The sequence below is a fragment of the Heterocephalus glaber genome, unplaced genomic scaffold (assembly GCF_053883595.1).
Source record: "Heterocephalus glaber isolate CG9 unplaced genomic scaffold, H.glaber_assembly_v1.0 deba00001532, whole genome shotgun sequence".
Lineage (NCBI taxonomy): Eukaryota > Metazoa > Chordata > Mammalia > Rodentia > Bathyergidae > Heterocephalus > Heterocephalus glaber.
In genome coordinates, this window is record NW_028258330.1 from 29,643,234 (window position 1) to 29,787,412 (window position 144,179).

General features: G+C 43.1%; 1 protein-coding gene across 4 annotated transcripts; it reads left to right on the forward strand.

Annotated features, from left to right (window-relative positions):
- Window positions 1-4,818: 4,818 nt before the first annotated feature.
- Dhx35 (DEAH-box helicase 35) lies at window positions 4,819-90,142 on the forward strand. 4 transcript variants are annotated; one of them, XM_087188988.1, is made up of 23 exons: window positions 4,819-4,921; window positions 14,614-14,747; window positions 18,930-19,022; window positions 25,053-25,130; window positions 31,962-32,066; window positions 34,278-34,339; window positions 35,183-35,252; window positions 44,181-44,240; window positions 50,572-50,684; window positions 51,538-51,634; window positions 52,629-52,787; window positions 55,074-55,284; window positions 59,561-59,685; window positions 64,057-64,111; window positions 67,423-67,518; window positions 70,244-70,338; window positions 71,969-72,046; window positions 73,593-73,722; window positions 76,773-76,854; window positions 78,931-79,002; window positions 80,953-81,064; window positions 88,942-88,996; window positions 89,431-89,603. In XM_087188988.1, exons 1-22 carry the CDS (start codon window positions 4,882-4,884, stop codon window positions 88,984-88,986), a joined length of 2,112 nt encoding a protein of 703 aa, XP_087045114.1. In that variant the 5' UTR covers window positions 4,819-4,881; the 3' UTR covers window positions 88,987-88,996; window positions 89,431-89,603. The 4 variants fall into 4 exon arrangements, with proteins under 4 accessions (XP_087045114.1, XP_087045113.1, XP_087045115.1 ...); XM_087188987.1 differs by having other exon boundaries at window positions 88,942-90,142; XM_087188990.1 differs by having other exon boundaries at window positions 4,852-4,921; window positions 14,586-14,747; window positions 88,942-90,142.
- The last annotated feature ends 54,037 nt before the right edge of the window (window positions 90,143-144,179 follow it).

Below are 144,179 nucleotides of genomic sequence, written 5' to 3' on the forward strand. Positions count from 1 at the left end.
ATGAGACTCTAGTGCACACCTGTACTCGTAGTGCACTGAAAGCTGGAGGCAGAAAGATTGCAAGTTCAAACCCAGACAGGACAATTTAGTGTCTTCATGAGACCCTGTCTCAAAATGTAAAAAGGTCCTGGGGGTTCATATTGGTCTTTATTTCATCAATTCATGTGTAAATCTTGTTTCTTATGTTTAGGTTGTTAGTGGAAATAAGGCCAAAGAGGAAGGATAAATGTCAGGGAAAACCTAAACCAAATATACTGCATGGTGTATAGATGGGCTATAGTTCAGTGGTAGAGTGCTTGTGTAGTATGTGAGAGGCCCTGGGATTGATCCCCAGGATTGCAAAGGGGAAAGAAAAAGCCTGGTGTTGAAATATACATTACTCAAAAGTAATAATGTATATTTTCATTATTGTATTACAATTTGGGGCCATGAATATGAGTGTGACATAATCCTTGTCCTTAAGAAGTTCCCAGTGGAGTCAGATTAATAATAGTTCAACTAAATATGACCACAAATGTGAGCATGCTGGTCCTGAGTCTACAGGGGCAGATGCTTTTTGATACAATTTAGAGACGTAGTAGAGCTGGACCCCAGAGGATTTTTTTCCACCCCTCAGTATTGGGGATTGAGTTCAGGCCTTTGCAATGAGCCCCCGCCCCACACCTTTATGAGACGGGGTTCTGCTAAATTGTTAAGTTGCCCAGGCTGGGCTTGAACTTGCAATTCTTTTGCCTTAGCCTCCCATTACACGTGTGTACAAACATGCCCAGCTAGGGCCAAGAATACTGTAAAGCATGGATACAGAATTTTAGGCAGAGGAATTAACATGTATTAAACTCTATTTTCATTATTATGGAAATAAATGAGATATTAGGAAAATGAATGTATGCAGAGAAATTCAGGATTGACACTCCCCACCCCCGCAGCCAGTGGATTTGCCCTAAGTTGAGATGCTGAGAGCTAACACTGAGTGCCTGCCGTGTCTTGCATGCTAGGTACTTTACATGTTATTTAGTACCTTTCAAAAACTCATTTTACTAATAATAAATGCTGGTTAGACCGAGGGAAAAAAGAATCCTTGTACATTATTGGTGGGAATTTAAACTAGTACAATCACTATAGAACTCAGTATGCAGAGTTCTCAAAAAGCTAAAACTAGAAATTCTGTTCGACCTAGCTATTCTCCTTCTAGGTATCTTCCCAAAAGAGTTAAAGATATTGTATCACAGTGATACATGCATACCCATGTTTACAGCAGCACAATTCATATTAGCTAAATCTTGGAAGCAGTCTATATGTCCATCAACAGATGAATGAATAAAGAAATTATGTATGTGCAATGGAATATTAACCTGCTGTTGTAGTCAGGGTTTGCAAGGGAAATAGATTTAATATAGGACACATAATTTTTAGGATTATTTTATAATAGTCACCCAAAATGTCAAATGCAGAGGAGTGCAAAAGATAGATTAGCAGCACACTAGAGACCCAAAGAATCCATCATAGGGCCTGGATCCCACAGCAACATCCCACACAAGTCCAGCTTAAGGCCTAGAGTCCAAGGCCATGTCTTCCATGAGTCCAGATAGTGGCCTAGAGCCCACAGCAATGTCTCATGCTTGTCCATATAGAGAATCTGCATCAGGAAGGCCCAAAGGCCAGTGGTGGAAGATAGAAAGCCTATGCCAGGCAGAGTGAAGGATTTGTGTCACTAGGCCAAAGGATCTGCACTGGAACCAGGAAGTGATGCTCATGGCAAAGATCAGAGCTCCCCTGAGGAGAACAGCAGCCATTCCCAGTGACAGCGAGGATCCGAGCTCCTCCTTTGATGAGAGAACAGCCAAGTTTGCATCAGGAAAACCACCCTCAGCAAGCTACTCCAAGAAAATCAACAGGCATGATCTTTCCCTCCAGTTCTCTCTTTATGCTGTTGGCAACAATCCTCTGGGTTTTCCACACTCAGACCACCACCCGGATTCAGTTCAGCTGTGCGTTCCAAGTTGACCATTAGTTAATCCACCACATTTGCCATAAAGAAGGATAAATTTGAATCATTTGTAGGAAACAGACGTACCTTTGTCAGGAGCAATGCTACATAATTTTAGGGAAAAATCATTTGGTTAGCCTAGTTCTCCTGCCTACAGCCCAGCTATAGCATTCTGAGGCATAATTCCATTTTGGCCTCCGGTCACAACTGAGACCTCAATGATCCAGTGATGCTGTGATTCTCCAGGACAAGATTTCACCAGCTGAAGACATTCTGGGAGGAACAAAATCTTCATCTACTCAGTTCCTCATTGTTCTTAGATTGTTACATCTTGTTTATGCTGGATGTACTGAACTCTCTCCAAGTCATTTGTTACATTTGTTTCTCCCAATGTACTGCAGTAAGCTGGGGGCTTTCGTCTTTGCCTCCCAGAGCGGCACTGATCAGACCCAGAGCTCAGCTTCTTCTCAAGTCTCATTTTTCTACCTTTCCTGTAATTCGCCGTGTGCTGCCGTGGCTCGCAGGAGACTAGGACTCACTGCAGAGGTTCTGGTAACGTCCCCTTTCCTTGTTCCCTACATACCTTGAGACCATAAAATGAAATATAACATATAACCTTAAATATGTCAGACATATAACCTTAAATATCACATGGTTTCTCTTATATAAGAAATGAAGAGCAGAATAAAAGTAGATAATAGCAAATAGGGAGGTAGATATTTTGCAAATGAGAAGGGGACCAAGAGATGGAGGGGAGGGGAGGGGAGGGACTGAAAAAAGAATTGAGATATGTTATGTACATGTGGCAACTCCCCACAAGGAATGTGATCATCATATATTGGACACATGTTCTAAAATCTTTTGAAAAAAAAAAAAACTCCGTCATTTTACAACTAAGATTAAATGTCACCTAGTAGCCAGGAAATGGCCAAATCAGGGCTACTTGTCTACAAAGTCTTTGTTCTTGCTATAACTATACTATTTCTCTCCAAAAAATGCTGAATTTTCTTCACAGGTCTAAAAATGTGTATTTTAAAGCAGTGATGGCGAACCTTTCAGAGACAAATGTCCAAATTGCACCCCAAAACCCACTAATCATAAAGTGCCAACACTGCAATTTAAAGTGAATACTGAGGTTTTAGTTTAGAAAAAACTCATACATTAACATCTTTTGTCTTAAAATAAAAAACCCCACACATTCCATAGGTTTGCCACCACTTCTAAAGGCATCAGTTTTTTGGGGTTTTTTTTGGCTAGCATTGGGGATTGAACTTAGAGCCTTCACACTGAGCTACGTCCCCGGCCCTTTAGACACATTTCTCCCTAAAGCACTGCTAAGTTGTCCAGGTTAGGCTCAAAATTGCTAGCCTGCCTCAGTTTGGCAAGCACTGAGATTACATATGTGAGCCACCAGGTCCAGCTTACTGAGTTTCTTAAAATGCATATTATTAGGCTGTGCCCCTGGAGGTTCAGGAACATAGACTAGAATCCGCATTTTTAAAATTCTTGAGACGGTGTCGGACTATGTAACCTAGCTAGGCTGGCCTGGAGCTCAATGCAATCCTCCTGCCTCAGCCACCACATCTGGCTTGGAATCTGCATTTTTTTTTTGGTACTTGGGATTGAACTGAGAACCTTGTGCTTTTAAGGCAGGCGGCAGCACCTCTGAGCTAACTCCCCGGCCCCGGAATCTGCATTTTTTTTCATTAAGTTTATTGGTACATTTTAGGTATACAATAGTTACATTCATCATTGGGAACTTGTACCTTTACATGATGTATCTTGGTTCTTATTTTTTCCCCATTCCCCTGCCCTCCCTTCAACCTCTCCACCTCTCCCTATTTACAAAGACTTTGTTTCCATTTTTTCCTTTTCTCATATTTTTTCCTCTTTTTTTTTTGGTACCGGGGATTCCTTTCTGTTCTTTTTAACAAGCATTTGATTCATGATCAGCTGAACTGGAGAAAAATCCTGTGTGCAATGTCCTGGCCTAACTGATCTCATTTCCAGCCTCTTATGACAACCCATTTACCCTCACCATCGCGATTTTCTGGCACTACTTTTAGTGTCACTGAAATAATTCATATCATTTCACTGCCTTACTTGCTGATAATAAAGACTACTGTTACCCAGCATTTACTCATTTACAATTTAATCCATCACCATAACCCTCCACACACCTTGTACGCGACCTCCACGAGAAACCGCAGTGCCTAGGCACACAGTAAGCAGGCAATGTTTGTGGAGATAGTTATCATTTATCAATTTGAAAATAAGAGTCTGAAAGAGAAGTAGCAAAGCTGGGACAGTTTGTAACAGTCAGTATCTCATTTTTCTTTTGGCCACCATCAGATTTATGTCTTTAGCAAGTTAATTATCATAAACACAGATCAACAGCCATACTAAAAGGCCATAAAACATATAAAACACATAAAACAATTATCCTAAATCAAGGTATACTTTTTGATACATTGAATCAATGTCTCTTACTCCGGAAGCATGTCTCAGCGCACACCGGACGCAAGGGCCCTCCGGCTCCAGGTCCTGCCCTAGAGCCCGCACACTGACAGGTGCACGGCCAGCTGAGGCCACGCCTCTTCACTCTAAAGCCTAGTGGAAGCCAGACCCTTTCATCCAGCCGACTCAGGAAAGGCAGAGGCGCGCGTCCTTCGCTCCAATACGGCGGGGCAGAGTCACGTGGGCCGAGGTCGGCGTGGGGGGTTGGGTAGGAGCGGTCGCTGCAGGTCCTATGGTATAAAGGGGTGTGGCTAAGGGGCGCGGCCTTCACGCTGATCTGTCTGGGCCCAGAGAGGCCCTTCGCGGGCCACGCCCCCTGGATCCAGTGGGATTCGCGCGCAACGGCGGGGTGGAGCCTTGTGACCTTTCACCCCAGCATGGCTGCGCCCGTGGGACCCGTGAAGTTCTGGCGACCTGGTAAGGCTCTCAGCAGTACGGTGGGCAGATTCGCCGGCCTAACTTCAGTCTTTTTGTTTTTCTAACTTCAGTTTTGGCATCGCGGCCAGCACCCTGGGGCCTGCGGACCTGCTCGTAGGCCTGACTTCGGCGGCCTGGGCACCACCGCCTCTGAGCGAGTGGACTCCGGTTCTGGCGTCCATACTGGTTCCGAGGGGTTCGGGAGTCCGAGGCCAGCCTGGGCAGAAACTGTTTGACCTTTTTCGAGTCTCTTCCTCTTCGGGTCTCATTTCCCTCCTTGCCGATTTTCTGTCTTGCCCACCCCGCGAGAAGGGGAATCCTAAAGCACCTACGCATGGGTGCTACTGCTCTTGGGCTATGTTGGGGCCGGAAAGTTGTCGGCGCTCAGGGACTTAGGAGCTGTGGAGTCAGGATGTCCGAGTTCAGATCCTTGTCTCTGCTGTGTAGTAGTAGTCACCTTGGGCAAGTCGCCTAACCTCTTTGAGCTTTGGTCTCCTCACTTGTAAAATGGGCAGAATAACACCTATCATGTGGGCTTGAATAAGGAGCACAACACATTATCAGATTTATTAGTGGTCATAAAAAAGGGGAAGTGTGTTATATTCTTTTAGGGTGATTCCTGTCCAGGAATCTGTCTGACCCGACTGTCTTGTCTGCCCGACAGTGAACAACCTCCTTTATGTTGGCCACCATCCACTTCTCACTTACGGACTAACACAAATTACTGCCACCGAGTGCTTTGTTTTGGCGCTTAATAATCGTTTTTTGTTGACTGTATATTCAGACCATGCTAGGTGCATTATACTTCCTCTTTGTCCATTAGTACCTTATAAAAATGAAAGTTTCTTAGTAGTCACCCTCCCACATCCCTGCACCCCTGTTCGTTGTGCAAAATATATTGCTGCAAAAATGAAATAAGACAGAAAAGGAAGGGTTTTTAAGGGTGTTTTAGAGTGGTTCCCTGAAATTCTGACCATGTATATAAATGATATGAGAGATAAATCCAAACAAAGGATGTGCTTTATTCTTTTTAAAAATCGTTAATTTGTCTCTTAATGACAGTTTTATGATTCAGCATTAAAGGCTTTAGCCAATTATCCTGAGTTTTATTTACAGCCAAAACTAAGATTCCATTAAGTAATGAGTTAACGGTGTTATTCAAGCTTTTAATAACAGTACAAAGTGCTAAGTACCATGGGGCGTGATGGTGGAGCACACCTATGATCCCAGCACTTACGGCTGAGGCAGGAGAATCACAGTGAGTTAAGGCCATTTGAACTACATAGCAAGACCCTGCCTCAGAAAAACCAAACCAAACACACACAAAACAAAGTGCTAAATATAGTAAAGAAGTGAATGAATCATCGACAATTATGCTAGGCACCAGTTATGGTAGCACAGACCTGTAATCCCAGCACTTGAGAGGCTGAGGCAGGAGGATTGCCAAGAGTTTGAGGCCAGTCTGGACTACAGAGTGAGACCCTTGTGTCAAAGAAGCATATTTAGAAAACCAAAATAATTGAGTAGTGTAATGATCTTATGTAGTAGGGTAGATTTTGGAGTGTGATAGGAGATAATGCTGGACAGGTAGGGAGGAGTCACATTATGATAGATCTTGATGACCAATTAATGAATTTACTGTTTTTAAGCAAGTAAGTTGCATAGATTTACTTTAGGAAGATAACCCTGGTGGTGGCGTGGCAAATGGAGAATGAATGGAGAAGAACATTAGAGGCATCCAGAAGGGATGTTGGAAATGTCAATTCTGTCTGGGGTGCAGAGAGGAGGGGCCTTTTGGCAAGAGATTTTGGAGGCAGATATGGGAGAAGGTGAAATCAGTAATGACCCAGATTTCTCGGTTGGATGACTATCTCGGTAGGTGGTTCTCAAATTGTGCTGTGTAGGTGAATCACCTGGGAAGCTTCAAAAAATCATGGTGCTCTATTGTACCCTGTGCCAGTAAATCAGAAGTCTGCAAGACTAGGAGGAGCCTGGTGGCAGTATTTTTAAACTCTGGAGGATTCCAGTGTACGTTGAAGTTTGGGAACCACCTGTCTGGGTGAACAGTGTTGTCATTAACTGAGATGGAGATAACTTTGGTCCACACTCGTTGGCTCCTTGCTCTGTGCTGGCCACTTTCACTTATAGTGTCTTACTATTGGACTTAATTGTCTTATTTGACAGATGAGCAAGTGTACGTTCAAGATATGAAGTAGGTTGTGGGAAATGAAGATCAGGGATGTGATTGTAGCTAAATATAAGTCTAGACGCTGGACTTATGAACCTGTCCTGTAGGCCAGGAGTCACAGGTTCATAGCTCAGAGGCATTTTAGACAATCTTAAGTGAGTGAAGCAGCTTGGTGGAATAATGAGTGATTGTCAAAACAAATTCTGGCAAACTAGAGTGTGTGTACACTGTGTGAATAGGTACAGTGTAGGTATATGCTGGTGCTTGCACATGCTGTCTACAGTAGGGAAGTCTAATAGGCTTGCCCAGTTGTATAGGTGCAGAGTGGCCATATATATTTTTTTTTTTTAAAGAATCTTAATGTCCAGATTTGAATGGGAATTTTTTGCATTATGTTTTAAATGAGCTATTTAAAACATTTTAATGATAGGATGTCTGGGGACCTTGAGCTACCAGGTTTTGAACTCTCTTTTTTTTGGTTTTTTGAGACAAGGTCTCACTATGTAGTTCAAGCTGGCCTTGAACTCACTATGTAATCCAGGCTGGCCTTGAACTCATGGCGATCCTCCTGCTTCAGCCTCCCAAGTGCTGGGATTACAGGCATGTGTCACCATGCTCAGCTTGAGCTCCACTTTAGAGTAGTTTGACATACTAGCCTTGTATGACTGGCTTGAGATTTTTCTAGGAAAATGTTTCACATAATTTGCTAGCACACAGGATCCGAGAGGCTTTTCCACGTTTATTTGCTCGCTCAGTAAATATTTAATGATTGCTGATCATGTGCAAAAACATTATAGCTCCAACAACTTTGAAGGTTTTTTCCTCCCCAGTGCTGGAGATTGACCCTGGGGGTGCTCTACCACTGAGGCTTTTTTGACCAGACCCAAGTAAGAAATACAAGATGTGATCTAAAAATACAGTGAATCTTTAAATTTAAACACAATTAATTAAAAAGATATATTGTTATTACCTTCAGAATGCACCCCCTCATTTGGAACATACTTATTCCATTGTTCCTGCTGCTTTCTGAAACCGTTGTGAAACTCTTCTTTCTTTGTTCATGTCTTACCTTTTGTGGTAATTTTGACTTAGGGGGAGAGCCATAAGTTGCAGGGTGCTGGTTCTAGTGAAAAAGGTGGATGTTTTCCAAGCCTGCCTTTCCATTGGATGGCACTTGGCAGCAGCATTCTTCACTGTATTTTTGATCACACTTAATGAAGATTGTCACAAAAGAGAAAAATGGTAGGAATGATGGGATAAGTTGTTTGAAGAGAGGAGGAGTATTTTGAGGAAGATTAATGGCAATATGTCTTTTACTGTAATAAATTTTTAAAAATTTAAACATTCACTGTTATTTTGCATATGTTGCGATCTAGCACACATTCATAATGGAAAAAAGTGTAAAGAAATATACTGCTTTCTGGAATGTGCTCTGTTACTTCCTGTTTCTTCTCCCTCCCCTCCCCTACTCTCCCCTTCCCTTTCCCTTTCCCTTTCCCTTTCCCTTTCCCTTTCCCTTTCCCTTTCCCTTTCCCTTTTCCTTTCCTTTGTGGTGCTGAGGATCAAACCCAGAGCCTCACACTTGCTAAATATGCACTCTACTGAGCTGCTGTATTTCTGTTCCATTATTTGAAAAGCACTAGCATGACCCAGTACATGGATTTTGTAATCCACTAGCGGGTCACCACTCAAATTTTGGCGAGCTGGGTTAAAGGGAATGCTGAATTGGGGATGCTACTAGGAGCTTTTTTTTAAAAAAAAAAAAAAAAGATGGAGAAATGAAGGTGTTTATGGTTTGCAAAAATTATAAAGTTGTTACTCCTTTAAACACAGAGTACTACCAGTGAAAAAACAACCATAAGCAGCCTGAGTGGGCTGTGGAATATGTACAGAGAGAGCGGCCTTGAGGTTCTGGTTTGGCTGAATGAAGTCTTTTGTAAAAAGATAAACTCTTTATTGGTTGACAGCAGCTGCTCTTGTAAAAGAGATCATAACAGTATTCTGAGATGAGCTGGGCTTTATTTTCAAGATAAGGGGATGGTGGGATGGTGAACAAGACCCTGGTTTGGGTGCATTAAACCTGGGTGTAGGAAGAAGAGACCTTGTAGGACCAGTGTTAAAATATTATCAGACATAAATGAACAGTTTAAAATGTTTTGCAAAGGAGGGAATTCTGGGCAAAAAACAGAGCAGAAGAGAATAAGATACTCTTTGCAATAATTTTCTTGATTAGAGATTATAAAGGATCAAGCCCCAGTATTGCCCCCTGACCAAAAAAAAAATTATGGGGAGTTATTACGACATAGCAGTGGTAAGGGCTGGGATATAGCTCAGTGGTAGAGTACTTGCTTAGCCTGTGTGAGGCTCTGGGTTTGATTATTGGCACTAGAAAAAAACAAAACAAAAAAAACACCCCCAAGAAGTAGCAGTAATAAGAGAAAAAAAGAAAGGGAACTTGGTTGAGTACAGGCTTTGTTCCAGGTTCTGTTCTGTCTTTTATCTTGTTGAAAGGAAGGTCAACATTTTGGCAGAAGCAACACAGCGGTGCCCCACTTACCTGATTTTTGGCAATCTTCGGCCTCTGGAACACAACTCTGTTCCTAGAAGTAAATGGTAAGGGACAGAAATCTAAAGCAGTGAGTCTAAACTTAGCCCTAGGAAGGGTATGGACCCCAGCATTTTCTATTTTGGTAAATTTTTTTCTAGTAATTACTCTTATCATAAAGTCCATGTACTTTCACATAGCATCACAGATTTTGAGTTCCAAGGACTTGGGAGATAGTAGTTTTGGGCAGTTATCCCCATAATGCCCCCAGTAGGATGCTGTACACACTTGTCTGTACTTCTAGGGAGGGTTTTTATTGATTCACAGGGCTACATACTCCAGTAGTGGAGCAGCTCTACCTTTTAGAAATATTTCCTTATGTTGAGTTGGATTCTGAACCCTGTGTCATTTACTTACTATTCCTAGTTCAGTCCTAGGGCCTAGGACCACATGGACAAATCAGCGTGAAAAGTTACAGAAGCTGATCATAAAACATGAACTGATGTTTCTCCTGAGGCTTTTTACTTTCCAGGCTGAAAGTCTGTGGTACCTTCCACAGGTTTTTAGGATGGGATCTGGGTCCCTCTTCTTTTCCATTTTGAGAATCATTTTGTTATTGTTCTTAGCAACCTGTGGCTGTCTATTGTTTAATCTGCCCTCCACAGTATTTCTGGGGATAACATTTCCCACGTAACCACTCCAGCTCTGGTTCAGATGAGGCTGCCATTCACTGTATCCCACGCCAGTGGCCCAGGGTGATTGGATGAGGGTGGGCATTGGACCTAAGCTGTGAGAAGTCAGTCCCTGGGGGTTCAGTATTTAGAGCCTTCTCCATCCCTGTCTACAATGCACACCTGGGACTCTCAGTCCCTCTTACTTTGTTCTCTCCCTGGCACTTATTATCACTTCATGTACCAGGTTACATTCTTCTAGAGAGAAGCAGGAAAGCTCCACAAGGGCATGGCCCGGATCTGTACTGTTCACTCTTGTATTTCTAGCATTTAGAGCAGGGCCAAGCATGAAGTAGACCCTCATCTTCGAATGTGGGTACAGGAAGCATTGGCAGAAGAACTTTGAGCCTGAGCTCTGACACTGTCAGTAGCCTTGTTTCCAGCTCCTTAGAGAAGCCTCCCCCAGGGACTGAGAAGGGCTTGTCAAGAAATACAGAGATGAGAGGAGAAAGCTGTGGCAGCCTTCAAGGCCTCTCTGCCTGTCTTCCCTGAGCCCTGCTGCAAGTTCAGAGAAACAGGATTTGCCCTTGGCCTCTGTGAATTCTACTTCCTGTTGAGTTTCTTTCACTGGTTAAGAATTTGATAATACACAGATCTGGGTTGCCAGTGGGAGCCCAGGGGACTGCCGTCTCTTTTGGTCTTGACATGGCAGCCAAGCCTTTAAGAAAGATTTATTTTATTTTTTTAATGTTTTTCCCCATTAACTTTATTGATACATTTTAGGTATAAAATAGTTACATTCATCATTGGGATCTTGTACCATTACATGAGTCTCTTCGTTCTTATTTTTTTTCCCCTTCCCTTGCCCTCCCTTCACCCCCTCCACCCTTCCCTATTTGCAAAGACCTTGTTTCCATTTTTTTCTCTTTTCATATTTTTTCCTTTCCCTTTTTTCCCTTCCCCTACCTCTCCCAATTCGCCTGCTCTTTTAGACCTTTTCTTCCTGTTACACAATATCAGTTACATATTTTTTAAATTACAATAGTAAGATCTAGGAGACATGACCACAGATTTTACAGAATTTAAAAGGATATAGAAAGTATATTACAAAAATCTTTTTTGAAATAAATTTGACAACTTCTAAGAAGTACCTTGGAAGACAAATTAATGAAACTAACTCTGGAGGAAATATAAAATTTGAATAGCACCTATTAAAGAAAGTATATTCCTAGCTTGAAAACCTACCTATATGACAACAGCAGGCTCATAAACATTTTAACTGATAAATTATATCAAACAATTAAAGCAGAAAAAAGAGGGAACACTTCTCCCCTCATTTTAAGAAATCAACATTGTGCTTATCCTAAAACTGGATAAAGATAATAGAAGAAAAAAGTATGAACATAGATAGAAATTTGTTTAACAAAACAAACTCTTAGAAGTCAGATCTGGCAGTATGTAGAAAGTGGTTCTGTTATAGGGATGGCAGTGTTGGTTTAGCATTGGAAGATCCACCCCCAAAAGTCATCATTTAAACAGAGGAAAGGAAAAAAACCATATGATCCTGTCACTAGTTGGAGAAAAAGTATTAGACTAAATTCTACAGCTGTTCATGGTAAAAGCTATCAGGAGACTAGAAGTAGAACAGAACCTTCTCAGCAGATTAAAGACATGTACTCCAAACTTCCAGCGAGAATGCCTCATATGAATGGAGAAGATACAATGCTTTCTCCTTAAGGTGGGGAGCAAGGGCAGATATGCTTATTCTTTATCTGTCCATTAAACTTTGAAACCTAGTCCCCACCAAAATAGTCTGGCAGTAAAATGACACAACTAGGATAGGATTGGCAAAGTCAAAGCAAAATCTTTATATGTAGATGAAATGATCATCTACAGAGAAAATACTAAGAAATCTCTAGGGGCCCCTAGAACTTGTACTTGAATTTAACAGGATTAGAAAACACAAGGTATATATAAAAATTCAGGTCTGTGTATACTTGCTATAAATGAAGAATTGGATATTGAAATTTAAAAGTTATGTAGGAGTACAAAGGACCTAGGAAAGTTAAAAACAAAAAAAACAAAAGCAGTGTTGGAAGACGTTTAGTACCTAATTTTAAGACTTCTTCTAAAGCTACAGTAATCAAGGCAGTGTTGGTGTAAGGGAAGACATGTAGATCATTGGAATAAAACAGAGAATCTAGAAATAGAACCACACATATATGGTCCACTGAGTTTTGAAAGATTATTTAACATTAGCATTTTATAGAATATAAACTCAATTCAAGAGCCGAGGAAGAGATAGTGTTTTCAGCAAATGGCACTAGAACACCTGGTATCTGTAGATAAAAAATTAACCTCAACCCTTTTTTTCCATACATGAAAATAACTTGAAGGGATCTATGAACCTAAATAAGAAAGCCTAAAAGTATAAAACTTTAAGAAGAAATTATAAGGGAAAATATTTATGAATTCAGGGTAGGCAAGAACTACCTAGGATACAAAAAACATGATGTATAAAAGAAAAAAATTGATAAATGAGACTCCATCAAAATTTAAAACTTTAAATGACATCATTAAAATGAAAAGTAGTTCTTAAACAGACCATATTTATAATGCATATAACCTATGAGCAGAATATATAAAGAATTCTTAGAGCTCATTAATAGACAACCCAATTAAAATGTAGGCATAAGAAGATGATAAATAGCCAGTATAGCACAAGGAATGGTGTGCAACTCTAGAATCAGAAAAATACTAATCAGTACAGTAATAAGACTGAATTATACACTCATTAGGGAGATGAAGTTAAAAGTTTTAAAAGCCTTGTCATGACTTTTTCTTTTTGTTGGATTCTCCCCCTTTGCATTTAATTTGTCACGCCCAATGGATTCATTCTGCTGGGTTTCCTGGGGTTGTGAACCTCATTGTCTTTTCCTAGGGTATTGTCTAAAATTTTTTGGAGTGCTGGTTTGGTATTCATGAAGTTCCTGAGGTGCTCTTTATCATGAAAGTATCTTATTTCTCCATCAATTTTGAAAGGTAGTTTTGCAGGGTACATCAATCTGGGTTGGAGGCTGTTTTCCTTCAGGGCTTGAAATACATCACTCCAAGCTCTTCTTGCCTTGAGGGTTTGCATTGAGAAGTCTGCTGTGATTCGGATGGGCTTTCCTTTGTATGTGATTTGTTTCTTTTCTCTAACTGCTTGTAGAATTTTGTTCTTCTATTGGATTTCTGGAATCCTATTATATGCCTATGTGTAGATTTTTTTTTGATCAAGGCAAGCCGGAGTCCTATGTGCCTCACTTATCTGTATGTCAAGTTCTTTTCCCCTGCTTGGGAAGTTTTCTGCCATCACTGCTGTGAACAGTTTTTTTTATGTCATCTGTACTCTCTCCTGTTTCTTCATTGACTCCAATCAGTCTTATGTAATTCTTCTGTCCATCGTCTAGCAGCTGCTGGATTGATTTCTTGTGTTCCCTTACAATTTTAAAGCAATTTTTCTTTTCCTCCTCACTAATTGCAATCTTATCTTCTATATGTGAAATTGTATCCTCACATTGGTTCATTCTGCTGTGCAGACTTTCGATGGAGTTTTTAACCTCTTGGAAATCTGTTTGTATCTGTTTTATGGATTCCATTTGTTTCCTATGTTGGGATTCCATCATGTTCCTCAGCTCCTCTATTTTTTTGTCTGTGTCCTCTCTAGATTTATTAATTGTGTCTTGCACCATGAGCAAAATCTTTGCTGTTATCTGGGTAATTATTTCTGATTTCATTTTTCCCAGATCCTGTTTTTTTGCCAGTTCAGAGAGTCCAGGTGGTTGAGTATCAGATTGTTCCATCTTGTTTCCCATTGGGGTTGCTGTAGGAGATCCAGAAATCTGTTTTTGAGGCTTGTTTATGTGTCTTTTCATTTCCACAGGGTGGGGGGTGCTTCTGGCTCCCACGCGGCTCACCTCTGCCCTGGGAGCTTGGGATGGCAGCAGGGGAGCTTCCTTCCGGGTGCTGGGACTGGCTGACCTTCTCTGCCCTAGGAGCCTGGGATGGAGGCGGGGAGATTCCTTCCAGGTGCTGGGACCGACTCAAGATTTTTTTTTTTGATAGGTACTTTCCTAGCTTTTTAAAACAATTAAACTTTTTGAAGCTTAAAGTTTTGTATTTTTAGTAGTTTGAGATAAAAAGCATTGCTTTTTTTGTAGTATATCTTCATTTTTGAAATTTTGTAACCTTTAAACCTTTTTCTGTTTACCACATCAGAGGATCTGAAAAAACATTTCTGCTGCAGGTACAGAGGGACCAGGTGTCAGCATCTCTGAAGAGAGACAAAGTGTCACAGAAAACTCTGGGACAACCATCGTTTACAACCCTTATGCTGCCTTCTCCATAGAGCAGCAGAGGCAGAAGCTGCCTGTGTTTAAGGTATGGCAAGGCCAGGGCATGGGCTTCATCATGTGTCTGCTCGGGCTTTATGTTTGGCACTGCAAACAGTGGCTTGTTACTCTGAGGGTTCTTGAAAACACAGTGAAGTAGAAGAGCCCTCATTTAAGGGAACACTTTTCTAAAGTGTGTGTGTGTGTGTGTGTGTGTGTGTGTGTGTATGTATTAACTATATAAATTGGAAAGCCTTTAAGATTTTCCCCATTAGGTCTTACATATTAGAAAATGGGAAGAATTGGAATGGCATTCTTTTAATCCCATCAGTGCTTTCAATTTTATACAATCTCAAACATACAGAAAAGTAGACAAAATGTTACAGTGAACTTCTGTGTACCCATCTGCAACACATTATCAGCATATGGCTAATTTTTGTTTTCCTTTTTTATTTAAACAAGATTAATTGGGAATCAGGATTATTTCAACTGAAGAGTTCAGTTAGTGTGAATTCCTGCTGAGGCCCTGATAGGATTTTGGCCTGGTTACCTGATGCCAGATGTATGTCCAGACACTTGATTATATGAGTGCAAATGAAATGATGCATACTCAGCTCACAGGAGACCAAAGGGTAAACCAGAATGTGCTCAGAATATGTTGGTTTATGCTGAACTCTAGTGCTGATTCACACAGCTGATGAACATGCTTTCTTCCTTTTGGCAAGTCCACGTTGGAAGCCCAGCAGTAGTAAGGTGGTAGGCTCAGAGCCAAAGGCAGGTCAGATACACTTGGAAAATATTTATTTCATGTGGCTTCTGGTGCAGGATGGTGGGTTCTCCTTGTCTCTGAGATGCCTCTGAAATGACACAAATAGGTATGGACAGGAGCACACATGTTCCTCTTTCTTTTGGACAGAGCTGGGTGAAAGACACCAAGCTGTTACAGTTGGAGGGTCCCTTTGGCTGGCTGGTAATTTCTTACTGTTCATATGTTCTTTCTTCAAAGAGATATAAACAGCAATATTCTTAATTTAGCTTCACCCACTACATGTGAATGTTAATGAGTGTGACCCTCAGAAGATGAAATGATAGGCTAGCTATTGCTTGCATACCACCAAGGGTCTGGGCTCTGGAGCTTCCAACCCACACCATTTGTGTGCTGTGACACCTTGCTTGACCCTTCTGAGCCTCCATTTTCCTATGTGTTTTATTGGACTAATAGTAGCATCTACCTCATAGGATTGTTATGGGGCCTGGATGAGTTAACCCTTGCAGACCATTTAGTAAGACACCTGACATGTAGTTAGTGTTCAAGTACAAGGAAATTATTGTTTCCTGAGAATTTAAATTTTGGCCTTTTCTTGGCCTGTTCTTCACTCTCTGTCATATAAACAAAGCAACAGGTGAAAAAAGAAAAGAAGTTGAAGTATATTGATAGAATTAAAATGTAAGAAACAGGCTAAAAGTTATTAATAGAAGGCAAAACAGACCTGAGTGCAGTGGCACATGCCTGTAATCCCAACTGCTTGGGAAGTTGAGGCAGAAGGATCGAAAGTTTGAGACTAGCCCTGGCAACTCATTGAGATCCTGTCTCGGGGAAAAAAAAACAAGGAAAGAAAGAAAAGAAAGCAAAGTAGAGCCTAAGCATTGTTGAGCCTTCTCTACCTCTGTCTCATAAGATGATAAGGATTAAGTCTGGAAGTCAAAAGGATAAAAAAATACCCCTCACCACCTCTCCTCCATTTAAGCTAAAAGTAGTTTTAAAACAGAAGTTGGTGGTAGGGCACTTGCTTAGTGTGTACCAGGCCCTGGATTCAATCCCTAGCACCAGAAAAACAACAACAGTAAAACAGAAATTGGGACTAATGCAACCTTAATCATCATCTTCTTTTGCCCAGGGCAGTTATAAGGCAGCCTGCCCCTTGGCTGCTCTCGGTAGCCTGGCATTCTCTTGGGGCCTGGATACTGCTATGTAAAATTGTCCTCTTATGCAACATCTTTTTGAATGATGTCACACATTAGATTCTTCATTTGCAACACATCAGAGATCTTTTAGGCCTGTGCCACATGAAGTTGGAATTATATTTCCTTCAAATCAGTCCAAATCAATCTTGTATCTGATGCCCTGTTTTCTCAAAATGCTTGCCGCCTACACTGCCTCCTAGGTAAAGTGCAAAGTCGTTAGCCCTGCATTCAAGGGCTCTCACAGGGAAATCCTAACTACATCTTTCTCAACTTGTTTCCATACCAAATCTGAGCTTTTCATAGCTCCCCTCCAAAAATATTTGCATATTTTGCTTATTTCTGTCTTCTTTCCTTTGCTTTTATTATTTATGTTTCCTAGCATGCCTTGTTTTTCTAGATTTATTCACATTGTCTTTCAGGTTTTCCTTGACCACCCACTCATTTATCCGTGCAGCCATTCATTCATCTGTCTGTCCATCAGTGAATCTGCCATTTACAAAATAACCAGAGATCCCAAAGCTTTGTTTTTCCTCCACTCAACATGAAAGAAAACACAAAGTCTCAGCAATAAGAAGAAAGCATCTAGACTAGTCATTAGACCACCTGCAGCAGAATTTCCTTTGGGTGCACAGATAAATATAGATTGCTGGGTCTCACCTAGCTGACAGTAGGGCTAGGAATCTTCATTTTGATGTGTATCCTAGAAAATTCTCATACTAAGGCTTGAGGACTTTATATCTAGACCCCAGACAATGCCAAATTCAGAAGCCCCAAATAACCAATATCTTCTTTGCTAGATAGAAACTGGCAGCACCTCAGCTCTTCTTGGCTCCACCAAACAACATGTTGGTGTGGTAACAGGAGCTGAGCAGTGATGAGAGAAGGAACATGAAGCAGTTATTTCCTTCATTTCCTATCAGATATCTAAGGAATACCTTCATTACCTACTGGACTATCAGGTGTATCTATAATCAACTGAGAATTGAACCCAGAGCTTTCTCACTGAGCTGCATCCCCAATATCTCCTCTCCCAGTTTGGAGACCCTCCCCCCCCCCACCCCGCACCACCACCACTGGGGATCGAACTCAGAACCTTGTGCTTGCAAGGCAGGCGTAGCGCCACTGAGGTAAATCCCCAGCTGACAGGGTCTTAATAAGTTGCTAAATTACCCAGGCTGGGCTTAAAGCTGCAATCCTTGCAGTCCTTGGGGTTACAGGCATGTGTCACCATGGCTGGCTTTCCTCTGGCTTTTGAATTGCCAAACCCTGTTTCTCCTCACACTGAGTGCTTTATTGTGAACTTGCATTTAAACAGAGGTCAAAGCATATATGCTTTTTTTTTTTTCTCTCTGAGACTTTAAAAATTTTTTTTTGGTACCGGGGATCGAACTTGGGTCCTTGTGCTTGTGCAGCAGGGGGCGAAACCACTGAGCTAAATCCCCGGCCCTCTCTCTGAGACTTTCTTTTTTTGGTACTGGGGATCAAACTCGGGTCCTTGCGCTTGCACAGCAGGTGGCAAGACCACTGAGCTAAATCCCCGGCCCTCTGAGACTTTTTAAATGTTAATAAATGAAAAACCTTTAAATTAGGTAATAAATACATGTTGTACAAAATTCAAAGGTCTTCACATCTGTGTTCCCCCCTCAGCATTTTACCATCCTTGGAGGCAGCAATGTTCACAGTTCTTTGTTTTATTTTTTCCTAGAGAGTGTCTACAAATGTATATGTATATATTATATATGTTTATCCTTTTTTAAAGACATAAATGCTAGTGCATTATTCACTGTTCTGTATCTTGTTTCCTTTACATATCTTGTAGATTGTTCTATATTCCTACAAACAGAAATTTGTTTTTTTTAATAACTGAATTATTGGAGTGTTTTATAGCTAATTTAACCAAACATCTGTTGGTGAACATTTAGGCTGTTTGAGTTTTTGGGTATTATATGTAATTATGCAATGAATATGTTTGTATATACATTTTTGGGCATGTATATTAGTATGTCTGTAGTATAATTTCCTACAAGTGAAAATCTTGAATCTAGGAATTGTTCATGGTATATGTTGATAAGTATTACAGTTGATTGCAGATATGTCCACTAATACTGATTCCAGTGGTCCCAGAGAGTTGGAAATATATCCTGATAGTTCTTTTTAGAATTTACTGTCCTTTGAAAACAACTTGTTCCACAATGTTTAAATATTTTTGTTTAGGTCTTTAGAGACAAAATATGGCTATTTATAATGTATAGTTACTCTTTTCCAGCTTAGGAATCATATTTTATACTTGATAGAAAACTACCAGACAGTGGTGATTGTTGGAGAAACAGGATGTGGGAAAAGCACGCAGATTCCTCAGGTGAGTACGTAATTAATACGAGTCCTTATACTTAGATTTATTTGGAAGGACTTTGTATCTTGAAAACCCTCTTTACTATGATTTGCATTTTTAAGTCTCCTCTCAGGAACTAGTCACCTCTCAATTAGGAAATATACACTTTAGTCACTTTTTTGTTAAACTTTTAGGGCTTACAATTTCTTTGATTAGTGCTAAAGTTAATATTTCTTCAATTTATTATATTTCCAAAATAAAAGTGGAATAGCCATTCTTTGAAAAGAGCAGTGAGGAATTATTTAAAGATGTGTAATTCATTGCTTTTGTCCTCAAATAATTACAGTTGAATACCACTGTAGCTGCAAGTGAAAATTGGCTATTACAGAAATACGCAGTACTATGGAAGAAACTTGTCCTACTGGGAAAAATTCTATCTGGTATAAATAGGAGTGGAAAGACAAAGGGACCAGGAGAGGATCCAAGTTCAGAGGAAGCAGAGGAGGAGGGGAGTTTCAGGAGGTGAGTGGGCATGAGTTGCAGCCTAGAGAGTGACCAGGAAGTAGGAGAACAAAATCAGTCCTGGGTTGGTCATCTTGGAGAGTCAGTCCAGTGGAGTGGAGGAAGAGGAGGAGAATGTACTTCACAGGGAGTGGAGCCGTGGTGAGGAGTGAGGAGGCTGAGACAGCAGCTCTCTGGTAGGGTTTTACAGGGAGGAGAGTCTCTGGGGAAGGGATAAAAACCCTTTGCATTTTTGAATGTGTTGATGATGTGTTATTGGCTACCTGGTGCGGACTTGTGATCTTGGTAAGATCTCTATGTTTTTTTTTCTAACTAAATAGCTTAGGGCCATGGAAGTTTCTTTCTTTTTTTGGGTTTAGTCCCCCCCCCCCCCGGCCCCGTACCAAGAATCGAACTCAGGACCTTGCGCTTGCCAGGCAGGTGTGGTGCCGCTGAGCCAAATCCCCAGCCCCTCTGTATGGTTTTTAATACCTTTCTCTGCTCTCCCACCCCCATTCAGAATAATGGGTTTAGGATCAAGCTCAGACATAGGTATTTTTTAAAAGTTCTCCAGGTGATCTAAGGTGCAGCTAGGGAAAGGTAGGCAGAGGGGACTGACTTAAGAGAAAAGATAATTTGAAATGCAGACAGCAGAAGAAATGGTGGCCTGAAGGCAATATGTATGTACAATTAATGTCAAAAGCCCAGAAAGTTACTTGTTTCTTAGAGAAAGAAACAGGAAGGGCCAGGTTAAATTCCTAAGAGGTTATTAGTACTAATAATAGGTAATTACTATAATAATAGTAAGTGCTACATAAAGTGAACAGTTTACCAGTATTTATTTACTTCTCAATGACCCTATGAAGTAGGACCTGTATTATCCCTTCTATATAGGTGAGGTTGGGGAATATAGAATTGAGGTAAAAGGTCACACAAGAGATCCGTTAAGTTTTGGAATTAGTCTTTGGAATTACTTCTTTAGTCAGCTTAGGATAAACTATGTTATGGTAACAAAGAACCTGAAAATCTTAGTGGCTTAACAACACAAAGGTTTATTTCTTGCTCATATATATGGTCATCTTGGCTTTGAGCTGCTATGTGTCATTGCTGGGACTGGGCCCGACAGCACAGCTCTTATTTGGGATTGTTGATGTTGGGGTACGGGCCATAGTTAGGAGATGGCTTTCATGATCCTTGTGCTTAGATTTCATTGGTCAAAGCAAGTTTCATGGCCAGGCCTGATAGCAACAGGGCAGTATATAATCTGTCTGCAGGGATAGGTAGCAGATATTTGGAGAAATACAATATAGCATATTAATCTAGTCATGTCCTCCAGCAAGGCTCAGCTGCCAGGGAACAGAGAGGGCCTGTTGAGGGCTGAGTTCAGGGAAAGAATGGCTGGAGAGGAGTAAGGGCTAAGGATCCAGGCTGGGCAGTGTGGCAGGAAAATTGTAAGGTTTATTTTAACAATTAAAAGTTTTTTTAATATTTAACAGGTTCACCTGGTTTAAAATTCAGAAAACCCTGAAAGGACACAAAAAGAAAGCCTTCCCTTGTTTATCTTCTGGTGCTTATTTCCTTTATGCAGATGTAACCAATGTTATCAGTTTTTTGGGGTAGAGATTTTTTATGCATTTTACATATATAGATTTTCCTTTTGAAAACATCTATATGTTTTAATGTACCTTTTTTCCTTTTAATATATTATAGTTTTTTTCTGTTCCATAGATTGTAGTATGTAAGCATAATTTATTTTACCAATCTCTGGTTGATAGATACTAGGTTGTTTCTAGTTTTGTTTTTTTATTTTGTTTTGTGGTACTGGGGATTGAACTCGGGTCCTTGTACTTGCGAGGCAGGTGGCGGAACCACTGAGCTAAATCCCCGGCCCTCTAGTTTTGTATTATCACAGTAATGTAATGAGTCAGTTTGGCACATACATCATTTTGCATATGTACAAGCGTTTCATTTTAGTTTTCTGTATTGGGTATTGAACCTAGGACCTTCAGTATACTGGGCATGTGCTCTACCACTGAGCTACATTCCTATCCTTTTTTATTTTTAATTTTGAAAATTTTTATTATTTTAAAATTGTTATTATTTTTTTGGTACTGGAGATCAAACTCCGGACCTTGTGCTTGCAAGGCAGGCGCAGTGCTACCTACTGAGCTAAATCTCCGGCTCCTTTAAAAAATTATTTTGAGATAGGATCTCACCAAGTTACCCCAGGCTGACTTCAAAATAGTGTTCCTTCTGCCTACTGAGTAGCTTGGATTATAGTCATGTGCCATCATCCTGGCTAACAAGCTCTTCCTAACCAGTTTTTATTAGTACTGTTATTGGTGGAAGTATTCCTTATCCCATTCTTTACCTAGAAGACCAGATTTGATCATCTTGAAGCAGCATGAAGAAGTGAGATGGGATTCAGCTTCCGGTTCCATGATCTCCCTCCATGACACCTACTGCTTCTTGGTGTCGACACTACACCTGCTCTTGCAGTATTGTTCAGTTTCCTCCTTGAAGCAGTCGTAATCATGTACAGCAGTCTAATGAGTCACTCAGTGTAGTGAGATGACTAGCCTCATGGAACAGGATGTTTGTTTTTATGGAAATTGTGTCTTTCGTTTAACACTGTTACTAAGGGATGAGTTCCATGTGTGTTTGTTTGAATTTGGATGGTAGAATTGTGTCCTGGTTATGTGTCAGGGCTTTGGTTTGTTAAGTTTGATTACCAGAGCTTAGATTTTTATCTGCTTCCTTGGACAAGTTATGTGATCTCTTTGTTCCCTCATCTGTATACTGCTGATGATGCTATCATCTTCTTTGTGGGATTTGTTGTGAGGATCACAAGGGGAATGCATGTAAGGCACTTAGCATAGTTCCTGGCACTTAGTAAGGTACTCAGTGAATCTTAGCTATTATTCTTATAGTTTTTGTATTTGTGTTGATTGGAGTGGTTGGTAGTATTTTTGTGTGTAATTAATATAAGAGACAGACACTATACTTCTTACAGCAACCTATGTGTATACGACAATTCATTTCTTATAGTTATTTCTTAAACTTTAATTTCAGTGTGAAGAGAAAAATTACAAAAAAATAATATATAGAATTTTCTTATACCCCTCACATTACTTTTAGTACAATACTCAAAAAGAGGACATTAACCTTGATATAATACTGGTAACTAGACTACGGATGTTATTTAAGTCTGATTACTTTTTGGGTTCTAGGATCCTACATTACACTTAGTTATTATTTCTCCTCAATCTGTGAGAGTTCCTCTGTCCCTCATCTTTTATGACCTTGCTGCTTTTGAAGAATACTAGACAATTACTTTTTAGAATGTCTTTCAGTTTGGGTTTCTATAACATTTACTGAAGATTAGAAGAGCTTATGCATTTTTGGCAAAAATGCCACAGAAATGGTACTATATCCTTAGTGCATCGTGTCAAGGGATCATGATGTTGATAGGTCTTGTCATTGGGGGTGTTAGCCTTGATCACTTGGTTAAGAGACTAGATTTCACCTGTAAAGCTACTGTTTTGGCCTTTGTAGTTAATACATATCTTGGGTGAGGTAATTTCAGGATGCAAATACTCTGCTTCTCTTCAAACTTCTACCTGCTAATTTTAGTGTCCCTCAGTGGGTCTTGTCTGCAGCAGTGGTGATGACTGTCTTTTTTCTCCTCTTTCCCTCTACCTTTGTAAATGGAATCTTCTCTAAGAAAGAACTGTCCCTTTTTTTCCATTTATGTATGTATATATGTATGTATATCAATATGAATTCATTAATTTTTTTTCCCGTGGGTTAAAGTTCAGCACAATGATTATTTTGTTGCTCAAAACGTTCCATCTTTGACCATTAGGAGCTCCTTTGGTTTGTCTCCTGCTTTCTTTCTAAAAGCCTCCATTCTTTTTTGAGCACTTCCTTAGTTAGTACTACAAGACATTGCTCATCTTATATTTTCCATATTTAAACCCTGATTCCTTTTATTGGAAAATGGTATTTAAAAATCAAGATCTAGATGCTAGGGTGCTCATTGCAACTGTGAATTTCACTGGACAGACCTGGGAAAAAAGGAATATTTTTAACCTATACATATAAAAGCATCTGTCTATTTTTATTTATATATATTAAACACAGCAAATTTATACTGATAACTTTCAGCCTAACCGTGTAGGCTCGTTTTAGTCTTTACTTATTTGTAACTTTCCCCAACAGCAAGAAACTCACTCTTTATAAACTACAATTTATTTATGTATTGGTCAAATTCTAGTATACACTTAAGATAGTTTTAAAAACTGCTGACCCACACCCTTGTTTGGGTATTTACCAACATTTACTAACTAAATTACAGCGTGTGGGGCTGAGGATGTAGCTCAGTGGCAGAGTGCTTGTCTAGCATGTGCAAGGCCCTAGGTTTGAGCCCCAGCACTGCAAAAACAAACAAAAGCAGTTACTAATATTTATTACACTTTGATTTGTCTTTAGCCTTTCAATATCTAGTGAAGATACTGTTTTGCATAGTTACTTGGCTTAGTCCTTCTCTACCCTTTGCAAGTATTTATTAGAAATACAGAAAGGGTCATTTGTTAGTGTTTGTATTTCCTTTTGGTTTCCCCCTACATCCTGGGGAGGAAATGGAATCTTTTTTAAGAAAGAACTAACTTACTTTCTTTCATATCAATATAGATTCTATGGGTTAAAATCTAGTACCATGATTATTTTATTTACAGTATTTGTGAGTATTTGATGGGTATATGAAACATCACTGTGGTTCTGAAAGTCAGAGCTACACAAAATGATCTCTTAGAACATTGTTACTCTATCATTCCTGTTACTGTTTCCATTTCCCCTTTGTCCTTTCACACCCAGCCCTGTAGATAACTATCTTCTTTAATTTCTGTATTATCTTTCCTTTATTTCTTTTGAACCAGTGAGCATATATATTATCAGCAGTTTTAATCTTTTTATTATAGAATATATATTCATTGTAAAATAATTAGACACTATATTTAACTCTGATAACCACTGTTATCCATGTAGGATTTTAAGTGCTTATTACTAAACAAGTACATAAATAAGTCAGATAAATACATTTAATCAAAATTTTTATATACAAATATCTAATGACATATATTCGTATATAAGTGTGAGTAATTTTTATTTGACTACAGTGTGTTGTATATTTGATATTTATTTTGAGCTGTCTCTTGTGTTTAAAATTCTTTGTTCTATGGATTTAGTACTGTTCTGAGTGTCCTCCGGATAGTTTTGTTTTTTCCCTTCAGGCCTCTGTAGTACAGTACATGGAAATTTTGTAGTCTGAGGCGTCTGAATGTTGAATCTGGTTCTTCTGTTTGTCAGCTTTGATGTGAGCTGAAACAAATTACCTAATATTATCAAGCTTAATATCTGTCATCTGTAAAATAATTTCCAAATTTCTGCTGAAACAAGAACAATGTTGTTTTCCTTGCTCAGTGATTTTTAACACAACACAGGCTCATCTTGGGGAGGTGGTGTCTGAGGTGTATTCACATGTGATTCTGCTTGCAGTACCTGGCAGAAGCTGGCTGGACAGCCGAAGGAAGAGTGGTTGGAGTGACCCAGCCTCGCAGAGTGGCTGCTGTGACAGTGAGTTTCTTTTTGTTTTGCAGTAATTTCTCTCTGCATCTTCTATTTCCCTGACTTGTTTTTTTCATTTTCTGAAAACTTCAAATGAACAGAAATTGCTGCTTTACAATTTAGCTCTTTGGTTTAGAAGGAGCTATGATTTGAATATTCTTGTAAAATTGATGTGTACACATGATGAGCATTTTAAGTAATGAAGTACTGTGGAAGGAAAAACAAAACAAATAATGTAAAAAACCAACAAAACAAGGGCTGGGGATGGTAGCTCAGTGGTACAGTGCTTGCTTGGCATCTGTGAGGCACTGGGTTTGATCCCCAGACCACAAATAATACAGCAATAATAGTAACAACAACAACAAAGAAAAAAACATCTCAACCAGCAAAAATGTTATGAATGTCATTCCAGAGTTCTCTTAAGGATAAAGATAAAGTGTTTGGCTGATTGGATAGAAAAATTTTATAAAAATGGGATCATAATTATAGATTTCCTTATATTTAATTTAACAAAACAAGAAACAAATGAAACAGGAGCAGTTAATGAACTTTGGATAAATATTTGTTTACCACAAAAGAATTTATTAAAGATTGAAAAGAAAAAAAGATAAAACTTTAAAGATGTTACTTATTTTTCAAACACATTAAGAGTTTTTTATGAAAGAAGAGGAAATTAACGCACATCTACCTCTCTTCCTTCCCTTTGTTAAGATACAGTGCTGTCATTTTGATTTCAAGATTTAGAACATATATATTCTTGTTATTCCCACAGCTGTTTACCTTAATTTTTTTGGTACCGGTGATCGAACTCAGGACCTTGTACTTGTGAGGCAGGTGGCGGAACCACTGAGCTAAATCCCCAGCCCACTTTAATTTATTTTAAATGGATTAAATTCTCATCTCTAATTATTTTCCATGTTTTTGTGAACTCGGAACTATTCATTTTATTTCTTGGTTGGGTGAATTTTTTTGTTCAGTAATTTCTTTTTACATGCTTGAGAATATTTGTGATAATGATGTAAAATTTTTGATTCATATTCTCTTTCCCTGGAAACTGCAGAATTTGTCCTGTGGCCCTTGGTATTAAGAATCACTGCAGGTCTGAGTCTGAGGTTCAGTAGGGTTTTCCCCATACCTTCTGGCTTGCTTTTTTTTGCTTGAATGCCTGTTAATATTGCTTTTTCATCAGGATATGTCTTGGTGTTGCTTGTGCTGTCATAGTATTTCCTAAAGGTGGAAAATTCTTATCTTTAGATTCAAATCTAAGTCAGGCAAGTTTTCTTCTGTTATTATCTTGGCATACCTTTCTATTCCAGTTTTATTCTCTTTTGTAAGCATCAACTAAGTGCACATTAGATTATTGATAACTACCTCTGGCTGGAATCATTTGCTTCTCTCCAGGTTTGTGTGTGTGTGTGTGTGTGTGTGTGTGTGTGTGTGTGTATGTGATTTCTTCAAGCCTATCCACAATGTTCATGAATCTCACAGTCACTTTGAATTCCTTCTTTCCTCCCTCCTCTCTTCCTTCCATCCCTCCCTTCTTTCTCCTGCTTCTCTCTTTCTCTGGCTTGCTCTTGCCCTCCCTTTCCCTGCCCTTCCCCCCGCCCCCCTTTTCATTTTTCCTTCCCTCTCTCTGTCTGTCTTTTCCTTCTTTCCTTTGCAGTGCTGGGTATCAAATCTGGGGTTTTGAGCATGCTAGGCAAATGCTCTACTGCTGTACTATTCCCCCCTGCCCCTTTTTGTCCTTTTTGTCCAGTAGGCAGAGAAGCAAATAGAATGAAAGAAGATACTAGATTATATTACAGGTTTTAAAAGCTGATAATGCTACAAACATGAAAAATATCCATAAAAATAACATGATTTTTAAAAATTATCAGTTATCTGTCTTGTTAGACAGTTTTCTGTAAATTCTTTTCCCACAATTTTTGGGGGCATTCCATTGATGGCCTCCTTATAGGACAGTGGTTGTCTGTTATTTTCCTAGGAGAGAATAGAGCAACAATTTAGTCTTTCTTATAGCATGGTTGATTCACATTTGCTTTTTATTATTGACACAGTGGGAAAGTTGTTTAGTTTGTAACTTGTTTGTAACATTGTGTAAATTTGGGGAATTCTCAAATTTGGGAAAACCTCTCTAGTTTCTTTCATGTGCAAGTGGTGAGATCTGTAGTACTTCCCCAGACTGGCTTCTGGCCTGCTCATTGATCATCTTGTTCCTCCTTGATGCTTCTTTGTATCTATTCCTTAAGCTCTTTTTAGCTTCAACTTGTGATTTCTTTGAAACTCAATTTCTGTGGCTGAACGCTTTGGGTAATACTTTTAAATTTTCATTTTAAACTTTTTTGCTCATATTCCTCCTTTTGTTTCTTCCTTTTTGGTCAAATTTTCTATGCTGGGGTCTTTGTTAAGTTGTGATAATTACTCATCTCTGAAGGAGGCCACTGGCTGCCACAGAGCTGTGAGACTAGTAGTATGGATGGGGCGTGCCCTCTCTCTAATGCTCGTTCTTGTTTTGGGGTAGGGGTAGGGATAAGGATAAGGATCTGGCGATGCACTCCTTGGTGATTTGAGAAGACTTGTGGCTCAGGACAAAATTCTTAGGGTTCTCTGATTGGGGATTTGATACTTGTGTTCTGCCTGCCTTTTCCACCTGTTTCTTCACTGCTTTTTCCTGTAATTCTTCACTATCAATGTGGACCTCCTCTGTGACATTTCTTATATCACCTGGGGCTGAACTCTGTCACTTCTTCCAATAGGATTATTGGCTTTGCCTTTTAGAGGTGACATTGACATTAAGGAAGTCAGCAGTCTGTGGTTGTGAGGTGGCCTGGGCCTCCTTCCTTCTAGATTTAGAGCTCGCAGTGGCAGTTGTGCTTTCTAGTTTACTATCTGGGCTTGAGGCTGTCCTTTCATTAAAGATGGAGGCTTTTGTTATTGTTTTAATTCTTTTGTTGCTTTTTATTACTTTTGAGATAGGAAAGATGGGGGAAGATACCTTTGTTCTATCATCTTTACCTGGACAAGAAATTAATTCTATTTCCTCAAGTAGTTTTTGCTCTGTAGAGTTTAATTATTGTGTAATCCTTTTCTGCAAAATCTATTATCTTAAGGTCTTTCAGTTAGGAATGATTGATAAACATTTTACAAAGAGTATGTATGTGTGAGAGGGAGTAAAAAAAGTGATAACAATTTGGAAACATACTGCAATGACAGATTTAAACTTTTATGACTCAGTTGGTTAAAAATTAGAGCATTTCCCCCATTTGTGGTTTGGAATCCAGGCTCTTCAACAGTGTGCATTTTAGCCCCAAATCTGTAGCTGTGGATAACTTCTATGCAACCACAAGTTTTCTCTTGTAAGAACAAAGAATGTATAAATCAACCGTGTAGTATTAATAGGGCTTGTCACATTTGAAATGTTAACTCAAAAAGTACTTTATGTGCAGACTGAAATCTGAAAACAATTATATAGCCTGAGAATGGATTGCATAAGCAGGGCTTGATCTCCAGGAGAGGCTGTAGTAATGAATGTGCTTAACTGGCCTCACACAGTCCAGGTTTTAGTTCTGGAACAGGCACTCCTCCACCTGAGACTCAGAGCAAGCTGTGTGCCAGTCTTCTTTCAGATTCCTTACTTGTAGATATGAAGGGATCCTGCCTACATCCCAGGCTGGATGCTCAGAATCTAGTACTTGCCATGTTGTAGGTATTCTGTGATTGGCTTTCTTTTTCATTTTACCTTCTCCCCCTGTATATATTTGGTCTGTCAAGAAGATAATATGTATTCACTCTAGTTGATGAAGTTATTGGGAGTATATTGTAAATGAGATAAAAATCTAATAAAAATCCAGTAAAACATATCCCTGTGTGATTACAATTGTTGAAATTAAAAGTTTGAAAATAAAAACATTTTCAATGCACATGTATACAAATAATGAAATAACAAGAATAAACAAGTTTGGCTTTTACTTTTAGACACATGAAATGATTATATTTAAGTGAAGAGGATCAGTTCATTTGTTTTTATTCTTACAGTCCTTTTTTCCTCAGTCTCCTAGTATCTCTTTGTACACATTTTCTATTTGTACCATCTTCCAAGATTTATAGTATACCACTGTGTAGGGTAAACTCAGACCAATAACAAAACTGTCCTGGGAAATGCTGTTTATGAAGAAAAACACCCTCCAGAGGTAGAGCTGTGTAGAATGAATTTCTGGTTTCATAAGTTTTTGAAAGAGTACGTGGTACAGGTCAGCTGTTCAATGATGGATTCTGTTTTGGCTCTCCAGAGCTGTAGTTTCAAGTCACTGTGTAGAGCCACATCTGATCCTCATCTGCTCTGCAGTTTCTTCAACAATGATGAGCAGATAACAGAGTGTGCTTGCCTGGGAGGACCGAGTGCAGGGAGTCTCTGTGCTCTGAGCCAGGGGCTGCTGGTGCATGGCTCTGTCAGTAAGCTGTGCCTCAGGACACCTCCTGTGGCAACCATTTTCCAAACTAGGACTCAGGAACCACTGAGGGCTCAGGGTTGCCTTCTCTCTGAAGCAGGGCACCAGAATGCTTTCCTCACTTGGGTTGGTGTAGTGTGCTGATGCTCTGGGTTGTATTCTTTTTTTAAAATTATTATTCATTAAGTTTATAAGTTCATTTTAGGTGTACATTATGATCACATTCATCATTGGGAATTTGTACCTGTACATGATATATCTTGGTTCTTATTTTTTCCCATTCCCCTTCCTTCCCCTTAATCCCTCCACCCCTCCTTATTTACAAAAGCTTTGTTTCTGTTTTTTCCTTCTTTTCTCATTTTTTTCTTTCCTTTCTTTTCTTTCTCCCACCCTCTTACTAGTTCCCCTTCCCCTTTGAACATTTTCTTCCTATTTCACAATATCTGTTATACATTTTGGTCCTCATTTACACTTCTAGCTTGTCGCACCAGAGAAACAATTTGGGTTGTTGAAATTGAAAAGGTAATTAAAAACTTACCAACAAAGAAAAGCCCAGGTCCCAATGGCTTCACTGCTACATTCTATAAGAAATTTAGAGAAGACCTAATGCAGCTACTTCTCAAACTCTTTAATGAAATTGAAAGGGAAGCAATACTCTCAAGTTCATTCCTGGAAGCAAGCATTGCCCTAATTCCAAAAGCAGAGAAGGATCCAACCCAATCTTGTAATTTCACCCTTTTCATTCCTGATTGCATGGATTTGAACCTTTTCTTTCCTTTTTTTGATCGTTCTTAGTCTCCATTACATTCATTTCTGCTCTAATCTTTATAATTTTCTGTATAATTTTTTCCCTTGTACGAGCTTTGGGTTTGTCTTGCTCTTCTTTTTCTAGGAGCTTGAAGTTCAACCTTAGGTTTATTTGAATTGCCTCTGTTTTCCTAATACGGGCATTCACTGCTATGAATTTCCCTTATAAGACTCCTTTCATTGTGTCTCATAAATTCTGGTATGTTGTATTGGGATTATTGTTTAATTAACTTATTTCTTCTTTAATTTCATCTGTGACCCATTCAGGAGGCTGTTTTTAAATTTCCATGTATTTATGAAGTTCTTGTGGTTTCTTTTGCTGTTGATCTCTAATTTCATTGCACTATGGTCTGATAATATGCATGGGATAACTTCAGTTTCTTTGCATTTATTTAAGCATGTTCTGTGAACTAGCATGTGGTCTATTTTGGAGAACATCCTGTGTGCAGCTGAGAAGAATGTATTTCTGATGTTGTGGGGTGGAACACTCTGTAGACATCTATTAAGTCCATTTGTTCAAAAGTTTGATTCAGTTCTAGTATTTCATTGTTGATTTTTTTGTCTAGTTGATCTGTCTATTTGTGATAGTGGGGTATTGAGGTCCCCCACTATAATTGTATTAGTGCTTATTTGATTTTTCATGTCTGTTAATATTTGTTTTATTTAGCTGGGTGCACTAGTATTTGGTGCATGTATTGTTTATAATTGTCAATTCTTCCTCTTGGATTGTTCCCTTTACAAGTGACCTTGTTTGTCTCTCTTAGTCTTGGCTTGAAATCCACTTTGTCTGCAAATAGAATACCTATCCCTGCTTTCCCCTGCTTTTTTCCAGGTTCCTGTCCCATAGAGTATTGTTCTCCATCCTTTGATTTTCAGTGTATGAATTTCTTTTTTAATTAAGTGTGTTTCTTGTATGTAGCATATTGTTGGATCTTACTTCTTGATCCATTCTGCCAGTCTATTTTTTTTTGGTTGGCTAATTGAGACCATTAACATTTATGGCTATAACTGATATCTATTGAGTTATCCTTGTCATGATATTTTCCTGTTGTTGGGTCGCTCTTTTTAAAAAATTTTCCCATTTAATTTCTTGCCTTGCCTGATGAATTCATTCTGTTGAGATTAATGGAGTTGTAATCCTCATTGTCTCTTTCTAGGATATCCTTTAGAATATTTTGAAGGATATTAGAATATCCTTTTGAATATTTTAATATTCATTAAGTTCATCAGGTGTTCTTTGTCATAGAAGTATCTTATTTCTTCATCAGTTTTGAAAGAGTTTTGCAGGATACATCAATCTGGGTTGGAGATTGTTTCCTTTTAGGCCTTGAAATATTTCACTCCAGGCTCTCCTTGACTTGAGGGTTTGTGTTGAGAAGTCTGCTGTGATTCTGATGGGCTTTCCTTTGTATGTGATTTGTTTCTTTTCTCTTAACAGCTTTTAATATTTTGTTCTTATGTTGGATTTCTGGAATCTTGACTATTATATGACTATTATCTAATGTGACCTTTAGATTTTTCATAGTATGTGCTCTGTGCAGTAATTTATATGTCTCTATTTTTAGCATGATCTTTCTTCCCTAAGGTTGCAGGAAGAGTAGCTGAAGAAAGGGGTGCAGTACTGGGCCATGAGGTGGGCTACTGCATCCGATTTGATGACTGTACTGACCCGTTGGCTACAAGGATTAAGGTGAGGTGTGCAAGCTGCTTTTTGTAGTATGAATATGGATGAAGGTTATTTTGGGGGAAATTAAAAGCATGCTACCTTCACATACTGAGGCTGTGGTGAAAGTATAGGAAATCATACTGTCCCTCAGTGACTTTAGCCTACTGGGAAGTACAGAGATCTTGCATAGAGTCCCTGAATGTTAGCCTAGAACTGAACTTGAAAGTAAGATTTAGCCTTTGGCTTACATTATGAAGAGGTTGAGGGCCTTGGAGGTTGAAGGAATTACTTTGCTTACATTTATTCTCCCATTGGTGATAGTACCAGGACTCGAAGTTGTCCTGCTTATGTGTGTTGTATTTTTTTCTACTGACTAACCTAACTATCTAAATATAGAAGTGAGCCTGTAAAAGACTTAAGAACAGGGACAAAGTGGCATAAATGGATACAGTGTAGAATTCATAAATGATATTTTCACTAGTTAGAACTTTCCCTATTTTTGCCTGATAATGGATTTTATCTGTGTGTTATTTGCTCTAATTGCTAAGATTAAAATAATAAGTGTCACTAGTAATCAATGTATAATCAACTCAACAGGGTGTCTTATTTACTGCAGTACTGGAATCAAAGTCTAATGAGCTAGTGCAATAAAACAATAAATGAAGTGCTCTGATGAGATGAAGGTTGGTTATTAAAATCTCAGTTATCTTTCAGTTTACAACAGAGGAAAATTGAAAATAATCAGACCAGCAAAATGAACAATGTAGTGTAAAAGAATTTGTTTTATAAATTTCTGTTTTGTTATGTTTCACATTTGACATGTATTTTGCCAGCTAAAGAGAGTATCTGTCCCTAGCATCAAATATATTTAAACAAGCTAATTTTCAGTGGTTTATATAACCAAATGATTCTTTTTGACTCCTTCCCGAGATGGTTTTGTGTTCTAGTTTTTTTTTTTTTTTTTTGGTACTGGGGATTGAACTTGGGACCTTGCACTTGTGAGGCAGGCGGCGGAACCACTGAGCTAAATCCCCAGCCCTGGTTTTGTGTTCTAATTGGTTATAACTTCAAGCCTCTCTGTTCTTGACTGGTTTATCATTTGTAGCAATTCTCCTTTTGACTTCTGTGCATATGTGTGGCAGCTGGCACCAAGTCTAAGCAAACTATGGTGGAAATGCATCCTGCTCTTAAAACAAGAAAAGTAAAAATACTAAGAGCCAGCATAGAAAGGATGGTTAGCCTTATTAACATACTGAATTTGTTTTGGGGTGATAGGAAGAACTTCCAGTTGTTACTGCATTTTTCAGAGACATTTAATAAACATTCATTATTCCTAAATAATAACTGACATACCTTGAACACTCTTTGTGTGCTAGGTCCTGTGCTAAATACTTTATATATGCTATCTCACTTAATTCTCATGATAACCTTGTGATTTAGATACTTTTATTACCTCACCTTACAGGTGAGGAGTCAGACTCAGAGAGGATAAGAACTTGCCTACTTTTCACACAGCAAATAAGAGGTAGAGCAGGGCCATGGTAGAAAGTGTAGGAAATCATGCTGCCCCTCAGGGACTTTAGTCTGCTGGCAAGTACAGAGATCTTGCGTAGAGTCCCTGAATGTTAGCCTAGAACTGAACTTGAAAGTAAGATTTAGCCCTTGGTTTATATTATGAAGAGGTTGAGGACCTGGGAGGTGGAAGGAGTCAGCAGTCTGACTCCATAACCCATGTTCTTAGCCTTGACCTTCTAAGTTCCCTAAAATAGTATCAATGAAAGTCTAGGTTAACTTCAAGAGCCGCAGTGTTAAGTCTCTGGGATGGTTAAAGAACGATGATCTCAAATATTCCCTGGGGTTGACACAGGCTTGTCTCCATTGTCTGTTCATCATTAGTACCAGAGGTTCAGCTCAGAGGAATTGGGACTTAGTTGATATTCATAAAATAAATGTTGATGAGGATCAAACTCCAGTCCTTGTGCTTGCGAGGCAGGCACGGCACCACTGAGCTAAATCCCTGGCCCTGAAATAATTTATTTTTGTGTGTATGAACAATTTCATATCTTGGTAACAAAAGTATTGGGACATTTCCTCACAGTCTTTTGTGGAAATTGTTTTGCACATGTGTTGGTGAAGAGGTTATACTTCAACTTTACAAAGAGTTCCCCTTGAACTTAAAAATATTAATATATAATTAAATGAATTATTTCTAAAACTTTGTATTTTATTTTTTAGTTTCTTACTGATGGAATGCTGGTCAGGGAAATGATGGTTGATCCATTGTTAACAAAATACAGGTAAGTGTGTTTTTTGTTAACTCACCTGAAGTTTCCAAAGTCCACAAATAGATTTAGAAGCAGTTGTGTTGCTAGCTGAGATTCATATCTCTGCACAGCTGGCTCAGAACTTTTCTGTTGACCATGGCTGTTTCAACCCTTGATGTTTGTGTCAGAATTTAGATAGCATGGTCCCTGCAGACAGCTAACAGTGAACAAATGTGAATAAATGAAAATCCTTGTCATTATTTAAGCAGCCTTTTGTCTTACCTCGGTGCCATTCCAGGATAGATAGTAACTGCAGAGTCATAGTATAGCAGAGAACTAACTGGGCATTGTTTTGCTGAATGTAATGTCCAAAGTCCAAATAATTATTTCTTACTTTCTCCCTCTCTGTGAGTCTTTGTCCATCACACCCAACATTAAGGTTGCACCTCAGATCTGTAGTATTCTGGAAGAGGATGTCCCATTTGACTCCCTGGTACATGTGACCAACCTGACCCTTTGACTGTTTCTATAGAATAACAATCTTAAGGTAGTTGGGCTTTGTTATGGTGTTTATGTGTTCTGTGGGGTTATGGACTATATTGCTAGTGAAAATCAACTATTAAATCCTATTAGAATCCAGTATGGGTGGTGAAGCGCTTTAAAGATAGCAATAATTCACCTTTTTTTAAACCAAGATATGTTGATATCACCATTTTTATTTGCCTAAGAATTACCTCACCGTTAAAGGAGAGTGACTAGCTTTCCTTTCGATTTGAGGTGATTGTATGAGAGCTTGGTACTCAGGTGCCTTTGGTGAATGGTACTACGTGGGGTGGTTGTTGTGGTGCTCACAGGCAGTGTCCCTCTCATTCTTAGTGTCATCATGTTGGACGAAGCCCATGAGAGGACCTTGTACACTGACATTGCCATTGGCTTGCTCAAGAAGGTATGACTGTACTGCCAGAGGTGTTCTTTTGGGGGTTGTTTTTGTTGTTGTTGTTGTTGTTGTTTTTGGTTTTGTTTTTTTTTAGTATCAGGGTCTCACTATGTAGTTCAGGCTGGCCTTGAATTCAGGGTGATCCTCTTGCCTCTGCCTCCCAGGTGCTGGGATTACAGATGTGCACCACCACGTCCAGCCAGAGTTTTGTATTTGTGTCTTTGTTTTGTTTGATTCAGCAAGTAACTAGCAGTTTGGAAAATCCTACAAGGTACTAAGGGAAAAAAAAGTCATCCATTATCTTACCCATTCAGAAATAAAATCACTCTTAGAACACTGATGTGTTCTTTTCTGTGTGTACATGCATCTATTTTGGCCCAGTGAGTATTGGATTGTATGTGGTAATTTGTATTTTGTATATTTCTTTTAACATTACATCAAGATAATTTCTCTGTGTCATTAAATATTCTTTGAAGACATTTTTTTTGGGGAAGGGCGTACCAGGGATCGAACTCAGGACCTTTTGTTTGCAAGGCAGGTGCCGGAACCACTGAGCTAAATCCCTGGCCCTTGAAGACATTATTTTTTATGGCTGCATAATCACTTGTCTCTGCCATAATGTATTTAGTTCTTCTACTGTTAGGCATTTATATGGCTTTCACATTTTAAATACTGCAAGTGCTTTTGTAGTGAGCACCTATAATTAAGTATGTTGTGTTTTTGTCTCTTTTCTTTTCTCTTTTTATAGTTTTTCTTAAGGTTTCAAACATACCCCAGAATGGAGAGAAGATTATAATGAACTCAGTGCCCATTATCTGGCTGCCCCAATTACAGCTCATGGCTAATTATGTTTTTTGTTGTTGTTGTTTTGCTTTTTTGGTACAGGGGATCGAACTCAGGTCCTTGCACTTGCGCAGCAGGTGGCAAAACCACTAAGCTAAATCCCCGGGCCCATGGCTAATTATGTTTAATCCTTACCTCTACACTCCCTATCCCTATTCCTGATTGTTGTCTTTGGACAAATTCCCAGTGACAGGAAGGTAGAAAGAAGTGGTATTACCAGAGCAATCAAGATCACAGGTCCTGGATCACATGGCCTGGATACAAATTCTTTCTCTGCTGATTTTACCTATCTTCAACCTGGGGTTAAGAGTCTCTATCACTGTGCTAGTACACTTTGCTATATAGGAGCCGCTGTCCATGTGTGACTATTTATGTTTAATTTTTTTTTTTTTTTTGTGAAGATGCTTATTTTTTCTGCTATTTTGTGGATGGAAAAGTTTTCTGGTGCCCTCTTGAGTTATTGCCTCTAATTTATTATTTCCAGAAACATATGATTTAATTTCTACTTATTATAATAGTAAAACAAAAAACTACAAAAAGCCAAAACTAACAAGAACTTGAAAAGTATCTCCATATCGCCTCCAGATGTTGTCATATTCCTATTCTCCCCCTCTGTGATTCTCTTGCTTTGCTTCATTTTGTTCCTTAGTTTGGCAAATGCAAGACTAAGGCTTGAAGCACCACCCTCAACCCCATCCTCCAGGTGTTTCTTAAGCATCCGCATATTGGGGAAGACCTGGTTGCAGCCCATGCACCTAAAGCCACTATACAGGTCCTCCAGCCCCGAATCCTGGGCCAGATTCTCAGGTGGCTTCTCAGCCTCTTCCCTTCCCTCTTGGCCTTCCCTGTGCAGGCCATTTTCACTGTCAGTTGGGACGTCTCTTAGGCACATATAAGAGAGGCTGGCTTTTGAAGGGATCTTCTCAGGAAATGTAATTTTTGCTATTCTTGTCATCTTTGCGGGGGCCCCAGATCTTTTTCTGTATCCCCCAAGGTAGCCATACCCCTTTTCATTGGGACAGGCTTATAGTAAACATTCATGACTGTTTTCTTTTCAGTAGATGTTGCAGACTCTGAGGGGTTATTAGCCAAGGAGGAAGGTAAATGGGAATGTTCCATGAAGGAGAAATTCTCCCTCTCCATCAAATCTTGATTTAAAAGCCTCTTGGAGGATCCAGGACCATCCTGGTCCATAGGAATGCACTTGCTTGAAGAAAGGATGCAGGGCAAATGTTCTGAGACTGAGAAATTCTCTCTTGCATCCAGATTTGAACTTGGGACCATCTCATGTGTCTCAGCGGCATCCTCTGGAGAGTTGTGCAGTTCTCTATCCAAGAATTTGTCTTCATAGGAGAAGTCCCCTGAGGTTGAGGAAGAACTGTCCGCCACTTTGTGGCATTGAGTTTGGGCCAGTACCTTGGCTCTACTCTGCGGAACATCTTGTAAATCCAACTTTCCTCTTATACTCCTTGCCTTCTTCACAGGTCGTTTTAAGAGTTTCTGCTGGTGTTTTTTCTTCTCTTTATGTTTCATGGTTCAACTCTTTGCAGAATTGCTGATATCAAGTAAGAGTCTGAGACTGTTCTTAGAGAATTACTAGTAATGATAAGAAATTAAATGTATACACCAAAAAAAAAAGCAAATAAGAAACTATCTGTTCACCAGATCACTGTCCTTCATAACGCTCAGTATGATACCCTGGTTGGTATGATACCGGTTATCACTAAGGCCTCAGCAGGGTTCTTTGACCTATTGATGACATCCATGGTGTTCCAGGACCCCACCAGTATTCACAGCACTGCAGGATTGCTTAATCTGTTGCCTATGTTCATCTGTCACTGACTTGAACTTTCATACCCAAAGTGTAATAGATGATATTGATTAAACAAAGGAAATCCTCTGATGTGTCTAGGGCCACTGTACTTCTGAATCTTCCCAACCCCAAGGATATGGCAGGACTAGAGAGGATTAGGCTTAGAACCATGCTTTTATCATTGAAATTAGTAAATATTACATCATAGTATTACTATTTAAGTTATGTGGAAATACACGTCAGATACATATTATAATAGAGGTGCATATTTGAGAGTACCTCATAAATCCAAACAACTCCAGCACTTAATAAATTTCTCCTGCTACTGTGTACATTCTCATGTGTCTTCCCAATCCAGCCTGTCTCCTTTGCCACTTTTCTTCATCACTTCCCTGATAGATGGGAGAGACTCAGTTTTGACTACACCAAACCTGGTCTTCATCAGGAATTCTATTCTTGTGGCTGGCAGTCTCATTCTCCATGATTTTGTGCCAGCCCCCAGTCTGTCTTTTGGAATATCTGTGTCCTGTAGAGTTTGAATTCTGAAACAGCATTATTTTACCTTCCATTGTGTGTAGAACATACGGCATCTTTTAAGGTCAAACTGTTTCCTCTCTAGTAATTACCATGAGTCCCAGGCAGTGGCTTATCCTTCTTCAGCCTCCTTTACCCTATCAGTTCTCTCTGTGGTTGTTATCATTTTCCAGGGGCAGAGGTTTCTAGGGTTCAGAAGCTGCATGCAGTCCTCATCTATTCTTCACTTTCTTCAAGGAGTATCACTCTAACCTCTGCTTATACTGTCACATCTCCAGTCTGTCCCCCAGATAGTCCAGGATAATCTTTCACTTTCACACATTCTTTGGTTAATATACAAAGTAGCATATCCATATGTTTCTGCAAGTAGGAGATTGACATTTTGTGGAGTGATGCGAAGAAAGGGTGCATTTCTTGGCCTAGCCTACCAAGATAAAGTCAGAGAGAATCACAGATTCTATAGTAAAATATAGTAGTATAAGAATAGAAAGCAAAAAGTGAATAAAAAAGGAAAAATGACACAGCTACAATGAAACATTGAATTAAAGTAGAATGAAATAAACAAAACCTTTACTTTGAAATTAAACATTAACCAAGGGGCAGAACAATTACACGTGACTATTTAATGCTATAAAACCTTGACAACAGCTGGGCATGGTGGTTCACGCCTGTAACCCCAGGACTCAGGAGGCTGAGGCAGGAGGGTGGTTGAGAGATTGAGGTCAGCCTGGACTATGGTTGGTTCATGGCCAGCCTGGACTACAGAATGTGACCCTGTCTCAAAAAACCAAGAAGACAGGAGAGAAATAAAACTTTGGCAGTTACAGTCAGTAAACACGAATTCCAAGACAGAGATGATAAGGCAATGTAAAGAAATAAATATGAAAAATTCAGAGCTCTGAAAACTAAAGTGCTAAAATATTGACAGTAGGTTTGTCATAAATGGCTTTTATCAGTTTGAGGTAAAGAACTTTGTATACATATTTTTATCAAAGTTTTTTTTTATCACAAAGGGATGTTTGGATTTTGTCAGAGGCCTTTTCTGCACCTATTGAAGTGATTATGTGACTTTTGCCCTTCTGTTTATGTGGTATTTTACATTTGTTGATTTACATATGTTGAGTGATCTTTTTAATGATTTGTTGTATTTTGTTTACAAGTATCTTTGTGAGGCCAGGGATTTATCTCAGTGGCACTGTGCCTGCCTCCCAAGCACAAGGTCCTGAGTTCGATCCCTGGCACCAAAAAACAAAACAAAACATGTAGCTACAAGTATCATTGTGATGATTTTCACAGCTACGTTCATTAATGATATTAGCCTGTAATCTTCTGTTTTGGTGTCACAGAAATGTTAGATTTAAGAAATGATATTGGCAATGTTCTTTTCCTTTCAATCTCATGGAAGAGTTTGAATATTGGCAGTAGATCTTCCTGGAAGTCAAGATAAAATCCTGGGTTTTAGTTAATTGGGATGAATTTTATTACTACCTCAATTTTATCACCTTTTAATTGTTTGTTCAGGATTTTTCCATCTTCTTGGTTAAGTTTTTGTAATTATGTGTGCAGTAATTTATCCAATTCGTCTAGATTCTCTAAGGTATTGGAATATTTGATTTCAAAAAGTTTCTTATAATCCTCTGGATTTCTGCAATGCCTATGGTAAATTTATCTTTTTCATTTTTAATTGGATTGATGTAAATCTTTTCTTTCTACTTATGGTAAGTTAGACTAAATACTTACTAATCGTGTTTACCATTTAAAAGTGTCAGCTGTGATTCATTCGTCCTTTTTACTGGTTTTCCTTTTGTATGTCTCAATTTCATTAATTCCTGCTCTGATCTTTATAATGTATTTCCTTCTCCAATTTTGGATTTGGATTACTGTTCATTTTTTAGGACTTTCAGATGCTCTTTATGTTATTATGTACTGCTCTTTTTTTAATGTGGGCATTCACAGTTTAAACTTTCTTCTTAGAAGATTTTTTGTTGTGCCCCATAGGTTTTGGTATATTGTGTTTCCATTGTAATTTTTTTTTTTTTTTTTGCTACCGGGGATCTTACTTGGGTCCTTGCGCTTGGGCAGCAGGCGACCAAACCACTGAGCTAAATCCCGCCCCTTCCATTGTAATTTGATTCTAGGAACCTTTAAACTTCAGATTTGTTCCTTGATTGATTATTCAACAGTGTATTAATGCCAGAGACTCCTGCAGCAAGTCTTCAGTCCCTATCTGCCCAGTGTGCAATGCAAGGTTGAAGAAAAACTTTGACCAGAGTTAAAGAGAAAGTGTGAACTGGGATGTCCAATGCTCCTTTGGCAAAAGGCACTGGCCCATCTCTTCCACCTAATTTTATTATCCATCAGTCAGGGTAAAGGTGCATGTATGGATGCGCAGTACATGAAATTACCATGAAAACTAATGCAGGGAAGACTTTAAAGAGAAGTCAGAGCTTTTCCAAATTATAAGCAAGATAGACAAAATATATTGTTATAGTTAGAGCATTGTCCTTTCAGCTATGAAGGCACTAATTGTGGGAATGGAATCTGGGTGTGATTATTCTGACCTCAGCTATGGACGTTATCTCATATTAGCCCCACAGATTCATAGGCCATTACTCTGGTCTCAGCTGTGGCCATTAGCGGGGAGGTTGTATTAGCCTGCACGCTACTGCCATGCTCATGAGACACTTCTGTGAGTCATGTAGCTTCAGTCAGACTTGCTTCTTTTTTGTTTGTTTTGGTTTTTTTGGTACTGAGGATGGAACTTGGCACCTTGCGCTTGGGAGGCAGGCGGCGGAACCACTGAGCTAAATCCCCAGCCCCCGGACTTGCTTCTTAAAGTAAGCTAATTGAGAAATTTAACTCTTTGCAGCCCCACTGCTTACAGCATGTTTTGGGCATAATCAATATTGAGGGCCCTGGCATCTCCCCCTTCTGTCTTTAGAGGCTGCATCAGCTGCATCAAAGTGAACTGAAGTTGGAGTGCTTCCAGATGTTAGTTGATTCTTATTCCTTTATAGCAGGAGAAAGGATGATTGCCATTATTGTGGTCAATATATTCTCTGGGTTAAGTGGTAGAGCCTGGCACCCCACTAGATGACAGGCCTCACTCGCAGTACTCTCCAGATCGATCCATCTTATCACTTGAGTAGGATAATTGCTCTTGTCTGGCACCCATGGAGCCCGCTGGCTCCTCAGTCTTGGTGGTAGATGTGGGCAGAGCCTCTGAGCAGACCTCTGCTGATATGTGTCTGTGGGCCTTGGGCTGCAAGGGGAGTTGCTTAGACTCAGCCTCTGCATGGCTCTCAGTGGGGGTGCCATGTGGTGCTGTTGTCTGGGGACCCATCTCGATCCATGGGTGCATGCTCCAGGATGGCAGCCCCAGCATTTCTCCATCATCCAAAGTTGAGTTCACATACTCCCAATCTATTCATTTCCTCTTTAGAATTACCACAGATGGGAAGTTAATGGATTTGACTATCCCTCAATGCATTTTTCAAGATAAGTCCCATTCAACATATTCTTGGAGATAAGGATTGCTTTTCTTTCAAGGAAGGATCCATAAGGGAGATCAAGTCTCAGCTGATGATCACTGTTATTTCGTAAAGCGTTTCACACTATCATTTTCCAGAGTAGAAAGGATGAAGAATGCTGTACTGGCTGAGGAGCTGCTTCAAGAACTGAGCTGATTGAAAAGCGCTGTCTCATCCATGGCCAAATCCCTTTTCTGGAGTGTCTGACATCCAATGAGTAATGCCTATATATGTTTAATTAATCAAGAGGGTAGAATAAAAATTTAAAAATTCAGCTCCACTTTCACATTGGCTTTTTTTAGGGTCTTTGTAGCCTTATGTGGTGAGTGGTTATCATCATTGAGGAGAGTTTCTGTTCGAACAGAGCTGCCCTGCATTGTAATTTGTTATGAGGCTTAGATAATGTAAAACTCTTAGGATTCCATCACAACTAGATCATGAGATGTTTTTGTGCAAATAAGAAAAAGACACCCGTGCTGGGAGGATGTCCACTGCTAAGTCAGGGATTTGGGCTGGATTTCAGATGTTCCTGGCCTCCTCACCCAGGCATCTTTGTGTAGTGCATATGCTATATAACTGTACGCAGTGGCTGTGGAGTAGTATATAACTGGGATATTTAGATGCTGGTATTATTGTTATTTGTATTATTGTTTTGTTACTTGGCCAAAGATGAGATTTTTGATACTTATGAGAAATTTTCTTACAAGGTTATTGCCTTCTCAGGAACAATCACGAGGGCCTGTTTCATATCTTTGACAGCACTGAATATTTGCCTTGGAAAATAAATCCTTAGGATGTTATTGGTGAAGAATAAATCCTCATTGTTGTTACATGTTTTGCTGAAGTTTGACAATTTCTCCAATGTCTGTTGATTATCTCTTTCTTTGAAAAACTGTTAATGTCTGTATTTCTGTTTTAGTGCTATCATTTAGTTGCTTTTAATGTGCTTTTTTTCTGTACACAGAAGCACTTTATTTTACCCTTGGTTTTTGCTTTAATTCATTACTTTAAAAAATATTTCTGTCATTATGTGTGTGGATCACACTAAATTTTACAAGCAGGTTATCTTTAGAAACCATTTTGATTTTTTTTGATATTAAAAAATTTCTTTTATTGGTACGTGTTTGCAGTAAATAATGATTACATTCCATATGGGGAGTTTGGTACATGTACATAAGACATCTTAATTCTTTTTTCATCTTCCCTCCCTCCATCTCTTGAGCACCTTCCAATCTATCAAAAGATCTATCACCCTGATTTCTATTATCTTTTATTTTGTTCTTTATTTATATTTTGGGTTTTTCATATAAGAGAAACCATGCAATATTTAAGCTTATGTGTTTGATTTATTTCATTTAACATTATGGTCTCAAGGTACATCCATTTTCCTACAGATGACCCAAGTTTATCCTTCTTTATGGCAGAGAAGTACTTCACTGTGTGTAAATACCACACTTTCTTTATCCATTCATCTATTAATGGACATATAGGCTGCTTAAGATTTAGCTATTATAAATTGTGATGCTATAAGCATAGGTATGCATATATCATTGAAATATGATATCTTAACTCTTGAAAAAATACCTAAAAGGGGATTAGAGGGGTTGAATGGATAATGTATTTTTTTATACTTTTGACCATGTGTGTATACATAGATTCATACTATCCCAAAACTTACTTGTCAGGGAAAAATGGTTTTATTCTCAGTTAATTCAAATTCAGATCTTAAAGCCGATTTAGATTTTGTGTAAAGTTCTTGTTAGCTTTTTAAAATTTTTCTTTAAGACAGGATCTCCAGGCTATCCTTGAACTTTCTTTCTTTCTTTTTTTTTTTTTTGGTTCTGGGGATCGAATTCAGGTCCTTGCGCTTGCGAAGCAGGCGGCGGAACCACTGAGCTAAATCCCCGGCCTGTCTTTGAACTTTGAATCCTCTTCCTCAGTTTCCCAAGTGCTGGGATTATGGGCATGTGCCGCTTGACCCAGCTATGTTAACTTTCATTTTAGAAATTCCATACATTTGCAAAATTAGAATATTATGATGATCTCAGTTTTATTTATTATCAGGAGTTATTGATTTGTGGTCATTCTTGGTTCAATTGATAAGGTCCCCCTCCCAGTATAAACACTGGATTATTTTGAAGTAAATTTCAGATATCAAATTATTTCATCTATAAGCGTTATAGCATTATCATTGTTTCCTAATGTCTTCTTTTATAGATTCAAAAAAAGCGGGGAGATCTTCGACTGATTGTGGCTTCAGCTACTCTGGATGCAGAGGTAAAAGCAAAAGCATTTTTATTCCTCCTTTTCCTCTGTGAACATGGAAATTATTGGACATATCTTTGAGAAGTAACCTGTAGCAAGAACTCATCTTTGGCAGAATGGTCTGCCATCCTTCTGGGGCCATCTGCTATCCTAGATTCCACATGATCACAGGATCCTCCTTTTCAACTTGTGGGTGGAAATTAGCCTATAATTAAATAAGTGAGTTCATGATTATGTACTTGTCTTGTTTCTCTACATGCTACTTCTCTCCCCACATAGGCAGTTTCTTTTCATTACCTTTTTTGGCGTGATACTATATTTCTTAAATTTATTTATGATGATAGTATAAATATATTTAGATGTTTTTGTACAAGTGAAGTTTCCCCTGTGCATATAATTATTTCCACGTTAAAATTTATTATAATGTTTACATTATTTTTCTCTCTTGATGACTAATATTTTAGTTCAAACCTTAGTTCAACTCAACAAATATTTTTGACCACTTGTTATTTATATATGCTCAGCATTGTTCTAGCTCCAGGTGATTTGTATGCTTCCATACTCCTGGAGGGAAGCAGGTACACAAATAGATGTTTACTCTTTAATGTGTTTAAGGTGCTAAGGCAGCCAAGGAGAGAGCGCTTAACACCAGCTTACTGGGGGGTCCAGACACTTTCACTAAGCAAGTGACATCCCCGATGGGCTTTTTCTTTTTTTTTTTTCCCACCATTAAGTTTATTGGTACATTTTAGGTATAAAATACATTTACATACATTATTGGGATCTTGTACCGTTACATGAGTATCTTGGTAAAGATTTTTTTTTTTTATACCGGGGATCGAACTCAGAACCTTGCCCTTGCAAAGCAGGTGCCGGAACCACTGAGCTAAATCCCAGCCCCTGCGATGGGCTTTTTCTGAAAGGTGCACAGTACTTTTCCAGATGGGCAGAGGTGGGAAGGGCTTCCTAAGCATGCTCAGAACCACAGTAGTGAGAAACTGAGTTCAGGGTGCTTCAGGTCTTACCTTGCCTGCCAGGCCTCCAAAGGTGATTTGTCCCCCACCCACGGCTCTGACATCATCTCTTTCCTTTCTCTGCAGTGCTCCCTCCATTCCAGCCGTACTGGTCTCCTTGCTGTTCCACAGAAAGAACCAAGCACATTTCTGTTCTGGAGGTGGAGTAGGGCTTCTTTCTAGACCATTTTCCCCACAGATAGCCTCATGGCTCTCCCATCATTTTATTGCAGCCCTGGTCAGACTGTCTCCTTATTGAAAACTGCCAAATTGCTCTCTATCCTCTTCGGCTGAATTTCTCTGTTTGTGCTTAGCACATCCTAACTTCAGATGCGTTATCCAAGTATTTGTTTGTCTCCTGTCACTAAAATGTAAGCTCTGTGAAGTTTGGGACTTTGTCTTACTGATGTTTTTATCCCTACTCTGTGTCTGGCACTGAGTAGGTACCTGGATTGAATGTATTTTAATTAACCAGGAATATGGAGAGGTCAGCAGGAGTTCTGTGATAGAAGGGCTAATAACCAAAGGAGGGTGGATTCCATTGTGCAGCTGGTTGGGAGCCATGGAGGGCAGTGACTTCATCATATTTGAGTTCTAGAAAGATCATTCTGTGTGTTGTGTAGAAGACTCAATAGTAGATGTGGAGACATTAGTCAGGAGGCCACTTCTGTAATACAGATGAGATGTGAAGAAGGTCTGGCCCCTGGCTTCTCCTCCCTTAGTCTTCCTGCAGCTTCAGGAATGCACTGCAAACAACTTGGATAGATTAGAAGCTCAGCGTAATTAAGAGAGATATCTGCATGTGTACCCAGGCTATTTTCTCAAACTTTTTCACAGCCTGTTGTCTTAGGGCTGGCTGTGAGAGCTTTTGGATTAAAGCTCCTGGTCCTCTCTTTAGTGGTTCTCTTCTCCTTATTCCTGGTGTCTGCTGGAACACTGCTCTGAGGACCATCCTTGACTTCATCTCCAATTCCCTCCTCCATGGCCAAGCTGCACAGACTATCTCTGTTTTACCTCTGATCTTCTTCACCTCCTTCTCTCTCCTTAAAAAACTCTACATTATATTTAAAAATTGCTCCAAGCAGGTTTTGTTGCAGTGAAGACTATAATGTCCAAGTCTTTTCTTAGAACCATTGCTAATTAATATTTACTAATTGCTCACAATTGCTTTTTATTCTCTTTTGGTGAGGCATAGAGATTTAAAACATAGCCTCTTTTCATTTTGATGCAGTTGGTGTCCTGCAAGTGCCTTGGTTTTTGTTTGCTTGTTTTTTTAAACAAACATTCTAGGAAGGCAGAGTGTAGGAGGTTTGTTATACCTCAGTAAGTGGTGCTGCAGGGCATGGTGGGACTTCATTAGCACTCAGCTTGGTCTGTGGGGAGCTAAGTCCTTCATTCCATCCTTACCTGAGAATCAGTGTGTGGGTCTATCCTGGGTGAGGGTGTGGGGTGGATAGGTCCATGTGGGTGTGTTATGTGAGTTCATATGTGAGAGTATGAGGGTGAGGAAGAGAATATGATTGGGCTGAAGAAGGCAAGAGTGAGGAGCACTGTGTAGGAAGGGGGAGGTTATGGTTTAAGCAGCAGTTTCATCTGGAGGCCCATGGGTGCACAGAACCCATCCCTGAACCCAGCTGCTGGTCTGGTGATGATAGGCTAACTCCAAACTTCCTAGAGGGAAAGGGCTACTGTTAGGCCGCCTGCTCTGGTTTCACTCAAGGGCTGGGGTGGCTGTGCCTACAGATGAAGATATCAGTGACTGCAGCCGGGACGTGGAGACAAGCAGGGTATGATGGGGGCTGATCAAATAATTGCCTGGATTGGTTTAGCTGCTCTGTTACTGTAAGCTCAGTGAAGTGAGCAGTTACATCCAAGAGCAGATGTAATTACAGAATATTTCTTGACCATTGTTTCTTATGGAATTGTTTTTCTTTTATTTGCTCTTATCCAGATGGCAGAGAACATGGTTGCTGACAATTCCCACAGTCTTTTGTCACAGGTCCAACTACTAGGAGAGAAACTAATTTCTCTCAGAATCCTGTAGCAGGATCCTGGGGTCATATGGGGTTAGGTTGCCAACCTGGGTCAATCTGGGTAGACCAGAGGGTGCTGACTGAGGGTGGGTGTGATGAGTAGACATGGCTGCTGGGAGCCCCTTTGTTTGGGTCAGGAAGGAGCAGCTACCAGGGCAGGAAACCATGGTGAGGTGGAAGACAGCCCACATCACTTACACTGCAATTCACAGACTGTCCTCTTCCTTTATGTCTTGTGTTTCTTACTGTGTGTCTATGTTGTGACTCCACCTCCTGTGAGCCCCACTCAGACTCTTCTAGGTGTATGGAACAACTCATTTCACTCTTCCATTTTCTTGATTCTGCCTTAAGATTCATGTATTGTTGATACTATATTGTTTGCTTTTATTTTTATTTTACATTTCCAAATAAAGATGAAGGATAAAGATCTTAAATATAAGAATCTTATGCCTTCACAGTATACACTGCATTGTTTTTCATGGAAGAGTAATTGCCTATCTCTGCACATCAGCAGCATGTATTCTTGAGCAGCTGAAGTGTAGCCACCCACTCCAACATCAGCAAGGCATCGCCTCTCTTCCCATTCTCTGTGCCTGGTTGGTAACATGTAGCTCTGTCCATTGAGCCCTTCCTGAAACCTTTCTGCTCTGCCTGCAGCTTGTGGGGTCCTGCTTTCTCCTCTCCCCTGCCTCCTTGATTTCTTCATTCTTAGCTCCTTTTATAGCTGCCCTTCCTCCTTGAAGCTGCCCACCACTGTGACCTCAAGTCAGCTTTGTGCTTGTGGCAGCCTTGACTGCACTCCCGTGTGCTAGCCTTTGCTGTCCAGCTGCTGACTGGTCAGAGACCACCGAAACTCATAGCTGTTGACTCTCGGGTTCTGTCTCAGCCCCTTTCTCATGATCACAGTCATTCAGGCCCAAGACTTCCACCACCACTTTAGGAAGTTTTCATCCCTGATTAAGTAGCAGTTCTATTGTTCTTCTCACACGAACGTGTGTGCACAGGCTCACTGATTGTCAGGGCCTGCCTGTCCTGGCACCTAGCTGTGCCTCTGGAATGCTTTGCCTGAATCCATGCTCTCACCCTCTCCCCTGAACTGTTAATAGTTCCCTTAATTAGTCCACTTGCCCCCAGTTTCTTATTTCTGCCTCTCTCCAGAACAGCACCTGAGTCTGCTGTCCAGAACTAGATCTGGTAATATCGACCCCATCCTTACCGCCCTCCTAGTCTTGCCCATCACAGCATGGCATTTGAGCCCTGTCAGAGTGATACTTGCAGACCCTTACTGAGACCTGTTGTAGGTGAGACCTGTGCTATGGACTCTCAAACATACTGCAGTTGAACCCTGCAACCACCTTGCAGGTGGATAGCAGTTTGTCCATATGTTATATGCAAGAGCTAACTTGAAGGTGGGCAGCCTGCCTTAGATGGTGACCTCCCTCCTGTCAGGGCTGTCTTTGTCTTAGTCCACATCCTGAGCCAGTAGTAACCTTCTTCATCCTTTAGGGCTCAGTCAAGGAAGAGAGCTGCCTCCCTGAAGCCTTCCCTGCAAGCCAGTAGTTAGTGATTATTCATTCTCTCAGACTGTAAATTGCAGCTTTTTTGTGGTCAGATAGGCATTCTTCCTGAGGTAATTTTGTGAAAAGCTTTTTGCATCTCTGTCTTCTCTGAACTGTTTATTTTTTGTTTTGTTTTTGGGGTTTTTTTTGAGACAGGGTCTCTCTCTGTAGTTTAGGCTGGCCTTGAACTCACTATGTAGCCTAGTGGTAATCTTCCTATCTCAGCCTCCAGAGCGCTGGGATTACAGGCGTGTACCACCATCTGCGGCTGGACTGTTTATTTTGGGGAGGTGGGGTGGGATATCTATTTTCATTTGTGCCTATGCTCTGCGTGTTATAGGGCCTTGGGAACACTGAAGTGACTTGAAGGAAACTGACCCAAAGGGAAAGTGAAGGGTGGTGCTGTGTGATGCCCTTTCTTGGCATAAGACACTCAGATGTCTGTGCTTCCTCTTGCTGGACATAACCTTGGTTGAATGTGTAGCTTGCCAGTGTATTGTTAAATCCAATGGACTCTTTTAGAAGTTCTTTCAAGCCTGTTCACTTTGTGCTTGCTGCCATTCACTAGTGTAGCTTCTGGGCATTAGCATTCCTAGAAGCAAGGCTAGACATATTTTTTAAACAGAACATAGGGAAGTAAAAATAAAGCCTTGCTGTTACATAGTCAGACCTTAGGGAAAGTGAAATAGCTGGGGAGTAGAAGGTCATTCAGAATCAAATAACAGAGTACTCCACCAAACTGGATGTCTTGTGTCCTCTCACAGGCTGGCACCAGTAGCGTCCTATCTAGTGTTAAGTTTCTTGTCAGTGTGGTTACTCAGTCACTCAGCTCTTGTCACTGTCAGCTTCCCGCATATCTTGGGGACACTCTCCAGTAGGGGATGTTTAGTGGTGTCTCCTGCTGTCACCAGCCAGAGCTTTCTGGCCTGACCTAGGCTGCAAGCCTGGTGCTCAAGTGCCATTGAGTAGGATGTGACCATCAGTTTGAGAGAAACTGCCACGAGCAACTTCTCCCAACAGGGTACTGTTGGAGTGTCAGGGAAGAATATGGTGGGTGACCTTCCTCTGCAGAGCATTATGTGAACTTCTGTGGGGCATGTAAGATGGAGGGAGCACCTTCTTTCAAATCTTTTGGGAAATTATAGTAAATGTTTATCAGGAACATACCTATTGTTTGCAGAAGTGAAAGTTTTCTTTATAAATTGATAGTCTCATTTGACCAGATCTGTGCCTTCCACATTAGAGGTATACATCCATCTGATTTAACCTGTATTGAACTTGAATCACACGTTGACCTAATCTTCAGTTGAATAAAATAAGTAATACAATTACACGTTTGGGTTTTTTTTTTTTTTTTTTCTTTTGTCTTGGTACCAGGGATCAAACTCGGATCCTTCCACTTGCAAGGCAGGCACCGGAACCACTGAGCTAAATCCTTGGCCCAATACAATTACACGTTAACTCAGATGCATCACTGAATGTAGTTTTGAAATCTGATCTTTATTATTTTTATCAAACCTTTAGTGGGTCTATCATTGAAATATGTTTCTCCATAATATCAATAAGAAAAATGTAAATTTAAAAAATTTTGTAATGCATAATTGGTATTAAATATATCCAATCCCTATACCTGCCTCTTCTCTGCTAGTTTTATATTTTTCATTGCATGACATACTGTGAACTTTTTTTGTGTGTGAAAGAGAAGTAAATGATTGTTTTTTTTTTCTTTTTCTTTTAGAAATTTCAGGATTTCTTTAATCAAAATGAAACCAGTGACCCAACCAGGGATACATGTGTGATTCTTACAGTGGAGGGGCGAACATTTCCAGTGGATATCTTTTATCTACAAAGGTTTGATGGTGCTTGATTTTTGATGATGGTGATTAGAAACCTAGGGTTGATGTGGAATGACAGAGAAGTGCACCTGCTCGAAGCTCAGGGTGATGAGGAGCACTTTGGTGTCTCCTATCATTGGCAGAATGTTCTGAAACCCTGCTCAACAACGTTGTTGCATTTATTTTAAACTCTTGACACTAGCATGCAAGTTTGCATGAATCTGTGGTCGGTAACTCTGTTGGAAAGAGCAAAGTGGTGAAAGGCTGAAGGGGAGGGGCTTAAAAGTTTGCTGAACTTGGGTTTCCAAGGATGCAAGAAAGCCTGGTTGGTACTTTTCAGAGGAGCCCCTTTGTGGAAGAAAGAGGCTAGTCTAATTCCCGTAGCTAGTCACTGGGTGAACAGAGACCAAGGCCAGGTGCAGTGCCTGGTAAATCCAGAGCTGTGAACCTGACTTCTGAGTTGCCTTAGCTGGGGAGCATGTCTTCTGGCTCTGTTCACCCAACTCATTTGTGTTGCCATGGCCAGGAGGGAAAACGGGCAGGGAAGAGGTGAACCTCAGCACTGGCACCCCAGCCCTAGTTTCCTGGCCTGGCATCTTTGTATGCATAAATAGCACATCTATATATGGGTATGTAATCTTTATTTTATTTTGCAAATATAGCTATAAATCTTAGTAATTATGGATTATTTTTTAATGCTTAATTTTAAAAAAAGAAAAGAATGTTTATTTTCCTTGTGTATGTGCTAATTACCTGCCTGGGCAAGCCTAAACTAACTTTCATGAGGTCTTGCTGCCAGATTGTTAGAGTAATTGACTTCTAACTAATGAGCATATTCTAATGATAAATTTGTCTCATCATCTTTTCAGTCCTGTTCCAGATTATATCAAATCAACTGTGGAAACTGTGGTGAAAATTCACCAGACAGAGGGAGATGGAGACATATTAGCCTTCCTTACTGGCCAGGTAATTCCTCTGGACCTCTGTGATGAACAGACGAGTTACGGCAACAGTTGTTCCTTTGACTTTGGCTAAATATCATCCCAGAGTGGGATGATTAAAGTTCATGAACCTGACCCAAATTAAAATGTTGATCCCAACTTTTATTGTCTCAGAGTGATAAAATGACATGCTTCAGAATTAATAGAGAGTGCTGTTACTTAGACATTTATTTCATATTTGTTGTATTTTGTATGAATTGGATAAAAAAATTGTTGGGTTTGATGTCATTCATCTAACAACTGGATTGTCAGGGAGTCATTAATTCCTCCCTGTTCTGTCTGAAGAGGGTAAACTATATTTTAGATTTATCAGCTGATTCCAAAATAAATTAGATAGTTGAGTCAGTGGGCTATTATTTTGTTTGCTTACATTAAGTAGTACATTAGATGCATTTTGCTGCATGCATATTGCTGTTGCCATAAACCCAGTGTCCCCGTGACATTTTTACAGCTCATTCTGAGGATGGTAAGAGGCCACATTACTGGAAAAACAACCAAATAAGCCCAAGTGCTGCCTCAGGGTTATAATACTGTTCAGAATTAACCTTCTCCAGCTGTAATCTTTTCCACTGCCAAACATTTTCTGTGCTTGGTCTTTTCTGGGGAAAATTTATCGATTTTATTGGCCACAACTTGTCCATGTGCATAAAACGGCTTTGTTTGCTACAGTACATAGAAAACTGAGTAAATTGGTCACTGTAAAAAAAATTTATTGATAGTGCTGTTACCTGCAGATAGTTTAGTTTCAGTAATTAATGTTATAGTTAGAAATTTTCATTCCTTTGGCACAGTTGTTCAGTAGCATCTGATTAAATATTATCCTAGAGTGGGATATCTGATTAAAGTTCATGAATCTGACCCAAATTAAAAACCTGATCCCAACTTTTCTTGTCTCAGTGTGAGAAAATGACATGCTTCAGATTGATCTTTGTTTCTTGGGTTCCTGGTTCAATGTTTAGGAAGAAGTAGAAACTGTTGTGTCTATGCTGATCGAGCAGGCCCGAGCGCTAGCTCGCACTGGGATGAAGAAACACCTCCGGGTGCTCCCTATGTATGCAGGACTGCCTTCGTTTGAGCAAATGAAAGTGTTTGAGAGGGTATCACGCAGTGTGAGGAAGGTAAGACTATCTTGATAACCAAGGGCGTCTCCAGTCATTTATAATCATATTGGTGCCCTTTTGCCATGCACTGAAAAATTTTTTTTTAATTGAAGCTAAGCTTTCTAAATAGGAAATATTTTTCAGAATTTCAGGCCCATGTTTCTGTGTAGTAGATCGTAAAAGCATACCGTAAATAATATGTTGTGAAGATTTCTAAACCTGCCCCAAAGAAGGTGACTTCTCTTTTGCTTCTGTTTCCCATGACATGATACTACCTTGGCTTAAGGGACTGCCTTGGTGGTTTGTGGTCAGTCAGGAACAATAGATAAGCTACTACCAGTGGTTTCTGAATCATTTGTTATGAGTATCAGTTTTGCCCAAAGTAGAGCCGAGTTTAAATCAATTAATTCAAGGTGTGGCTTAAAAATATTTAGCCTTGAAATTGGGGTGGGGAAGGGTGTGGTGGGAAGAAGCATGGTTAGAAGGAGCCATCTGTCAGCTAGCCTGACTCCTGCTCCTTGTCCTCCTAGGGCTTTTCTGTCCTTTTCATTCAGTTAGATTAGGAATGCACAGAGGGTGGCAGAGAATAAAGTAGATGAGAGTTGGACTGAGGAGCCATTCCCAATTTTGGGCCATTTGGAAGAGGGTACCCATGGGCTTGGCCATTGGGATGAAGCAACCTGTGTCTGTATACTCAAACATGAATTGCAGCCAGCCCCTTAGGAGACCTGGATTTCACCCCCGAGTTGCTGTGTGCTCCAGGATAAATTACTTAACCTCAAGTCTTGATTTTTGTAGTTGTAAAACATAAATAGTAATAAATAGTAATAGTAATAGATGGTTTTATAACATAAAACCTTAACTCTCTACTATACAAACATGTTTGGGAGATTTTATGAAATAATTTTATAAAATTTAAAGGACCTGAAAAAAAGTTCTGATATTTATTTATTTATATTTTATATATCCTGTCACTTAAAACCCTCCAGTAGCAGCAGCACCCAGTGTATTTGGAGTAAAATACAAATACTTCCCCAGAGACTGCACATGAGCTGGGCCCCATGCCAGTCCTTAAGCTCGTCTTGTACTTACTTTGTATGATGGCTGCACAGGTGATTTCTTCTTTCTTTGAGCAGTAGCTTCTGCTTAGATCTCTGTAGTTTGACTGCTTGCTGTTACTAAGGTCTCAGCTCAGAGTCCTCTTTCAGAGAGGCTTTTCCTGGTTATCCAATCTAAAGGAGTGCCATTGTTATGTAAATACTGTATATCACATATTACCAGGTTGTATTTTTTTTCCTGGTATTTGTCTCATTTTGAAGTTATCCATTCATTTTCTTTACCATGTTTCCTCTCCGAACACTAACAGTAGAACATAAACTCCAGGAGAGTAGGGCTTCATTTATCTTGTTCATCCTACAAGAACCAAATGCAGACCCTCAGAAAATGTGAAGGAATACATAAATTACCCATACAAGATGAAGGTTTACTTTGGTTGTACAAAAAAAAAACTAACATTGTTGAATACCCTGTACCTGTACTATATTAGGTTTTAATCACTTTGTGTATATATCTTACTTAATTTCCTCAGCAACCTTGGGGAAGATGGTAAATATTCTTATGTAGATGAGGAAAACTGATGGCCAAGAGGTTAAGGAACTTGTTCAAGGTCACAGGATTCTGGAGAATCCCAGCCCAGGCTACCCAACTCTGAAACTTGTACTCTTCATAATACCCTGTTTTAGTTCCTTTCTTGTAGCTGGGACACAATATTCAACATCTGCAACTTAAAGGGGTAGAGGTTTGTTTTGGCTCACAGTTTCAGAAGTTTCAGTCCATGGCTCAAACACAGAAACAGCATGGTAGAAGGGCCTGCTGTAGAGGAAAGCTGCTTACATCATGGTGGCCAGGAACCAGAGAGAGAAAGGAGGACCCAGGGAGGGAGATATACTGTTCCAAGTTATACCCCTAGCAACTTGCCTTTTCCAACCACCACAGGTGATGCATGTGTCCCAGGCATCAGCCAACCAACAAGCAGGACGTGGTAGGCATAGCCCATCTCCTAATAGCACATCAGCTATGAAGGCATCAGTTGATTAATCCACTGATGAGTGTAGCACTCTTTGATCATCTTCCAGAACCCCACCTTGGGACACATGAGGCTTGTGCAGACCATTCTAGAGCTAAACCATAACATGCTAAACTGCCTTGCAGATTCACAGTATTTGAAATATTACATCTTTAGAATTTTTAACTATTTAAAGTGAAAGAATAAAATGATTTTTCTTATTTCTGTGGGTAACATAGGTGATAGTGGCCACCAACGTGGCAGAAACCTCCATTACAATCAGTGGCATTGTGTATGTGATTGACTGTGGCTTCGTGAAGCTGCGCGCCTACAATCCCAGGACAGCTATTGAGTGCTTGGTGGTGGTACCTGTGTCCCAGGCATCAGCCAACCAGCGAGCAGGACGTGGTGGGCGCAACCGCTCGGGAAAGTGCTATCGCCTTTACACAGGTTAGTATGGCTTTCTTTAAGGGTTTTTGACTTTCTCATAGTTAGCCTAGGCATTGGATAATATAGCACATACTTATCCCTTGGGGAGGAACTTAACAGAAAATCCACCCCTCCCTCCAGACCCCTGTGTGATCTCACTCCGCTGTCTTCCTCACTGTACGCACAGCTGGTTTTGCTTATACTCACCACTGGCTAAAGCTGCCCCTGATTTCCCTTGACTGCTGTCCCTGTTCTAACCTAATTTCTGGACCTAGGTTCTTCTGTGGCCAGGTGGCCCTGATGCGTGGGCTTTGTGTCTCAGATTCTTTCTTACCTTTCCCTTAGCTTAATAGGTTGTTTTCTTATTCCGAGATCCCCAAATCCTGTAGGACCTCACACTGGGTTCTGGTCGCTCTCTTCTGAGCTAGAATGAGGATCTGTCCTGAGACTCACTCACAGCAAACAAATAGTTGGCAAACTCCTACTCTGTGCCAAGCACTGTGCTAGGCTCTGAAGGAGCAGAATTAAATCCTGACAAAGACAGTCCAGCCCTTGAGAAGCTTGTTTCCCAGGGTAGAAATAGCCTTAACCAGAGATGACATACCCAAAGCTGTCCCCCCGGCTCTCTCTCTATTTTTTTTTTTTTTTTTTTTTTGTGGGGACAAGTACTGAGATTTTTGCTGAGTATTATAGACTTAAGTTCCATGTGATATTAATTCCCTCCTTTATCCAGTATTTATCTGCAGTTTCTCATCAAGTCTGGTGGTTTCAGCTCTGCTGTTTATCTCTTCCTTTTCCTTTTAGTTGCCATCATTTTTGTTCAGTTCTTGCCATAATTGTTTTTTTTACATGGCACCAGAGTGTTGAGCATGCGAGGCAAGCGTTGAACCACTGAGCTACATTCCCCAGCCCTCATTCTTTCTCTTAGTGAGTGTTTACAGAGTACCTGCTGCATGCTGAGCATGGTGCCAGCACTTGGGGCTCTAGGGCTAGGTAAGCCATAGTCTGTGGCCATGTGGTTGATGGTCTAGTGGTGGAGGCAGACCCACAAACATGCCAGCGTGTTACCTTGTGATAGGGTCCCTGTAGAAGAAAGGGAGCCTTGGAAACAGAGCAGGGCTCATGTCCCGCTGCTGGAGAGCTGGGAAGCATTTCACAAGTGAGGTGGTATTCAAGTGTGATCCAGGATTTGAATCCAGATCTCTTTTCAAAGTCCTTTTTCTTTCTTTCTTTTCTTTTTTAAAGATAGTTTTGCTATGTAGTTTAGGCTGGCCTTGAACTTGTGATGATCTTCTCCTTCAGCCTCTTGAGTGTTGGGATTATGGGCATGTGCCACCGTGCCCAGCTTAGAGTGTGATCTTGGAAGCCCAGTAGTTGTGCTGGTGAAGGGGCAGTGTTGGAGATTAGATTTCATCCCACCAGGCAGAGGTTCACTAGCATTTACTATACTCAACAACGTGCAACCACTCCTCTTTTCTAGTTTGAAAACATTTCCATTTCCATGCAAAATCTTTCCTTATTAAGGAATTTCTTCCCATAATTTCTTACCTCCAGTCTCTGACAATCTATGTTCTGCCTCTCTGCCTCTATGGATCTTTTTGTTCAGTATACACTATGTGATCTTTTGTGTCTAAGTTTATTTATTGCAATTTTTTCTTTCTTTTTTTTGTGCAATACTGAAGATTGAACCCAGGGGCTTTGCTTTATTTTGGCTGTTGTCATTAGTATTGCTGTGAACATGCATGTACATGGACCAGCATACCTGTTTCTGATTCTTCTGGGTATTGCAGGATCATATGGTAGTTCTGTGTTTAACTTATTAAGGAACTTTGCTTAATTTTAAGAGGGAAATGGCCACTATCATTTCAGTGTCAGGGAAATCATATACTATGAATGTGGACTTGAGGTAAGCAGGTGGATTTGGATAAAAGCCATCAAGTCTTGTAGCATGAATGGTTTGAGTGGAAGTAGGGTTGGGGAAGGACCGTGGAATGATAGTAGATACATTAGTGTCTAACCGTCAGGCTGGAAAGTGAGCTTTCAGGAAGGGCTTCCACACCTCTGAGCAGGCTGCTATCTACTCAGACCCTGTATGACTTTGGAGAACCTTCCATTTATATCTGTCCTTCCCAGCTGAACCATGGTGCCTTTTTTTTGTGGTGGTACTAGGGAATAAACCCAGCCCTTTTTATTTTTTAAATTTAAAATTTTTAAATTTTGAGACAGGATCTTGCTAAGTTGCAATGATCTTGCTAATTTTCCCAGGTCAGCCTTGAATTTGTGATCCTCCTATCTTAGCCTCCCAGGGTGTTGAAATTACAGGCATGTGAATTGTGTTCTTGTTGAATGTATTCTCTGCTTCCCTACATCCCCCGCCCCCCCCCAACTCATCCCTTTGATTCCTTTCCTTAGGCTTTTTCCTCAGCCCAACAGACCTTCCTTACCTCTCAAGTCCTCTCAAAAGGCAACTCTTTCTGCTGCTTGAGAGTTTCTTCCATCAACCGTGCTTTCCTCCTTTCCCTGAGCCTCCAGTTCTCTTTGGGAGGACCACTCAGTGGGACCTAGTCTGTTCCTCCTTACAGGGCAGTTTCTGGTCTTGGTCAAGCCCCTTCCTATTACTGAAGCTCTTCAAACAGTTTGGGTGTTTCTTCTGCAGCTCCTGGCCTAGGCATGAGGCTCTTGAGGCCTCTGAAAAGTCAGTGCTTTGAACTCCTCCGAAGCACCTGCTTTCTGTGTCTTCTCAGCAGGTTGCTCTCTCATCTGATGACCTTACTTATCTCTTAGCCAGTGGTGGGTGTGCTTGTGAAGTGTGGTTCTTCTACCAAAAAGTCCTATCCAGGGTTGCTCTTGAAATTGAAGAGTATCCTTTAAGTGAAATAAATAGGACACACATGTGTAAATACTGAATAGTTTCTCTGGTGTGAGAAACTGATAGTGTAAAGAAGGACTAAAAGGTAGAATAGATAATATGAAATAGGAAGAAAAGGGGCAAAGGAGAAGGGGAAGTGGGAGGGGTAGGGGAAAGGAAAGAAGGGAATGGAATGAATATGAGAAAATGAAAAACTAGAAACAAAGTCTTTGTAAATAGGGAGGGATGGAGGGGTTGAAGGGAGGGCAGGGGAAGGGGGAAAAATAAGAACCAAGAGAGTATGTAAAGGTGCATATTTCCAATGATGAATGTCATTATATTGTACACCTAAAATGTACCAATAAAAGGATATACAAAAAATAAAAATAAAAAAATTTTTTAAAAGTAATTGAAAAGTATCCATTCAGAACTTTGTGCTGTTGCTCATCATCTAGAACCTTCCAGTTAGATCAGTGCTTTTTCTGATTTATATTACACAGTCCACATATTGTCTGTCTGTTTTCTCAAAATGCTTTTGAATTTCTTCAGTGATAGTACTATTTCTTCATGACACCTTTTTTTTTGTTTTATTGTACTAAAGCTTTATGATCTCAGTAGAGGTCTGGCCAACCTGGTGTTGAAAGAGGGTGTTTATCTGTTAAAATGTTGACTGATGTGGGAGGATTTGGTGGGTGGAGCATTCTTTAATCTATAAGCTTTCTGATATATTCAAAATGATTTATCTTTCTTCCCCCCCCCCCCCCCCCCCGTTTTTATCTAGGTTTTGTAAAAAGACCTCTCAAAGTCTCTGTCTCTCCTCAACCCTTTTCCTGACTCTCCCGTTTTGGAATCTGCTTTTTCCTGTTTGAGGTCACCTTTTGTTCTGATGGGACATATAAGCATTCATTAATCTAGTTGAGTCAGCATCAGAGTCCGGGTGTGACATTGTGCTTGGCTCATTGATTTAAAAAATGAAGTTTGGACACTTTTTGGTTTTTATAAGATTTGGTCATTTGTTATTTTCTCTTTGCAGTTTTTGATGATTTATTTTAAAATTGTTTTTGGCTTATATGGGCAGTTTGTGCCTCCTTGACATACTCTGTCCCAAGCAAAGGTAATGGTAACTGGGTACCAACAGTGATTCAGCAAATACTTGTTGGCTTTGATTTAACATTTTGCTGACAAAAACTACTTGAAAAACTGCATTTTGAAGTAAAAGGACAAACTTTTATAAAGGTGTATAGTTCAAATAAATTTACCAGAAGTATTTTTTAAATTGAATAGACTTTCTTAAATATAAAAACAACTTTATATCAAACTGTCATTTGCATTGGTCCCTGAAATCTAGAGCCTTTTGTTCAGAGTAGAGAAGGAAGACTGTCACTTTGGCATGTGATTGCATTTGATTGTCATATTTGATCCCAAACAGTTGTGATTTCCTATCCTCAGAGGAAGCATTTGACAAGTTGCCTCAGTCCACCGTTCCTGAGATGCAGCGCAGCAATTTGGCCCCTGTCATTCTGCAGCTGAAAGCACTAGGGATTGACAATGTCCTCAGGTTCCACTTCATGTCGGTAAGTTCTGCCTTCATTTGGGGAGCTTTCAGGGGTGTGTCAGTGTCAGGATGTTGTGGTAGGGCATGCCATCTTTTGTTTTTGCCCATTCAGCTAAAATATAAGGTGCCAATATGGTACAGGTTGCGTGCAGCAAAGGGGAGAAAGAAGAGAGCCACAGGGCTGGGGATTTAGCTCAGTGGTTTCGCCACTTGCTGCGCAAGCGCAAGGACCCGCATTTGATCCCCAGAACCAAAAAAAAAGAGACAGCCACAGTTGTTTGTATGTAATTCCTCTTTTTGACTGCTGGGGCATAGAGACAAGTAAGTGGGGAATGACAGAGCATTGTGCACAGTGCTCTGAGAGACAAAGTCATGTCTAAGGTGAAACCTGAGACCCAAGTAGGATTTTACAATGTCAGGGAAGGTGGAGAGTCCTGGACAGCAGGTCTGTGAATGGGCCAGCCTGCAAGAGCACCTGGTTGGGGGAGCTGAGAGGTTTGGTAGAACTGTGGGGAAAATCCTGTGACTGATTGTGTGTCTGATGATTGCCTAGGGCAGGGTGCTAGGAGTGGAATTACTGGGCTGAAGGACCATAGTCCTGGTGTAGGCTCTTGCTACCTGGCTAGATTGTTTTTCATTGCCAGTTCCCGAGTGCCCAGAGGCCTGGCTCCCAGTGCTCCCATCGTCTTCTTTTAGTTTTGTCAATTGAGACAGACAGGGAAAGAATAGTATCTTTATCTTTACCTTTTGGAAAATTTCTCATAAGGTAGATTTTTTTTTCTCTTTCTTTTTTTGATACCAGAAATCAAACTCAGGGCCTTGTGCTTGCCAGGCAGGCATGGCACCACTGAGCTACATCCTCAGCCTTCATTAGGTAGATTCTTAGTTTATTGGCCACTATATATTTCATCTGAATTTTTAAATCATTTATCTGTTGGAATTAGTGTTTATTAGTGATTTTCAGAAGTCCATTAAAGACGTCAACCTTTGTAACATTTCTTGCAAATATTCTGTTATTTGTATTTTACTTGGATTTTTGTTTCTTTTTAATATGCAGACATTCTAAATATATCCATAGAAAAGTATTTCTGTCTTTGTCTTTATGGTTTCTGTGGTTATTCTTGTGCTTTTGAAGCACTTCTCATATCTAGGTCAGTTTATACATATTCACTCATTTTATTTTGGAATTTTTATGATTTGAGGACTCACATTAACTCTTTTTTGTGTCCTAAGTGATATGACAAGTCTTGATGTTTGGATAGTGAAGTTCTTAATGTCATTATGCTCTGGAAAACTAGGTGAATGAAAGAATAGAATTATAAATACCAACCTCTCACAGAAAATAATTGTGTGCTTACAGTAAGTATAAAGAAAATCTTGTATTGCTATAGAAGATAAGGTACTATGCAAGAAGATGAACACCCTATGCAAATATAAAACCCATGAAAAATCCACATCTAAGAATAAAAGAAAACATGACAGAAATGACCTATCAGTATCCCTAAAAGTACAAATAATTTTCATATATACATCCTGTATAATAACTGAAATATCTACTAAAGAAAAAACTAAAGGGAAGGAAGCAACATAAATTGTAAATTGATATTAGGATACATTATGCTTCTCCAGGAGAGAGAGAAGTACAAATTGACATGGCTGTAAAGTCTGAGAGACACACACACACTCACACACAGAATGAATATATCTTTCAGTGTAAACACTAATTAAATGTTCAAATATTAAGAAAAATGATGAGATCCAGAGCTGATGGAGTTTGGGAAAGTAAATGCCTTGTGTATTGCTGGTGCATTTATACTCTGTTTTAGTCCTTGTGGAGGGCAATATTTATAAGAAATAAAAGTGGCTGCTATTTTTTCCTTGCGGAAATTTTTCCTGAAAAAATAATTTGAGTCGGACGAGATGGCATACACCTATAGTTGCAGTTATGTAGGAGGCTGACATAAGAGGATGGGAAATTCAAGGTCAGACAGGACAACTTACCAAGACCCAATCTCAAAATATAAAAAAGAGTTGGAGATATAGCTCAGTGGGCAAGCCCTGGGTTCCTTCCCTAGTGCTGGGGGGTGGGGTGGGAGGTAGATTATGTAGCTCAATGGTAGAATGCTTGCTTAGCATGGGTTCAGTCCTTGATAGAACACACACACGTGCACGCATGCACACATGCACACACACAAATCAAAGGAAGAGAAAAGCTTACACAGATGATAATGCTTACAGCGTATTTTATATTAAATTTAAAAATATAAACAAAGCCATAAAACTTTTGGACAATGAAAAACGAACAAATATGTACAAATTTGTCTTTATATATTCCTCTCTGGTTATTTCAGTTGAAATTATAGGATACATATAATTTTGTATTTTGGAATGTTATTTACAATAGTGAAAAACTGGAAGAAGAAATAGTGAAAACAGGAAAATATACAACGAGGAGAAACTAAAACTATACACAGACAGAAATGTTAAATATACTAAAACAGTGCAGTTGTGTGTGATCCCAAATCAGATAAGGTCCTAGAGGGATACTGGTGCATCTGTGTTTAGGTGAAAACACTATAAATATGATTTTTGTGCAGGATTAGGGGAAGTCAATTTTTTTTGATTGATGATAATGGCAAGAAATAGAGTCAAGACTGAAAAGTGTCAAAGAAGATGTTAGCTTTTTTCTGTAGTTGTTTGAAACTTACATCAGAGCTTTGCTATTTCTCTTATCACATGTAACTTCAGTATAAAAAATCCCCAGAGGGTTTGAGCTCCTCCAATTAGGTACTGTGCATTTCACCTCTTTAAAGGTGAAGAAAGATATCATAGACTGTGTGGAAGGGTTAGTGGGCCAGTTACATGCTTTGCTCAGCAGTGATTTGTTGAATACCCTATGTGTAGTGAATCACTACCCCTTATAAATGTATGCACCTGAGCATGAAGTCATTACATCTTTTTAAAGTTTGACTCTGTTCTTTGGCAAACAAAATGGATGAGATAGAGTGGAAAAAATGAGGTCCGCTTAGCATCTGACTTTAAAACCAATTGCCTATAGAGCTGAGTGTAGTGGCATGTGCCTGTTATCCCAGCACTTGGGAGGCTGAGGCAGGAGGATCACCTACAGCTCTAGGGCAGCCTGGGCTACATAGTAAGTTCAAGGCCAGCCTGGCTACTTAGCAAGACCCTGTCTCAGAAACAAACAAAGCCAGGTGTGGTGGTGCATGCCTGTAATCCCAGCACTTGGGAGGCTGAGGCAAGAGGATTGCCACAAGTTCAAGGCCAGCCTGAACTACATAGTGGCACCCTGTCTAAAAAAAAAAATGCCTGTATAACTTTGTTCAAAGTTTTTTACTTATTGTTACTCACTTTCTGCATTTGTAGAATTGAACCAAAACAATATGATTCTTAAAGTATATTTGTTATAATTGTCTTAGATGTTTTGTATGTTCTTTGGCCTATTAGTCTGGTTTTCAATCTGTGTATATGATAATTAACTTTATAAGGTCTTATAAATAAATGGTGCTAGAAAAATAAAAGGAAGATAGAGGGAGGGCGGGAAAGAAGGGAATTGAAATGTGTTATATGCATGTACCAGTCCTCTACATATAATCATTATGTACTGTAAACATGTACAAATAGAAGTTAAAAAAAAAAGAGTCCACCAAAAAAATGTACATACCAGGAAAAGAAAAATTTGTGTAAATATTTTAATACTAAATTTATTGAGAGAATAAGACAATACAAGTTACCTTTGGCCTCTCCAATTATAAGAGGCACTGAAAGTGATAGCCAGTAACTTCCAGACATTTATTAGCATGGTGAACTGCTGAACTGTGTATATATTTTTGGCAGACTTTGTATATATTTGTTATATAAATGCATTTAGAAGAAAAGCTATGCAGTTTGCAAAAATTTTGTAGTTTTATCACCTGTTTTTTATAGTTTTATTTTATTTTATTTTTTTTTGGTACTGGGGATTGAACTCGGGTCTTTGCGCTCGCGTAGCAGGAGGCGAAACCACTGAGCTAAATCCCCAGCCCTGTTTTTTATAGTTTTATTACCTGCCTTATTATTATTATGTCTGAGGAGAGCTTGGGTACAATGAAGTGGTTGTTTAAGGTAGAAACCATCACCTCTGATGGAGAAGAGGATGAGGGAGCTCATAGGGGAAGTGTTTAATAAAGCTGATCCTTGAAGGTCAAGTAGTTGTAAGGATGCTGAGAAGGTGACAAAGACATTTCAAGGAGGCAGTAACAGCAGGAGCAGAAGCACAAAGGCTAGGAAGAGTGGGGCATGCTAGGAAAGTGGATTTGAACAGAAAGTGATCATGTTTTTATTTTTCTTGCCCAAAGAAATTAATTTAGGAGACCTTTTATTTGTTTTACAGCCCCCTCCAGCACAGTCGATGGTTCAAGCTTTGGAGTTACTCTATGCCTTGGGAGGTATGCTTGTTTCTCTTACTATTTGTTCTCCTATGTGATAGTAGTTGAATTTATTTTAAGGTTATTAGTATCTTCAATATGATTATTCCTCCCCATGTGTGTAATACTTTTACGGACACTGTCAAAATAAGAAGTTGGGACCATAATTAGACCAATAGTACAGGAAGGCCAATTATGACAATTATGAAGCATGCCTGTACACCAGAAACCATGAATAACTATTACCAGGGCCAAATGCTATGAAACATCTAGAGGTCAGCAGTTCTCTGCCAGATTTTAGGTGTTAGCTACCCTTTTCCTCTGTCCCTCACTACATCCTTGATTCTGTGACTTAGTGTTTCTGTCCCCAGTTCCCTTTCATTTCTTTCCTGGAGTTCCATGTGGGGAATTGGGTAGATCACCAGCTTGGCATATTGTTTGAGCAAGGAAATGTCATGTTATAGAGCAATCACTGTTCACTTGTTTGTTGCATGAAAATGCAGTATGTATGTAAAGAGAGAGAAGATTGTGCCCAGAACTCACCTCTTCAGGAAGTACTGTCTCTGTGCGTGGTGTCCCAAGTGGGTATCAAGTCCTGTTTGGTATCAAGCTTCAGTGGAGTTTTGGCCTGAGATTTGTTTTGAGTGTTTCTCATTTAAACAGCTTTGTTGAGGTGTAAGTTAGCACACATTTTGCTCATTTACAGTGTGTGATTCATTGTCTTTGGGCATATGCACAGGGTTTTACAATCTTCATAATCTAGTTTTAGAACATTTTTATCACTCAGAAAAAAAGAAATCCTATGCCCACCAGCATTCACTCTCCATTTCCAGAATCACTAATCTGCTTTTAACCCTATAGATTTGCCTGTTCTGGACATTTCATGTTAGTGGAATCATACATGAGTTCTTTTGTGTTTGGCTTCTTTCATTTAGCCTGTTTCCAAGCTTTGTCCACATTGTAGCTTATATTAGGACCTTATTCCTTTTTTTTTACTGAATAATATTCCATTGTATGGATATACCGCATTATTTTTATCTGTTAAGTAGTTGATTGACATGTGGGTTTCTACATTCCGTAGAATAAATAATGCTGCTATTAACATCATAGAAATTTTTGGTGGACATTCCCCCCCACCTCCCAGCAATGTATGAGAATTCCAATATTTCCAATTTGTGGCTAATGCTTGTTATGGTTTGACTTTTGTGTCATGGCCATCTTAGTGGATATAAAATGGTATCTAGTGGCTGAGGTTTGCATTTCCCTAATGACTTATGATATTAAGCACCATTTCATATGCTTATTTGCCATCTGTATATAGTGTCTCTCTTCCCTCAGTTTCTCTGGGGGATTGGTTCCAGCACCAGCATCCTCTTGGGATATCAGATCTATGGATACTCAAGCCTCAAATAAATGTATAGGTTATATTTGCATATAACCTATACACATCCTCCTCTATACTTTAAATCATCTCTATAGATTTCTTATTATGCCTAATGTAATACAAATAATATGTGAATAGTTATTCTCCTGTTACTTAGGTAATAATGATAAAAACAATCTGCATGTGATTTGTACACAGTTTTTTGTTTGTTTTTTTGGTACCGGGGATTGAACTCAGGTCTTTGTGCTTTCGAGGCAGGCAGTGGAACCACTGAGCTAAATCCCCAGCCCCGTACACAGTTTTTTTTCATGAATATTTTCAGACTGTAGTTTATTGAATCCAAGGTTGGAACCCAGAGGTCTGAAAGCCTGACTTTGGAGAAGTATCAATTCAAATACCTGTTCAAATCCTTTGTTCATTTTTATTTGGGTACTGGCTTTTTATTATTGAGTTGGAGGTATTCTTTGTATAGGCTAGATAAAAATTTCTTTTTTTTTTTTGGTACTGGGGATTGAACTTAGTACCTTGTGCTTGTGAGCTAGGTGGTGGAGCCACTGAGCTAAATCTCAGGCCTTAGATACAAATTTCTTATAACTGATTTGTAAATACTTTCATTTAATTAATGGTATTATTTATAGTACACAAGTTTTAAGTTTTGGTGTAGCTCAGTTTGCTGAGTTTTTCTTTTGTCTTTCATTTGCTGAGTAGGGGCCCTTATTTTTTTTAGTACTGGGAATCGAACTCAGGACCTTGCTCTTGCAAGGCAGACACGGTGCCACTGAGCTAAATCCCCGGTCCAGTAGGGACCTTTTAAATTCATTATATTTATGATATTTCTCTGTGAAGGAGTAGCCTATTACTGATTTAAAAGCTCTCTGTTGATTTAAAAGGTCTTCAGTACGGTCCACAGAAGATTAGCCCAGAGTGAGTGTGTTGGGGTAGGTTTCTGTCTCCTGTTCTCTAGCATGTAATAGGAACTTGAAAGCAAGGTTAACTGTAAGGAGGTTGGGAGAACATTGGCTCCATAGGTGTTTTTCATTTGGATTGATTTTTCTTCAATAAAACAACAAAAGTTAAAATGTTTTCTATTTCTTTAGAGCCCTAAATATGCTAGGAAAAGTGGAGGAAAACCTCCATCTTAATTTAGCTTCACCTTTAAAGAGATGATTATATTGGAACAGGAGAAAAATGACCTTTTCTGTCTCATTCTGAGCTCCTACAACATTTATTTTAATCAGTAAAGTAATTGTCTATATGTAGGGTCTTGGGAATCCAATACCTGGATATTGGCAAGCAGTAGAAAGGCCAGGAGGAAAGGTAATGAATTGATTAGGAATCTGCCAAGTTCAGTAAACTCCCCCGGGGGGCAGTTGGGTAAATAGGTGTAGCGTAGGGACTAAAGTCTGGGCTAGTGTTTAGATCCAGAATTGCTGGTCTAGATCCAGAAGGTGATTGAGGGGGAGCACTAGGGAGGTTGTAGAGAACCAGGAGGAGGTGGGCACAGAAGCTTGGGAAGAAAAGTTCCCAAAAGCCGTGGTCAGCAGGGTCAGTTGCTGCTGGAGAATGGAAAGAAGATGTTCTTCTTATATCTGGTGGTGCTTAGCTGAGCTGTGGGACTTTGTGCAGCAGTGGGAATGGAAGGAAGAGGCTGTGGAATGAGGAGGGAGTAGGAGCAAGAAGCTGCTGCAGGGCCATTTCCTTATAATTAATTCCTTGAATGTAAGTCATTACAAGTAGCAATTTTTAAAAACTGGGTATTCAGGAGCCCAGTAGATCTTCTTTTGATGCAAAGGCTCTCTGGTATCAAATTGGGTTTGGTAGTGCATGAGTCATCTTTTGGATTCCTTTTTAAAGCATACATCATCTTTTATTCTCTCAACAACTATACATCTTCCAGCATAGTGAATGGTACATGCCTTCTGATTTCTTTCTGGTGTTGTTCTGGCAGGTCTGGACAAAGACTGTCGCCTTACTGAACCCCTTGGCGTGAGAATAGCAGAGTTTCCTTTGAATCCCATGTTTGCCAAAATGCTGCTTGAATCAGGTGGGTAGAACCTGACAGCTGGTATTGGTTTTATTTTGATTGTCAGTTGTTGTTTCCGTTTGTGGTTAGAAACAGTAGCAAAAAAATATAGAATTTACCATTTTAAAATAACTTTTTTTTTTTTTTTGGTGGTACAGCAGATTGACCCCATGGCCTAGGGAAGTGCTCTCCCTCTGAGCTACATCCTCAGACCTTTTTACTTTTTTTCAGACAAAGACTTCTGAAGTTTTCCAGGCTGGTCTCAAACTTGCAGTATTCAGCTTCCTTGAATAGTTGGAATTATAGGTGTGCACCACTGCGTCCAGCTTAACTCTTTAAGTACATAGATCTGAGACCTCAAGTACATTCACATTGATATGCAACCATCAGCGCCAGCCATCTCTCGAACTTTTTCCATTTTACCCACTAAATCTCCGTACCCACTAAATAAAAGCCTCACATTTCCTCCTCCTCTCAGCAGCTACCATTTTCTTCTCTGTTTTAGTGAATTTGATTACTCCAGCAATCTCATATAAGTAAAACTTTACAGTATTTGTCTTTTGGTGACTGCTGATTTCACTTAGCATTATGTCTTCAAGGTGCATCCATGCAGTAGCATGTATCAAAATTTCCTCCATTTTTATGGCTTGAATAATGTTGCAGTGTATGTATATGCCACTCTTTGTTTTTCTGTTGAGGAACACTTAGGTTGCTTCTGTCTTTCGGCTCTTATGAATACTGCTGCAGAGCAGTGAACTTGGGTGTGCAAATACTGTTTTGTTTTTTTTAAGAGTTAATTTTTTAATTTTTAATTTTTTACTTTTTTTGCAAATACTTCTTTGAATCCCTGCTTTCACTTCTTCTGGCTGTATACCCCAGAGTGGAATTACTAGATCGTATGACAACTCTTTGTTTAATTTCTTAAAGTATTTTTAATTGGCAAATAATTGTGTATATTTTTGGATATAATGCAATATATTTATCTATGTATACATCCTAGAAAGAGTGTCAAGCGTATCTATCACCTTACCAATTTATGATTTTTCTGTAGTGAATAAAAAAAATCTATTCTTTTAGCAGTTTTGAACTACGCATTATATTATTAACCATGGTCAGCATTCACTGCAATGGAGTGCTAGAACTTACTCTTCCAGTCTGAAATCTTGTGTTCTTTTCAGCATCTCCCCCTTCCCTGTCTTTCTTCCTCACCAGTTTCTAATGACTTGGGGCTGTTTCTGTAAGATTACTTTTTTAGATTCCACATGTAAGTAAAATCATAACAGTCTTTGCCATTCTATACTTGGTTTATTTCACTTAGTATATATCATCCTCTACTAGTTCTATTTGTATTGTCTGGTATGACAGAATTTTCTTTTTTAAAGGTTGTATGGTATTCCATTGTGTATCTATCAGATTTTTATTATCCATTCATTTACTGATGGGCATGCAAGTTGCTTCTGTATTTTATTTTATTATATTTTGTTAATTAATTAGTTTTGGTACCAGGGATTGAACTCAGGACCTTGTACTTGCCAGGCAGGTACGGTGCCACTGAGCTAAATCCCTGGCCCTGCTTCTATATTTTAGCCATTATAAATAATGCCATGATAAACAGGAGTGCAGATTTTGCTTTTACATCCCAATTTCAATTCTTTTGGATGTATACCCAGAAGTGGGACTACTGGATCATGTGGCAATTCTGTTTTTAGGTTTTTGAGTATTTACATTACTTACAGTATTTTCTAATATGGCTGTGTTGACATTAATTTTTTAAGGAATTGCCATATTATTTATCACAGTGCCTGTACTGTTTTGTATTCCTACCTATAATATACAAGGTTCTAGTTTCTCTGATACTCTTCAAATTTTTGTGAGGACTTGAATTCTAGGATAAACATATATAACCTGGAGATCTGTTTATTAGATATCAAAATCATGTAGACATCATAGATTGTTTTTTTCCCTCTTGGCAAAGGTAATATTTTTTTCTTGCTTTTGTCTGACTTTTTTATATCAGCTGGCAATTTATGAAGGTGTGTTTCAGACCTAGCATGGTGAAAGTTAGCTACAGTTGTGTTTTAGAACACCCAGATGCCGTTAGCCTTACAATGAAAAGCAGATTCTAAGCATTGGGTTGGGAGAATACATCATACATGAGCTCAGCAGGAAGCTGTGGAAAGGGGAGGCAGGCAGTGTGGTTTGCTCTGTCCAGCACCTTGGAAGACTGGTTACTGCAGATTCTGCTCCCAGGTGCTACCAGGAACAGCACATCGAGTGCTGTTGCAGTCTGCTTCTGCCTTGGCCTTCCTGGGAGAGATGAGCATTTTTGGAAGCCCACACAGAAGGGCCAAGAACAGAGAAACAGCAGGAGGAACATAACCTACACACCCCCTGTCCTCTTTTTCCTTCAACTTTACTACCGGGATTCTAGTTGTCCACCTGGAGTAGGGAGCAGGTGTGGCACTGACCTTCCCTTGGCCAGCCCAGACCCCATCTTGGCTGGCAGTGAGTGCCCTCAGTGTTGCAGCTGCAGAGTGGGATAGCAGCTTTTTTGAGTCCTTCAAGGCTAACCCACGTGTGTAGGACCTTCCATTTGGCAGAGTGAATTATTCATATAGCATAAACCTTAAAAGTTAAGCTAAAATGTGATCTTATTTTACAGTATGGTACAAGGCAAATGTCTTTTACTCCTTGTTTGTTGACATGTTGTGTGTTTGCAGTCAAACATGCCTTTTTTACTTTATAGGAAATTTTGGCTGTTCTCAGGAAATTCTAAGCATTGCAGCCATGATGCAGATCCAGAATATCTTTGTGATCCCTTCAAACCAGAAGTCTCAGGCAGTAAGTCCAGCTTACTCCCCAAGCTGTTCATGTTACTTTCTTTCACTGAGGATATTCCTTGTTAAAACTTGCCCAGAAGCTGCTGAAGACAGCTGTGCAAATGATATCGGCTCACATTTCGAGTGTTTGCTTTGTGTCTGACATGGTGCTAAGCACTTTACATACATAATTTCATTTTATCTTCACCATAAACCTTGAAGGTAGGTAATGTTATATTTTGGAGATGGAAGCCCACAGAGTTAGGCAACTCATTGATGATTGCACAACTGCAGTCAGCAGAGTGGGCTTTCAAGACCAGGGTCCCAAACCTTAACCAGTATACTGCTGACGTTCAGTTTCCCATCAGGGAACTCCAATGGTGGGCACATTAGTAACATAAGGAGTCAGTGCCTGGGCAGAGCATGCTGATTCTAAGCACCACACAGCATCATAGCGTGTTGCAGATGGGGCATCAGGAGCTGAAACAGATGCCAGGAGGGTACCTGAAGCACAGGCAGAGGTGCTGACTGAAAGAGTGAAGGTGAGAAAGACTGGAGGACATGTTTAGGGTACTGAAGAGCAATGTGAAGGGGAGGATACTGAGGGAAGTGGGCACAGGTGGGCTCAGACTCAGCTGTTTACAGAGAGTAGCAGCTTTGCATAGGGAGGGTGACCTGGGTTCTGTAGAAGGGAGACTGCCTCTCTCACAGATGTTGGGAATCTCCCAACATATAGCTGTATATCTGTAGATGACAGAGTTTTCCCGTATTTCCATTTCTCAGGTTTTTTATTTGTCCATTGACCTTTTTAACAGTCCTACTTCAGAACAGAAACACTCAAACTTTAGAAAGGAGAAAACTAAAGTTCTTTCCCCTTTGTCTAAAATGGTAGCACCTCTTTACTTTCTATGTCCATTCTCAGCTTTATGCTTCTCCTCTAGTGCTTCTTATCACCTGACGGCCTACATGTTTTACTTATCTTTGTTATCTTCCTCCCACCAGTCTTTTATTCACTGTTATATCCCGAGTGAGTGTAACAGTTCCTATCTATATTAGATACGTGGTTTAAAAAAGAAATACTGAATGAGAAGAAAGAAGGGAGGAGGGATGAAAGAAAGAAGGGAGGAAGGAAGGAAAATAGCTTGATTGATTACATGACATTTAATTCAAGGATAAAATTCTGAAGTTTGTGTACCTGCTGCTCCTTGATCCATGTGAACAGTTAGCATATTCCAGGATATTTCAGAAAGAATTCAAAGATGGGGTCTGAGAGGATTGTGCAGCTAGTAGGTAGCCTAGGAATACTGAGTGCCTACCATGTGCTGGACAACATACCTCCTGCCCTCCTTGGAGCCTGCATGGTGCTGGCGATTGGGAGGAGAGAGGTAAGAACACCAACATTGATCAAATTCCTGTGCCAGGAACTTTATAGTAAATTATCTTAATCCATTGCAACCTCACTAAGAGGTTTAATTTCCTGATTTTACAGATAATAAAGTTGAGGCCAAGAAGGGTCAAGTAACCAATCCAAGGGCTCTCAAAATATAGCACAGGCAGGGTGGTGTGAATCCACAGCTGAATGCTGTTCATTCTGCATTGTCACTCCCAGGCTCATAGGAATCAGCTTCTAAATGACAAGTTACTCTTTCCAGATCCGAATGCACCGAAAATTTGCTGTGGAGGAGGGTGATCACCTTACCATGCTCAACGTGTATGAGGCGTTTATCAAAGTAAGCACAGCTACCACTCAGAGGGACCCTCTCATACCTGCCCACTTGGTCTGATCTGGAAGTGAGGATACCAGAAGTTAGTAGACAAAGGAGTGGCAAGAGACCCCTTTATTTTCCTATTAGATTTCTTGCCAGTAGGTTGAGTGTCCTGCTGAGTTTCTGTTGCGATATTGCCAGAGGGAACACAGGAGTCATTTGTTGGTTTTTCTTGCCTGGCAATATGATTCAGTAGAGGTGAGATAAGGCCTTAGCTTCCCAGTGTCTTCCCATCTACCAGGTTTTGGACAGAAAGGTGACATTTGAATAGGAAGTTGTGTTATATTTTCTGCCAGATGAACAAGGATGAGGACACTTTGTAATCTTGAGTTGAATCTTCAAAGTTGTCCCAGCTTCCATGAGAATATGTTTGGCCATATCCACATATCCTACCCTTGTTTAGTCATAGTCAGTTTTAACCTTTCATTCATAATATTCTGGAAAACTAAGGGCAAATAATATAGCTTAAAGTTTTCACCAAAAATTGTTAAAAATAGTAAGCTAAAACCAGTGAAAATGATGAAAAAAGAAACCTTTCATGTAAAGGAAAGGGAATAATATTTTACATTTTCATTATTCACTTATATCCTTTTTCAGAAGAGAAATACCGCGGTTTTTTTTTTTTTTTTTTTTTTTGGTCCTGGGGTTCGAACTCGGGTCCTTGCGCTTACGCAGCAGGCAGTGAAACTACTGAGCTAAATCCCTGGCCCGAAATACGAAATTTTTGTTTTACCAGATACTGCAAGATGGTTCAGTTAAAAAAAATAGTTTTCAGAAAAAAAAAATATGGTGACTTAAGGATTAAATCAGTTAAAACTCATTTTTGTGAATACAACATACCGTTTCTAATCTGAAGCTTTTCCTAGCAATAGAATGTTGATGTAGATCTCCATTGCATTGTTCTGTCGTTGCCTTTTGGGAAAATCCTCTGTGAATTACATTTTTAAAAAAAAATTTAAATTACTTTCCACTCTGGCTTAGAATGTAATTTTAGAGGTATATTCCCAGAGCCAAAATTAAATCCAATGGCCATACTTAAGAATGTGGTATAAAATTAAGCACTCTTGATAAAAAAAATCATACTTTGGGGACAAATAATAATTTGTAAGTTATTTTTGCATTGGCAAGTGGGATATTGCTTGTCCAGTGATAGTTATAGACTGAAGCTTGCCAAAGGAGATTTACAAAGAAAAAGAACCACAGAGATGTGGCCCTTTCTGATCATTCATGTCTCATGTATGTGGGTGAGGTTGCAGACAGCTCTGCTTGTCCCTCAGTTCTCCTTTGCTCCTTAGTGTGGCAGCGGAGGTTGCAGAGGCATCTCATGTGAGTGTGGTTGCCAACATGTGTCTTGAGAGACAGCCCCCAAATAAGGCCATTTATAATCTGAAGATCTTGTCTCATTGAACAAGGCAGTAGGGAAAGGAAACATAATTGTCTTCATGGTATTTCCCTGGTTGTATCATTTCTATGCTCCTCTAATTCTCCCTCTGTCTGGGTTATTCTGTAGCACAATAAAAACTCCCAATGGTGTCAGGAACATTTCCTGAATTACAAGGGTCTTGTCAGAGCTTCAACCGTGAGAGAACAGTTGAAAAAGCTGCTTGTCAAATTTCAGGTACCCAAGAAGTCCAGCGAAGGTGAGAATAAACTATCTCTGTCTATGACTGCCCTTTCTTTGCTTGACTTGGTTGGGTTTTTAATGTTCTCATGTTGGGTTGGTGTGAAGCTATACAGTGTACTCTGGCCCTACACCAGGTTTCATCTGTGAATTACCTATCTGAATGAAAAGCTGAATATTAAGTTGTATATTTTTCTCTAGGAGGTTCATTTGTATTTCTCAGGGCTATCCTTAAAAAAGAACATAAAGCTTATGACAGTGCTTAAGAATCATTAATATTCACATCATTGTACCTCATGTAATTAATGTGACCATGTAATCATTGCAAGAAGAATTACTTTTAAGTGGTTGGAATTTATGGCTATTACATAAAAATTGCATTTTCTTTTTTGATGCCAGTATTATTAAAGCAAGCACATATGTGAAGCTAGCCAGTCACTAAGGATAAGGCTGCATAGGACAATATAAGATGTAGTGTCTGGCCTCTAACAGTGACAATGATGGCCATTGATTGAGCACACAATAGGTTACACTGTACTCAAGACTCTACAGATGTTCCCTTGCTTCATCTCTCACTGTGGCAGGTGTCCCTGACAGCGTCCTTATTTTATCTTTTTTATTTTTTTGAGGCAGGGTCTCACTATGTAGTTCATACTGGCCTGGAACTCACTAGGTAGCCTAGGCTGGCCTCCAACTCCTCCTGTCTCAACCTCCCGAGCACCGGGATTACAGGCATGTGCCACCACGTTTGGCCAGCATTCTTGCTTTACAGAGGAGTCAGAAAGTCCTAGGGAGGAGTTAAATTAAGTTTGGGATGATGTGGCTGGTGGTCCACTCCAGAGCCCCGTCTGTGCAGCCCAGAAGTCCACACTTTGGGGAAGTGCCCCATCTGCTCATGCATTTGGCAATCAGTTGTCTTGAATACCTACTGTGTGCCAGGTATTCAGCCACATTCTCAACCCCACTGATACTTGTTAACAACATTTCTTGAGTGCTTCTAATAGGCCAGGCAGTGTCTGAATGTTTTTATGTTAATTCATGCAGACTCACAACAAATGTGCAAAATATGTGCTGCTGTTATCTTCATTTTAGAGGTAAGACTAATGAGGCTAAGGGGCAAAGAGTAACTGTCCAGAGGTCAAACAGGAAGTGTATGGAGGAGTCAGAACTTGAACCCAGGAACTTTTATTTCAGAGCCTTGTATTGCTTTTGTGCTAAGAACAAGAACAAGAGATTAGAAAGTGACCAAGACCTGGTTTTTAACTCTTAGGGCATAGTGCAGTGAAGGGAGAGATTCATTACAGATAGATGAACTATAAGATTACTATTCCTCTTAGAATTTAAAATAGTAGACATTTCAGTAATTACACACACAGTACCAAGTGTAGCAGCAGTGCAGGAAGAGAAAACCCCATGGAGCTGGCCTTGAGGGGTCGTCCTGTCCATCACTGGCCTTGAGGGAAGTCCTGTCCATCACTGGGGGCCTGGTGGAAGTAGAAAACAGTTGAAAGGGCACGCGAGGCAAGGAGGGCTTTCAGGACAAGTGCTTGCGATAAGGAGTGTATCAGATGCTGACAAGAGAGGGAAGACTGGCAACCTCGGGACTGGATTGTGTTGATGTCATTGATAGGAGCAGGAAGCTTAGAAGGGCAGCTAATTGGAGAGGGCCCTGTCACTTGGCAGAGTGATTACAGCCTTATTTCTGTATCTGTGTATCTGAACCTGCTACTCAAGAGAAAAATAGATTAAGTTTAAATTCCTCTTAACAAGGAATTCAATGCTCAGGAGTAAGATTTTGTAAAGGAGAGTTGAGCTTTGGAGGGCCACAGCCATTGTAAAATCTAAAAAGCCTCCTCGCCTCCACCTGCAAGGACCAACTTTACTCTTGGAGGTGACACTGTCCTCGAGAAGAATGAATGTTGTACATGAAAGTTTCCTATGGGCAATAGAAAAAAAAGGACTGAATCTTGGGCCAGACGATGGTTAAAGTTGTAGATTAGAGATGTATCAGTTTTCTCTGCTTGGGAATAATAAAGAAAATCATAGAGACTAAATAAATTACGTGCGAAGTTAAAGCATCTAGAAAGCGAGTAGTGAAAGATATTTTTAGCAGTCATGAGATAAAAGTCAAAATTTTATTATAAAATGATTTTTTTAACCTATTTAGAAAAAAGCACTAATGTCCAAGTTAATAAATTAGCAAAGGATTAGAATATAAAATTTACAAAAGAAGATATACTTGTATACTAATAGTAATCAAATATCAAATAAAAGAAGGTAAGTCTTTGACAAGAAAGAATACAATGAAGCTGACATTTTAATGTATTGATGGCTTTGTAAATAATAACACCTTTAGGGAATTTGTTTGTCAACACACTATATTTCACTGAATCTAAGATACTGTCAGTATCTTAGGTATCAGTAAGAAAAAAATGCCACTGTAATTATAAGATGCTATCCTGAAATGCTATCAGTGAAAGTATAAGAAAATAAAAAAGTCTTAGAATTGAATGATATATCATAAGCCATAAAAATAATTTTGTACAGTAATTCAGAGTTTATCTTATGGACATCATAATAAATTGAGAAGCTTTTATCCATGAAATGTTTACTGTAGCAATAGAAACTCCAGTTGAAATGGAAGGTTTGCAAATATCAAAGAATTGTACGGTGTATTTTATAACCACAGAAATAATGAAGTGTAATATTCCAACTTGGGTCTTGTGCAAAGAACATCATTTCCATAAGGTGCTCTCTTAAGGAGTTCTGAAGTCTCCTCCACCCTGTGGAGTAGCTGTCTTAGATTCTGGTGCCCAGCCTTGTTCCAGTCATCTGTGGCTTGGGGAGTTGGAGGGTCCCCAAGTTAGAGCAGCAGTGTGGAAGTGGGGGCTTCCCCAGATGGCCTGGGGCAGGCATCCAGCATGGGGCAGTGCAGCAGTGGGCTGGTTCAGCAGATGGTTTTGAGGTGGTTTGAAGCGCCAGGCTCCTGTGAGTCTCAGCACAGGCCATACTGTGTAGGGCATGGGGCACACCAAGGTTTCATCTGTCACTGTTTTCTGCCTTGTGCAGGTGATCCAGATCCAGTCCTGAGGTGCATTGTTTCTGGATTCTTTGCAAATGCAGCAAGGTTTCATTCTACTGGAGCTTATAGGTAACACAATGCTTTATGCAGTTATTTGTTAAAAGAGAAATCTTTAAAATGACCCAAACCCCACAGAAAGCTGATGTGCAGAGATAGTAGAGAAATCAATTATTTTAAATTCGTATCATGCCTCCTTCCAAAACTGAGTTGACATTGGATATATAGCTTTAAGCACATTATCTTAACTCTCTGGAAGTAGTTCTTAAATACTACTTAAGTAGTGGCCCATCCACATATTGTCATGGTTGTTCTAGAAGGATGAGAGTTACCTGTCTGGAGGCTGGTAATATCTCATTTCTAATAATGGAATAATTTCAGTAGAGGAAACCATTAATGACAATGTTTCCCAGAGAAGTTACTTTTACTGTTGGGTAGTTTGTTATGTCTTTAGAGGGCTGCAGGACTTAGGTCACTGGTATGTTACGGCTGCAGTGATGTCTTCGGAGCTTGGCAAATGTTTCTTCATATGGTGACTGTGCCTCCTGATGCAGGCTGCCGCCTGTTTCTTTCAGCTCCATTTTTTAGATGTAGAAAATCACTGCTCATTGATGCCTGTAATACCTTTTCTGTATTCAAATACAGTAAGAACCCTTCTTTTCTCCAAAGCTATATCATTCTTGTTCCTTGAATTGTTCCTTTTCATTTATCTCTTCTGTCCTGTGGCTCATTGGATTCTCATCACTTCACTGTGGCCTGTTTAAGGTTTGGAGCTCATCTTTAGTAAGGGACCAATCAAAAGGTTTTCTCCTCAGCTCTCTTCAGATATCCTCAATATATTGTTTTACCATTAGTTTTTTTGGGTTTTTTTCCCCTCTCTCTCTCAGAAAATATTGGAGTCCTGTTATCTTAGGCAACCAAGAGATTTGTTTCCAAGACACTGGGCTTCTGTTTAAGGGTCCAGAGTTCAATGAGGATTTTTCAGATTTGGCAGCCAGATCTGCTTCATCCAGTATCCTGGTAGCAGACAGTTTGCACTTTATAGCGCTGCACATTTCTGTCTAATTGATCTAGTTGTCTCTCCAGCCAAGTGGTCTCATGTATCACTGTGATGATTCTGTTGCCTATCACTAGGCCCCCCGCCCATACTGAACTGTATGTGTTTCAGGCACCCTTCCAGATGGGAGGTGAGGCCTGAGCTCTTCCACAGTTCTTGCCCCTCATTTATCACGTGAATTGCCATCTTCCCCTGAAAGGTGCTGATTAACTATTTCTCTTTTTGTTTGTTTTTCTTTTTGATTAACCATTTCAGTGGGCCTTCTAGCAATTCTTTCACCAGTGTCCTTAACAGAAATAGAGATTACACAAGAGACTCCAGGCCATTCGTTGCTTTGAGACAAAGTTCACTGTCACCTCACCACCTTCAGGTGGGACAGCCAAAGCCCCTGGATGCTGTCTTTGTTATGTGCTTGTGATGAGTTTTGTCCTGGGCCTTGAAGCATTTCTTCTGATGAGCAGATCTCTCGTGCCCACAGACATACTTCATAACTGCTTTGGGCAGCAGCGTCCTAGTCTGTTAGTGTTCTCTTGTGATCTGATCTTTTTGGTAATTATATGCTCAGTAAACAGTTTTTGAATTAAATTGAAACAAGTCTTAGATGGAATTGAAAATAAGTGTTTCAGAGAAACTCACAGGCCATTACTAAGCTTGCTCATTCAACTATTCTTACCTTCTTTATAGTCTTTAACCTTAGTATTTAACTTCAGGTAATTATAAAGCTTGTAGACGAAATCACATGTTTTGCTTCTGTCCCGAAGAAAATTGTTTTGGAAGAGAACTTGCAGAAGATAAACATAAACAAGGATAGAGCAGTATATCCCTAAATATTTTTTCTGAGTGTCCACATGTTGCTTTCTTTTCTTCCTTTCTTATGATTTATTCTTTTTTTTTCCCCTCATGATTTATTCTTGCCATCTGGGGTAGCAGCCAGGGAGACTCAAGTAGGGCACAGGGAAGATGGAGAGAATTATTTTGTTCAGGTGAAATTAAGTCTGCATGCAGTTTTGGATAAAATTTTTAAAAAATCTGTGGAAAAGTTTTGCTGTAGGTACTTAAAACGTGCTTCAGACAAACTTCTGTCTCCTAAGGACCATCCGCGACGATCATGAGCTGCACATCCACCCGGCATCAGTCCTGTACACAGAGAAGCCGCCTCGCTGGTAAGCCTTGCCTGCTGCTGGGCCTGGGGGCCTGCCTTGGGAGCGAAGCCTAGTTCTTCTTCATCTCTGGGTTTCTAGGGTCTGGCCCATGCCCTGGGTTATAGGTGCTCTGTACATGTTTGTTGGCTTTGTTATTATGCTGAGTCTTCTCCATCAAAGATTCCTCTTAAGGAAATAGTGATATGTATCTCCTCACTCATCCTCTGAACAAATCTTCACTTTTACCCATTGACTGTATGCACTAATCTCTGCATAGCACAGCTATGCAGAGATGACTTGGGGTCCAGCCCACAGTCCTGGGATAGACAGACCTAGGCAGATTCCTGTACTATAGCGGGGCTCTGCTGTGGTTGGTACTTCAGGTGCCACAGAAGTCAGGGCTGGCTTCATGGAGAAGGTAACATTTTCCCTGGACCTACAGATGAGAGTTTTTCAGGCGAAAGAGACCTGATGGGCATTTGGACTGAGGAAGTAGGATGGACAAAGCTGTGACAACATGAAGGAGCCTCATGTCTTTGGGGTCTGGGGAATCATGGTATGGCTGTCAAAGGCTACCCAAAGGGCAGCCCCTGCCAATATGCAAAACTGGCTGGGAAGGAAGAGATAAGTGCAGAAATTGGGAGAAGACATTTAGACATTTCCAAAGTGTTTTGACAGGTTGAGTTTATGTCTGCTTAATTTAATGTTAGTACAGGAATTTTATTTTGCGCCTTTTTAAATTTAATTTTTCTAAATCATTTATATTTTATAAAAAATATTGATTGACAATGGAATAGAAATGTTAAAGACAACAACAGCTGGTCCTTTACCAGTTAGAAGATGGAGGGAGAGCCCTTCTGAAGAGAAACATGTCTACAGACAGGGAGGGAAGATAAAATTAGAGGGCAGACAGATCTGTTGTCAGATAATTTGTACCCTAGACCAGTGGTTTTCCAAGTGTGGTCTCCAGACCAGCATCAGCATCACCTGAAAACTTGCTGGAAGTGCAGAGTCAGTACTGGGTTTGAAAATGTTACCGCATGGCCATTAGTGTGTGGGATAAGTTGAAGCGGGGAGTGAAACATAAGTTCTCCTTTTCTAAGGGTTTGCTGTCTTTGGGGTGATTACATTTGAAAAGGCTTTTTATTTTCCTCTTCTGTTCCCAAGGAGGTCTGAAGGGCAAATGGGAGGAGGGTGGAAGTACAGTACAGGCAGCTGGGAACAGAACCATGCCGCTCAGGTGGCTGAGAATCAACCCTCCCCTCATGTCTGTGCAGAGGGTTGCTCCTCCTTCCCTCATCAGCTGAGATTCATCCACTGGTGTTTGAGGGGTAACCAAAGTGTGGCTCTGGGGTTTTCGTGGTTCTGAGGGGCATCCTGAATTGATATTTAAGATGGCTCAGAAACAACTCTCTGTTAATATGTGCTTCTGAATTCTGGGGACTTGAAATTATATGCTTGGCTTTTTGGTTGTGTATTACCTCAGCCTCTCCCTCCCGCCCTTAAATAAAGGTATAATTTATATACAGTCAAAGATCAGTTTTGACAAATGTATACACCCGTGTAGCTTGCATTTCAAATAAGATAAAAAATATTTTCGTCACTCTGAGAAGTTCCTTTATGTCTTATAGTCATTTCCCAGCCCTTTTCAGAATCAGGCAAGCCTTTGCCTCCATTTCAATATTTTCCAGTGAAGTCCTTAAGTTCTGCTCTAATTGCAAACTAAGAATCTAGAAACGTTCTTCATGTTTAATGGAGTGCCCTAGAAATCATGTGGGATTTGGCATCTCATTTGTAAAATGGACGCACCGACTCACACTCAGGTCTTGGTGCTAAGTGAGCAGCATACGTGCATGTGCCCAGCACAGGGCCTGGCATGTGTCTGTGTGCCTGCTAAAGGTTAAGGGAAGAGACTCATCATCTCTAGCTGTGTTCCCGACCATCCTAAGACATGCTTTTTTCTTGTTTTAGGGTCATCTACAATGAAGTTATACAGACCTCTAAGTATTACATGAGAGATGTGACTGCCATCGAATCTGCTTGGCTGTTGGAGCTAGCTCCACACTTTTATCAACAAGGAACGGTAGGAATGAACTGCTTCCCAAAATGCCAGCTAGCAGCTGCTTCCTCTTGTTAAAATACATTTCCCCAATTTAATGGCTGAAATTTGTCCTTCCCCTCCCCCACTTACCATATCCCCAAACATTCTGGGTGAAAGGATTTGATCATTTGCTTCATAGGGAAGTACAACTAAAAGTAAGTTCCTCCAACTCCATAAGGAAGAGAAAAGAAAAAAACAGTAACAGAATCTCCAGCTCTTGTCATTTTTGCTCCTCTTAAGCTGTTCCTAAAGGATTGCTTCACCCTTGGGACCTGCATTTGGAGTGGCACAGGTATTCTCTAACAAGGACCACCTCCCAGAGCCTGGAAGCAGGCATGCAAGATTAGACAAAGTCATTGATGGGTGACGTCAAGCCAGTGTGCAAGCTCCCATGGAAGGCCATGTGCAGGACGAGCAGGGTAGGGAGCATTAGAGAGCACATTTATAGTTTTGTTTTATCCTTTACTTTTGCAACAAATGGTCCATTCATTGCCTCAGAAAAGGCTAAACATGCTTCTAACGAGATTTTTTTTTTTTTTATCCTTTTATTGGTACATTTTAGGTGTACAATATAATGACATTTATCATTGGAGATATGCACCTTTACATACTCTCTTGGTTCTTATTTTTCCCCCTTCCCCTGCCCTCCCTTCAACCCCTCTAACAAGATTTTTAACTGAAGAATAGTTAGGTGTATTTAGTAGACTGGCAAATTAGTCACAAACTTTCTGGCAAAATACAGTCTGTAGAGTCAGTCTTTTTGGTCTGCACTGTTTGTTTTGTTTTTATTTTTATTTTTATTTTTTGAGACAAGGTATCACTATGTTGTTCAGGCTGGTCTTGAACTCGCTACAAAGCCCATGCTGGCCTCAGACTTGCTGTAATTCTCCTGCTTCAGCTTCCTGAGTGCTGGGATTACAGGTGTGCAGAATCAAACCCAACTGACACCGTTTTTAATTGTTTAGGGTAGTTATTTGGAGTAATTATTAATATGGTCAGATTTAAGTGTACTACCTTACTATTTGCTCTTATTTCTTTTCTTTTTGGTACCGGGGATCAAACTCGGGTCCTTGCACTTGCACAGCAGGCGGTGAAACCACTGAGCTAAATCCCCAGCATTTGTTCTTATTTCTCTAACGTAGTCTGTTTTTTTTGGTACTGGGGATTGAACTCAGAACCTTGCACTTTCGAGGCAGGAGGCAGAACCACTGAGCTAAGTCCCCGCCCTCTAATGTAGTCTTTTTTTTGTTTGTTTGTTTTTTTGATTAAGTTTATTGGTACATTTTAGGTATACAGTACAGTTACATTCATCATTGGGATCTTGTACCTTTATATGATGTATCTTGGTTATTTTTTCTCCATTCCTGCCCTCCCTTCACTCCCTCTACCCTTCCTTATTTACAAAGACTTTGTTTCTATTTTTTCCTTTTCCCATGTTTTTTTCTTTTCCCTTCTTTCCTATCCCCTCCCCCTCCCACTTCCCCTACTCCTTTAGACCTTTTCTTCCTTTTTCAATTATTAATTATACATTTTGATCCTTATTTACACTTTTAGGTTTTCACACCAGAGAAACTATTTGGTATTTACACATGTGTCCTATTTATTTCATTTAAGAGTATGGCCTCAGTGTCCATCCACTTAGCTATAAATGTCTCTAGTTTCCCGTTCTTTATGGCTGAGTAGTACTCCATTTTATTAAAAAACCATATCTTCTTTATCCAGTCTCCAGTTGATGGGCACTTCAGCTGTTTCCAAGCTTTAGCTATTACAAACTGCCGCTATAAACATAAGTGTGCATATATCGCTGTGGTATGATTCTTTTAATTCTTTTGGGAAGATACTCAGCAGGGGAATAGCTGTGTCAAATGGGACCTCTAATCCTAGTTTTTTTTTTTTTTGGGTACCAGGAATCGAACTCGGGTTCTTCCGCTTTCGAGGCAGGCGGCAGAACCACTGAGCTAAATCCTCAGCCCTAATCCTAGTTTTTTGAGGTTTCTCCAGATTGATTTCCACGGTGGTTGCACCAGTGTGCACTCCCACCAACAATGGAGAAGGGTTCCTTTCTCCCCACAACCCCTGCCAGCATTTGTTATTGGTTGATTTCTTGATAGCAGCCATTCTTTCTGGGGTGATGTGGAATCTCAGTGTTGTTTTCATCTACATTTCTTGAATGGCCAGTGATGTTGAACATTTTTTCATATGTTTATTTGCTGCTGTTACTTCTTTGTCTGACAAATGTCTGTTCATTTCAGATGCCCATTTTTTGATTGGGTCTTTATATTTGAGGGGTCTGATTTTTTTTTCAGTTCTTTATATATTTTAGATAGTAGACCTTTGTCTGAGGAACAGCTGGTAAAAATTTTTTCGCACATTGTAGGTTGACTCTTAGCTCTGTTGGTTTCTCTTGCAGTGCAGAAGCTTTTTAATAAGATGAGATCCCAGTTGTTAATTCTTTGTGCTAGTTCCCATGCTACTGAGGATTTGTTCAAAGACCTATGCCAAGGTCTTTGAGAGTTCTACCTAACTTATCTTCCAGCAGGTTTAGTGTTTCTGTTTTAATATTTAGCTCTTTAATCCACTTCGATCTTAGTTTAGTTCACGGTGATAGGTATGGGTCTAGTTTTAATCTTTGGCAGGTTGAAATCCAGTTTTTCCAACACCATTTAGTGAACACAGGCTGTCATTTCTCCAGTGAGGGTGGTTGGCTCCTTTGTCAAAGATGAGGTGGCTGAGTATGTCTGGAGTTGTTTCTGCATCTTGTAGTCTATTCCACTGATCCTCAGGTCCCTCTAATGTAGTCTTCGGGTAATTTTTTTTTTTTTTCGTTTTTTTGCTGCCTACTTCAAATTAATCATATTTTTAGTATTCTTATTTCTTCTAATGGCCTTTTATGTGTCTTGGTGCTGTGTGTGTTTGCTCTGGGGGTTATGACATGCATCCTTAACTTACCATAATTGACCTTGAATTAATATTACACTATTTAGCTTTTAAGAAACCTACAGTAGTATACTTCATTTTCCCCATCTCATTCTTTATGGTCTTGTTGTCTTATATTTTATTTCTTTATATGTTTAAACCTCACAATACATTGTTATTGTCTTTGTTTTAAACAATTAGTTATCTTTTTAAAAGATTAAGAAGCAAGAAATACATGTCTGTCATTTCTGTTGTTTTGCATGCTTTGTGTAGATCCAGGCTTCTACCTGTGTCTTTTCCCTGTAGCCTGAAGAACTTCCTTCAGTGTATCTATTAGTACACACCTGCTGGTTAAATATTCTCTCAGCATTCATTTCTTTGAAAATGTCTCCTTCATTTTCATTTTTGAAAGATATTTTTGTTCTGTAGAGTTCTAGCTTGAAAGTGTTTTTGTTTGTTTTTTTTCATTTTAGCATTTAAAATTTATTCCATTGCCATCTGGTTTGAAGTGTTTGTGAGAAGCCAGCTGCCATTTTCATGGTCATTCCTCTGTATGTAATGTGTTCCCCCTGCTGCTGTGGCTGCTTTTAAAGTTTTTTCCCTTTATCTTTGATTTTCAGCCATATGACGTATGAGGTGCTTTGCTTTGTGTTTATCTAGCTTGGAGTTCACAGAGTTTATTTGGATCATTGAGCTGATGTTTAAAATCATATATGAGACAGTTACTCCTTAAGATATTTTTTGTGCTGCATTACTCTTTACCAGCTCCCCTGGAATTCCATTTATATACGAATTACAATACTTGCTCTTGAGTCTTGTCTTGGCTCTGATCTTTTTTTCCCTGTGCTTCAGTTAGGGTAGTTTCTCTTGTTCTATCTTCAGGTTTGCTGATGAGTTTTGCAGTTTCTAATCTGCTGTTGAGTCCTTTTAAGAAAATTTCATTTTATATATTGTATTTTTCCATTCTCTCACTTTCATTTTGTTTTTCAGTTTTTTAAAAAATTTCTGTTTAAATCTTTCATGTGTTCACTCATTGTATCCATCTTTTCTTTAAATCTTTCTTTCTTCTTTCTTTCTTTTTTTTTTTTTTTTGGTACTAGGTATCAAACTCTGGACCTTCCGAGGCAGGAGGTGGAACCACTGAGCTAAATCCCCTGCCCTTTTTCTTTAAATCTTTGAACACATTTATAATAACTGTTCTAAAAGTCTTGTCTACTCTTTCATCTCTTATCATTTCTGATATACACTATTTTGTCTTTTGGCTATTTTTCTCCTAATAATGTGTCACATTTTGCCGCTTCTCTTGTGTAGTAATTTTTTGTTGTGTGCTAGATACTGTAGATGCTATATGTTATGGAGTCTGGATTTGTTTTCTTTGTGTAGAATGCTGAGGGTTTTTTCTGGACATCAGTTTATTTACTAGCACCTCAGTTTGGTTCTGCTGAGACATGATTGTAGTCCTTAATAGGGGAGGTCTTAGCTATGTCTGATACAGCTCTTTTGATGTCTCAGTCAAATGCCTAGGATACTGAGCCAAGGTCTCAGTACTCAAACTGGTCAAAGTTCCATCTTCTCCATAACTGCACAAACCTACAGAATCTCCATTTTGGCTTATAGTTTCTTGGTAATGATCTCTGCCATTCTCATTAAATTCTTGGCCTGCACATGTGCAGCTTGGAATTCAGCCAAAGGCTTCAGGATACCCCTGTGTAGACTTGGAGCGCCTCCTTTGTGATGCTCTATTCTGCAAATTCCAGCTGTCACAGCAGCCCTGGACTCATCTCTGTTCCCTCTGGTCTTCTCTTTTTAGAGTTTATTTCCCAGGGGTTGGAGACCTACATAGAGATCCCAAATTAATGTGAAGCTCACGTTTGTTTCCTTTTTTGAGGATTATAGCCCTTGCTGAGGGTGTAGCTCAGTGGTAGAGCATGTGCTTAGCATATATGAAGCCCTAGGTTCAAACCTCAGCGTGCGGGCGCACACACACAGAGCATTAGAAATTAGAGCCCTGTGCTGTTTATTTTCCAATGCTTGAAAAAAGTTACATCAGACATTTTGTGCAGGTTTACTGTTATGTATAGCATAAGGGAAATTCTGAGACCTGATACTCTTTATCAGGGCTGGAACTGGACCGCACAGTGTTTCAAACCAAAATTTGAATTGATTGCTGCATTTAAAAATTTGGAGATTTAAGCCAGTGTTGGTAGCATGTGCCTGTGTGTAGTCTCAGCTCCTTGGGTGGCTGAGGTAGGTAGGGCTCACTTGAGCCCAGGAGTTGGATATCAGCCTGGGCAATGTAGGAAGGAGGTTTAATTTTTTTTTCAATTGAAGACGAATGTCTGGCTTTTCTTGAAATAAATGTTAAATCTAGCCACACAAAGCCCAAGTTGCCGCTTGGTGACAGTCAGCAAGGGCCAAGGAATGGCTGCTGCTTTCCATGTGCCACAGACCTGGTTCACTTGTTTATTCACTTGCTCAGCTCTTGGAGACCTTTGAGTTTGTGACCCTGTAAATGGAAGGGTCTTCTCATCCCTCTTCCTCTGTAATGTCAAGGAGAATTGCCCTTTTTAAGTCTTCTTATAATACTGAATTCTTATCCAGTCAAACAGAAGGCAATTCAAATGTGTATAGTTTTTTTTGTTTTTTTATGGTACGGAGGATTGAATCCAGAGCCTGATGCCAGCTAGGCAAGTGCTCCTCCACTAAGTAGTATCTCCCACCTTTTTTTCCTTTTAATTTTTATTTTTGACATAAAACCCCCCTGCTAAAATGCCTAGGCTGGCCTTGAACACTTGATCCTCCTGCTTCAGCCTCCCAAGTAGCTGGGATTACAGGTGTGTGACACTGAACCCAGCCCTTTATAGTTCTCCATACATCCCAATATAGATATTTCTGCTTGAAACCAGATCTGAAGAAATGGATGAAAATGGAGAGTACGTTGCCTGTACTCTATTGGGTTGATAAGAGTAAACCTACAGTAGAAGAAAATATTTTCCTTCAAAACCTCTCAAGTGGAAAACAGCAGACTTCAGGAATGCAAGAGAAGTGATTAGAAATGTAAACCAGAAGTGGAGAGAAGGGTACACTTGTAAATGTGCCTGTTAGGTAATAGGGTGCTAGCAATTAGAGAGGGATAAGCCTGGAAGTGTCTTGGATTCATTTAGGCTCTTGGAGAACAGAATTAGCCTACAATCTGAGTCATTTTCCCTTCTCAGCTCAAAATTACAGTTCCTTTAGCTTAAACGCACAAAGTTAAAGAGCAAATAGCTTCAAAAGTTTGAAGGAAATGACAAGCTCAACTTTTTGGATTTGTCTCTTCTTTCTAAATGCCTGGTTTCACCCCATCACTTCCACTGCAATCTGAGTATTTTTAGAGAGGCTGAGACTTTTAGAAACCAAGAACCTCATTGTACAGTGAGGCCCCCACCTTGGAAACTTCGTCCTTTCTTAACTAAATAATTCAAAAACACTTCTACTATTAATTTGTCCAAAGCAGATTGATTTTCCTAGGCCCTCTTGGGTCTCCAGGGGCTGCCCATGTATGGTAAGTATTCTTTGTTAAACATAATTCAGTGCCTTGAAATCATGCACCGCCCACAGATCAGCTGTGCTCTGTTCCTGGCACCGTGGTCACTTTCTGTCTCTTGTCTTTCAGTGTTGCTCTCACTCTGTAGAGGCCCGAAATGGTTCAGAGTCTGCTTTGTTTATAACCAACATTCCTTCCAGAAATGAGGACCAAAAATGGCCCCACGGGCAGGATGTTGTCATCACCCATTCCCAACCTAAGGCTATGGATGTCTAATATTAGTTGTAGGGTCCTATCAGGTGAAGTACCAAAAGGAGAGAATTTGCAGAGATTCCTGTTGAGAGATTTGTCTTCTAATTGTTAAACTTTTTTCTGATTCTCAAAGGTACCATTGTTATCTAGGGCAAACAGTTCTAGCCTGGCCGTCCTTCCTCAGGTGTGAGTAGAGAGAAAGTCTGACTTCTGGCTGCTGTCTCAGATGAGGGTCCTGTTGCTGACTCATCGCTCAGATTCCAGTGGCCGTGTGCTATGTCTTCTTTTGGGGGCCTGTAGTTCTCTGTGTGATGGGGCCAGGGCTTGCTGTTGGGTGGCCGTATTGGGTATGCTGGGAAATGGGGTTTGAGACTTAGCAGTTGCAGGAGGGAGAATGATTGGCAGGGTATCAGATATTCCTCAGTTGGTTAGCGGAGGCCCACCTTATTAAGGTGGTGCACATATCCCACCTTAAATGCATATTTTAAGATTTCTAGCACTCTGGTTTTACCTTAAAATGTATTTTTATCCCTTATTCTTGACTGATACCTCTGATGATAATCTTAGTAAACTTCATGTGTTATTTGTATTTACAGTGACATTTCTGGGAAAAGGGTCACTAGGAAGTATCCTTTTTCTGTCTGTCTTCCTAGCTAGTGTGTCCCCTTAGCAGACAGGGCTGTAGCTTTAGCTCTGTTCTTGAGTGTAGCACCTGCCGTGTTGAGACACTTGGCAAATCATCTAATTCCCTGGTTCCTAAGGAGAGGGTGCTTTTCTTTGACTGTTGTTGGGAACTTATTGAAACACTGAAGTCATCCCTCCCCAAGGACAGCCCTTTGAGCATAGGGGTTCAGCAGCAGTCTGCCTGTGGGCTGGGGTCCAGGGAGTTGTCTCAAAGGCAAACCTTTCATTGGCAGCTGGCACGGGGCCCTGTGTAGCCAGGTTCCGTGTGGTAGGTTGTCCTGGGGCTGCTTACAGCCTTCCTAAGACCTGTGTGCTGTACTGGTCACATGGGCTTTTCCCCTGGGAGAGTTTTCTGAGGATATAGCATTTCTAGACAGGGCCTGGATCAAATGAATGACTTGATTTGATCACTGCTGTGGGAATTATGCTGGAGTTTGATTTCTTTGTCCATTCAACTACGGTGTTTTCTCTTTTTTTCTAGCACCTGTTCCTGAAAGCCAAGAGGGCCAAGGTCCAGGACCAGTGAGCAAGTGCAGGTGTGGCTGCTGGGGCTGCTTGGTGTCCCCTGCTCCATGCTGCCCTGGCTGAGCTGGCACAGCTCATGTGGAACCTGCAGAAGCCCTGGAATGGGTGCAGCCTGCTTGTTGGCCCCTTTCTTCCTGCTCTCCTCAGCATTTGCAGTCCTTGCTGGGATCCCAGAGGAGCCTGCATGGACAGGCATCCTGCACTGCACCCAAGCAGAGTGGGAGTGGGCTGGGCTGTGCTCTTGGCTCACTAACCCAGCATGACACAACAGGTGCACGGGCCTGCCCACCTCCAGGAAGGAGGAGGAAAGTCAGCCTCTCTGAGAGCCAACTTGCGGATGCACAGTGCGGGTGGAGACAGGGTGTCCTGGGCTGGCTTTGCTTTCCCTGCTGCAGCTATGGCTGTGTTGTCCAGTGCCAGGCATGCACAGTGTGTATCTTTGAAGGCAGGAGGCCTTGGAAACACTGGAGATTTCCGCCAAGATCATGAAGGATGATGTCTATCGGGCACAAGGGCTCCCAAACCAAGCAGCTTCTGTGTCCTCTGCCCGCATCCCTGCCTATCTGCAGCCAGTAGACTTTCGAAGGACTGGTGGCCCACGGGAAGGATTGCACACTTTCCTGGTTCACCAAGGATCTGTCCTTCCCCAGTGGACTTAGCATTCTCTCCAAGTACAATGCAGTGTTCTGGTGCCACTAGCTGAGCACTGGTGAAAAGCTCTTCCACTCTGACCCCATGGGGGGTGCCTTCTTAGCAGGAATTCACTCCAGTTTAGATGCTCTAAACTTCTGTAGCTCAGGAACATAACTCAGTTATATAGTATTTGTCTTTTGTTTGTCAGCCTGCATTCTTGCAAGAACACACAGGGCAGCCCTTCCAGCAGGCACTGATTTGCCCCAGGGCTGCTTTGCTGCTGTGATGATTGCATTTCAGCACATGATGAGGCAGATTCTTCCCCTCACTCTTTCAGTGACATTTATTTTAAATACACGTAGCTTGAAAATTTATTTTTGTACTCATTTTAGTTTGGATGTGCCACTTTTGGCACCAAACCTGTATGTCATTTTTATTTTCATTTTATAAACATGTAAATAGTAGTGATAACTTGTTAATAATAGTAAACCTTTATACCTAAGATAAATGTATTCCCTCCCATCCATGGATCTCATTGTCTGTTTGTTTTCCGGTACTAGGACTCAAACTCAGAACCTTGCACTTACCAGGCATGTGCTTTGCTGCTGAGCTACCTTCCTGGCCCTCATTGTCTATATTTTAATTGTTAAAATTAACATTTGTTCAAAATGAGGACCTGACATTAGCCAAGAAAACTGAAGTTGTGGCATATAACAGCTTTCAGCGTCACATGGTCACAAGAAACCCCTAAAGCACAATTATGTGTCCAAATGCCCTCCAGACCTTATTAAAACAAACGATGGCACATTATGTAAAGGAAAACCAAAAAAGGTGCTAATTTTTGCCAGTTCCCATTTGGATCATTCTGTAGTAGGCTCAGAAACATGTTATTTTTAAGGTTACATTGCAATGGGAAAGGGGACAGTTACAGGATCCATAACCTTAGCTTTGAGACCAGAAGTCCAAAATGGGAGCCCATGTGGTCTGAACAGACAAAAGCACACCTTCACTGCTACCTTTTATCTTTGAGTGCCTGATTCTGAGTATGTATGTCTGCTTTGTTCCTCACCTGTCAGAGGGCAGCCCACACCATGGCAGGCCTCCCTGTTTTATTTCCTGTGTTGTTACAGCACGGTGTGGTTGGAGATGAATGCTCATTGTCAGAGACCCACAACAGAAAAGTCCTGAGACCGTGGCCAAGGGGTGCCTTTATATAATTTCTGGGCTGTGGCCTGCATAGGCCCTGCTGGTTTTTCCACATATGGATTCCCTGTGTATTGGACATTGATGTCAGAGGAGCCCCTGCTTTGGTTTGCACCTGTGGGCCACTGTCCAGTCAGAAGATGTTGGTTCAGTCCTTGGGCTGTATAGATGGTGCAGGAATAGGAGTAGAGATGGTTGCCCCCAAAAAACTGGAGGCCTAGCTGGGCACAGTGGTAGATGCATGTAATTTCAGCCACCTCCTGAGGAAGGAGGATCATGAGTTAGAGGTCAACTTAGTAAGTTACTGTCTCAAAATAAAAAAGGACCAGGGATATGCTTAATGGCAAAGTTCTTGCCTATCATGCATGAGGCCCTGATTTGATCTCTACCACCTCAGAAAGAAAGGGAAGGAAGGGAAGAAAGGAAGGAAGAGAGGAAGAAGGGAGGGAATGAGTGAGATAGGAAGAGAGGAAGGATGGAAGGAAAGAGGAAGGAGGGAGAATAGGTCAGCAGACTGGAGATAGCACGATGGTGAATCAGGTGGTAGTTCTTTCAATTTTTACAAAATTACTAACAGTCCCATTTCAGCCACCCAATTAAAAGCCAATTCAAAATGAAAACAAACCTTGGAAACTGCTAGGTTGTGGGCTGGGTGGATGTGGGCCAGCTGGCAGCATCAGCACCTAGGATCACTGCTCTGGGGACGTAAATCTGAATGCCAAGCAACTGAATTTCCAGTGAACTTTTGGAGCAGGGGAGACTATCTGCCTTTGTATCTCCCTGGAAGAATTCAAGCTAGCTGGTCTTAGCCCCCATATTTTTTCTTCACCTCAAGATAAGGTCTGGTATTTTTAAAAATTTCTAATTAGTCACCTGGCTTTCCTCAGCCTTCCAATTTGTGTTGAAACAGGATGATGGACCTCTGGATGATTGTCAGTTGAATCTTTTTTGAGTCATTGCAACTGGACCTAACCAGTCAGCTCGTTTTACAGCTGGCTGCTTTGGGTGAAAAGCTAGTTTGTCTGACAGGTGGTCTGGGCAGGCCTTGTGGTCCCTGGATCATTGCTTCTCTAGCAAGTGAAGCTGACATGCTGACACCTGGGGTGAATCATGGACCTGTTGCCTTGTGCACTCTTGGGTGGTATTGAACTTGTTCAGACAGTCCATCTCCTTTCCTGCCTAAGAGGGGCCAATATGATTCCCAGTGCAGCATTTGCTCTGGATTCCATTCCCACTTGTGGACTCTACTTCTTGAAGGCAGGAAGCGAGCAAGAGGCTGGGAAGTAGGAGATACACGAATGGGGGAGTGGGGTGGGAGGACAGTGTTAGGGCCCCAGAATTCCTATGGCCAGGTGAAGGACTGACTAGCTATTGTGTAAGGCCCTGAGGCCTTGGCCACTGGCCAGGGCATAGGGAGTGGCTTGGAATGCAAAGGCCCTGGCCAGGCTCTTTGCTGGCCTCAGCCTACTGTGCAAACTGGTACTTGATCCAAAAGCAGCCTGGGCTTCTTTCTGCTTCCTGACCATTGGAGTTGGCCTCTCCGCTTGCCCCAGGGCCCCCAAGAACAGGTGTTGGCTGATAGGGACTTAGCAGCTAATTCTCAATCTAGCCTTTTCCTCTTGGTTGCATTCCCCCCACCCCACCCCGTTTTTGTCTTATTCTATTTATAACTACAGTCAGGTTTGCTTAGTATCTGCTGTCATTGTGCATTCTCTTATTTGTTCCTTGGTTTTTTGTTTCTACATTAAGTGGTGTTTTGCCCCTTTAATTGCTACTTCTGTGGCTTCTACATCATTTTCCTTTTCTCATGAAGTTTTAAAAATAATATTCTTTAATGTTTTTGTACTGTTTTCAAAAGTATTTTCCCCTTAATACTTAATTTTAACTTCTTGGTCTTTTTACACAGTGCTTGTTTGTTTCTTTTATTTTGAATTCTTAGGTACAAAAGTGTCTTATAGCTTTGTATTTTTTTCCATTTAATATATTAATTTTGAACTCATCTTAAAATCTTACCTCATCTTCTCTCAACTTCCTTCTCTTACTATGCTTAATTTGCTTTAATGGTTGGCAAAAGTCCTGCCTGTAGGTGTAGGGGCTGCAAGAAGATATTTGCCATGGGTAACACCAAAGTTTAAATTGTCAAGAGCAGACAAGCTCCTGTAAACCCACAATAAAAAGAAAATGCCAGTGGGAAGAAATGGGCCAAGAGGATGAACAGGCAGTTTAGAGAAGCAGACCCAAAGTCACCAAGCCAACGGGGAGATGCTCAGGCCCATCCGAAGAACACTAAAGCAACAATTCCAGGTCCACTCATTAGATCAGCAAAATTGGAAAGGTGGGAGCTGGTGTGGCTGTCCCAGAGAGCCACCTGGTACCATACCTGCATCCAAACCAGGAGATCTGCATTAGGAATGTTGCCAGCAGGGGGTGTGAAGAGGATGATGGAGGAATGGGATAAAGAGAAGTTTAAACAAAACAAGAAGGGGTGAAAGGACCCCCAAGTGTTTATCTGAAAGAGACCTGGATTTTGGAGCATGAATCTCTTCTTACCCAAGGTTTTCAACACAGTTATCAGTGGCCTTGTGGGGTGGGAGTTTGTGAGGTTCATCTCCGTGGGCTTGCTGTTGACCTCTGAGCTCATAACCCAGCAGAATCCACTTTGACGACAGATGGAATGACCGAGCAAACAACACAAGACATCTTAATGTTTACATGTCCCATCATAGTATGTATTACTCAGCTATGTGATCTTGCGACACCTCTGTCCCGACTCACATTTATTCTCCATCCCCCAAAGTGGCATTAGTTTTCACTGGCAGTCACAGCAACAGCAATAACAGTAGTAGCAGGGCTGGCACAGCCACCAGGGATGAAAGGTCAACAGCTTGGGGCCCCTTTCAGCAGAATTGAACACACCGAGAAACCCCACCACATATGGACAGACTGCTGGAGCAGATGGTAGTTCGTGGGATTTGTCTGGACCCAGCTCCTCCCTATTTCTAAGACAGGAGCCATTAGAGGACACTGCATCCCTGAGTCCTGCCTGCTGATCAGTAACCTAGAGATGAAGTTAGCTCTCAGCCTACAAGGACTCCTGTCCTTACATGTCAGCCCTTGGCACTAGATTATCAGAACTCTGGACTTCTGAGCTGACTGGGATTCTTCTGAGGCTAAAGAGAACTGCAAATGCTGAGGCTCTGAAAATCTCTTCATGAGCTTTTATCATGGGAGGAGTGGGTAAACTTCATCTTTGTTTGCTGACCCTCAGTGTGGCTCCCTCTTTCTTTCTCTTTGGCTTGCTGGCCATCAAAAACCAGTTTAATTAGCACGGGTGTCCAGTTTTCCAAGGATTGTTCTTAAGGGGCTGAAATCTGGGCCAGGTTAGTGAGGTCACAAGCAAACTAGAAGAGGTTACCAGGGAACTTATCAAGTTTAAGTCTTACTCTAAACTGTTCGTTGTTTGGAGAAGGATATTCTAAATTACCCTGGCTGTCTCTGACTTCAGCTGCACACTCAGAAGGAAGGCAGTTCTGGGTTGACTGCCTCTCCCAGGAATGAGTGGACTCATGGAAATCCAGCTTTTAGCAACAGGGCAGGTTTTCTGTTCCCAGGTTAGTAAGCCCAGGCCAGCTCTCCTGAACTGCAGCAAGGCCTGGCCCAGTGCTGGAGGGTCCCAGATGGAGTACAATGTTTACATTTGAGTTTTGCCAATTGATTAGTCAGTTGGACCAGCCCTGCATTCCCACAGCCTCTCCCAACTGCTGTCCTGGTTTGATCTCAGAACTCTGATCTGGTCTGGGTTCGAGAGTAACTCTTGCAGGACATAGGACCACCCAGATCTGTGACATCAGAACTGGGGGTCACCTGAAATAGGAGTACTGAATTCTGAGTCAGAGTTGGATGAAGAAAAATTAAACATTAATAAATGCACTCATTTATTTTTTTATTTTTATTTTTTTGGTACCGGGGATTGAACTTGGGTCCTTGCGCTTGTGCAGCAGGCGGCAAAACCCCTGAGCTAAGTCCCTGGCCCAAATGCACTCATTTAAAGTGGATAGTCAATGTGTTTTGACACATCAGTATACTGTAATGATCATAAGAATCAACTATAGAAAATTTTCTTCCAAAAAATTTCCTCATAATCTTTTGTAGTTTGGTCCCCTCCCCCTTTTGTTGTTCTGCTTTCCATCACTAGGGATGTTTGCTTCTTCTAAAATTTCATATAAATGGAATATACTCTTTTGTATCTCTAGAAGACCTAGGTTTATGTCCCTCTCCCACATTTAGATATGTCATGATTGTGTGACCTTTGGCAAGTCACAATTTCAACCTTTGTATCAGTTCCCTATCTGTCAAATGGGGATAATGATAACTTAGAACCAACTTCCCTCCCTCCCATGTACATCGTGCTGGAGTTTGCTGTGGAGAGGTGTTGGGCCTGGGGTTGCTCAGTGGACAGGAGTCCTGCCCCCCACCCCCAGTCTTGACTGTCACAGAGGACTCCTGGCTGCCCCTCCCTCCATACCTGTCCTGGCCTCCCTGGTGCCATGATCTGTGGGTGTCCTCATCTCCTTCAAGAGTGACACCTTTTATTTAAATAATAGAAATAGGGAGGTGCCCCAAGAAAGGGCCAGATGCAGTGATGACACCCCCCACCCTGGCTGGGCAGAGGCTCAAGGCAGCCAGGGCTGAGCAGAGGGAAGAATATGTCTAGGAAGAGACCCCAGAAGCCTGGAGTGGCACCTCCGTGGCGCCAGGACTTGGTCCAGCCTAGTTTTCAGGGGTAGCTTCAGGACAGACCCATGCTGAGACAAACACTGCTAGGAACCCCTGAAGCAAGCCTGATGGACACCCCCAGACTCCACATAGATACACCCAGTTGGGAGACAACTGCAGCCATGCACACAGTGCAGAGCCCAGCGTTCAAATGTGAATTGTCTCCTGCTTACCAGGCCTGGGAGATACGGCGGTCAACACAACAGTCCCTGCTCCTCTGGTGTGCACATGCTATATCAAGCTGCAGACCATCCTTAGCCAGGGACGGGGAGTCCTGCCAATCCGCTCAGCTTCTGATGCCTTAGGGTGGTGCTGTGCTGCCCTCTGCTGGCCAGTAGAGGCGGTGACTCCCCAAACAGCTGTCTTCGGAAGACTCAGCAATGGGCTAAGGGGAAGGGAACCCTGCTTTTAGTTCCTGGCCTCTGGGAACCCGGTAGAACAGACATGCAGGGCCAGAGGCCGTGTGAAGAACTCTTCCCCCAGTGACGGGAGGTCCCTGCTATCACCTGCATGTCCCCACCTCTCCTCGCTTATCTGGATTTAAGCCTTCTGCTGTACAAAACTCATGGTTCCCATTGTTGCAACTGGCTCAAGAAAGCCTTCATCCTTAGTTATGGAAAGGCCAATCCTGGGTTTTAGGAGGGAGCACCCAAGTATGGAGGTAGAATGAGGGAGGTGCCATTTCGCCCAGGCCACAAAACTATCATGGAGAGATGGGCCTCAGTGAGTTGTGCGAAAGACTAGCTGCAGATTCCCCGGCACTCTCACGCAGAAACGGAGTCTCTGTCCCCTTTTCTTGAATAGAGCAGGCTGGGGGGCTGTTTCGACCCACAGAGCAGTGTGAAGTGATGCCTAGTGACTTCCAAGCCTGGGCCACCCAAGGCCACGCAGTTTCCACCTGGCTTCCTGGGACACTGAGCTGCTCCCTAAGCAGGGCAATGATCTGAGACCAGAATGCTGGAAAGCCACTGGTAGTTTCTAAGCAGCTGTCCCCGGGGCTGCCAGCCATAGCCATCCATCCGATCTTAGGGCACAGAATGCCTTCCTGGAAGCTGTCTTTCCTCCGTCGCAGCGCCCCCAAGCCCAGTCTCTGACTTACCCTCTCCCAAGGCCAGACATCCAGGAGCAGAGGCAAACCCTCCCGGTGGCGCTCGCGCCGGTCCACGCCCCGGGGTTCGCGGGTGCCCTCGGGGACCTGCAGCCTGTGCAGCACTCTCGTGCTGTGCGGGGCAAGACCCGCCCCCCGCGCGTCCACACAGCAGGCTGTTGTGGCGGGACGCTTTGGGCCGGCGCGGCACGTGGCGGTCGGCAGGGGGCGCTGGCGCCCCGCGTTTGTATGGCTGGGACACTCAAGCCCTACACTATGTCCTACTAGTGGCAAACACTGGAGCCCATCCAGCAACTGTGTCCCTGCCCTGTGCATGTTGGAGGCCTGCCCACCCAGCCACTCTCCTAGATGCTTTGGTCTCGACTTGAGCTCCTGGGAGCGGAAAGACACCTCTAAACTCCTCTACAGGATACTGCTAGGTCCTCTTCACTTTGTCCAAAGCTGGACTTTACCCACCAGGCCCTTAGATCTTGACCACCTACAGGAGAAATGCATGAATCTCCCCACTTTACAAATCTAGTTTATGATAATAACAAAAATAGAAAAACACCAGCAAATCTTTATGGCTTTCTCGTTACTGACTTGGCCTGCCATTGTCCTTCTGAAACAGATGCTGGAGAGAGGTGTAGGGCCAGCTATGCTACCCGAGCATCCCAGGCCATACTGACCTGTGTTCCCATCCACTGTAGGCATCCCTGCTGCAGCCTGAGTGGCCAGGGTGGCCAGGGGAAGGAACAGGAGACCTGGCACCCACCAAGGAGCATTGCCCAAGGGCAAAGGTGGGAGATCCAGTGATGGGAGATCCAGCCTGATCCCAGGTCTGTGCTCACCTGTGCTAGGGAAACGAGGCAGCAGTTACACTAAGAATGTGCAATCCTCCTCATCCCATCCTGAGCTCTGGTCCAGTGGGGCCTAGGCAGTGAGTAGCCCCAGCCCCAGATGCAGCCCGTGGGAGGCAGTGTGTGGCACGGTGGTGAAAGGCCGGGGCCTGTGAGCCACAGTGCCTTGGTTCAAGTCCTGCTGCCACCACCTGCCAACTGTGTGACCTGGGGCCTCTGCCTCAGTTTCTTCATCTATAAAATGAAAATCATAACAACAAGAATGCATCAATCATTGTATTTTGTTTTGTTTTATGATGCTTTGAAATCTGAGGCCCTACTATCCCAGGAAAAGACTGTCCCTCCCAAGACTAATTCCTGAAGATAGTGATAACTTGCCTGTGTACACAACTTTCCTAAGCAGACTGGCCAGTCCAGAGCCCACAATCCAACCACTCTTTTCTGAAAGTCTCATACACCAGGCCAATATTTCCCTTGCCTGAAATCACTCCGGGCCACATACCAGGCAATGAGAGATGGTCACTACAGGCTCAGGCCTGTGCCAATTATCGAATCTAGCCAATCACTCCCTGCTCACCATGCCTCACCCATTCCTTCCCTATGAAACACCACCTAAGTGTGACTTCCCCGCACTGCTGCCTCTTGACTTCCCCTGGTGCTACCCTCTGTAGCTTTGGCAATGCGGCCCGTCTCTTCCTGTTGGGACCTGTGGTAAACTCATCTTTGAAGCCAGTTGTCTCTGTGCCTGTCATCTTACTGTATCTGTTATAACAGAATCACCCCAGGTACATTTTAAAGACACCTCGTAACACTATGGCAGGGATCAAAAGTGATTTCAACAGTGCCTGACACGTGGTGAGTGCTAACCAGGAGCGGCTGTGGTCACCTCTCCTCCACCCAGCTTCTTCCTTTTTCGCACCACTGCCTCCCTCAGGGAACCTCCGAGCCCACAGGTGTCAGAGATGCAGCCAGCGCCAGGTGCCAGCTACCTGGTAGGCCAGCCAGGTGCTGCCATACTTCTGAGATGGTGCTAGACGCCCCCAACCAAGTGACAATGAGAGCCAGGGAAGGGAGCTTCTGGGAGCAGTCTTCAGCACCAGCAGAGGGGACCTGACCTTTCTGGTATTTGCCTGTAGGGGCTAGATTTCAATTTCTTTCCCCTCCCCTCCCATCCCCTTCCTCCCTTCTTCCCTTCCTTCCTTCCCTGCTTTCTCTTCTCTTCTCCTCTCCTCTCCTCTCCTCTCCTCTCCTCTTCTCTTTCCTTCTTCTTCTCCCCCCGACCCCTTTCTCTCTCTTTCCAGTGCTGAGGATGGAGGATGGAATCTGGAACTTTGCACACACTAGGCAAATGCTCTACCACTGAGCTACATTGCCTGAGCAGGGCAGAATTTCTAAGCAGGTCCAACCTCCCCAAGCCTGCACACCCAGGTCCCCTAGCAATCACTCTAACTCCCAGTGATAATTATTCCTAATCATAATAATAACAACAACCTTCTGAGTACATACAGTGAGCCAGGCACCGTTCTCCAACTTTTTGGTCTTCAGACCTCTTCTTATGCTCATAAGAATTGTTGAGGCTCTCAAAGAGCTCCTGTTAATGTGGGTTGTATTATTCACTATTTATCATTTTAGGAGTCAAAACAGATATTTTAATACTATTTGTTTATAATTTATTTAAAAGAGAAATGTTAACATAAATAAATTTTTAAGATCAGATTACATTTTCCAACACACAAAATTTAGGGTGAAGGAAGTGCGACATTGTTTTATATTTTTGCACAACCCTACAATAGGCTTAAGAGAAGACAGTTGGATGTTCATCTCTGCTCCTATATGTAAGTTTTTGAGATACCACACCCCTGGCATGCTCCAGTGAGAGTTAAATTTTTTTCATTGGTAGAAAAGAAGACGTATAATACTTCATAATATTGCCAACATAGTTTTGATTTTTATGGACCCTCTGGAAGTGTCTCTGGGACTCCCAGAGGTACCCAGAGCACACTTTAGAAACCACCATCTTGTATATTTGATGGGTAGATTCTTATGTTGCCCTAGGTGTACAAAGGAGGAAAATGAGGTTCAAGGAGATGAATCAAGGATAAACTAAGGTACAAGGATGACCTGTTCAAGCCCGGTTACTCAGTGGAATGGGGTCACTGGGAAAAGACCTTGACTTTGGCATCTGTGCACAAAGCCCTGAGAGAGAGGGCAAGGATTGGACAGGGAGAAAGCAAGACGTGTAGGATGGGCCAGTGTTGGGAGAACTGGGCCTGCAGGAGGGGCGGGAGCTGGGAGGGGCGGGGGATCAGTTAGTCACCAAGTGGTCCTGATGACAGGGCTGGAGATGGCAGCTGGCGGCCGATGCAGCCTCGAGCTAGAAAATCAATAGGTGATCAGCAGTCCAGGGGCACACTGTTCATCAGGTGCAGTGGAGAGGCAGGGCAGGGGCGGGGGGCGGGGCAGAAGGAAATATCACTGACCCCCAGCAGGATTGATCAAACAGCCAGACACCCAAGGCCAAACTCACTAATAAAGTGAGACGTTCAGCTCGGCCTGGAGGCTGCTGGCTAAAGATCTTAAAAAAACCGCTTAGCTGGGGAGTTCTTGTTAAACTGTCTTTGTTTCTCGAGGCAAATGGGAGGGAAGACAGATGGTGGGGAGCCCGTGTGGTCACTGTGTGCCCTGGGTCTCTCAATTTGACACAGGCCTGGAAAGCAGAACTGTGGAACTGGTGTGCCCACACGAATGCCTGTGCCATTTGCACTTGGCACGTGTGCACGCCTGCATGCACACACTACATCATATATGTGCACAGAGGTTCCTTGGACATTTGATACTATAGTACAGCGATGGTGAACCTTTTAGAGACCGAGTGCCCAAACTGCAACCCACGACCCACTTATTTATCACCCACTGCCAACACTGCAGTGAAACCTGAATACAGTACCGAAGTGTCAGATTAGAAAAAACAACTCAGACATCAGCATATTTGCTTGAGCTTTCAATGATACAAACAGCTTTTTATTGAAAGGTAAGAGTTTGCATCTGGTGTGCTTTTGCACGATTAATGTGATCTTTGCTGTTGTAAGCATGCTGATAATTGTCAAACCTTGGCTGGAGCAACTTGGCCCATGTGCCCACAGAGAGGGCTCTGGGTGGCCACTGTGCCACCCATGTGTGCCATAGGTTCACCACCACTGCTTGTAGTACATAGCCCTTGCACATGTACACACGGGTGTAGCACATGTGTGTACAGCAGTGGCTTGCTGTGGCATATTTGTGCATGTGACATAGCACAGCATTTGCATTTGAGGCCCTGGTGCTTGTGGGTTAAACTCTTCATTTTTTTTTCTAATATCACTACTTCCTCTGCCCCAAATATGCAACATTTGTACTGACAGACAGTCATGGTTATTATGAGTTGGGAGATGGACCGAGAAGTGTGGGCTGGAAAATTGTATCTTAAAAGGCAAAGCTGTACGACAGAGAGAAAGAATGTAGACTTGGAAAGAAGAAGGAGGGGAGGAGGGAGTTAAAGAGTATTTGGACAGACAGGTGTGATGGTGCACACTTGTAATCCCAGCACTCTGGGAGGCTGAGGCAAGAGGATAGCCAGTTCAAGCCCAGCCTCAGCAACTTATCAAGACCCTGCCTCAAAATTAAAAAAAAAAAAATCAACAAGGGCTGGGGATGTAGCTCAGTGCAAAGGCTCTTGGTCCAATCCTCAGTACTGAAAGAAAAAAAATGTGTTTTGGCAAGGAGTTGATTGGAAGAGAGGGGAGCAGGAGAGGGAGAGGGAGAAGAGAGCTGTAAAGGTATCTGGGTAGCTGAGGGGTGAGAAAATTAAGGCTAAAAGGAAGGGCAAATGAGATATTAAGTAGTATGGGGGCTGGGGTTTAGCTCAGTGGCGGCACACCTGCCTTGCAAGCGCAAGGTCCTGACTTTGATCCCCGGTACTGGAAAAAAAAAAAAGAAGTAGTATGATAGGCAATGAATTTTACACACTTTGACATTCTTTTAGGGATTCAAATAAAAAGAAAAATCACTTCCTGGAACTTTCTCATTGTTGGACAGTGTTTTGTTAAGTGTGTCACTCTCCTGAGACTAGGTATGCAAGGTACCCTGAATCTGTTTGGATTAATTACTCGTATTGAGAGATGAATTTTATGGAATGCTTTGGTGGATGAAAGATTGTACAAGAGTTTTCCGTGTGTCATCTTCTAACTAACCTTAAGGGCAGGTATGAATTTTATTCCCTCTTTTTGGATGAGTTCATTTGAGTTTAGAGGTTTAACCACATAAGTCATGAGGTGTGATTGTTCATTGTGATGTGTCAACTTGAGCAAGAAAAGTCTCACAGATTAATAAAGACAGGGTGTGTCTGTGGATGATTGATGTGTTGGCTGCAAACTGGGGAGGGAAGACCCACCCTGGATGTGGGTGGCATCAACCAACGGGCTTGAAGCTTGGATGGGAATAAAAAGGGAAAGAAGCAGGAAGTCTTCCATTTTTTTTCTTCAGTGGTCCTTGCTGTTGCCTTTGGATGTTGGTCTCTAGTTCTTCAGCCTTCCTACACAGACACCAGTGACTCTGCAGGGAACTTTTCCTCCAGTGAATTCTAACCAGTATATGTGGCTAATGAAAGCAAGAACCAGGATTTGCACCCAGCTGTCCATCTAGACTCTGGAGCCCAGGGCAGCTGTGTTCATTATTTCAGAGCAGTGTATGGATGTTGGGGAGCATACCAACCCTGTTTTTAGGGGAGTGTTTGCCATTGTTGTACATGGGCCCAAGTTAGGAGAGTAGGACCTGGTGTGAGGTACAGAGTTCAGACAGTTCAGCCCTGTGGTAGTCAGGGTTTGCAAGGGAATAGATTTAATACAGGACACATAATTTACAGGATTATTTTTTTATAATAGTCACCCAAAAAGTCAAATGCAGAGGAGTGCAAGAGATTTGTCCACATACCAGAGACCTGAAGGATCCAGCTACAGGACTGGATCCCACAGCAATGTCCCGCACAAGTCTAGCTAAAGGCCTGAGCCCAAGGCAATGTCCTCCAAGAGTCCAGCTACAGGCGTAGAGCCCACGCCAATGTCTCATGCAAGTTCGTATCGAGGATCTGCACTGGGAAGGCCCAAAGGCCAGTGGTGGAAGCTAGAAAGCCTGCACTGGCAGGGTGAAGGATTTGTGCCAGCAGGCCGAGGGATCTGCACTGGAGCCAGAAGTGATGCCCAAGGAGAAGGTCAGGGCTTCCCTGATGAGAACAGCAGCCATTCCCAGTGATGGTGAGAGAACACCCAAGTTCGTATCAGAAAAACCAGCCATGGCAAGCTTCTCCAAGAAAATTAACAGCCAATGATCTTTCCTTCCAGTTCTCTTTTCATGCTATTGGCAACAATCCTCAGGTGGGTTTTCCATGCCTAGAACCATGCTGATTCAGTTCAGCTGGGCTTTGCAAGTTGACCCTTAGTTAATCCACCACAAGTGCCTTCACTCAGCAGCAGTTATAACCTGTCTGGGCCACCCCTGCTCTGGGCCCAGAGTATTCCAGAGTCCCTGACTGGTAACATCTCCATTTATTGCTGAGACGCATGGATGGGAATGGGCTGGGAGGACCTGCCAGGCTCTGGTGGATGACTATAGAATATGTAGATCTTGAAAACTGAATTCTTGGGGGTTTTATTAAAGCATAGAACAGATTCATTGAGAATGCTTGAAAATCTAAACCATGGGAAAAACATAAAACCTTATTTTCCTAAGACGTGGTCCTTGGATCACACATATCAGAATTACTGCAGGAATACGGAAATGGAGATTCCTGGGTCCACCATCCCAGATCGACTGAACCAGAATCCTGTGTGTGTGTGGGGGTGCAGCGCTGGGCGAAGAATCTGCATTTTAAATAATGCCTTGTGTAAACTCTTCCACATGTTCTAACTTGTTCCTTCCCACTTGTTCTTCGCTGGATGGGCATGCTTTTTCTGGAGATCTTCCTTTGGCTCGCAAGGTCACTCCTTAAAGGTCTGTTCAGATGTTACTTTTTCAGAGAGGTCTTTGCTGCCACCTGACCTAAAATAACACTCCTTTCACTCTCAATCCCCTTGCTCCGCTTTATTATTTTTTGTTTTTACTGCATGGATACTAACTGTATGTGTGTATGGATGGATACTGTATTATCAGATATAATAATGTATTGTATATGTAATATTGTGAATATGTATATTATATAATAAATATAACAGAGTACCCCAGATATATAACAATGCCCGATACTGACCACCTAACACATATATCAGTGTGCTCCTTTGCTCCTTTGCTGTGCTCTGTGGCAAAGATGCCCTCCAAGGGCAGGGCTGCCTACCTTCTTCAGGGCAGCACCTCAGCAGCCAGTCCTGGGCCTGGGAGAGGTGGGCATGGAGGTGGAGAAACTGCCTGCAGGGGCCCAGGGCTCACGGTGGTGACCATAACCTAAGCACAGAATATAATACAAAACCAAGAACCGTAAACCTGATGATTCTGGGGGTCATCCTCATCCCTCCAGCCTGACAGCCAGTGGGATGGTCAAGAGGGTGACTGAGAAGAAGCACCTTCCCCAGTCCTTTGTTCCCATTCTGCATCAAGCAGACCACCTTCGGAGTCTCCCCCGCCCACCTCCACCTCCCCTTCCTCTTTAGGGATATCAGCAACAGTAATCTCAGCAATCTGCAGCTCTGGCAGCATAGATGTGTTTGGGGTGTTTATTAGGTGGCAGGCACCATGCTAAGGACTGCAGGATTCACACCAGGAGTCAACTCCTCCTGAGCTCTTGAGCTTTTGTTCTTGCTCTTGATTAATTTTGGGGAAATCTACCTGGCAGGGGTACAATCAGGTCCAAGTTCAGCCAACCCACTGGCCGGGTAATGACCAATCAAATTGTCCCTTTGGAGGGCTGGATGACACAGCACAGTGGTCAGCAGTGTAGAGGGGCGTTTACACTGGAGGAGGACCACAGATGGATTCCAAGATGCTGGGATGTGGATTTCTGCTTTTGAAGAGACTGGATGGGCCTTACATAGTGGGGCTTTTGAGCTAGAACAACCTCTTTTGTTTGCCCAATGAGCCTTTGGGATATTATCTCATTCTGCATGCACTGTATGTGAAAAATATTGGAAGTATCAGTGGAGGTGCTGTCTACTGGTATTTGGGGTAATTAGGTAGACTCTGGAAGAAACCAACCCTGCTGACACCTCAGTCTTCGACTGGCCACTAGAGCTGTGTGACAAGACATTTCCTTTGTTTTAAGCCACCAAGTTTGTGGTAACTTGTTATACCACTGGGAATGAATGGGGACTAATACTGGAGGGGGGTAGGAGTCTGTCCTCTAAGCATTGAGAGTTGTCATGTGGAAGGGGGAGGGTCCTTCATGCTGTGTGTCCCTGGAAGAATGTGGCACTTACAGACTGACTTCCAGCTTCTTATGAAGAGGACTTACTGCAGTCAGAGGTTCAAGGACAGGATGGGCTGGATGGGAAGGAATGATGTGGCTGTAGGAAAGTTGAAGCATATTAGTACAGATGCTCCCTGACTTATGATGGTTTCATTTAAGATGGTGCAAAAGTGAATGCACTCAGTAGAAACTGTACTTTGAATTTTGAACTTGAGTCTTTCCCCAGGGTAGCAATATGTGGTAGATACTCTCTTGAGATGCGGCACCCCCCAATTAGCCCTGTGGTCGTGAAGGCAAACACCCAAGGCTCTACTGTGTGCTGTGACACTGAGCTAGGGTGTGTGGTAGGTTACATGAATGGAATGTATTTTAATTGTGACATTTCCCACTTAGGATGAGTTTGTCTGGACGTAACATCATTCTTAGTTGAGGAACATCTGCAGTTGAGCCTTGCAACTTGTGAGGCCTCCTTCAGGCCTGAGAATCTATGTATTGGTGCCAAAAAGAGGAAAAGATTTAGAGCAGTGACAAGGGCCTTAGAGTGGGTGCCCTGGGTCATATCCAGGGCCTGGTTGATGGCGAGAGTGATGGGTAGAAAAATGGGCTTGGGGTGAGAAGTTGGTAAGAAATGGGCTTCAGGAAGGGCAGGGGTGTCTCCCGGGCCCTGGGGACCCCAGCAATGGAGCCTCTCTTCTTGGTGAGCTTCAAAGGCCACCACACAATATTTCCCTCCTGCTTTCTTCTAATAAAGTCATTTCCATTTGTATGTTGGCTTGGACATGATGTTCACAACCCCCCGGAGGAACAACATCCCCCAATAAGCCACAATATTTTCCCAGCCAAGAACTTACTGTTTCAAATTCACTAAAATTGGTTGGATATTCTCTTCCCGTTTCTGTGCCAAGAGCTTGTGTGCACAGAATTCATAATACCATGGGCAGTGAATGTAACTGATTGTTCAGTCGGAAAGAAGTGAACTTAATTTTTTTTTTTAAAAAGTGTACCTTTCAGATTGGCAACAAACCTTGGCGTGGGTGTGGGGAAATGGCACCCTTATGTGTTTATTAAAGAAGCACAGATTGGTACACTCCTCATGGAGAGCAATTTGGAAATGATACGAAACAATGTGTGAGGTGGTTTTTAGTTTCTTAGAACTCAAAATTCAGGTGGGCAAGGCATGTAAATTTTTTGTTATTCTGTAAGTGAATTTTATTTCTTTTTTAATTAATTTTATTGGTACATTTTAGGTATATAATATAATGACATTCATCATTGGAAATTTTCACCTTTACATAGTTTCTCTTGGTTCTTATTTTTTCCCCATTCCCCTATCCTCTCTTCAGGGTATTTTATTTCTGACTCAATACCTCCTTCCCAAATACATTTAGCCTTCCAGAAGGTAGGAAAATAATTCTAGTTAATTGAAGATATACTTGATACTTCGGGGGAATCTTGGTTAGTTAAAACGTCTTCTCTTACTTATCTTCTTCCTGGGAGGGGCACTGTGTTTGGGGGGTGGTGGGAGTTATTCAGTTAGTCCTTGCTGGCTTGCAATCCTTACTCCCATGATGGTGTTGATAGGGTGTCTGTGGACCAATGCTAGCTTCACATACATCACCGTGCGCACTGAGACCCTTTGCAGTGGAATTTCTCAACTCAATTTTCTGCTTTTCTTGGATGCACAGAAACATTTAGCTCTTCCTCAGAGCTCCTCTGGGGCTGCCTTACACTGCCTATCTCCTCTCTCATCTCTGCCAGCATGAGTGGGGTTTGCAGATGGGAAATGGAGGCCAATTGCCTCCACTTTCAGATCTCTAAACTTAACCCAGGGCCTCCTCCTAATCTTGGGCAGGTGGCTGCACACATGACCTTTTATTTCTTTTCTTTTTTTCCTGTACTGGAGATTGAACTCAGGACTTTCTGCTTGCAAGGCAGGCTCAGCATCACTGAGCTAAATCCCCGACCCACATGACCTTTTCTTAGAGACCTTCATCAGCTTCTTCCCTTCCATTCTCCACGCTCTTCTCCTCCCTCTGGCTTAGAGAGTTTTCCTTATTTTTATTTCCTCCTTGCAGGAAGAAAAGGTCACTCACCAAGTACTCTTTTGCATTTTACCTCACTAATTTAAAAGCCACAATTCTCCCTTTGTCCTCCTAGTCTGCTCCCTTCAGTCCCTTCTGGGAGGTGGGACCTGGAGGGGAGAGAGTTCTGGGTGAACTCCAGCAGGGCTCACACAGTATCTGTCCATTTCAGTAGTACTTTTATGAAATATAATGGAATATTCTAGACACATGGAATCGGTAGAGTAAGCAACTTCATAGAGACAAAGACTAGAAGGTTTGGGGACAGTGGACAAGGTAAATTATTACTGGATGCATACAGAGTTTTGTTTAGTGTGTTAAGAAGGTTTTGGAGATGGATAGCGGTGATGGCTGCAGAACATCATCAAGGTACTTCATGCCACTGAATGAACTGCATGCAAAAATGCTTAAAATGGAAAATGCTACATATATTTTACCCTAATAAAGTAAAATGAATCAGTAAATCATAACTGAGCAGGAAGATGCCATGTCAGTTATTACTTGACGATGGCCGCGATGTTCCACGTGGGGAGATGGATTGTGTGAAGACTGTGCTCAGGTATGGAGGGGTCATTTGCAAAGAGCTCACTGCTCGGGATGTAACTCCAAGACGCTGGAGACATCTGAGTATTCAAGAGTGAGGGTCCGGTTAATAAATGATAGGGAAGCTACAGGATGGGATGTTGGGCAGTGGGGAAAGCATGAGCCTTGCTTTGTATATGCGGTGATGTGGAAGCTGCCCCAACGTGCTGTCGAGAGGAAAGTGTGCGGTAGCATCCTGCTTGTGTAAAAAACCCCATCCATATGGAACAGGCACGGATTCGCTGGACAGTTGAGATAATGGAAATGCCACCTCTACTCCATTTCCCTCCTTTCTTTCTCTTTATCAAAGGCATATATTTGCCTTCAACATTTCTGTTTCTTCTTTTACAACCTTGGGTTTCTGGTCTACATGGCTACTATGCCTGATAATTTTTTAACACATAAAAAGTGTGAGAGTGGGCATGGCGGTGCATGTCTACGATGCCAGCTACTTGGGAGCGCAAGGTGGGAGGATCACAAGTTAGAACACGGCCTTGGCAACTTCGTGAGTTAGCAAGACTGTGTTTTAAAATAAAATATAAAAAGGGCTGGGGATGTAGCTCAGTGCAGGGACCTGGGTTCAATCCTCAGCACTGAAAAACTTGGGAGGAAAAATCAATACACAGAAAGATACATAAAGCATAAATACAATGTAAACTTAAACAGCAAACACCTCTAATCCAACCTAGTAAGACACAGAACAGGGCTGGCATCCCATTATATTCTCCCCAACTGATTCTTCAGGAGGTAGTCATTATATTTTTATGGTAACCATTATTTTAAAAAATCATTTTATTTGAAAATACTTTTAGACAGTTACAAAAAATAATGCAAGGATTTCTTGCATGCCCTTGCATACTGTTAACCCCATCCAGCTTTCCTTAATGGAAACGTCTCACATAATCACAGCACATTTATCCAAAATAAGATATTTCCATTGGCCCAATATGATGAATTGAAGAACAGATGTTATTTGGATTTCACTGGTTTTTTCCACTTCTGACTTTTTCTTTTCCAGGACTCCACCTGAATTTCGCTATGGCCTCTCCTTTGTCTCCTGCAGTCTGTGACGGTTTCTCAGGCTTGTTTTAATTTTTTTAAATTTAAAAAAATTTTTTGGTACCGGGGATTGAACTCGGGACCTTGCGCTTGAGAGGCGGGCGGCAGAACCACACTGAGGTAAATCCCCGGCCCATCAGTCTTGTTTTTAGGACCCTGGCCCTTTTAAGGAGTACTGGTTAGAGATATTACAGAAGCTTTGCTTTTTTTCCCTAAATTTTCTCTCCTAAAAATGTATCCCCCAACAGCATAATTTGGGGTGGGGTCTCACCCGATGACCAGCAGAAGTGTGGGTGGAAGTGTGAACGCAGGCAAGAACAGCAGGCCAAGCGGAGGTGGGAGGGGCGCCTCTGGCGGAGGGGCGGGGAAGGTTCTGCCCCAGGACCTTCGGAGGAGCCCTGCCTGCAGTGATCCCGACTTCCAGCCCTAGAAGCTGAGAGAACGTGCGCCTGCTGTTTTAAGCCACCCAGTCTGTGGCACTTTGTTGTGACGAGCTGGGAAACCAGTGCAGCCCTTCTCAGTAGGACCTTTTAATACAGCTTTTCTTCTTCTCTTTGTTTTTTTTGGTACTGGGGATCGAACTTGGGTCCTTGTGCTTGCAGGGCAAGCAGTGGAAGCACTGAGCTAAATCTCCGGCCCTACAGCTTTTCTTCTTATTGTCCCCTCCTCACCCTCGTGGAATTTCAGTGCCTCAGAAATACTGCCGTGGCCTGTGGAGGGTCACAACCATTGTCATATATGTAAACTCCCCAGAACCAGTGACCATCCAAAAATTGCTCCATTGAAATTGAAATAGCCAGGCACAGTGGGGCCCCAGGCAAATGGGAAGCCAGAGGACAGAACCCTTCCCTGTGTCCTTACCCAGCTCCTAGTGGCTTCCCACTGGCTGGACGCAGCCAGAGACTAGTGGGTGAAGGAGATCAGGGAAGTTGCTCACTGAGGCGAACCTGCTGGCTGAGAGCTGATGAGGAGAGGGGCTGCTCAGAAGGAGCAACCCAGGTCAGTGGGTTTATGGCCCCCTGCTGGTCCTTCCTTCACAGGCCATGTAGGAGGACCCTCAGGGCTGACCTGCCCAATACTGTGCTCAGAAAGGCTGGTTTTCAGTCCAGATGACCTCTTCTTGTGTTCCTGGAACATCCATCTGGAGACGGGCGCCCCTGCTTCCTCTGTGCCAAGCCAGAGTGTGGGGTTCTTCATGAGGTGCTGGTGTGGCTGCCGTCAGTGCCACCCTCCCTGGGCACCCCATGGCCCTCCCGGGTGCTTCAGAGGAGCGTGGTCCAGCACCTATGGCTTCGAGCTCTCCCTCCTTTCCCTCTCCCCTCCTTCTCTTTAACAAGCCTGAAGCCCTTCCCCTCCCAAACGTTCAGGGAATCAAGGATTCTATAAAGAAAGACCAAACTCAGGATGGCTTAGGGATAACAATAGGCAGCAGAGGATAACATAGAGAAGTTTGGGTTCTGGGCACGGCTGCCTGAGTTTGGACCCTGGTTTTGCTTCCTACTGGCAATGGAACTCTGGGTACCTAACCTCTCTGTGCCTCAGCTTTCTTATCTGAAAAACGGAGACAGGATAGTGCCTTAGAGTCGTGTTACTATAATGAAACACCTGAAGTAATTAACTTATAAAGAGAAAAAGTTTCTTTTAACCCGGTTCTGGAGCTTCCAGTCCAAGACAGAGTGGTTCCATTGCTCTGGGCTTCTGGTGAGGGCAGCGTACCACGGCAGAGCACACTGCTTACCCTGCGAACCAGGAAGCCGCCAGGGCACCAGGAGAGAAAGAGACTGGGGTCCCACAGTCTCCCTAAAGGCATGCCCCTACTGACTAAGGACCTCCCATTGGGCCACACCCCCTAGAGATGCACTTCCTGATGGTGCCACTCTGGGGACCCTGCCTTTGCTGGAACACTCATCCATACCAGGGCAGATAGTATCCAACTTACAGAGTTAGTATGTGTACTACCTGAGCTAATGGGCATAATGTACTTAGGACAGCACCTGGCGTATAGTAAGTTCCATGAAAGAATTAGGCCTATCATTACTTAGCTGGGTGTGTCAATACTTACCTGTATCACAGAATGTTCAAGAACTGGCTAATGGGGCTACCTCAGGGAGTAGGTTGAATGGTGTATACTCAAGGGAGTATGGCTGGGAGTATAGGAGAGGAACTTTCAGTTTCTATTTACTTTTTCATTATTGACAATTTTAAAAAGCACCTGTATTTAGAAATAAAATATTTGTCTTAGAAACTTCAACTCTTTAGAAGCAAAGATGTTTTTGGGAAAATGATAAGCTTTGCACCATTTAATGTAGAATACAAGAAGTGACACATGGTCATCCATCTTCTAAAGCACAATGGATGAGTGTGCCTGAGCTGGGTTGGATTTCCTTGGTTCCCTAGATCCAGGGCTGCTTAAACTTCTGCTGTTGGGCACAGGGAGGGCCTGAGCCCTGGCTGCAGCTCTGCACCCCCACCTGGTTTGGGCCTCCCAGGGCTGCCCTTCCCAGCATGTGGCCTGGTTGCCAGGGAAACAGCCCTTTATTGAGTGGAGCCATCCTCAACTCGGCCCAGTGATTTGTCCTTGTCTAATTATTATTACTCTTTGCATTTCCCCTTTGGATGAGTAATGGGGAAGGGTCGGGGGTGGGAGGGCGCAGGAGCTGAGGAGCAGTGATTTGTGGGGTCAGCAGCTCATCTTTGAGAGGAGGACATTTATCTTTCCAGAAGCAGGAAACAAACCAAAGGAGATGAATTCAACAGTTCCTGAGTGGATCTGTTTGTGTGTTATCCCACCAACCTGGCTGTTCACGTGGGCATAAGGTGTGAAAATGCGTGTGCAGTGCCCCCTCAGAGTCTGGAGCCATGCTCCTCTGGGTGTGCCTGTGGTTGCTGTGTGCTCACTGTGTGCAGCTCCCAGCAGTGCATGCACACACCGACGTGTCTGAGTGTGTGGGCACCCAGCCTGGTTGTGCCTGCTTACACATATTGTGTGCTTATGTTGGGTGTGCACATTGTAGACAAAGCTAGGAAACTTATACACACTGAATATACTACTGTCACGCATGTTTGTGTCTCCATGTGTACACGTTTGTTTTCAAACAGTGGGCTCGTCTTCATGAGATTGAGAGCCTGTGCATATGCATAGCCAGCTTCTGCACCTGTTCACACATGAGCACATTGTGCAAAACAAAAGTAAACGCTACAGTCTTGTGCTACCCTAAGCCAGAGACCTCTGAGATGAGGACACAGGGACAGACAATATCCACAGAAAGTTTGCACACTTTGCTTTGGTGGCTGGGATAGATTGCAAAAATATTTTCACTCCTTCCCTCCCATCTGATCCACGGCCTTTGAATGTGACTTTGCTGTTTCTCCCAATAGAAGATGAAATCTATTTCCTCACCCCCTTGACCTGGGCTGGTCTTGAAACTTGGTTTGGATAAAAGAAGCAACAATGAGCTCGTTCTGAACCTAGGCCCCAAGATATCTTGTGCTTCCAATGAGCGCTCTTAGAGTTCTGCCAACTGCCTGTGACCAAACCTGAAGCTGGTCAGGATGCTGGAGGGAGAGGAGCCATAGGCGACCAGAAGGATGACAGCCTGGTTTGTGCAGTTGAGGTCACCCCAACCGTCTTATCATCAAGTGACCTGCAAACCCATGAGAGAGTCCAGCCAAGACCAGCAAGGCTGCCCCACTGGACCTGTGGCTGACCACAGACACATGAAAGATAACTGCTGACTCACAGATCTGTTAGCAGTAACAGTTTTTCAAGTCATCGAGCACCAGGGAGATTTTCTCTCAGCATCAGTGTGGCAGGACATTACCAAGGATGCCTGAGCACTCAGAGTGTGCACAGATAAGTGCACACACAATGGAAGCACATACCACAGGTGTACACACAGAACAGACATCTGTGCTGGGGTATCACCTGGTTACTGCTGTGTAACAAACTCCTCCCAAATTTAGAAGCTTAACACAACAAACATTTATCATGTCGCAGGCAGTTCCTATAGGACAGCCATCAGGGTGTGACTCAGCCAGATGCCTCTGGCTGAGCTCATCAGGTGATGGTCAAGCCCTTGGGGCTGCTACCTCATCTGAAGACTTAGCTGAGGGATGATCCATTTCCAGGGTTCATTTGCTTATAGACAAGATTCAGTTTCATGCTGGTTGTTGGTGGGAGTCTTCCTCAGTTCCTTGCAGAGTGGGCTTTTCCACAGGACACCTTACAGCGTGGCACACACACACACACACACACACACACACACACACACACCTTTTTGCATAGGTTTTGCTCAGCCAAAGATGCTGGGTGCCAGAGAAAGCAAGTTCTCATGGGCTCCAAAGACCCGCAGGTGTTCTGTTCTGACTCACCTGGCTCTGTCTGCTGTGGGATTGGCAGGCTGGCAGGCAGGGTGGAGGGTTCACTCCAGGGCTCCCAGCAAGGGTTCCAGGAACACAAAGCTGGCTAATCTTGATGCCTAGGGAAGGCCAGTAAGACCCCAGGTTCCAGAGAGGAGGAACCTCTGTCTGGTGAATGTCTAGAAGCTAAGGCCTCTGAAAACCCCAGGATAGGAAGATGCAGGTGCTGAGAGTCACCTTCTTTTGGGTGCATCTGACCTGGAGAAGTGTGGCCTCCCTGGAGGGTCTGATTCTAACCCTGTTGTGCCAGGGCCAGGCTGACTACGGGATCTTCAGACCCAGTCACCTCTTTCACTCTTTCCGGAACCTGTAATCTCAGGTTCTTTTCTTCCTTCCCCACGCTCAGAGCCATGTATTAGTGACTCGGAGCCCTGCTCGCTGAACAGGTGATGAGAAGCACACAGGTAGGTGTGCGTGTGTGTGTGTGTGTGTGTGTGTGCGTGTGTGGGTAAGTGTGGATTTCACTCCCTCTATGAAGTCTCCTGTAGACCAAAATAGGCGGATATTCTGCACTGTGGGCCAGCTTCACGCTGACACTTCTGTTAGGAGAGTGGAGGGGATGGGTCCTCTCAGGGGCTCCAGCCAAGGGCAGTGGATCCTTCTTTCCCAAGGGAACCTGCCCAGGCCCCTGCACTGCCAGGCGGTCTGGTATCCACCCCCAGGAAATCTTCAGCCAAGGCTGAAGTCAGGTTTCCCAGACCAGAAACTTTGACCTGGAAGATCCTCGGAGGCCCTATGTGGAGTCCCAATTCTGCTCTGAGTGAGCTTGTACACGAATGAGGCTCTTGACACGGTCTTGGGAGACTATGGAGTTTGGGCGGGGGACACAGGAGAATGGAGAGCGGTGTGGGAGACATTTAGAACCTGAGCTGACAGTGCTTTGGAGACTGAGATGTGGGGCCGGGCAAGGAGACAGTGCCGGAGGAAGTAAAACAGAATGGAGGAGGGAGGATGACACACGGTGTCTTTCCTGCAAAGTTTACTGGGGATGAGTGCCCCTGGCGTTTGACTAACGGAGGCAGCAGCTTTTTCCCGTCTGTCATGGTGCTTGGCCCCTGATGATAGCTGTGTGCTGACCCTCTGGAAGGGCAGGTGGAACTTTAGCTACAGAGGGGAGCTCTAAGGGGACAATGGCAGAAGGTGTCCTCTGCACACTGGCTTTCTCTGGGAAGTTGCATGCTGAGTATCCGAGATCATGCAAGGACAGCTCAGGTTCCCCGCTCCGCTTTGTGTCCAGCCCCACTCAGGATCATCTGTCAGGACTGACATCTCACACTCAGCCCTCATGCTTCTCCTTCACTTCAGCCCTATTTATGCTTCTGTTCTCTGAGCCTTAGACTCTCTCTTTGCCAGAAATGTATTGACTTGTGTAACTGAGACTTCTGCCTTTGGAAGAGCTGGATCCAGGAGAGTGACCAGTGGCCTCAGAAATTTGTTCTGCTTTACCTTTCCGTGATCCTTTCCTTTCTGGGTCCTGGATTCCCCATCAAAGCAGCTGTTGCATCCCTGAACTTGTATCTTCACTGCTGAGCAACCTCAGAGCCAAGAAGACTTTTGAATTTTGAGGAAGATCCTAGGACTGTCCCATTGCTAGTGTGCCCAGGCACTGATCCTGCCAGTACAGCATTTTGCCTGGCCAGGGATGTCCTGGAACCTATCCTGAGGGCTGGCCCAGTTCAGCTCAAATCATACAGTCTGAGAGTGAGAACACAAGCAGGGGCCTGAAACTTGAGCACAGAGGACAGGAAGCTGGCAGCCAGGATCCACGGGTGGGCCCACAGACGCCCTGGTCCCTGCTTTGTTGCTGGCATCCTGGGCTCCACATTGAGAACCTGCTCACTCAACCAGCCACAGGTTTGGCCCTGAGATCCTGCTTTGGTTACTGGGAGTAGAAGATTTCACCCTTGTCTTGCCCAAAGCCATTTCCCTCCTAATTATCACTGAAGGGCTCTGTTTTGCCAGGGTTCTCCAGAGAGACAGAATCCTGGGAAGACACATGCTGTAGGGACAGAATCAGGTTTATCCCATGGAATAGGCTTGTGGGACTCTGGTGGCAGAGCCCTGAGATCTGCCTGGTGAGCAGCGAGCTGGAGCCCAGGCGGGATGAGGGTGCAGCTCCCCACAAAGGCTGGCAGATTGAGGTCCCGGAGGGGCCCGCGTCCCTGTTTGAAGGCAGTCAGGTGGGAGAAGGACTTCCTCACTCCCAGCAGGGCAGTGCTTTGTTCTGGTCAGGACTTTGATGGACTGGACTGAGGGGACCATCTGCTTTACTCAGTCTATCCATTCAAACCACAATCCCAAGGAGAAACCATCCAGATTCATGTTGGGTGAAATGTCTGGGCACTGCATGACCCATGCAAGTGGATGTGTAAAAGTAGCTGTCATGGACCCCAAACAGCAAGTCTGTGACCCTCTATAAGGAAGGCCAGAGAAAGGGGCTGCCAGGAGCCCTGATAGGATAGCTTATTTGTCCCCAAATGACCCAATGCCTACTTCTGAGAAGGTTGTGTGACTGCTTCATCTCACCTCAAAATAGGATCTTCCTTTATTTTCCAGAGGGACCCAGGAAAGGCCAGTTTCCAGATTCCCTCCACAGGTCCTGACTTTCTGTGAACTCCCTCCACATCGCCACCTTGCTCTGGCCCCACAGCGGCACATTCCGGGCTCCTCGGGCCATTGCCTGCACGTGGGGTGTGCATAGGAGCCCATGGGATTGAGGGACAGTGAGGAGCTAGTGGGCCCTCCCTGGCTTCCGGCCATTGGCTTCCACGACAGTCTTCTTGCCTTACCCTCAAGCTCAGGGGCACAGTGGCTCCCACAGGTGCCAGTTCCAGGGCGTGGCACCTCCCCTGTCCACGCTCTCTGTCCACTGTCCCTCAATATGGCTCTTTAGAATCTCAGGGCACTGTGCTGAGAAGGGGTTTCCTGAGGGAGCCAAGCTGGCCCACGAGGCCCTGCGAAGGGTGTCTGTGTGCCCACCCGGGCACCAGAGGGCTCTGTGCAGCCTGTGTCCAGATCCCCATGCCACGCTGAACTAACCCTGTCCTCTTTATTGTGGAGATGAATTTGGGCCATGAGCGAGCTGAGCCAGGGTCCTGTGACCAGGGGCAAGTCAAGTCAGGTGGCCTTTCCAAGCCCCAACTGCCTCCTCTACGAGGTGGGTTTGCCAAGAGGCTGCTCACTATACCTCACTTCCTTCTGAACTGTAGGTTTCGTCTTTGGGGAGACATAAATTTGGCTCCTCATCCATCCATCCATCCATCCATCCATCCATCCATCCATCCATCCATGCAGGAAGTACCCTGTGGGCCTCAGTGTTTCAGACTCTGTGTCTCACCATTGTCCATCAGGTCAGAACCAACTTTCTGTCTTTCCTAACTTTTCCTCTAAAGATTAAAAAACAAACAAAAAAAGCAAATAAAAACTTTACTAAAGTATAATTTACATAAACTAAAATTCATACATTTTTAGTCAATGATTTGGGGCAACTGCCTGCTCCTGGGTCACCCCACCTGTGACCCCAGAGAGTTCCCTGGAGGTTCCTTGCAGTCGTGTCCCGCCTACCCCTCACCACCAAGCAACCACTGATCTGGTTTCTATCACCATCTCTCAGCTGAATTTTTCACTTATTTTTATTCTGTGTGGTGCATCCTTTTTTCTTTAGTGTGCAAAACAATATGCATTTTCTACCTGCCTACTTTACCCACTGCTGATAGCAGCCATGTACACACACACACACACACACACACACACACACACTCCTCTCAGATATGGTCCCATGTACCCAAATATGTGCACTACCAAACTTATATAGATACACATGTATTATGGGATAAGGAAAGTTTTTTGAGGTTCAAAAAGATTTAGGTCAAGGTAAGGAAAAATACAATTTTATTTTTATCGAAACCCTTCATGTTAGTGTACACACACACACACACACACATTCTCCAGAACCATTTGCTACTACCTTCTGCTCCGCTGTCAGAATCAGAGCAAGAAGAGAAAAATCAGAATTCTTGCCCTGTCTCAAAAGTAAAAGGGACAAATTAGTTTCTTGTCAGTGCACTGCAATAAATACATTGTCATTTTTATCCCCCAGTGAATCATAGTCTCCATTTCGCCCGTAACTATTATACAGTCTGCTGGCACTATATCATTTTTTGGTAATTTTATTTTCACCAATTGTTTTATGAAATTTTTGAGTTTTATGGACACTAAAACAAATCTAGCCTGCGAGTGTTATAGCCCTTTAAATCATCGGCAGGAAATCTCAAGGTTCCTCCAGACTTTGGTAGAAGGAAGCTTTAGCGAAGAAAGATTGCCCCTAGCTTATAAACTGAACCAAACCCAGAGATAAGTTTGTAAAAGGGACATAGATCACAGTGGGTGAAGACTGGGGTGTAAAACATCTCCCTGCTCAGCTCCTATAAGAATAAAAATGGACTTTTATTTAGCAGAAACACTAAAGTAGCTGGGGAGAAGGAACGCGCAGTTCTTAGTCACAGTGCCCTGCATTTCCCTCAGGAGCTGCATGAGGCCAACAGCAGCTGCCCTCAGCCAAGAGGTCACCTATTTAGGGACACTCAGGGCAGCTGAGAATGCCCCGGACATCTGCACAGAGGGACCCCTCATGAAAGTCAGTGTCACACCTTTGTGATGACAATGGAAAGGGATAAAGCTGATTCTAAAGTGTACCTGAAAAAAATCCCAACAAGATGAAAATAGCTAAATCGATTTGCAGAAAGGTCTGCCTTACCACATATTAAAATGCGTGATAAAGTTACATTAATAAAACCAGTATGTTATAGACATAGGACTACATGGACAAATCAATGGAGTGAAATGGATAGTCCTGAGTAAGAACTCAGCCCACAAAAAAAGAAGGGTCACATATCAACAGGAGAGGAATGGATTATTCAGTAAATGCTATCTGTAAATCTGGTTATTTGGAAAAGTCAATTTAGGTCTTCATCTCCTTCTAGAGTAAAAAAGAAAAAACCTAAATGGGTGAAAGTAAAAAATGAAACAATAAAGAGCTAGAGTAAAGTAGAAAAAGAGAAATATTTGATTTCCTAATGAGGAGGGCTTCATCTATGACCTTAGATAGAGCTGTCAAGTTAAAATCCTGACAGCTTTGGACTCTGAAATGTTTATTCTCTCTCTAGACATTTCCCCAACCCAAAAAGGCAAACATCAAACTGACAAAACATTTTTTAACATATATGACAGCAAAAGGTTAATGTGTATAAATTCACAAAATCACTAATACTTAGTAGAACAGGCAAGGGATACACTCTTAGAACTCATTGAAGACTAAATGTGTGTGCTAAGTAGAGGGAAACATTTCCAACTGTACTAGTTGTAATGGTTACTTTTATGGTCAACTTGGCCTGGTGCCCAAGTGTGTGGTTAGACATAGTTTGGGGTGTGTCTGTGAGGAAGTTTGGGTGAGGTTAACACTGGGCTCAGTTGACTGAGTAAAGCAGATACCCTCCCTGTACAGATGGGCCTCATGCAGTAGTGGCTGAGCTGGACAAAAAGCCTGAGAGTCCTGTGAGTAGGGCTCCTCCTGTCTGGCTGCCTCCAAGCTGGGACATCAGCTTTTACTGTCCTGCCTTTGGACTTGAACTGAAGCTCTCACTCCTGGGCTTTGAGCCTGTGGGTGTTGGAACTGGATCTTACACTAATATACTAGTCATCAAACAGATGCAAACTGCAATTCCAAGGGTGTGCTAGTTTTTCTCAGGCTTCTTAATTTATTGAGGATTCTCTTGGGTCAACCCATCAGCATCTAGACAGTCCCAAGACTCTCCCATCACATAGCTGATCCCACGGTGTTTCAGGTGGCTGGTCCTTCTCCTAGTTAGTTTTTAAGTTAACCTCGTCATCAGAGATGACACCCCAATCACTGTCTGTGAGTGCCTCTTTCATTCATTATGCCAGTCTTTTGTTGGTGTCCTTTTCAGTACTCATCCCAACCTGCAATTTTTAAAAAGTTGATTTGGTTGTCAAGTTGTGTCTTGTCCATTAGCAGCTGAGCTTCTGTGAGGACAGATGCATCTGTCCCATGCATTGTGGCATGCCCGGTCCGTAGTACACGCTGGGGGACAACCTAAGTCTGCTGTGAAGCTGGCAGACCTAGAATGCATTAGTGGGGAAACACTGTGGCTTCTGGACAGCCCCAGACGTTCGAGGACAGCAGGTGGCACTTGGTCTGGTGGGGTTGGTAGTAGCTGAAGATTGGTAGAAAAAGAGAAAGCATTTCTCTTTTTTGCATTGACATAGTTTTCGTTCTGGAGTGAAACTTTCTGAACTGTGATGTGCACCAGAATCAGACCTTGTTAAAACGCAGATTTGGGTGCAGTGAGTCTAGCTGCAGCCTGAGATTTGGCACCTCTAACCAGCTCTCAGGTGACATTGACACTGCTGGCTTCTTCAAGGGCCACACTTAAAGCAGTGAGGTCTAAGCCACTGGTTCTCAAACTTGGTCATACATTGGAATCACCTGGGGCACTTTGACATGACTTGCAAATTCTCAAGTAACTGGCCTGGGGTATGGCCTGGAGATCTATCTATCTATCTATCTATCTATCTATCTATCTATCTATCTATCTATGATCTGCAGACAATTTGAGGATTTCTGCCCCAGACAGTGTCTTATTTTATACGTAATTGTGACAAAGTGAAGACATTGGACTTGTAACCATCCCTTTCAGAAGAACACAGTATTTTTATGGCAAAAGAAAATTCTTTGACGAGCTTGCCATGGTCACAGCAGGGCTGAGAAGCTGGACGAGCTCTTCTGCAAAGAGGAGGCAGAGATGGGGCTGCTGTCCACCTGCCTTGTGGAGAAGAGCAAGGGTGGAAACAGCTTGAATCCAGGGGCTGCAGAGATGGATGAAGGAAGGCCCCTACTGCTTCCCCAATCCTGGTGAAGGCTGGAAAAAGAGTGGAATTTATTTTAAAGGATGCCAGTGAAGCAGTAGTTCCCCAGCTCCTCTGCACACTGGAATCATTTGGGGATCTTTAAAAAATTCCAAATTAAGCTGGATATGGTGGTATAGGCCTATAATTCCAACACCCTGGGAAGCTGAGACGGGAGGATTGCAAATTCAAGCCCAGCCTGGGCAACTTAGTGACTTTGTGAGACTCTGAGGAAGAAAGAAAAGAAAAAAGCCTGGAGATGTAGCTCAGTGCAAAGGCCTTTGTTTCTGGGTTCAAAAAAAAAAAAATCAAAGTTAACTCATAATCCTGGGATGGACACAGGGGCCAGACTTTCTGAAGGCCTCCAGGAATTCCTACGTACAGGTGTGCTTGGGGACCGCTGGGTTCAGGTGATGAGCTCTGGCAGCCCAGGAGGCATGCAGGGTACAGAGGCAGGGTACAGAGGCAGAGAGAAACCAGGGTGGGCCAGGTATGTGGAGTCCCCCAAAGCAAGTAAAGCTCTGGACTCTAAATATACAAAATCAGGACTTTCATTCGAGTGGAGCCAGAACTACAAGGCCAGCAGGGCCTCAGCCAGCAACCACTAGAAGGGCACTTGGTTTTAGAGAACAAATTGTGTGAGCCTCAGCTTCCTTCTGTAAAATGGGATTAATAATACCAATGCCGAAGAAATGTTTTGAGGAAAAAAGGAGAGGATGTAGGTGAAGGTGATGTATAAAGGCTGAGCTTCAGTTAGCTCTTTGAATGTAGTTTGTTATGTTTCACGGCATGGCTAGAAAAGCATAGTGATAGAAAAGCATAATAGAATGCATAGAATAATAGAAAATGACTTGTTCGCCTAGGCTCTGAAGTCTCCAGCAGTGCGAGAGTAAGGCACCCCTCAAGCACCACCTTGTGGCTAAAACGTGAGTTGCAGGAGTAGGAGCTCAAGGCTTTTTTTTTGGATAGGCTGTGAACAAACTGGTTTAAATAGTACCATATCTACTTTAGCAGTTTCTCAACCTCTGCACCACTAATATTTTGGGCTGAGCAAGTCTTTGCTGCTGAGTTGGGAGAGAGGTGCTTTTTTGTGCACGTTAGGGTGTTTATCAGCTTCCAGGGCCTCTATGCACTAGTAACACTCCTCCCCGACAGCGTGACAGCCAAAAAGATCCCCAGATTTTACAGAGTTGCTTCTGGTTGAAAATCACCAAGCTACAGCAAACAGCAAACAACAACTTAACAACAGCATCTTGAATGGTTCTTAAGTGCTTAGTGTTTCTAGCACTTTGCCTAAATGTGCTATCTAGTTCCTTATAACAAGGAGGGTGTAGACATCTCTATTTGAAAATGAGGATGTTGCCTCCCCTTGGGGTGCATGCCTGTAACCCCGGCAATTGGAAGGCTGAAGCAGGAGGATCACCATGAGTTCAAGGCCAGCCAGGCCTACATAATGAGTTCAAGTTTAGCCTGTACTACATGGTGAGATCTTGTCTCAAAAACCAACCAACCTACCAACCATACAACCCCCCCACCCCCCCAAAAAGAGGACACTGTATCATGGACAGGTCAAGGGTCCAGGATCATGCCCTCTGCTTTATAGAATTGAGTGGACTTAGTCTGGAAACTAAAATTTCTGTTATTTTCCTAATGTTGCTGTATGAAACTTTCTATAAGCTTAGTGGCCTAAAGCACACCAATATATTATTTTGCAGTTTGGAGGCCCAATGTCCAAAATGTTTATCAGGGGCTAAAGTCAAGGTGTTGGCAGGATTTTGTTCCTTTGGAGGCTTTAGAGGGAGAATCTGTGCTTTCTAGAACATCCCTTAGCCTGTGGCTCCCTCCCGGTCTTCAGGGTGCATTTTTTCAACCCTGCCTCTGTGGTCACGGCTTCTTCAGCCCACGTGGGCTTAGGTCTGAGGAAGCCACCATATTCTCAGGAGCCCTGGACAGCTTTTCTGGCACTAATTTGAGGGATTCATAGGGTCAGATATTAGCTGATAATGAGGAGAGATTTCTGAAGAGCCTCCTTGTCTGGCGGGGCTAACAGTGGGAAGTTTGGCCGAGATGGAAGGTGGAGCTGATGGGATGAGGAGGCAGAGGCGCTGGGCTGCAAGGGGTGGGTGAGCGGTCTAGGGGGAGGGTGGCTCCCTCAGGATGACGGCAGCTCTGGGGGCCAGGAACCCGAGTCAGGGGCCAGAGTCTTCAGTGTCTTCAGTGCGTGAGGTGAGGGGCTGGGACAGACCAGGAGGGGAGGCAGAGGGCCTGGCCTCACGACGGTACTGCCCGGAGCAGTCTTGCTTGGCCTTGCTCAGAAGCACCTCAGCTCTGTGGTCACTGACTTGAAATTCGTAATAATATTATCCTTGAATTTGTGTTAAGCTGAGTCTGAAGGGATAGTGGGAGATGTGCAGGGGCTTGAGGCCTCTGTCCACACCAGTTCTGTCTCCTGCCTCCCCTGGACAGGGTCTTGGGCACCCACCCTCCCCTCCATGAGACCTTAGTCCTGTTATCTAATGCACTTGGAAACTTGGTAATCAAGAACAGTTTAATGGAGGGGCCATTGACATACATGGAGGTGGGGTGAGGGGCCATAGGATGGTGCTACACTGGTAACCAAGGGAGCCTTCAGCACTTCTAAAAAAGGGACAGTTGAGCTGCATGGAGAGGGTGCCTGGTGGAGGGACAGAGCTGCTCCGCCTTTACCCACAGGGCCCCAGGGCAGGGCCAGGAATCACCACCCCAGCCACCACCTTCCCTGTTCCAGTCTCCTGCCAGTGCTCTGGATGGCCACATCCTGTCAGAAGCTGGAGGAGAAGCAGTCCTCTGAGAATCCTCCTTGGTCACCTTGCAGGAGAGGAGGCTGGGGAGTGGACCTGGAGGTAGGGGAGTGGCTCCCAGCGGAGGTGAGAGACCTGGAAGAGAGGCTGGGGGATGTGCCAAGCTGGGCTTTCTGTGACTAGAGGCAGAGGGGGAGTTTTGGAAAGAACTGGATTCAGCGGGGAAGGGCCTTCTGCATTTTGTTTGGGATCCTCCCCTTCCCCACCTTGCTCACCCAGTTGCAGCACATCTGGATGTGGAGGGGGCTCGGAGGCCCTGCAAGCTGTCCTGCAGACTCACTTCCATTTAGCCCTGGAGGAGCAGCCTCTTCTGGGGGCTCACCCTGATTGGACATCGACTCCCACCTCCAGTCCTGCTCCAGCCTTAGCTCCAGCCCTGGGGATGGGGTAGCTCCCACTTTCCCTTGGCCCCAGGCTGGCCTGGCCAGCAACAGCTCTGTCTACTGCTGTCAGGGCCGCCAGGATGTGACAAGCAGCAGATGGGCCTCTGATCAATGGACTCCGTCCCCTGGCAAGGACAGTGGGGCTAGGGGCAGGATGGGGGAGCAGCTGCTAATGGATGGGCCTGGGAGCTGTGATGGATGGCCAGGAAGAAGCTGCCATTTGTCTTGGGGAAGTGAGGAACTCCAGGGAGGAGGAGAAGGGAGGGTATTGGGTGTTGGGGAGTAGAGAGAGAGAGAGAGTGCAGCTGAGCCCAGTGGGGTGGAGGAGGTGAGGGATAAGGGTGTCCTGGCCAGGGTAGGGTGGAAGAGTCATTTCCTGCCTTAAACCAGAACTCCCCATTTCTGGACAGAGGGGCTGAGTATGGGTGTCAGGTTGTATCCTTCCCTGGCTCCCATTCAGGATGATTTTCCTTTAAGACCCTCCATGATTGTCCTCAGCTCCTCCTGTGCCTTTCTGACACTGCCAGCCTTGTTCATGCCACTCTGGCCAGCTTACCTGCATGTTCTTCCTCTGTCCCAGCTGTCCCTTCCACCTAGATGTCCTTCTGTCCCTTGCTGCAGGCCAGTGTCAGAGCAGCTTGCTCCAAGCTCTGCTTATAAAACAGGGTCTCTCTGGCACACACAATTACCCTTCACCTGTCTTGGGCCTTTCTATTTGGACCAGCCACCATCTGACATGTCATTTATTAAACAGGATGGCAGGCTCCGTGAGGACAGAGTGTTGTCTCTTTTACTCGCTGCTGTCTTCCCAGGGCCTAGGCCAGCACCCAGGATGGGCTTAATAAGGGTTCCCTGCATAGGTGGGTGGAAAAGTGCAAACCTCAGCTTGGACACTTCCTGGCTTTGTAATTTTGTACCGTGCTCTTGAGCTTCCATGTCCTTACCTGTAAGAACAGGGGGCTGTCCTTCCCAGAGCCCTTCTGAGGAGTATACCAGGCTGTATGGATCAGCCAGGACGAGTATCTTAGCTAGACATTGGCCTACGACTTGTGATTGGGAAATAAAACTGCTATTTTAATCACCCAACCGGTAAGAATTCCTCCAAGTAAGATGAGACGAAGATTAAAGATCAGATCAAAGTTGGTGCTGCAAGATCCTTTCTTAAAATTCTGAAAGGTTTAAGGTGCAGCCAGAGATCCTCTCAGCTAAATCAAGAGGCTTCTAAGAATCATAAGGGTCTAACAGAGATTAAGACTTGTTTCAATTGGAACAAACCTCACTTCAGATGCATAGGAGACCAGTAAAATTTTCAAGAGTGTTGTATCAGTGAAAGCACTGCAAGCTTGGTCCAAAAGTGGCTGCCAATGTTTGAGATGAAAACAGGACTTGGAGTCCCCAGTTTTCCATAAGCAGGAAGTGGATTGAGAAAGCAATGCAGGCACAAATATCAGCTATGTCTTATGGAAGAGGAAGAATGATTAGAAGGAGAGAATCAAGAGTCCACGTGGGAAAGCTAAGAGCCAAGGAGAACAGTGGGCCAGGGAAACAAACACCCGTGGGAGCAGAACTGAACTCTAATCAAGGGCTATTCCCTGCCCTGGAAGAACACAGGGGCCTGGTCACACATGCCAGGATGCATTTCAGTATTGCTAGGAATCAGGGGTCGCTCAGAGCCTCCTGGTTCTTCCTTTTTGACTGGGGTGTCTTGTTCAGATATCTCACCCCCCTTTCCACGTTTCTGTGCTGGGCACGGGGGAAGTAGATGCTATACCCTAGGAAGCTCACCTGTTCCTGGCCCTGACTTGGAAGTGCTAGGACCAAATTGGTCCTGCAAGCCGGCAGGACGGCCCTCAGCAGAACTCACCATGCTGGTACCCTGGGCTCAGCCTTGCAGCCTCCAGCTAGGGAGACAATATAGCCCTAGCTGACTAAGACAAGAACCCAAGGCCCTGGACTCCAAGCCGGAGTGTGAAGCCATAATGGGATGGGACCTTTTATGGGAGAGAATGGGTGTACTTTAAGTGTGGAAGGAGTAGAAATAATGCAACAGAGTGGATTATGGTACCTTAGACGTCACAGCCATGATACTTTGCAGTCCATGCTATCAAGAAAGGAAGCCTGTCACCATGCTGTGAATCTGAACTGGTCTTATGGCTTGTGATGTGGGCAAGTTTAAGAAGTAATGAAATATTTGAAACAATCCACAAGGCGGTCATCAGAGAATTGGCTCCTTAAGCAAGGGCCCATCTACTGGAATGCCTCCTGGCATAACATGTGGGTTTAGTTCTATCCAGATGGAAGGATCTCTAGCCCAGCTTGTTGGCACATGCCTCTAATCCCAGCACTCAGGAGTGTGAGGCAGGAGGTTTGCAAGTTGGAAGCCAGCCTGGATTATACAGTGAGACCCTGACTCACAAAAATCCCCAAACCCCCAACCAACCAAACAAAAAAGACCTCTGAGACACAGTGCAGAGTTACGAAAACTAGTTGCTGATGGTGACTTCAAGTAAGATAACATTTATGTTAAAATATAAGTACATGAAACAATACCATATGTTTTTCTGTGGATACATAGGGGTGTGTGTGTATGTGTTAATGTGTATATGTTTATGTGTTTGTGCTCATATGCATATACTTCTGTGTGTACAAAATTGTTAGGAAAATACAGAAAGAGAACATTCTGGTGAGAAATACACCAAATTTAAAATTAAATAAATCAGACACACAAGCTTAAATATAGCATTGATTCTCTTAAATGAGAAACCCAAAATATAAGTAAAGAGCAAAAGAAAAGATAGATAATAGGAAGTAGGGAGGTTGATCTTTTTCAAATGGGAAGGAGATTAAGGGATGAGGGGAGGGGGAAAGAAAAGGGGATGAAAAAAGAATCAAGATGTGTTACGTACATGTACCAACTCCACACAAGGAATGTGATCATTATGTACTGCGAACATCAAAAATAAATACTGGAAAAAAATAAATACTGAGAAAAGAAAAACAGGATTTAACTCTTAAGAGAGAGGAATGGGGTGGATTAAGAGGGAATGTTTCTCTTTTTACTCTATATAGCTCTATTTTATAAAAGGTGAGAATATATGTATATTTATATTCACAATCATATTCACACACTGATCATGTAATTAAAAGATTAAAAGGTAGAAAAAAAGTGCTTAATGACCACTTCAGAATCTGGCCCAGGCTAGACATCATCCTGTCTGGCCCAAGGTCAGGTTAATGGAAACCATTGCTTCTCTGGCTTCTGCTTCCGGGGGTCCCGCTGGGCTTCCATGATCACTCCCTGCCCTGCTGCTGCCCTCATCAGCATCTCCTGCCCTTCTAACTGCCAGCTCCCTCTCCTAAAGTTCCTTCTCCCCTCTGCAGCCAGAACCTCGTTCTCATTGCTTCTGTCTGCATGGCTCTGCCAAATATCATTGGCACAATTCTGGCCACAATCTGCGGCCTCTCCTTCCTTGAGACCTTATTGTCTTTGAATCACTGAAATGTCTCATTGTCATTGTCTTGTCCTGAGCAGTGTTTGTGGGGATCCGGTGCCACACAGAGGGAATTAGGATGGAGTGGTCCCTTGTATGCCTTGAAGCTGGCTGTGCAAGCTTGCACCAGCTGTTGAACCTCCGCAAACAGGGCATTTTGTGAAATGGGGACAAAAACATCTTGTTTCAGGGCTGCTGAAAAGAACCAATAGGGCAGCACAGGTAAAGCATCGCTGTAAGGGCAGGCACCGTGCCAATGCTAGGAAAAGATTTTCCCTTTCTGCCCGACTCCAGTCCTGCCGTGAGTCACCCCTCTGTAGCTACGTGACCTTGCACGAGTTGCTTTACCAGTCTGAGCCATGCTTGGGGAATGGTGATGATGTCCCTTCCCCAGGGCTCATCCTTGTGTTTATTCAGTGGTGACCCACAGCCACCCCAGTTAATCCTGGGCTATAGGAGGCCACTCCTGGAGCTCCAATCCTGCCCATCCAGCCCTGGTCCTTCAGGGCTCAGGCCTCTGCCTCGCTGTCCTGAGTGGTTTCTACCCTTGTCTCCAGGCAAGATTCCGAACTTTCCTTCCAAGCTTTCATTGTCCTTGGCTTTGGGCTGGTCTGTTTTTTTTTCTATGAGATGTTCTTTCTATTCCCTCTAGGAATTTTTGTCCTTCTTGCCAGGCCAGAGCACAGAGGGCTTCCCAGGGACCCCTCATCCTTGCCATAGAGTAGAATACCCTTCCACGGGCATTCCGATGTGTCAGGACACTGCCTTTGATGTCTCCTCTCATCCCTCAGCAGCCGTAGACAAGGTCATGATTCCCGTTTTACAGAGGAAGAAATGGAGGCACAGGAAGTTTCATTCCAGTGCCATGGTCGCAGATTTGATTAGTGGCTGTGTTTGAATTCAAAGACAGATGCTTGTTACCATTTGAGGTGATGTGCAGTCAAGTGACTGAATCAGAGCTGAGAAGAGAGCCCAGAGCCTGGGTCGAGAGGGTGGGACCCTGGTATCCCTGTCCCCAGACCCCTTTAGAGAAAGTTCTATGTCCAGGGGTGGAGGGTGGGGACAGAGGAGCTCAAAAAGAGAACTGATGGGAAACTGTGATTTTTTTCTGTTCCAAAACAAGTCACTGTGATGGTTAAACAGGTTGTGGACTGCACAGCCCTAGGTAGCAAGACTCCAACAGCAGTCCATGGGAATGGTGGTTGGTAAGGATCTGTGTATCCTAACCTGTACTAGAAGAGGGCTTTCCAGCAGTTCTGACCATGATGTCACTGACATGAGGAAGGTCTTTCTCACCTTAGAACAGGGCTCCTGGGCTCCTGCAGGGGAGAGATCAGAAAGGAACAGACCACAGTAGGTCATTGGGTCTCACAGGAAGATTAAGGTGGACTTTCAGGCCCTGTCTCCCCCAGCAAGCCCTCCTGGGTCTCTCCTTCCACAGTGCCTGCTGAGGAGCCTGGTGGTCTCATCCTCTCCTGCTCGTGCACGAGGCTGAGGATCCTGCATACCCAGCCCTGGACCTTGGGGCCAGGAGCTCAGCCCCGCTGGACCCATGTGGGGTTTCTGAGTCTTGGCTCCAACCCAGTGCTGTGAGTTACCTCTCAAGCCAGATCTGGATGGGTACCTGTTTTGCCCCCTTTCCCCAAAACACTTCCTGCAACCAATTTGGGAGTTAGAGAAGCCCAGGGTGGGTTGAGGGAGGGACTGATAGGTCAGCCCAGCCATTTATTTATCTGCTTTGAATCCATTTAGCTCAAAGAATTTGCCTCTTTAAAATGCAGGAGTCTTGAATCCACTGGGCAAGAGAGGACCAATGGCCTCACCACCCATCTCTATGTAAATCCTGAGTCTCCCCCACTGCTTTTCAGGGACTGATTTCAGCCCACAATGGCCATGGTTTATTACAGCTCACTTCCTGCTGTGAGTAAATAAGTTTGTCTCCTTTAAATTCCCCGGGCAATTAGGAGAATGAAAGACTGAGCTTTGGATTAGCATTTATTTCCTCCAAACATTTATATGAGGCCATTTTCCCACTGACAAATCGCAGGGCAAACTGTTCTCGAGAAAGTCTGTCTGCAGCAAAGGTGCTGTGATTAAACGGTCGGTGTAAATTTGGGGCCATAAATCCTTTCCCTGGGTTAACGGGATTTATTCACAGCAACTGCCATTATGGGCTCAAAGAAGTAATAATAAACGAGGTTGATTTTGCACCTGTTTCAGAGTAATTAATATGCACACTAAAGGGAAAGGAAGTTGTTTTTACAAACTGGCTGGCTTGTAGCTCAAAATCCAGAGTCATTCTGGGGCCTCAGGGTTTGGGACAGAGAGTGGGGGGATGCTGGGAAGGGGCTGAGGTGGGAAGGGAATGGTCAGGGTCTTGTGTTTCAGGTAGCAGAAATCCCTTCAGTAGTAGGGGGGCTTGTTGTAAGGGCTGGCAGGGAGGGGGGTGAGAGGACATTTGTGAATCTCAAGTGTGGTGGTGCATTGGGCAGAACTCAGTGGCTGCAAGTGACAGAAACCCAAGACAACTGAGCTCTGAGGACTGATGGATTGGGCAGGATGCCTGAGGATCTGGCTCCTTGGAAGCCTTTGTGTGCTGGAATTCTGATTGGGAGTGAGATCTGCTCTGGTGCCTCTGCCTGTTTGGCCCTGTCTGGCCCCTGCTCTCTTTCCTCCCTAGCCCTGTGCAGCAGGGTTCCAGGGGCTCACTCTTGGACCTCACAGGAAAGCTCTTGCAGTGATCTGTCTCATTACGAATCCCTCCACAGCGTTTTTTCTGAGAGGTGGTGGAAGTGCAGTGACTGGGAGCTTGAGCCCTAGGCCAGACTCCCTGGGTTCGAATCCTAGCTCATTATTTCCCAGCAGTGTGATCCTGGCCAAATCCTTTTACCTCTCAGAGCCTTGACTTCATTCTCTGGGAAATGAAGACAGCAGTACCCACCTTGCGTGTGGTTTTTTTTTTTCCTATTCCAAGAGTAAATGAGACTGATTTTTTGCCTATGGCCTGGAAGAAGGACAGGGACAGGGGGAGGAGTGAAAGTGGGGAGTGTCTCTGGCCTTACTGGAAAGACAGAGAAGGACTTGACATCTTGAACTTGGCCCTTACTTAGCGATGCTCTTGCAGTCTGGAGAGTAGTGGATCCAGCCCCGGGCAGCTGGAGAAGCACTCATGGAGGAGAGAGCATAGGAGACCGGATATTGGAGGTGAATAGGAGTTCTTCAGAGGAGCCAGGGAAAAAGAACATTATTCTAGGCAGATATAATAGTTTGTGCAAAGTAGGAGGGGAAGAATGTACTCAGGAAATGGCAAGGAGCAGGTGGCTCTCAAGGGGTGGGGGTAGTGTTTTGAGGCTCACAGCAGAAACTCAGGTGTGAAATAAGTATCTAATTTGATCTTTTCTTTAAAAATCGATTAAATCTGACTCAATTCCCTACTCTTGGCCCCCTGAACTAGTGGTAGGTTAAAACCTGCCAGTTCTAAGTTCTAAGGCCCTGCCCCTTCTGAGATCTTCCTAGAATCCAGGAGGGTCAGGTGACTTCTGACAATGGGGAAGTCCTCAAATCTGCTGTCCATGTGGTTGTCATTCTCCTTGTCTGAGTCCTTGAAGCCCCATGACTCTCCTTGAAAGTGGGGGGGCTGACTTCTGTGTTACAGGGTCTGGGATCTTGCTCAGCACTGGGTATGGCTGTGCTTGGTTGTCTGGGGAAGGTCCTGGACTGTGATGAGTGCACCCACCTGCTTTGCCTGCCCAGGAGGAAACCCCTTCTGGGTCTAGGTTCTCTGCTGGCCCCTTACCCTGGCAACCTCTCCATGCCTCCTCTGTGGCACTGAGCTTGTTGTAAAGCCAGAGCACAGTGGATAGGTACTGTTTTTGGTTCCTCAAAACCCTGAGGCACAGGTAGTCAAAAAGTTCTGGATATTGGCTTAAAATGCAGAGAAAAGAGAAAGAAAAAAGAGGGAACATGCACAAAAATCATCAGTCTCTAAAACATTATGCTGCAGTTCTGTGATAGAGGAAGATGGTTGCTATGGATGAAACTTGTGAGTCTTCCTGGAACTGAATCGCAGAGGTGACAGCACTGGAAGAAGGGGCCTTTGGGGATGAATAGGTTAGTGCCTCTATAAGAGGCTCTAGAGAGTTGCCTGGTCCCTTCCACCGAGTGAGGACACAGAGAGAAGGCACCATCTATAAACCAGGAAACAGAGTCGTCCCTGGCCACCAAGTGTACTGTTGCCTTGATCTGGGACTTCCTGCCCTCCAGAACTGTGAAAAATATGTTTCTGTTGCTTAAGAACACCCAGTCTGTGGTGTTTTGCTCTAGCAGCTCAAGTGGACTGGAACTGTGGGAGCAGGAGGTGGGCCTGGCATAGGGGCTGAGGTGTGGATCTTCTGGAGTTCCATCTGGAGTACCAACTAGTAAGGCCTGACCTGGGAAGGGGAATGATATGGTTAGATACAGAATGGGACCAGAAAAGGACCCGAGAGGAACTGCTTTAGTGGTCAAGGGTTACAGCTCCTGAGACTCTGATCCTTGAGGCAAAAGCAAAACAAGACTTGAAGGTCAAAGTTCTTGGACCTGAATCCTTCCTTCTGGGTTTGTCCCGGGAGAATGCTGGATGACAAGGACAGCCAGATGCTGCTCCTGCTAATATGTGTCTGCAATGATTGTTAATGTTTCAAACCTTGTGTACTCACTTTCCAGAACTGTGCTAACCAAAGACCAAGTGACTTAAACAGCAGAGATTTATTGTCTCATTTCTGGAGTCCAGAATTGAGATGTCAGCTGGGTGGGGTCCTTCTGAGACCCAAGGAAAGGGTCTGCTCCAGGCATTGTCTCTCTGTATCCTCTCATGCTCTTCTGTGTCTATAGTTCTTCTCTTACAAGGACGTCGCTCATATCAGATTAAAGCCCAGAGGAATGGCCCCATTTTAAGTTGATACCTCTGTGTAAAGAGTCTATTTCTAAATAACCTCACATTTTGAGATCCCAAGAGTTGGTTAGGACTTCACTGCATAGATTTTGGGGGGATTCAATTCAACCCATTACACTTCCTAAAGACCCTACAAAAGACAGAAATGATAGTCATCTTACAAATGAGGAGTTCAAGGTCGAAGGAGATTGCAAGCCAGCAGAGGAACAGACAGACTTGAATGCTGGTCTGTTGAGTGTGCTCTCCACAGTGAGGTCCCTGCCAGGCAGACAGCTGGACTCCTGTGGAGGCTGGACCCTGCCTGGCCTCTCCCCTGGGTTTGCTCAGGGTCAGGCTTCCTAGAGGCAGGAGGGAGGCAGGGAGGAGAGGGAAGAGAGTTCATTAGGAGCATTGCTTTCCCAGGCCTTTTTTCTCTCTGTTCATTGCCTGCAATGTGCTTGTATCTTATTACTCAGGCTAGGTAGATTTTTGCTTGGCTGAGCTGAGATCAAAAAGTAATTTTTCTTTTTGCAACAGCCAATTAGAAATTCATTTATTTTCACATTATGGACATTTGGCAAAAATTTCTTTGGCAATTTAGCTCCATTTATATAGGCTGCATAAAGGGAGACTGTGAGGCTGGGGGAGAAAAGGCAGGGCCCCAGGCAAAAATTAAATGCAGAATCATGTATTAGAAATGAGATGTATTTACTATTGTTTTTGAAAATTAATGGTGCATTTTTAGCTTTTATAATGTAATTTAATGATGCAATTCATCTAATAAAAAGAAGAATGCATTTTAACTCAGTCACACAGGCCTTCTGGGGCACAGCGTGGAACACCTTTTCCACGGGACGGAGTTGGAACTGACTGCTTGGGGCCTTTCTCTGTTAGACAAAACCAGAAAAATGTGTGTGCTGTCCGCGTGTGTGTGGGCACGTGTGTGTGTATTCCTGTCAGGCATATCAGAAGGAATCTAATAAAAAGATGTTTTTCTGTTTTCATAGCGGCATTTGTGTTGTCATCATGTGTAGGAGCGGCAGAGTCTGGAATACCTGAGATTGTTGGCTGTTCCAGCCTGCCAAGCTCTGACACCAGGACCCTGATGGGTAGAAAGGAGAAATGGGTTTGGACCTGTGTGGAGCTGGTCCTTCCTAGGCTCCGAGGGGTTGCGGGCAGGGCGTCCCTCTGGAGGAGGTGACCACACTTGCTGCACTCGGGTTCCCTTTGGCCTCCTGGCTTCAAAACACCCCTCCTACTTTCATGCCAGGGAGCCTGATTTCCACCTGTCATTGGTCCCAGTTGTGTCCTTCCTTTCATGCACAGGATATCTGGGAGGTAGGCAGGGGAGGAAGAGAGGGAGGAAGGAGAGTGAGCAGGTCTTGATCTCATTCCTATGGAGAGTCAGGCTCTGTGGTGGCTGTTTTGTTGTCTCCCCACTCTGTCATCTGGAACATAAGCTCCCTGAGGGTGGATGCATCACATTTTCCATCTTGTTCATGAATGTTCTCAGCCCCACGCCACATCAGAGAAGCTTATTAGATGTTTCTTTTTTCCATGCTTGGGATTGAACCCAGACCTCTGGGCATACTAGGCAAGCACTCTACCATCGGGCTACATGCCTATCCGAGATACTTTTTGGTTGGAAGATTGATGGGTAAGGCCTGTGCTAACACATTAGCTGAGGATCCATTTATGTCTCACTTCAATTCAGTGAGGCGGTAGGTACTCTTACCATCCTGTTTTATAGGAGGGGACACACGGGCTCAGAGATGTTAGGGAATTTCTCAAGTTCATTTGCCTAATATGAGCAAGGACCTAGCTCAGTCTCTCTTGCACATACTTATTCTTAATCATGCCAATGTATGCGATGGATGGATGAATGAATGAAAACACGAATGACAGGAGGATGGCCTTTCCCAAGATTGCCTAATCAAGGAGCTGAGATTTTCTGACTCCAGGTCTAGAACTTCTTTCCTTGCCCTACTGTCCCTTCAGCAGGAGGGGAAAAGCTGTAGGCTGAAAAAGGAATTTGAGGGCTCAGCTGTGATTCTGGAGTAGGGTGGAGATGAGGGTCTTTAGTGTAGGTGGCAAAGAGACACATAGGCCCAGGTGTTCTCTGGATGCTAGGGTCCCTGAGGAGGTAACTTGAGCTGGGTACAAATTTGTTCCATGGATGTAAGTAAAGTCCCCATTCATTTAGTCATTCCTTCATTCAGCCAACAAATACTTATTGAAAGTCTACTGTGTGCCTAGAACTTACCTGACCTCTGGGAGCCTGTTTCCTCCTCACTTGTAAAGTGAAGCTGGTCTCTGAAATTGTTTCTCTACAGGGCCCTTCCAGTGTCATGAGTGGGACCATCTGTTCCTGTGCCTGGTGGGCACTTGCCCACCCTCCCATGTCTGTGGGGTTCCCCAGTCACCGTGAGATCCCCAAAAGCTCCCAGACACCCTCCTTCCAGGGAAGACAGCTGCTGTGTGGGTTGCTGGGAGGGCTCACCATGCTGTCCCACATGGATTCACCTTACACAGAGCCTGGCACCTGGCACGATCCTCAGACCTCCCTGTGACATCTCCCTTCCCCTGGCTTCTGTTCCTCCCTCATCTGGCCCTGAGATCATCTCTGAGTGTCATTTCAAGCCCTGACCTTGCCACCCAGCCCAGGCAGACATCAGCTTTCTCCTCCTGGCCTTGCCCATCTCTCCTCCCCCATCCATGGCCCAGTTGGCCCCAACCCTGAGGCCTAGGCCCAGGTCTCACCTGCCGCTGTGCTGTGGCCTCAGCAAGAAGATAGTTATCTCCTGTCTTTCCAGAAGGCAGTACCATCCTGTCCTGCAACTGCCTGCACCTGCACTGTTCTTAACCCCAAACACTGATTTTTGCCTTTGGGGCTGCTGGGAGTGGCTTCCTGGTAAGTAGGCCTCTGTGTATTTGGAAGTCCAGTGCTTCACTATCCAATATGGTGGCCACCAGCCTCTTGTGACTGTTAAGCACTTGAAATATAAAATGCAGCCAGGCGTGGTGGTCCATGACTGTAATCCCAGCACTCAGGGAGGCTCAGGCAGGAGGATGGCAAGTTTGAGGTGAGCCTGAGCAACTTAGTGACTTAGCAAGACCTTATATCAAAATAAACCCTAAAAGGAGGCTGGAGATGTAACTCAGTATGAAGGTCCTGGGCTATATCTCCATTACATGTGTGTGCGCGCGCACACACACACACACACACACATACACACACACAGACATACACACATATGTGGGAGAGGGGGAGAGAGAGAGAGAGAGAGGAATGTCACACTTTTCTTGTCACCTGATTTGCAGTGGGTCCTCACTGGATGGATGGGGAGCCCACATCAGCTCTGTAAGATGGTTCCTGCCCTCTCTGGGTCATGTAGATCCATAAACTCAGGAATATCCTCACCAGATGCCCAAATTTGGAATTCTGCTTGCTAGGCTTTCAGCATCGGAGCCCACTCAAGTGCAGAAGCAGAGAGAGCTTTGAGGGAACCAGACAAGCCCCCTCCTCCTTCTGTCCTCCCAATCTTTGTGGAACCCCTTTTCTTCCCCTGGTGCCAGCTGGAGTGCCAGAGGTTGGGATTCAGGGCTTCCTCCGAAGGATCTAAGGGTACTTCAGGTCCCATGTGCTTTGCTCCAGATTTGTTGCCCTCTGGCTTGAGCTCCTGTGGGGCTGCATGCTGCCCGAGGCACTTGTGCACCCCTGACCCTGGTCAGGCCTGTGTCCAGCACCCAGCAGTGATTCTCAGAGTAAACTGAGGCTGTCAGTTCCACAGAGGCATTTTTTTCCACGAATCTGCAAGGAGATTCCAGGTATGAAATGGATTTACATCGAGTCTTGGAGCTTGGGCAGATGAAAGCTGGTCCTAGAAGCTTCCATTCTCAGGGCAGGCTTCCACCTCTGATGTGCACTGTGGGATGGAAATGGACTGGTTCGTGGGAGCTGAGCACACTCTGGGTTTGGTGCTGTGGGCAGCAATGCTGGAGCCCACTGGGCCTTCTGCTCCTCTGTTCAGCACAGCTGATGATTCTCTTCTGCAGGTGAGTAATCGACTTCCCGGAGAGGCAAGCAAACTTTCTAAAGTCACATAACTGGGGAGAACCAAAACTAATATCAGTTCCCAGTCTGTGTGACCCTAGAAGCCCAAGTTCTCAACAGCATGGTAGCTCTGCCTCACACAGACTCACGTGCACAGACTGAGACACAGAGACACGAAGATGCCTAGGTGCACATACCCGAGTGTGCATCTAAAATGCAGCTCAATCTAGGTATGTGAGTAGATATTCAGAGACATCCCCATGCCACAGCTCCTCAGACATAAAGATACAAATACAGGCACATGCATGTTCACTTACATGCACACCTACATGTATACCTGCAGCCATACACACACATACCAACAGACACATAGCCACTGAGGCATAAAGATACATCTGTTACTCCACCCACATGCACCCACACACAACAACGCACACACTTGTACAGACACTGGTGCAACCACACGTACCAATAGCACATGGCTGCGTGGACACAGAGGTGCACATGATGCATACACTGCATATATTTGCACGTGGATGCATCCCCAAGTATACAGGGAAGGAAGCTCCCCCACTAAGCATGGGGAGCTGCCTGCACTCAGAAAGGTACTTATCCCCTCCCAGAGAAAAACCCAAAGCACATACTTCTGAGGGCCCTCCCCCAGCCCCAGGCACACAGAGCACCTCCCACCAGGTGCATGAGCAAGGCTACTCACTCAAGCACAATGATCCAATTTAAACTGGAAAGGGGAAAGCAAGTTGAAAATTAGAGGGGAAAACAAAGTCCTTCGGAAAGTAGAAAGTTAATAAGCTGGAAGTGGCGCGCCTGCTGCCTTTGCGATATCAATAACTCAGTATTGGGTTTCCAAAAAGACATCACATAATTTTTCAATGAGAAACCCATGAGCCCTGGAGATGCTGTTAGGCTGTGAATTACAATGCACAGCGCTTGTCAGCCTTCCCTGTCAGCACTTTCTCGGAGGCTTTAACGGGAGGGAAGTGCTGTGGCTGCAGCAGGATGGTTATTGTTGTTATTATTTCTTCCTTCTGGAGCCTCAAATTAAGAATGCGGGAAGCTGTGGGTCTTGTACCCCACCCTCCCTTCCAGGTGTACCCAAATCAAGAATATCTGAGTGCAGCTTCTCAGCTCTCGCTGCTTCCCCTCCTGGCCTGGAGCCCTAATTCTGAGAAACACTGGGGCAGAGCCAGCACCGTGGCTCTTGCTTTCTCCTGAGGCCGCCCTTGGGCAGATTTCACTTCAGGAAGAAGCTCAGGGGCCATGGGAAGGGGATTAAGGAGGAATCAGAGTGGCCAGGTGGGAGGAGCCTAGGCGTAGGGAGGGGGCCTGGGCACTGGCGCATGGAGTTGGGTGGATTGTGCTCATTGTATTATTCCACCCAACTTTCTTTGTGCTTCTTCCATTTTCTGTGGGAAGAGGATGCTCCTTAGTCACCTGTTCCAGATTGAGAGCCATGTGGAGCAGAGCTGAAAGTGACGTGCAGTGAGAAGCAAAGCCAATCTTGCTGGTCATGGAGCTGTGAGTGTTGCTGTATACTGCTGAGCTACTGGGGCTGTTTGTTATGCAGCATTACTGCAGCAGAAATATGATTAACATTGGGACCTTTCCTCTGTGCTTACAGGACTCCCCGGGCTCAGCCCTTTGTAGCACTTATTATAATGGTGGCTCAGCATCACTAACCAGTATGAGGCTTAGGGGTTAAGAGTGAGGCTTCCAGTACTTGGATTCAAATCCTGGTTCTACTGGCTGATTGGCCTCACAAAAGTCATTTAAGAGTTTTTTGGCCTCAGTACCCATGTGATAGGGTTAGTCCCTTTTTTTTCCATGGTGCACTCAGATGACTCGGGGCACCCGGACCATGTACATTCTTGTGCCTCCGGGCCATCCCTTGAGTTGTTCCCTTCTTGGAGCACCCTTCTCACTGAGACATGCTTCTACAGATCCCTTGAGGCCTGGATGCAACTATCGCTTCTTTTCCATGAGTATCCTGAAGCCCGTGTCTGTTCTTTGAACACCTCTTGGCCATGCCTGGGCATGCTGTGCTGTGGTTATTCTTTGATTACCTTCAGGCCTGGGATGTGGCTGGGACTGACCAGCTGACCCTGCTATCTTCTTGCCAGAGTTTTAGCAGGAGACAGAATCCCATTCCCCTCTTTCTTCCTCTCATACTTGGATCCCATGTGCTGCTCACCAAGGGCAGATGAACAGATTCTGTCTGCTGAGCTACTCTGTACATAATTACGTACCTGGGGCCTGGAGCTTTTTGTGCAATCATCCCAGCGCTGATTTCCAGGGTGTATGTGGGATGAGGCAGGAGGGAAGGACTGGATCTTCGCCTTTTGGGAGGGGCCAGAAGAATGAGGTCTGGAGACATCAGGGCAGAGGGGAGGAGGGACATCTGCAGGCTGTGCTGACCTGAAGTTTCTTCATAAGCACTTGGGGCAACTGCATGGAGACCTTAGCTCTGGACACTACTCTTGACTCACTTCTTGTCTGGCTTACAGGCCACATGCAAACGTCTCCTTTTCCTGATCAGGTATCAGCCCCTTATTTGGGGTCCCCATTTCTCTATGCTCTTCAGTGGCATGAATGTAGTGTAACTTGGTGTGTGTGGGGAACGAAGACACTACAGCTATGGTTTTCACACTTCTTTCCACAGACCAGTAAACTGAAACACACAAAGCACCTGTATCTATCTTCCTTATCTTCATCTCATAAAAAAGGAGTTTCTTATAAGCAAAAAAGGAGGGAAGGATGTGATCTCAGAATTAAGCATAATTCTCTCAAGAAAGAATAGATAACAAGGCACAGATTATCTTCTAAATTGTGGAGGTGTTAGAATAAAATGAAAATGGTAAAGTCTCCTGATAGAATTCATAAATTAGAGGAAGAAACTGCTAGTGGATGCAGAAACAGTGATGATCACGATGATGAGGAGAAGGAGGAGAACAATGAGGACCATGCGGGGATGCCAAGGACGATGGTCGTGATGCTGGTGATGATTGTGATGATGGTGATATCTGGCCTTTCTGAACTTGCTGGCTGAGGGGGACTCAGGGCTTTCCACGGATTGTCCCATTGGAGACTTAGCCTCCTATTCCTGAGGCTGCTGCCACAAGTGATGGCAAGTGGAGGACTTAACACAACAGAAATGAATTCCTACACAGAAGCCCAAGGGCTGGAGGCGACATGGGAGAGTGCTTCTTGCTTCATTCTTGTGACTGTTGACATTCCCTGGCTTCCTTGTCTTGTGGCTACACCATTCTGACCTCCATCTCCCTCCTCGTATTACCATCTCCTTTCATACCTTCTCTTCTGATTCATAAAACCACATGTTTTTGGATTTAGAGCCCATCCAACTAGTCCAGGCGGATCTCATCAGAAGATCCTCAATTTAACCTGTAAAGACTCTCCCTTCTCAATAAAGTAACATTCACAGGTTCCCAGGATTTGGACATGAACTTTCCCTCCCCCTCTCCTTCTTCATCCTCCCTCTTCTCCCTCTTCTCTCTCTTTTCCGTTTCCTCCTCCTCTTCCTCTTGGCCTATCATTCAACACATTACTCTCAGATCTCTGAGAGGTTCTTTAAACTATTTTAAAGTCTTTCAATGAACAAATGGCAAAGAAAGGATTTGAATGATTCCAGATCCTGGAGTCATTTGTGTGTGTAGGGGAGGCGATACTTGAAGGTCACATCAATTCTTTGGCACAAAATTTGCCTTCACATCAGGTAGCAGGCTCCTAAATCAGAGCCAGTGGGTCACAGGCAGAGCAGGGGTTCGAGGGACTAGGTAAAGGGAAGGGAGTTAGAGCAAGGGCAGATGCATAATTTTGGAGACTTTTCTTGGAGAGTAGAATTACAGGCTATGACTATGTTAAGAAGCCAAGATGAAAATGATCTGAAGAAGTAGATTGTAGAAATAAAAAGAGCTAGGAAGAGGTAGGGGTACAATGAGTCAACTGGGTCTCAAAGCTATTGATAAAAAATGAATGATGTGAGAAGTACATAGATACCTATCTGTGTGCCATTGGTAATTTCTTTCATAAATAATAGAGCACCTACCTACATCACACTGAAAGGTGCTGAAATAGATGGAGGGAAGTACAGAGGTAATTTCAGTCAAGAGCAGTGGATTTAATATTATGTCATCCCATAGGACATTTTCCTTTATTCGTTGTAGCTTCCTGTGAATTCTGAGATCCAGTGGGAGGGAGGGGGGCATGGCAGAGTTGGAATTGTTGAAGGCAGCCCAGGCATTTGGCTTCTGGGATGGGGAGCCCAGCATGAGAAGGAAAGGAGGAGGCTAGGTGCCTAAGGTCTGGTGACATCAGGAAGGAGTTCATTGTTTTATGCCCAGGCAGGTGTGGTCTCTTCTTAGTGTCTGCATCACCTGCCTCTTTAGAGAGCCAACTCGACCTGTGGTGAAATAAGATGTTATTGTCAGCACTGTGGGATACATGTGACCCGTTCATGGGACACAGGTGCTCTGTCCATGGGGTGTAGATATCCTGTCCTCCTTACCTTCTGGGGTTCTGAAGCCCTCCCTGTCCCCAGAGGCTTTGCAGGCTATCGTACATCAGCCAAAGCATCTCCATCTTTATGTGTTAGTTTTGTTTGAGGGAAGAACTGAACAAAGTTCCCAGGGTGCTGCAGGATGCTGCTCTGTCTGGGAGTACCTGTTTGCCTTGCCTGGCCCCAGGCACACCTCCAGCCCTCCCAGCATGGTCATTTATAGTTACATGCTATGCCACAGGGGGGACCCTGCACGTGGTTTGACCTGAACTGCATCCCAGGAGATGTGGACCACACTGGCCCCGTGGCTGCTTCTGGCTCTATGAGTCCAGCTGCTGGCCCTGGTGGCCCCCCACTGGGGGATTTGCTGTGGTCTCCAACCTCCTCACCTTGTGACTCTGGTGTCCAGATGAGCCCTGAGGCTGTCTCTGAATCATGACTGTGGAGCAGACTGTTAGGAGTTGTTAGAGTGTTAGAGGGAGCCTGGAGCTGAAGCCTCTTCATGCTTCCAAGAAATTCCCAAGTGTCTCCCACTGAGTGGATGAGATTCTGGTCACTGTCTCAAGGGTGTATTCCAGAAAGGAGAATGAATGTGAAGGTAATTCTAACTCCTGTCACAGAGAATCCCCCATTTCAGCCCTTTATTGTCACAGAAACTTCATTTCACACAGGTCAGTTTGCCAGGATCTTTTCATGTGGTGATGCAGGGGCCCAGGCACTTTCTACCACGTAACTCTGCCATCCCTTAGGCTCTCAGAGTCCTTCCCTTCCACTGGGCAATCAGAGAAAGCAGTGTAGAGCTTTGTGCAGGAGGTTTGACGGGCCAGGCTCTGTATCACTTCTGCTTACTTCCCAATAGCCAGAATTCAGTTATTGGCCACACTCAGTTGCAAGGGAGACTGGGAAATATAGTCCACCTGGATGACCTCAGGTAGAAGAGATGGCTTCTGCTGAACACAGTTCTCCCTGCCATGGGCCTCTCCTTTTGAGTGATAATGACATGGAGCTTCACAGCAGAGCCACTTGGGCAGCTGCCTGGTCCCTGCCCCAACTAAGTAAACCAGAATCTGTGGGCATGAGGCCTGGGCATCTGGACTACTGAAAGTGCCTGGGAGTTTGCAGTGAACTACTGAGGTTCAAGAACCAACAGCGTGGAGAGAGAAGCCTCCCGACAGTGGTCACACCTGGGTCCAGCCTTCCCTGTGCTCAGTGGTAATAATTACGATTTATTCTGTTCCGACCAGGTGACAGGCTAGTGTGGCAGGAGGGAAAAGCAAAGAAGCTATTGAGAAATGAAATGGTTTCACTTCTGCAACCTAAAGGAGGGGAGGCCTTTATCTCAAATGTGGGAGACTGCTGCCGTGGACAGCAACCTTAATAGCTCCTCATGGCTGGAATAGGTAACAAGTTCACCTAGATGTTGCCTGGATGAGAATGGATGGCTGAGGGTAGGTGAAGAAGAGGATTACTTGGCTCCATTTGGGAAGAATTATGAGAGTGCTAGGAAACAATGTCCATGGAGACAGGGGTGCCATGTTAAAGAGTAGAAGGGAGGTGTGAAAGGACTAGGGGAGAGGGGTAGAGAGACTGATTCACCTTATTGTAAGTAGTCATGGCCCATGAAGAAGGTGTGAGTAATGAGACATTCCCAGGGCAAGAGGTGGCCAATATGCTCTTAGGAATTAAATTGGAAGTTGTTCTTTGCTCGGTAATTGTTCTCCTATTCATAAACTTTAAATATGAGAGCCCTGTACTAATGGTATCTTGAAGGCATGAAGGAAAGAAGATGTGTGCATGTTAGAGTTCTTATTTCGCTTCAGGCAGGGAAAATGGATTCTTGCTAATCTAAACAGCAAAGGAGTTTATTAAGGGAATATTGGATAAGGCAGTGACACTGTAACACAAGGACTCACAGATGTCCTTCAACCACTGAGTGGACAGGGCTGGCCTTACAGATAACCTCATGCACTACCTCTTTGAAACATCCTTCCCCTTGGTCCATCTGATGAGATGATGGACAAGAGCAGATTAATGCAAATGTGAAGTTTCTGAACTTCATCCTTGGCAGACATCATTAATTGACCAAGGTAGAGCTCAGAGGCAGCTTCCTGAGCTCCAGGCAGTCATTAGCAATAGAACCCAGATGACAAAGGAAGTGAATTTCTGTTCCAGGGTCCATGTGACACCCCTTTCCGCAGCAATGGGTGTACAATTTAAGTGAGATTACCGCACTTAAAAGCACCTGAAGATTTCATGCCCCAGGGGTAAAGGAATGCCCTGTCCTGCAGGTCTCTGCTATTGATCCTGCTGAAGCTTAGAGGCCACCATTGATTTGTGGGGTACAACAGTGTTGGGGAGAAGTGTGGTGGCCATTGACTCTTGGGAAGTCACCTGAAGATGTTTCCAGTGAGCGTCATCCTCTTCCTGACTCATCTTCCTTGGGGGAGGCCCAGGTCCTCCCTTTCAAGTTTGAGGGCCTTGCTTTGCTCTGACCTCACGGTTTTCACAGGCTACTGATTGCTGGTTTTGTATCCACCCCTTTTTTTTCCAGCCGTCCTGGGATGGCAGGGACTCACGGGCAGCCAGGCTTGGCAGGTTGGAAGGGGAGGGATTAGACACACCTAAAGGCAGAGCTGATTGCAGCCTGGGATTGCCTTGATCATCCTAATGTGGAGTTAATTGGTTTCTTTTTCCACCTGGTTCCACCACAGCCTTCCTAATTACTGTTAAGCCCTTTTCTCTAGACTTATCTTTGGCAATTCCCACTGATGGACTTTTTCCAGAGAAAAGAGAAAAAGGCAAGAAGCTTTCAGACTTAGGGCGTGGGCTGGGTTCATATCCTGACACATCCCTCACTTTCCTTTTGCTGTGTGAACTTGGGCAAGTCCCTCCCTTCTGTGATTCATCCTGGGTAGTGAGGACAACACTTCCTGTGGGGATTTTGGGAGGATGGGATGATCTGGGAGCTTTGATCAGACAACGTGTGGTGTGTACTAATGGCTGGATAAATGGAGACCATTATTGCTCTGGTTACTCAGTTCTTGCAGGTTTGGGCTCAGGTGTGAGGGTCAGGCCTTGGGTGCTGGTTGGAGACTTTTTCCTTCTCTTTTTCTTCCCTCCGAGCTGATGGAATGAAGCTCTCCCTCCTCTCAAGGCAGATAGGTTATAAACTTTGTTTTAGCAGAAACAAAACCCATATAAATCACCCACCGAGGGACCAGCAGGCTAATAGAATGTTTTTTAGAGGGGCATTTTGTTTTGTCAGCTTGCTCTGGGCTGCTGAACTTTGCTGCTGTTTCTTGGCAGCATGGCGGCAGGGTTTGTTTGCAGGTGACAGGAAGGGCTGCCCTGGTGATCTGTCCCAGCGGGGCCCAGGGCTTCTCTCCTGGCTCCTTTGCCAGGCTGCCTGCTCTAGCCCCAGCCCTGCCTCCTCTATGGGTGGGGCTGGGGACGTTTGGCCTTATTCAGTGAGCGGAGGAGCAGGGGCAGATGGTGCGTGTATGTGTGCGTGGGGCAGTGGAAGAAGAACCTCCAGCGTCCTCTGTGGACACCCCCCTTCGAGCACCCCAATCCTCCCCCAGCTGTGGGAGCGGGCAGGGCCCTTTCCCACCCCACCATCATCCAGGCTCATTTTCCTGTCTTCTCCTTTTCTGAAAAGCTGTGTGTCAGCACAGGAGTGGCAGGTGTGTTAACTCCCGCACACGCGCTTCGCCCAGCGTGGGGAGCAAAGTGCCAAGTCAGAGAGTCGGAGAATCCGGAGCAGACACGGCCTGAGCTGGTGCAGGAGGGGGTGGTGGGCAGGAAGCGCTGGGAGGAGGCAGGTGGCTGGCCAAGGCGCCACACCTACGTGGCCCCGCCAGGGAAAGAGGCCTCGCGCACAGTGACTGCGACGATGGGGTGCCTTGGCCTCCCCACCCCCTTTTCCCTGCC

Bases quoted from the DNA above. Each gene is read 5' to 3' on its own strand.
- Dhx35 (XM_087188987.1), top strand. From the start codon at position 4,882: ATGGCTGCGCCCGTGGGACCCGTGAAGTTCTGGCGACCTG. The intron at 52,788-55,073 runs GTAAGACTATCT...TGGGTAACATAG, and splicing joins TATCACGCAGTGTGAGGAAG to GTGATAGTGGCCACCAACGT. The intron at 55,285-59,560 runs GTTAGTATGGCT...TCCTATCCTCAG, and splicing joins GTGCTATCGCCTTTACACAG to AGGAAGCATTTGACAAGTTG.